Source organism: Taudactylus pleione, unplaced genomic scaffold (assembly GCF_031769625.1).
Source record: "Taudactylus pleione unplaced genomic scaffold, aTauple2 ptg000128l, whole genome shotgun sequence".
Lineage (NCBI taxonomy): Eukaryota > Metazoa > Chordata > Amphibia > Anura > Myobatrachidae > Taudactylus > Taudactylus pleione.
This window is the reverse complement of record NW_028284530.1, coordinates 2,865,231-2,974,160: the sequence shown is the minus strand read 5'-3', so window position 1 is coordinate 2,974,160 and position 108,930 is coordinate 2,865,231. Positions and strand designations below refer to the sequence as shown.

The 108,930-nt window shown below is 43.1% G+C and overlaps 1 protein-coding gene across 3 annotated transcripts; it reads right to left on the bottom strand.

The window, feature by feature from the left end:
• Nucleotides 1-2,015: 2,015 nt before the first annotated feature.
• On the bottom strand, nt 2,016-63,772 carry APPL1 (adaptor protein, phosphotyrosine interacting with PH domain and leucine zipper 1). Of its 3 annotated transcripts, none has more exons than XM_088472679.1 (22): nt 63,610-63,771; nt 58,008-58,106; nt 56,851-56,910; nt 51,257-51,328; nt 46,842-46,929; nt 46,714-46,755; nt 45,162-45,220; nt 39,851-39,997; nt 34,318-34,400; nt 33,821-33,979; nt 29,978-30,166; nt 25,788-25,830; nt 24,957-25,013; nt 23,177-23,265; nt 14,751-14,933; nt 14,357-14,403; nt 12,103-12,277; nt 11,893-11,929; nt 10,156-10,302; nt 9,673-9,726; nt 9,505-9,594; nt 2,016-7,409 (listed from the first exon to the last, which is right to left on the bottom strand). In XM_088472679.1, the coding sequence occupies exons 1-22, from the start codon at nt 63,661-63,663 to the stop codon at nt 7,260-7,262; spliced, it is 2,124 nt and encodes a 707-aa protein (XP_088328805.1). In that variant the 5' UTR covers nt 63,664-63,771; the 3' UTR covers nt 2,016-7,259. The 3 variants fall into 3 exon arrangements, with proteins under 3 accessions (XP_088328805.1, XP_088328806.1, XP_088328807.1); XM_088472680.1 differs by having other exon boundaries at nt 9,673-9,723; nt 63,610-63,770; XM_088472681.1 differs by having other exon boundaries at nt 7,357-7,441; nt 63,610-63,772.
• Between the last annotated feature and the right edge of the window lie 45,158 nt (nt 63,773-108,930).

Here is a 108,930-nt window from a genome sequence, read left to right as displayed (position 1 = left end):
GAGTGGCCAGACGGAAGCCAGTCCTTAGTAAAAAGCACATGGCAAACCGCCATTTTGGAACAAGGCTGTAACATAATAAAATGTGGAAAAAGTGAAGCGTTGTGAATACTTTCCAAATGCACTGTATGTGAGGAGACTGGACCCAGCTTTCCCGGAGAGAGCTGTGGCTGCTGTTTAGAAAATGTCCGCCAGAGGTCGTGGAGAGAAGCAGCTCAGAGGCGGCAAGACCGCAGTGGAATGGCGCTCTGAGCTCGGGGAGGGGCCGCAGAAAAAGAGAACTGACCTCCCCTAAGCTAACATTAACCACTGGTTCCCTGGCCTCTTGCACCAGTAACGTTAGCTCTGGTGGTCTAGTGGACTCCTGGACGGACCGGTGTCCACATCTGCATCTCCGGTTTGTCTCCAGAGACCGGAGGTATGACTGCGCTAGACCCGCCTTACCTGTCCCCCTGTGTCCTGGCTGCAGTCTGGGGTAAGCCCGTGCCTGCTAGCTAGGCTCCCCTTTGCCCCGCCGAAAGTACCAAGCCGAAGGCTGGAGTTGCGGCACCACGGAGGGGTGATGGAGCAGCAGCACAGACGTCCGAAGGACTGTCTACTGCTGCTTGCTCTGTTGAGTTAAAAGAAATAAAATAAAGCTTGGGCTGCTTAAGTGATCCAGCTCCTGCGGACACCAAGACAAACTGATTGCCTCAGCCTGGGGGCGGATAATAGGGGAGAAGGACCGGAGCATCCTGGGATGGCAGAAGCTTAACCGTTTGGTGTCCGGTCCTCCTATCCACAACCTACACCCCATTGTCTCCCTGTAGAGCTCTATATACCCTGAAGAAGAAATGTGAATTTACCTCCAATATGAAAATAGGTTTATAGAACTTGACATATTCCTAGTATACATTTAAACCCTACTGTGTAGGCACACAATCACACAGAGCCATACCTATATTTTTTTTGTGCCTCTCCTCCCATTGCCGGTGGACTATGCAGGTGTATTTCTCTTCTTTCAAGGCGAACTTCAATATGAATGTGCATAGAAGAATAAATACTCTGTGTACAGAAAAAAAATATTCTTCTAATCTGTGCAAATTGCTCAGACTGTCACCCACACTAGGACAATATTACAGCCAGGGGATGTATTTCAAAGGAAGCCGCTTAGAAAGGGGCATATGGAGGGGACTGATGGCACACAAGGGGCAGGTGGATTGGTCTATTGGCACAAATACATTTGTAAAAAATAAAAAAACAAGACAAGTATTTTTCATGTAGAAAACGTGCTTTATTTAGTTATAAAGCAATCTTCCTTTTTTTCCGATCTCCACTCTCACCATCCTGAGATGGCGATAATGATTGAATGACAATGGCGGCATCTAGCATCCCCGTTCAAAGCAGATGTTCTCCCCAGAAATATGGCATTTTGGGTCTCCATAAATAGACCCCTGAATCTCTAACTTAAGAAAATGATATAGAGAGGTGCGTAACTTTGTTTCAGATGCATAACTTGGATAAAATACCTTTAAGAGAAATTTAAAGTGAGATCACTAGTTGTTCACCTTTTTTTACTGTAGATTGTTCATTAACATGTTCTAATCTTATTTTTCCAACTTCCTATAGAGAGTTAAGGTGCATATCCACTACACGATATCAATGAACAATGGAACGATAATGACATCGTTATCGTTCATTAATCGTGCAGTGAATATGCCGGCAACCACCAGCGATGCGCGTTCCCGCTGGTCGTTGCCGGCATCTGTCATTGCCTGAACATGCTGCCCAACCCGACGAGAACGACAGGTTATGCATGTTCGGGGATGAGGGTGGGTGCCTGCACTGAACGACATATCGTTCAGTGTGGGCACATTATCCACTGCACAGGATGGTGAATGATAATTATGTCGTTATCGTTCAATCGTTCTTTCATCGTGTAGTGGATATGCACCTTTATTTTTACGATGCCTGCTGAGAGGATGCCTAAACTAAACAAAAATATCAGCTGCAAACACAAATTAAGATTAACACAGAAGAAGAAAACACAAAGTCTGTTTAATAAAAGGTTTTCTTTTAGATTAATGCAGAATACATTTACATACACAATAACTTCCAAAATTTTTGACAGTCTTAAAAATTATTAAGTTTAGTGTTATGAACAAATCACAGCCATGGTAGACCCAGTTACTTTGTACACACAAACCCCCCCTCTCAGCATCCAACAGAAAATCTAAATCAGATCAACTAGTGATACCAAGTAATTATGTAAGATCCTGCTAGACCCTTCTAAACTTAATTAATAATACAAAATGACCTCAAAATCAAATAGAAAAGAATTCAATATAAAGCACAAATATCTTCCAAATTCTGACTGTTCCCCTAAAATATCCCATACAGCAGGGGATATTCAACATGCAGCCCTCCAGTTGTGGAACTACAAATCCCAGCATTCCCTGACAGTTTTTAGCATGCCCTTACAGCAAAACTGTGGCAGGACATGCTGGGATGTATAGTTCTACAGCAGCTGGGTGGCTGCTTATTGAATACCCCTGCCATAACAGTATATTTTGTCTATACTTTAAAATATTGGCCATCAACATTAAGCTACAAAGTGGGGTACACACCTCTATAAATGACAACAAAATGTATGGAGGAAAACTGCAAGGTTAACAAAATGCACTAATTATATATACTATATCCTCAACTAGGAAAATGATGGAGCCGTACCATTACCAGGACCCAGTGGCAAACGCAGGATTTCTAGAGGGGGGTTTCCAAATGCTTTATTTTAGAGTGAGTGTGGCCAGTCCATGAAGAGGGTAGAATTAGCATTTAACCAGCTTTAATATGCGTCATACAAAGTATATTGTGTGTCATAATTCCAACATATACAGGACCAGCGATCACAAAAAGCCATTAGATGCAGCAGTAGGCCATCCTGTCTGAGCTGAATGTTTTTATTTTAGATGTGGGCACCGTTCCAGCATTGGGGCAAGTCCGGGAGCCTGGAGGAGCAGCAGAATAACCTAGCACTGCCCTGGACATATATGTATTATTGGGCTCTATAGCAGCACATCCCTAACAGTGCATGTTTTCCAGATCTCCTAGTTGGTGTACAGGTTATTTATTACTGACTGATACATGTTAAAAGATCCACAGGTGGTGCTAATTATTTCATTTGTGATACTGTGAAGAACATGCAGCATTAATAAAATTACCTTACTATTTTTATTGTGGTCATGGTGTGGGCTGGGGAGAGGGGTTTCCAGGCAGACGGAACCCTCCCCGCGTTTGCCTATGAGGACCAGTGGGGTGAGCGCCCATTCCTACTATCTACAGGATACTGTATCCAGGCGTAGGGAACGGCCAGGAACAGCTCCTCCTGCTGGTTGGGGAGGCGGGGGTGGGGGGCGGAGTGTAAAATCTCATTAAATAAACACTTTTTATGATCATTTGCCTTTAAATTTATTTACAAACTGGAAATAAGAACATTAATGAGAACAGCAACTTTATAAACAGATTAATAAAATCCCGACAGAAATCTAATGACTTTAATTTATGTATGCAATGTTTCTTTAAGTGTTTAAGCATGTGCAATCACAGATCAAAGACAGGAGAGAGATCTGTTACTTACAATATAAAACAAACAAAAACTCACTAAAATAAAATGCTGGTATTGTCTCAAATACGACACCTGCTTGTTCATGGGGGGGGGGGGGGGGGGTGTCATGATTTAGGATGCCAAAAAATTGTTTAGAGATTATGCCCTGTAGCAACTGCGGCCTTTAACTATGGGAACATTATACTAGGACATGTGAACCCAATCCTCAATGAAACAATTTTAAGGGTTAGGGAGAGTTTTAAGTTGCTCCCTGATGACCATTTGCAATTAAAGTTACTGGTATTCCAAGCAAAGCCCCTTATAATGTAAATGGCGAGTTGCATAAACCCTACATAAGGCTGGGTCATTATGGCACTATTCATTTTATTGCACATTTCTGCACCCACATCTCATCTATTCGCATTGATTGTGTTTTTTGCACTGTAGATTTCCAAAAATGTTCCCAAAACTGTTGATCTTTTTTATTATAACAATTATGCAAATATCAGTTAGTTAAACCCCGATTCAGTATAATTTCACGAACAAATAGGATGATTTGTCAAAAATTATAGGAAATCCGGTTTAAATTTAAATGATTTATTTTTTTTTTAAATACGGAGATTATATATATATATATATATATTTACACTACTGTTTAGAGTTGACATAGGAAAGTAATTTTTTCTTTTTATTTATCTGTATAAGACTCTCTCTCCCCTGTTACATGTCTCACAGTCCTGCAAGAAGAGCAACAAGCAGTAGGGGGTGATCACTCATCACTGCAGGGAGCCCAGGCTTATTACAGTCTTAGGTCGCCAATTCAGTCCAGATTGCAGATCACATGGCAGCAGTCTTATATTAATCTCTTCCTGCAGCCATGGCGAGAAGAGAAGGCAGAGTTGTGGGTCAACAGGGGCTGAGCAGGCAGTATGAGACCGGCAGCTACTGGAAGATTAGCTCGGTCACATCAGATACGACGGTCAGGGAAAGCCCAGCTTGGCGTGGTCCGTTCCCATGCAACCACGCCAGGCAAGTGGTTAAACCATGCATCTCTCTAGGCTGGATGTCTGTGCATTCAGAAAAGAAACATACCTGAATTAAAGTACCAAATAACTATTTGAAATAATCAAGATTAGAGGGGAAGAATAGCACTTTGTTGACCTAGACACAATGAATTTATTGTTGGTTCAATCACCACAAATCTGGAACAAATTGATCCTCATAATAAATAGAAAGAATTATTGCATGAGAAAAGTAATGCACACTGTTAACAGATGAAGCTTCTCAAGTTACAGGGAGGAAAATGGTGGGTGCTAGAGCATTGAACTTGGAAGGCATCTAGAATTAAGATATATGTATATAGACAAAGGCATACATTACTGCAACCAAATGCAATACAGTGACGTACATTGCAACCAAGGAGAACGCAGGCTAAAGCTGCAAAACACTTTGACTAACGTATCTAAAGATACATAAAGTGCTTGTAACGTTCCACATCATTATCATGAGCATAACAGGATTCCGTCGTGATTCTGTTATAGTAAGTAAGAAGATTCTAGTCCAAACAATTATTTAAAAACATCTTATTGATCATCGAAAGCCAATTAAATGGCTGAAATACAGTATACAATTAAGAAAGATAGCAGATGGCACACAGGTCTAGAGGACATGAAAAGGTCCCACATGAGGAGGATGCCTCAGCGTTACTAAACGACAGATCTATTTGTGCAGATGTGTCTTGTGGTTGCCCCAATGCCACGTGTTCTATTCCCGTCTCTGTAAGCAGTTCTCTATCCTGCCTATATAACTAGCAGTTAGAACACAGTAAGAGAGACTGCTGGCATGGCTACCTTAGCTCAGGGGGTCTTCAATCTTTGGCCCTCCAGCTGCTGTGGAACTACACATCCCAGCATGCCCTGTCACCGTTTTGATATAACAGCATGCTAAAACTGTGCCAAGGCATCCTGGGATCTGTAGTTCCACAGCAGGTGGAGGGCCAAAGGTTGAAAACCCATGCCATAGCTGGTCACATGACCAGAGATTTATAGCGCTCTTAGATATTACATTGTATCCACTACAAGGCACTAATTATTAAGTCACTGTATATAAAAGTCTTTAATGGACCTGCTTTTAACTAGTACAAGCAACTGATAACGCGTCATACAACAAGTAACTCCTCTTAATCCAATATGTATAGGAGAGAGGAGTATGAGAATTCCACAAGTCAGGAAAAGTCAGAGTCATATGTAAAAGCCACACATATTAGGGCCGAATTCAGAGTTGTACGGTCTTACAATGCTGCAGGGAAGTGGCTGTACAATACCATATAACTAATACGCTAATATAGCAGGAGCGTCTGGTGTAAATGCCTCCTGACTACATCGCAGATCCGAATGCTGCGTCCTAAGGCGGATCTTCTGCGAGTAACCCTGAGGTTACTCAGATTGTCCCTTGCAGCTCCGTAGCAGAGGCCAGAAAGTCTGCGCTTTGTAGAAAGGTCCCAGTCGCAGCCCCCTAAACATCACAGCCTGTCAATCATACTGTAGCTTTGGGGAACTGCTAGTGTGGTCTTGCAGAGGGAAACCTGCGCATGCCCAGGACAAATCCCGCGCATGCCCAGGACAGATCCCGCGCATGCCCAGGACAGATCCCGCGCATGCCCAGGACAGATCCCGCGCATGCCCAGGTCTTTCACAATCGGAGTAGTATGAAAACCATCAGGTTTGCTCTGAATCTGGCCCTTAATTCTGATATTATGAAAAAAATAATTCTGCCAATACCTTAAATATAAAACTTATATTTTGAAAAAAAAATCAATTAATGAATTACCAGCCTGAGTATATCAGGTTTGTTTTCTTTATTTTTACTTCAATTATGAATTAAACAACAGACACAAGCACCAGAAAATTCTTGATGGAAGATTACTTTTTAAATGAGGGCTTTTGTCATGTTTTGGGCACCATGTTAGAGTTGTACATAGAACGCCTCCCTGTGACTCGGTGACAATGACCAGGATTTCACACATATTAACCGATGACTTTGTGAATGTGGAATTTTTACGCCTCTTCACAAAAATGCTCAGTGACAGAGTTGGAAATATTACTTGCCACACTGGTTGCAGATCTTTCCTGGTAAGCCATTAGTAATGTTAAACAGTATTAAGTGATGTCTTCAATAAAATAGTGCTACAATTTCCGGGGAATACACGCTGATCCACAAGGCATTAATTCTGCATGATTTATAACACGATGATCTACTCAGAAAAACACAAGAGGAAGTCAGGTCAACATCGCAGCGGTATAAAATCAGAATGAAATGATTTACTCAGAGATAAATCTAAGGAAGTCTGGAATCGAACATCACGGAGAGCCCAAGATTTACAGGAGAGTCCGCTGTCTTGTTTCTGAGGCTTTCAAGAGAAATTCAGTGCACAAAAAATAAAAATCAGATATCAGTCTCTGTAGTGAGATCACCGGCTATGAACTGTTCACAAAATCATGGAAAACTTGCCGAATTTAATGGAAATGCATGACTGCATATATTCATTAAAAATGCTTCTTCAGAATAATAATAATTACAATAATAATAAAAAAGAGCTCTGATTTATATCTGTCTTGCATGCTTATTGTGCCATAATATGAGCATTGACAAAGTGAGAAGTCTCTGCTTGTTCCCAACTTCACGCTTCTGACTCCCGCTTCTTTTTTCCATCCTCGCCGAGGTCGCTGTCCTCCGATTGGCTGGCGCTGAGAACTACAAACTGTCCATCTATGCCGGTTTGACTGACTCTGCTGGAAGCTGCTATCAACCGACTCTGCTCCTCCAAGTCCTTAAAGAACCAGGTCATTGGTCAGATATTTGCTACAAAAAACATTTTGTCAGACATTTGTTACAGCATTTGTGATAGTAATGTGGAACTAAAAATTCAGCATATGACAAACTCGTATTTATATCGGAGGCAAATGGGGGCTTTTATCCCACCCAAATTCTTCCTCTGCAAAGAGGTATGGCTTAGGCAAAATACAAAAAAAAATGTCTACAATGTTTACGAGAAATCAGATAATCCTCAAGACTATAAAAATGGCAGAACTTATATGCTATCATTTTAATAATTACGAATACAGGTTGAGTCTCCCATATCCAAATATTCCGAAATACGGAATATTTTTAGCATGACTGAGATAGTGAAACTTTTGCTTTTTGATGGTTCAATGTACACAAACTTTGTTTAAGGCACAAAATTATTAAAAATATTGTAGAAAATTACCTTCAGGCTTTGTGTATAATGTGTTATTTGAAACACAAATGAATTTCATGTATGTACACAAACTTTGTTTGAGCTACAAAATTATTGAAAATATTTAATAAAATGACCTGCAGGCTGTGTGTATAAGGTGTATATAACACATAAATGCATTCCGTGTTTAGATTTGGGTCCCATTCCCAAGATATTTCATTATGGTGCGCACGTATTCCAATATACGGAATATTCCGATATCCAAAATACCCCTGGTCCCAAGCATTTTGGATATGGGAGACTCAACCTGTATAGGTGGATGCATGCCATAAGGGGGCTAAGTGCTATTATATGATCTAACATTTCTAAACTATATGTATCATGAAGTTCATTGGAGGGAAGAAAAGTGTTTCATCATTTTGCAGCACAAACTAGATGATTGGTCAATTTGGTCAGTCATTAATGGCGGTGGGAATCAACACAAAGAATTTACCCATAAAAATCAAAAATGACTATATTAGCGATTTTTTTTTGGTATTGTTTTTTGTTTATTAATGTACTTTTTGTATATATTGACAATTTGATGTATGGTCAATTTACCCACCTTTATTGTGTTCTACTATTGCTATGCTGACCATGTTTGTGTCTTCTTGGTTGGTCAACCTCAATAAAAATCTTTCAGTTTAAAAAAAAAAATAATAAAAAAAAATCATCAAAAATGACTGGATGGTTTTCTGATATCGTGTAAGGGGCCTATCCATTAGCAGATGTATTTCTGAGCGATGAACAACAAAAGATATCCCTTGAAAATTCCGGTGGCTGTGCTGAACGATATCTGTCATGTACATGACAGATTATGGCAAACGATGAACGATATCACATGACATCATTCAGGGAGTGGATTTTTTTCTCTGTAGCTGCTGCTAATATCTTTCGTCGTTCACCGCATATAAACTGCCAGATATTGCTAATATCGTACAGCTATATGCGATAATTCACCAACATGTTGGAGAGATGATAGGTGCTATTTATCGGCCGCGGGAGTGCGCATCTGTGATCGTTCAGGGCCTATCCATTAGCAGATATAATGAACGATTGAACGATATATCGTTCATTTTATCTGCTAATGGATAGGCCCCTTACATCTGACTGGCCAACGTCTGCATGGACACTAAGTGCCAGATACCCAGATTTTGCCAAAATCACCCACCATGTGTTGAACACGAGCTCAAAAACATTAAGAGGGGGGGAGGGGGGGCAATAGGGGCGATGTACCAAAGTTAGAAACGGCTTTAGGGCCTGATCCTGAACCCGACGCAGTGCCTTTATGCTAATACTGCTAGAAACTCTTCCTCGTGTACATCCATGCATAGGAATGTCCAAGTACTGAGACGCCCACATCGAGCATCGCCAGATGCTGCTATTGTGCGTTGTCAGACGTCGTCTTTGCGACAACCCCCGACACTCCCATAAGACGGACCATCCAGTGTCTGAATAGCCAGGTATGCCCAATAAATTTTCAATACACTTCTGTGTGTCTGAAATCACAACGGTCACTCTGTACGAACACAATCGGACACATGCGCGTTAAAAACAACCATCGCTCAACTGCATCAGACATAATCATAGGGTGCAACTCACAATCAGAATTTGATGAAATTTACTGACAAATGGTAGATCCACTTACCTTTTCTATCTGTTTCTGCTTATTGATTTCTTTCTCTTGTTTTTCTTTTACTTTTTCAATTTCTTTTTGTTTTTCTGAAGCTCTTCGATCCTAGAAGGGAGAGGACGGAATGAGGCAGGGCTTGTAAAGAGGTTACATACAAGGAGGACAAGTCACAGGAGCACTTACTAGTTCGGCGTGGAGGGCAATCTGCTTGGCCAAACCAACGGAATCACAAATCTGCTAACACAGGGTAAGAATATTAGATCGCTTCTATATTTCACTCAAATCCACACAGCGGTAACATATATGAGCATATACACATGGGCTCTATAATATATTTAATACATTTGAGTCAAGGCTCAACTCATTTATGTAATATGGAAAAAAACTCAACTTATTAACATATTTCATTGATTCACGTATATATGAACCTGTATCTACTAATAAAAGCACCGTGAGGTGCAGCGAAGGTAACTTCCCCTTGGTGGGATTATTTGGGAATTCCCAGAGGGTGCTGGTCTTTTGGTTAGCTGGTGATTGTGGCGCTTTATTCCTACAAGATTCCAGAGACAGTCCACTCTCACCGTAAGGAATGGGGACCCCGGTTTCCTCTTACTTTCTATCGAGTAGCGGTCGGTACATTTTAACAAAGTAATGTAATAGTTGTACCTTTTCTCCCTCATTGTTTGACTCAAATATGTAGCACACAGACACAGGGCGACCCTCTGCTCGCCCTCCCGCTGTACGGAGCACAAACCCAAAAAGCCGCTTGTTTTCCTGATGTGTAGCGTATAAAACCACGTTGGGTAAAGGGAACTAAAGAGAAGAGAATATCACAATATTAAGGATAATGAACGCATCATGTGGTAGTACAGCAACAGCAATGCAGTCCGGTCAAATGCCATGAACAATCATTTTTGAATTATCACTTGTGATTCATGGGCCTGATTCAGAGGTGGGCGCTATGCCGATGTTTGTGCAGTTGGCCAATGTTTTTTTGTACTGTGCAAGCGCCTCAGGCATGCGTCGCTATTTTCTTTACAGATGGTGGTCGCAGTAAGTATTTGGACACAGAGTGATTGACAGTCAGTGTGTTATAGGAGGTAATGATGGGGGGGTGGCTAGTCAAATGTGGGGGAGTAACAATAGGATAGCAGCGCTAAGTAGATGTAATAAAATTGATTTAATACAATACACAATAAATAGAACAAAAATATAAACTCAGTACTGAGAAAAATGATGAATAATAAAATTCAACATAAAACATATAAAATATATAAAGTATATACATAGGCATATACTTGAAAAACCCTGTAGGCACTAGAAATAGCAGTAGGACCAATTCAATGTGCACCGTAGGATAAAGTCATATATGGGTGGCAAAGTCCAGTGTTAATATAGGTATATTACCCGTCTCAGATCACTTTTTTGAGGGATACTTAATTAGCGATGGTCTTCATGGATATATTAGTCCAACGCAAACAGATGAAACCTCATGGTGACCAGATACTGGGTAGTTTGCACAAGCGTCCCAATTCCAAACGGTGCTCCAAGATGGTAGGTGCTAGGTCCAAAAATAATATGTGCCAAAAACCAGGGTAGATATCACCAACGCGTTTCGCTGTACAAAGGCAGCTTCCTTGAAAAAGCTGCCTTTGTGCAGCAAAACGCATTAGTGATATATACCCTGGTTTTTGGCACATATTATTTTTGGACCTAGCACCTACCATCTTGGAGTACCATTTGCAATTGGGTCCATGAAGACCATCGCTAATTAAGTATCCCTCACCAATGTGATCTGAGACGGGTAATATACCTATATTAACACTGGACTTTGCCACCCATATATGACTTTATCCTACGGTGCACATTGAATTGGTCCTACTGCTATTTCTAGTGCCTAGAGGGTTTTTCAAGTATATGCCTATGTATATATTTTCCATATTTTATATGTTTTATGTTGAATTTATTATTCATCATTTTTCTCAGTACTGGGTTTATATTTTTGTTCTATTTATTGTGTATTGTATTAAATCAATTTTATAACATCTACTTAGCGCTGCTATCCTATAGTTCTTCCTGTTATATAGGAGGCTGACTACCTCCCCCCCTAGCAGCTGCTTGGAGAAGCAACACATAACAGCGCCCTTTACTATATATCTTTATAGTTCCATTGCTCATCCACACAAATGTGGGGGTGTGGCTAGTCAAACGCAGGGGTGTGGGGAGAGAGAGAAAGTGAATGGAGATAAAGGACCAACCAATCAGCTCCTGTCATTTTTCAAACACAGCCTGTAAAGAAACAGTTAGGAACTGTACGGTTGGCACTTAATCTCCATCCACTTTATCTCTCCCCTAGGCTTAGCACATAGACCCCTTAGCTATGAGTACACTAGCAACACTCACCCTCAGTCTTGTCACTTGTGTCTGTGGATCAATCAGCCTGGAAGTAAATGGTTGGGAAAGAGACCGTTAGAGGAGACCTCTTATGTCAATACTCCCATAAAACTACTAAGGGAACACAAGTGGAATAGGTACTTTACTGTCTTGCTAACACCAATGGGGATGAAGAGTTTATTGCAGGGCTTCCAAGACACAAACATTGTATACACTTACTTTAAACAGTCGCAGGTCACTAGGAGATGGGACTCCGTCATTCGGAAGATATTGTGTATTGCACGTGCAGCTAAGATTTGGCGCATTGTCTCATACACAACTTCTGGACTGTCATCTACTTTCACTTCCATAGATCCAAGGAACCGTACAATAAATAATTGGTGAAGGATTGAATCTAAAGCATGAGACAAATGGCAATGACCAAACACTGATGCTGAAATGCTATATAATTACTCATCACGTGGCTTAAAAAGGACATAACCCCTGTACAAATTCAGAAACCCTAAATACAGTAATCAAATATTACATCTTATTATAGGTCAGGGGTCGGCAACCCTTGCTAGCCACAGAGTGTTCTGAGAGGATGTTTTCGGCTGGCACCCGCCAGGACCTACTAGGCTGGCATTCGGTGGGACCTAACCTGGTGCCAGCTACTTATGTTGCTGGATATCGTAGTTAACAGGAAGAATGGATCTATCAGATTCGTAACCCCCATTAACTTCACACTCAGTTTGAGTTTGCCCACTCCCTTCTCTTCCAGTTGACCTGACGTCATCTGAGGGATGGAGCGCACCACCTGACCTGGACGATTAGTCCTGGCGTTCAGTGCTACCGGGAGTCTCAGGGGAAAGAGAGGCAGACAAAAGAGGCTGCCTCTCTAGTGCAGAGCGCCAAGGAAAGAAGGTAAGTAAGGGAGGGAATGGTTAATAAGGAAATACTGTGGAGGGACATGGAGTTATAGAAAGTTAGGTGGGTGCTAATTGCTTAATTGGTGATATTTAATTATTTAATGGTGGGGGTACTGTAATTTAGTGATTTAATAGTTGTGCCTGTCAATTCAGCTGGGAGTACTAGTTATTTAATGTCAGGTCGTTATTTGGGGGGGGGGGGGGATATGTTTTTATTAAATGTGAACAGAAGCTCTCTTTGCAGGTAAGGAGACCCTAATTATAAAGTGTTGGTGCTATTGATTGAACTACAAAGCTTGTGGAGACTATTCACCTATTTTTAGGCTGGGCCCCAATATTAAAGGACCCAGACAATCATTATCTGAACATAAGACAAGAGGAGCGGCAGTAAGTTAAACTACAGGACCAGACAGGAGAGAGCAGAACATTCTGCTAACTGTCCTGATTCTGGTGGGGAAGCCCAGACTTGGGGGACTGACCTGCTCCGTCAGGACTTTGGTTTGACTGCAAAGACAGTTAGGAGATATGTCCTGCATCACCCTATTATGTCTGTGTGTGGGGGAACTGTGTGCCTCAAATGTTTGTAATGAGATGGCACTCCAAAAATGTTTTCAACTTGGAACGTCGATAGTCTAGCACCCAGTGAAAATCATTGCCCACCAGTTATAGGTCATGGGGGATCCCATATACACATAAACGCTAGAAGTGACTCTGTAGGTCATGGGGGATCCCATATACACATAAAAGCTAGAAGTGACTCTGTAGGTCATGGGGGGTTATAGGTCATGGGGAATCTATATACACATATAAGCTAGAAGTGACTCTACTCTTAGAGCTGATTCAGGTCTGGATTGAACGGATCCTGCGCTCTCCCTCAAGCAGCGGCATGGCTGACGTGCTGTGGAATTGGGGGGGGGTGTTGTGGAGCTGGGACGTGCTGGTCTGCATCCCTGGAAACAGGGGCTGTGTGGCCCCGTTTCCCAGGAGTGCGGAGGCCAGGGTCTGTGTCGGTGGATGCAGATTTCCTGTCCTGGCAAGCTGCCAGCCTGATTAAGCTGAAGCTCACTCAGACTGGCTGGTGCTACCAGCTCGCTGTTACTGTCGGGAGGAGTCTGCTTCCTAAACACACCTCCTGAAGTATTTAAATATTTGCTTGACGGTACTAGACAGCCCCTTCCTTGCGGCTGTGCAATACCGTATCCAAATCATTCCCTTAATGCGCAGTGGTGAGGCATAGGACTACTGTGGTAATAATGGCACTGATACGTCTCACAAGACTATCATAATACTCGCAACCCATGTCTGACAACGAGAAAAGATTATAGTTGAACGACGTGGTAGACTGAACCTGTATTAGATAGTGTGGCAATTAGGATGAGGTGTCTGCAGGACGGACCTCAGCTTCTGGCCAATTACATACACACTATACCCCTACAATCCTACATCCAGCAGCAATGACAGTGCACTGCTCGCCCGGCTGTCAGCACACCTGGCACAGTGACACATTATGGATAACAATGAGGTTCAAGTTAATTGAGAAGAAAAAAAGAAAGAAAACTATTTACCTTCAGATTCAGACTTTTCCCCAGATTCCCCAAACGGGTTAGTTCGCCTGAAAAAAAAAAAAAAAGTTGTGAAGAGGAGCTGTCCAATAGTAATGGATAGAATACATTTTACTACTGAGTAATAGTGATGTGTGGTGTACACTGGCAAAAGCAAATATGTTCAGACTCCTATACACCAGACATTTCACTTCATTAATGTCACTTGTACTAGACAAATAAAAGGATCTCTGGCTGGGGTAAATCTGTACTATTTAAGCCATTAAATTAAAAGAAAGTACAGTATATAGATGTATTATATGTAAAGTAATATATAGAAACATAGTAAGTATAGTAAAGATAACGTTAATAAAAGATACTTCCACACACACCATATATGACTGTTTTGGGGATGTACCTGCCAGACTGTCCCGGAGTCCTGGGCTGTCCGGACTGGTCTTCACTGACTGGGGAAATAATATCAAACTGGATGGGTGTGTCTGGTGCTACGATGGAATCCAGAGACAGAGCAGTTAGAGCAGAGGATTCGGAGCCCACTGACCCAGTGCTGTTTGTGCGTGTGGAGCGGGGGCGAGAGGCTCTGCAGGAGACAACATTGAATAATGAACCCTGTGCAGTGTCCCATAGTCTTACAATGACTTCTGCCTAATGGCTGCTTAATATACCTGCAAGATCCATTGCATTCAATAACAAGGATCATCAGACTCAGCTGTTGTATGGTGGGAGTAGGTCGCACTAAAGCATAATTCGCCTTTGCAGAACAACCCATTATTTGTTCAACGTATATAACTCTTATTCAACAACTGTATATATGTGCTTTAATTGGAACATTGAAAATGGTGTTCATTCTAGCACCCTGCACCTGTCACAGCTCTTTTCTGCCTGGGATGTCACTCTCTGCTCTGCTGCTTCTAGCACACTCTGGAAGGTATCTCAGTCGTTTGTTGCATTAGCTGAGTGTGCTAGAAGCACCAGAACAGAGCGTGACACCCCAGGCTGGGAAGAGGAACTGCACAGGTTGTGCCAGGTGCAGGGTGCTAGAATGAACACTAGAAAAGTAGTCCTTTTAATGGAGTGCACATATGTACTGCATAGATTTAGCACTAAGAATCATTTTATTTCAAAAATGTACTTTTATTAGTAAAGTTTAATAACCACATTGTAGTCACATTTATTAAAACCAGTGAAATAAAATATATAGAAAAGAGATAAAAGTTAAAGTCAAGGCCGCATTCCCTCTCTGTATCCAATCCAATAGAGTTCTGATGATACCACAATTCCTATATTACAATAAAACTGTGTTAATAATCTGTACTAATATTTGTAAAAATCTTGTATTAATAATCTTATATGTATTTGTGGAAATTGTAATGTATCCATGTACAGGTGGACTTCAGCGGAAAACAATTTTATTTTAAACCAAATCATAGAGGAGAATAAATGACCACTTCATACTCTTATTCAGCACACACTGTCACTTCATACTCTTATTCAGCACACAGTGCAACTTCATATTCTTATTCAGCACACAGTGTCACTTCATACTCTTATTCAGCACACAGTGCAACTTCATACTCTTATTCAGCACACAGTGTCACTTCATACTCTTATTCAGCACACAGTGTCACTTCATACTCTTATTCAGCACACAGTGTCACTTCATACTCTTATTCAGCACACACTGTCACTTCATACTCTTATTCAGCACACAGTGTCACTTCATACTCTTATTCAGCACACAGTGTCACTTCATACTCTTATTCAGCACACAGTGCAACTTCATACTCTTATTCAGCACACAGTGCAACTTCATACTCTTATTCGGCACACAGTGTCACTTCATACTCTTATTCGGCACACAGTGCAACTTCATACTCTTATTCAGCACACAGTGTCACTTCATACTCTTATTCAGCACACAGTGTCACTTCATACTCTTATTCAGCACACAGTGTCACTTCATACTCTTATTCAGCACACAGTGTCACTTCATACTCTTATTCAGCACACAGTGTCACTTCATACTCTTATTCAGCACACAGTGTCACTTCATACTCTTATTCAGCACACAGTGTCACTTCATACTCTTATTCAGCACACAGTGTCACTTCATACTCTTATTCAGCACACAGTGTCACTTCATACTCTTATTCAGCACACAGTGCAACTTCATACTCTTATTCAGCACACAGTGCAACTTCATACTCTTATTCAGCACACAGTGCAACTTCATACTCTTATTCAGCACACAGTGTCACTTCATACTCTTATTCGGCACACAGTGCAACTTCATACTCTTATTCAGCACACAGTGTCACTTCATACTCTTATTCAGCACACAGTGTCACTTCATACTCTTATTCAGCACACAGTGTCACTTCATACTCTTATTCAGCACACAGTGTCACTTCATACTCTTATTCAGCACACAGTGTCACTTCATACTCTTATTCAGCACACAGTGTCACTTCATACTCTTATTCGGCACACAGTGTCACTTCATACTCTTATTCAGCACACAGTGTCACTTCATACTCTTATTCAGCACACACTGTCACTTCATACTCTTATTCAGCACACAGTGTCACTTCATACTCTTATTCAGCACACAGTGTCACTTCATACTCTTATTCAGCACACAGTGCAACTTCATACTCTTATTCAGCACACAGTGCAACTTCATACTCTTATTCAGCACACAGTGCAACTTCATACTCTTATTCGGCACACAGTGCAACTTCATACTCTTATTCGGCACACAGTGTCACTTCATACTCTTATTCGGCACACAGTGTCACTTCATACTCTTATTCAGCACACAGTGTCACTTCATACTCTTATTCAGCACACAGTGTCACTTCATACTCTTATTCAGCACACAGTGTCACTTCATACTCTTATTCGGCACACAGTGCAACTTCATACTCTTATTCAGCACACAGTGTCACTTCATACTCTTATTCAGCACACAGTGTCACTTCATACTCTTATTCAGCACACAGTGTCACTTCATACTCTTATTCGGCACACAGTGCAACTTCATACTCTTATTCAGCACACAGTGCAACTTCATACTCTTATTCAGCACACAGTGCAACTTCATACTCTTATTCAGCACACAGTGCAACTTCATACTCTTATTCAGCACACAGTGCAACTTCATACTCTTATTCAGCACACAGTGCAACTTCATACTCTTATTCAGCACACAGTGTCACTTCATACTCTTATTCAGCACACAGTGTCACTTCATACTCTTATTCAGCACACAGTGTCACTTCATACTCTTATTCAGCACACAGTGCAACTTCATACTCTTATTCAGCACACAGTGCAACTTCATACTCTTATTCAGCACACAGTGTCACTTCATACTCTTATTCGGCACACAGTGCAACTTCATACTCTTATTCAGCACACAGTGTCACTTCATACTCTTATTCAGCACACAGTGTCACTTCATACTCTTATTCAGCACACAGTGTCACTTCATACTCTTATTCAGCACACAGTGTCACTTCATACTCTTATTCAGCACACAGTGTCACTTCATACTCTTATTCGGCACACAGTGCAACTTCATACTCTTATTCAGCACACAGTGCAACTTCATACTCTTATTCAGCACACAGTGCAACTTCATACTCTTATTCAGCACACAGTGTCACTTCATACTCTTATTCAGCACACAGTGTCACTTCATACTCTTATTCAGCACACAGTGTCACTTCATACTCTTATTCAGCACACAGTGTCACTTCATACTCTTATTCGGCACACAGTGCAACTTCATACTCTTATTCAGCACACAGTGCAACTTCATACTCTTATTCGGCACACAGTGCAACTTCATACTCTTATTCAGCACACAGTGCAACTTCATACTCTTATTCAGCACACAGTGTCACTTCATACTCTTATTCAGCACACAGTGTCACTTCATACTCTTATTCAGCACACAGTGTCACTTCATACTCTTATTCAGCACACAGTGTCACTTCATACTCTTATTCAGCACACAGTGCAACTTCATACTCTTATTCAGCACACAGTGCAACTTCATACTCTTATTCAGCACACAGTGTCACTTCATACTCTTATTCGGCACACAGTGCAACTTCATACTCTTATTCAGCACACAGTGTCACTTCATACTCTTATTCAGCACACAGTGTCACTTCATACTCTTATTCAGCACACAGTGTCACTTCATACTCTTATTCAGCACACAGTGTCACTTCATACTCTTATTCAGCACACAGTGTCACTTCATACTCTTATTCAGCACACAGTGTCACTTCATACTCTTATTCAGCACACAGTGTCACTTCATACTCTTATTCAGCACACAGTGTCACTTCATACTCTTATTCAGCACACAGTGCAACTTCATACTCTTATTCAGCACACAGTGCAACTTCATACTCTTATTCAGCACACAGTGTCACTTCATACTCTTATTCAGCACACAGTGTCACTTCATCTCTTTCCAGTTTGAGCCAATTGATTAGTTAAGATTTGCACAATAACATTCCATCAACAAACTATTCAGTACAGCTCACATCTCCAGATCTTCTGTTATTACAATGTGTGACTAATAGGAGTGTGGTAAACAGATCAATACAACGTAATGTTACAGAGTTATGCAGTGTAGACTGAAACTAATGCTGGGTACACACTGGTCCACATATTGGCCATTCATTTCAACGGCCGATATATCGTGGGTGCGTCTGTCAGTGTGTATAGACGATAATCTGTGTACGACGTCGTTCACAGACATATCGCGTCGGCTGTGCTGCACTTCGTGCTGTGTTTACGGGCGCATACACACTTGCTGCACAGACCGCTGGGGAGGGGGGCGCCATGCGACTCCCAGCTGGATGGTAGTGATGGTTGTTCAGTGTGTAAGAACAACCATCACCTGCAGACATATCTTTCAGGTGTGTACCCAGCTTACGTCTGAGACACATTTACAAGTTAACAATTTTAGGAAGTGTCAAGCTGGTAACTAAACCCATGGTCTCATGCCGAGAAAACTCTGTCATGCATCTCTGCAGGGAATTACTGTGTATCCCATATGGTAGAGGTTCCCAAACTCCACCATTATAGTCCAGGTTGTAAGGATATCCATGCTTGAGTCCAGATGGTTAAATCAAATTGACTGAGGTACTAATTAAGTCACCTGTGTTTCAGCATGGAAATCCTTAAAACGTGGACTGTAATGGCTGAGTTTGGGAACCTCCCCAATACCCTTATAAAGAACTTAATCCCTTTAATGCATTAAAAAAAAGACCAGGTATAGGGTGACATAGGGACTGATACAGGGCTGAATGTGTTTGCACTGTGCAAATTATAAAGCAGAGCGCACACAGCTATTAGTGATGCAATGTCGCAACTCAGTCGCATCTCCTCTTGTGCCTGTAGGGGTGTAACTGGGTGATAACAGAGCGTTGTCATGTAGACGTGGTTTAGTGACGAGGTGCTGGTGGAATTGCAGGCAGCACAGAGTAGTGCTATCATGAATATACAACGCTTACAGAAGCGTATGTTGCCAGGGATAAGACTGGTGCACGTGCCCACTGATAATGACGACGGGTATGCAATAAATTGTACGGAGAGGGGCTGTCAGACCGCAGATATGTGCACAGCACTGCATAAGGGTGAATATGCACATTTTATTTTCCATTAACTCAGTGCTGGAGCAGTTCTGTCCAACTCTCCCTCAGCCCTATAGGGCTTAACACAAAGAAAGTTTTATTATCAGGAGTCAATGGGCCTAATGACTCAGAGGTGCATGTAGCGCTAATGCCGCACACAAGCGGCCGATGTTTTCAGTCTGAGCATGCGCCCGAGTCGCACCGTGCATGTGCCTGATGGTCACCGCCAGGACCCACAGAAAAGGCAATTTCAGTGGGCATTTCTGGGTGGTAACGGGGTGGATAGCCAATGCAGTCATGCTTTTGCCGCAGATGCACTGACACCTGCAGCCATGTTCAGCCAGAGATTCTGCGCTTCCATAGGGCTTGTGCAAGGTTTGATGATGCGACCGATGTTGTGTCTTAATGCGCACAATGGCAGAATCAACACTGCAGCGGGTGGGTGTCTCTGTTCGAAAACCATCGGCTGCGCATTAGCTTGAAGACGCAATTGTTCTGCAATAAAAGACACAGTCGTGGCTTCAATACCATGCACCTCTGAATCGGGCCTAACATCTAGAAGACTTGGGGGTTTATTTACTAAGCGTCGGATTCTAATCGTGTTTAGGCCCAAAATTTAAAAGGGCAATCATTTTACTAGCAAAACACGGCTGGTAGAAGTATTGCCCTTTTTCAATTTCGGGCATAAAAAATTATCTAAAGCGCCAGTTTTTAGAACGCTTAGTAAATAAACCCCCAGGGGTCCAGATCGTGACATTTCACTTGATAATGTGCCAAAAAGACATAACAGAAAGCAGAGTATCTCAGAACCCTAGGGCAGGACATTACTACATGTTCCTACAATCTCTACGGTGTCTGATTACCGGTGAAGAATTACCCTAAGTATTTTGCATCTTAAGTGAATACCATGCAAAGCTCAGATATAGCTGAGGTTTAATCTGACGGCCCTTTCATCTGTCCTCTGCAATGACAACAGACTCTATGCTTCTTCTCAGGGATAAACAAGGTAAACCAGAGGGAACGGAGTCATGTATAAAGCTGGCACTACTGAATCTCATGCACTGAGAGTTAGTATGTGCGCTAGACATGTTCATGCACAAACATCTATCCAAATTACATTTTACATTATTATTACTACCAAAAAAGGCGGATGGTAGATATAAAGTAGGCTGCATTGGGTAGTGCTATTTGGTCTATGTAGTAGATGTTAATTTAAAAAATCTAATTTGAAAATGCACAAACAGTGTAAGTTATATGTAAAAAAATAATAAAGTAATTATCTTAAATTAAATGAAGCCTCATAAATAAGATATATTTGTAAACATATCAGAACATCAAGGAACTTAAATTAATATAGGATATCAGCATTTTATCTGCATGTCTGAATGACTAAAAACTTTGATAACCTAGCAAGGCTAATCAGCAAGTATACATAATAGTCCTAAACTAGGGCATACTTACCTACCTTTCAGAATCTCTTCCCGGGAGAAGCCCAGGTAAGAGAAGCAGCAGGGGGCCGATGGGGGCGGGGCCTAATGGCAGCGTCATTAAGCCCCGCCCCTCACGGCAAAACTGCCGCGATTGGGTGAAATTTACATAGGGGGCGGGGCCAAATGCTGTGATTCATGCAGAATCACATCTTAAGCCCCACCCCCATCACGGAGACCCGCGATCGCCGCGGGTATTCTCCTCATTCTGCCCACTTCACTAGGAAGTGGGCAGAATGCGGGAGAAATGCCTACCCTTCCGGGGGTGCGGGGGGGTACCCGAAAAATCGTGAGCCTCCCGCGAAAACCGGGAGGGTAGGCATGTATGAACTAGGGGTGTAATTAGGTATTTGAAGGCCCCATAGCAAAAGTCTGTAAGGGCCCTTATGTACCACCCAATGGTGGAAAGTGAATATAACACATGTAACTTTGACAAGGAAGATGAGCCCCCCTAAGCTCTGGGCCCCAAAGCAGCTGCACCCCTAGGACCTATGGTAGTTAATCCCATGTATAGTCCTAACCTCTCATGTCCTGGGAAGATACGAAAACCTCACATATATATTTGAGGATATAAAGGCGCCTCTTTAGCCTGGTTCAACTGGTATATTCGATCCTTTAGGCACAAAGTATTACTTTTAGAAGACTGTCATGACCGGCTGTGAAATATTTTAACACCTAGCTGTGACTAACCCAAATATTTTATATTAGTATGTCATAAACTACAACCTGGATGCATCTGTAGTAGCTTTTGCCCAACTCCTCACCAATAGGGGAAGATTAGAAGAAGCTAGCTTTGACAGAATAAGCACATTTTAAAAGTGATCGCTATTCTATAGGAGATGTTTGGCGTGAGAGAATGTGTTTTTGACACTCAAACATGTAACATTGAAAAGTGTGGTATTGGACAGCAACAGATCCTGAGGTGGAGATTTAGCATAGCCCCGCCCACTGCTGCACTCTGATTAGTCGATGACCAGTGCCTGGGAATGCTTTTCGGTCACTCTGATGTGCTCAAACACAATCAGAATAGAATAACAGAATCCTCTGTCTGCCTCTCGGCCGTCAGACACTGATACACATGTATCATTACACAGCTTTGCTGCAGTTGCGCCAAAAAGCCCCTCTCGGCGCGATAGGTCATGCGAGACTCTGCTAGCGCCGGGCATCTTTTTTGCCAAAAATATGACTAGGACGCACCAATAGACTCTGCAGATGAATTTTATTATCGACACTTGTATATCTGTGTCCCTGAATCTGTATCCAAAGTGCTATACTGTAGCGGTGGCAGCTTTTTTCATCCCAAGTTCTGTTGTGCTTCATATACAGACTCAATCGCGCACAGATATACAAGTGTCGCATATCAAATTAATCAGCACAGTCTGATGGTGCGCCCTAGTCGAATCATACTGTAACAGACGCATTTTCGGGGGAAAAAACGGCAACAGAGTTGCACGGGACCTGGAACCTCACTCACACTGGGCAAGTCACGCTGCGTGGCATACATTGAGGCTAGATGTATGAGGACGCATTTGTACATAGCATTCCGCCAGAGTCTTCCTACCACTGCTAAGGGGGGTTGGCAATCACACTGATTGCACCACCCCCTGTATTTGCCACTGGTACTAGCTGACTCAATTAATACGTGTGTGCCCATCTTAAGCTCTTTCTGGGTAACTTACGCAGGTCGCATGCTCTCGTGTCTTTGCTGGAAAGAAGGAGATGGTGTCACTGCTTCCAGGGCGGTCTGGTTTACTCTAGCGGCAGTTTCCTGTGTTGGAAATATATTCACAACTTCGATGTCAAGAAAACCGAGAGCTTGAAAACATCACATATATGTTCCACGAAACACAAAAGGCTCATACAAAGCCTCAGAGAAAACAGAGCAGAGGACACTGACAAGAAGACGTGCACCGGTTACAGCACAAAGTTCTGCCATCCATATCAAGCAGATTCAGTCATTTCTTACTTACCAAATGGAAACCTAATACTAGATGGCTCTGTCATAGATAGCGATGTGCGGTTCAGTTTTGGCTCAGAAAAAGTGGATGTGGAAGAGGACGTTTCGCTTCGTTCTGAGATCCGAATTAGCATCAAGATCAGAGCCAAAATTGAACCACATCTCTAGTTATAGACAATTTTTACTTACCTACAGATGTGTCCACATACATCTTACTACCGTCTACTCCAAGTCGCGTTAAACATAACGTGTGAGAGCTGCGCAGGTCGGTAGCGCTGAGTGTCTTTTTGTGCAATTACCTTCAAATGCGTCTTATTCTAAAAGCAATGCAAATAGGACGTACAAGCAGTTTCTGCTGATTAAAATGATATGCGCCATGCCTATATTCTGTGTGACTGTGGGTGTATCTGCATGCGGAATGCTACGTTACAGTGTCAGGGTTACAATGCTACATTACAGTGGCTGTGACACTAACGTAGCATTTCGCACGTAGATACAGCCACCATAGCACACAGAATATAGGCATGCCGCATATCATTTTAATCAGCAGAAACTGCTTGTCATTCTATTCCCATCGCTTCGTGAATAAGACACATTTAAAGGTAAAAGTCGCATGAAAACACGCTCTGCGCTACCGAGTCACTCCACGGCATGGCACACCTAGAAAGGCTGTTTAACGCGTAAGGAAGATGTGTGTGGACACAACCATTTACACAAAAGTCCCCAATGCATATACAGGTGCAACAAATCATAAAACATTCGCACCAAAAAAAAACTACAAAACCATGCTTTCGTATTTTCTGCCTAAGGGGACAAATAAAAACTACAAAACCATGCTTTCGTATTTTCTGCATAAGGGGACAAATAAAAACTACAAAACCATGCTTTCGTATTTTCTGCCTAAGGGGACAAATAAAAACTACAAAACCATGCTTTCGTATTTTCTGCCAAAGGGGACAAATAAAAACTACAAGATTATTTATCTGCAAGCAACAAATCTATGAATGCACCAAACATAAAAAGTTATATCTGCTTATAAGTAAAGGACAATAATAGCACATTTAGGTGAGAAACAACTTTGGCATTTGCCAGATCGATCTGTACCTTGCATGTAATCAACATAAAGGCTCCACCCTGTGTGCTAGATGGTAGCACCGATTCTTACAACTCGGCATAAGAAAGAATACAGTATCTGCATATAGTGCTGTGCACACAATGAGAATGCAGATGCATCAGACTTGTTTGTAACCAGGGGCGTATCTATAATGGGTGCAGGGTGTGCGGGGAACACGGGCGGAGAGGAGGGGGCCTGTGTCAGAGACTGCACACGGGCCCCCTCCTCTCTAGAAACGCCCCTGCTTGCAACTCTGAATTGGCCCCATGGAGCCCGCAATTATGTACCAGGAGCATTGTATTTTCTCTCTCAATACTTTGACAATTGTTAAATGCCTGTTTGCCATGATCCAACTCCCTGCTGTTTGCTTCAATATAAGGAAACATACCTCTGGGTTCTCCGTTAGGTATATGCGTTTTGAGATGTTATTTATTGTAGTTATCCACTAAAATAAAAACACACACAAAGATCATGGAATGATTTATTAAATATACAGGGTACAGCTGTATGGTGTTAGAAAATACACAAATAATTATATATTACGAATCAATCCACTAGCAGCTAACATGCATCATGTACATTCTATAAAACGACACAGTCTGATTGGTTGCTAAGGGCAACTTCTCTACTTGTCCTATTTAGAAGGTTTGATACACCTCCCTCTTATTCAGTCGCTTTAAAGTGTAAATACCAAACTGTATTCTAAAAGTTTAAAAAAATAAAATAAACCTGTCCTGCCAATTTTTTTTTTTCTAAAGTATCTTATGGGATGTATATCAGAGATACATTTGGTGTCTATATTCTACATGCAAATATGCACACAAAATGTGTTAATTTATAGGTTGAGTAACCTTCAACTATGTATTTTACTGATCATTTATTGAACAATAAAATCGTACATATTTATATTCTATTTAGCAAAATAATATGCTAAAATAAGATGATTATTAGATATTGAATTTCCAAAATAAAAAATATTGTGTGAATAATTGATTTGTGTCACTAAGGGGAAGATTAAATAAAACGGTAGCTGCCGGCGGAGTGCATATCGGCTCATTACCGTAAGCAATTTCTGCTCGCGCCTCCATAGAGTGCGGGCAAAAAAAATAAGCTTAAAAGGCATCCTGCGTAGTCAATCTGTACGGATGCTCGGGGCTAACTGAATTCAGCACTAAAATTTAAAAGACTAATAAAGATCAAAATTGATAGCAAAACCCACCTCTCCACTGTCCTTCCTGCTCTCTGCTTGTACAATTACAGACCTGGAAAGAAAGTGAAATTTGAATACTGTAAAAAAAAGTCTGAAAAGACATAAAATAGGATTTTTGGTACTCATCGTTAAATTTGTTTCTCTTGATCCCTCTGGAGGACACTGCTCACCATGGGGTGTAGAGGGCGCTGTGACTAGTCAGCACATTTAACTATACTTGTTTGTAAACTAACCGTTCCCCTCTACATCCCACAAGCCCCATCGGAGTCAACAGTAATCAGTCAAACTTTATAAAGCCCTAAAAGAGAGCCCACTAAACTGTCAATCACATTACACATACTCTAAAGCTGGCCATACACGCTACAATTATCGGGGTGATCCGCCTGTTATCCGTGGATTGTCCCGATAATTGTAACGTGTGTACGGGCGACCGAGGGTTAAATATTGCTCAGTCGGGCATGCCGGATTGTCCAGCATGCCCGTCCGATGCAACATTTAAGAGGTTAACTGTTGGCCGCATTGGGCTGTGTATGCCAAGCCGCGGCCGACAGACAGACATTTCCTGTGTTCCTTCCCGTGGAAGGAACAGGGAAATGTCTCCTTCCCCGGGGGCGGAGCGCAGATGTCGGGCTAATACACTGTGAGAAATCTCACAGTGTATGCTGCGGACATCTGCAGCTGGCAGGCTGCGAGAAAAAAAATGTCGGTCTGACAAGCATTTTATCTGGCAGTGTATGCCCAGTTTAAAAGTGAAGAAACATAGTAGGCAAAAACAACAAGGAGGGGTGTCCACAGATGGATCAAGAGAAACGGATTTTACAGAGAGTACCAAAAAACAGGATTTTGGTACTTACCGTTAAATCCATTTCTCCGATTCCACAGGGGACACTGGAGCTTCACGACAGTGGGGTATAGACGGTGGGCTGAGTTGAGCCTGGCACTTTAAAAATCTAAAAGTGTGACTTGCTCCTCCCCCTCTATGCCCCATCAGCCCCAGTTTTAAGAACGGAGCCCGAGAGGAGACTGAGGACAGACAGAACGACAGAGAAGTAGAACAGGAAAAAGAAACTCAGTCCAACATACTGACGCACTGCAGGAACACAACAGGCTGCAGAAATAAACAGTCACACAACTAGAACAGACCAAAACTGCAACAGAACTGAAGAACAACAAGGAACTGGTAAGCAGGCAAGAAGCACTGGGCGGGCGTCCAGTGTCCCCTGTGGAATCGGAGAAATGGATTTAACGGTAAGTACCAAAATCCTGTTTATTCCTTCATCCACTAGAGGACACTGGAGCTACATGACAGTGGGGACGTCCCAAAGCCACCCTCCTCGGGGAGGGGGGGAGTGCTGAACGCCCTGCAAGACACTGCGACTAAAACTCGAAGCAGAAGCCACAAAAGTGTCAAATCTGTAGAAACATACAGAAGTATGTACCGAAGACCACGTAGCTGCTCTACAAAGCTGCGAAGCCGAGGCACCTCTACGTGCCACCCAAGAAGTACCCACAGAGCGCATAGAATGCGCAAAGATGGATACAGGAGGTCGAGCTGAAGCAACATATGTCTAACGAATAGTCAGACGAATCCACCTGGCCAAAGTCTGCTTAAACGCAGGCCAGCCACGCCAATTGGCGTCATCAAGGACGAACAGAGCCTCTGATTTACGTAGTCCTACAGTACAGGCCACATAAATTTTAAGTGCCAGAACAACATCCAAGGAGTGAGAATCCCCAGAAGAGTCCGGACAAGGCAGGCACCACAATCGGATGGTTCAGGTGAAAAGCAGTGCCGCCCGATCATCGTGAAAAATTAAGTAAGGGGAACGGCAGGAGAAAGCTCCAAGTTCCGACACTCGGCTAGCCGAAGCCAGGGCCAATAAAAGGATCATCATCCAAGTTAAATACTTCAATTCCACGTCCTGCAAAGGCTCAAACGTGGACGACTGAAGGAAAGATAAGACTAGGTTCAGGTCCCAAAGAGCCGTGGGTGGCACAAATGGAGGCTGAACTCTAAGCACCCCTTGAAAAAAAAGGTCTGAACCGCCAGAATCAGAGCTAGGAGACGCTGGAAAAATATAGAAAGAACAGAAATCTGCACTTTAAAGCGATCCCAGACGTAGACCCGCATCAAGCCCTTTTTGAAGAAAAAGAAGAAGATGCGGTAAATGAAAGGATGAAGTGGAAGATCCACGACCTTCACACAGGAGAAATAAGCCTTCCAAATGCGATGATAATGCGCTGATGTCACTGGTTTCCTAGCCCTAAGCATGGTAGGAATGACCGCCTGAGGGACACCATGGCTGCTTAGGATGGCTGTCTCAATAGCCACGCCATCAAATGAAGCCGCCGTAAATCAGGGTACACAAACAGACCCTGCTGCAGAAGATCCGAACGCAGTGGAAGAGGCCAAGGTTCGTCTGCCTGAAGGAATAAGAGATCGGAGTACCAAACCCGACGAGGCCAATCCGGAGCCACTAGGATGACTGTGGACGACTCGTTTGATCCGCTTGAGAACCCGAGGGAGAAGCGGAAATGGTGGGAACAGATATACAAGGCTGCACAGCCAAGGAATCAGTAAAGCATCTGCTCCCACCGTTGCCGGATCCCTGGTCCTGGAGCAGTAAAGGGGTATTTGATGATTTGTCCGGGACGCCATCAGATCTGTGGTCTGCCCCATCTGTGAACTAGTTGAAGGAAGACCTTGGGATGAAGGGACCACTCCACGGGGTAAAGATCCTGACGACTGAGGTAGTCCGCTTCCCAGTTGTCGACTGGGAATGAATACGGCGGAGATAACCTCGATGTGTTTTTATGCAGACAGAAGGATGCGGCTGGCCTCTCTCATTGCCAGACGACTGCGGGTTCCCCTTGTCGATTTATGTACGCCACGGCCGTAGCATTCTCGGATTGTATCCGAACCAGAAGTCCTCGTAGCAGAGGAGCAGCCTGTATCAAGGCTCTGTAGACTGCCGGCAGTTCGAGAACGTTGATCGAGAAGAGGAATTCCTGCCGCGACCAATGCCCCTGGAAGTGATTGTCCAGGACCACAGCGCCGCATCCGTGGAGGCTGGCGTCTGTAGTGACCAAGGTCCAATTCCAAATTCAGAAGCGCCAACCTGCTAACAGATGGTCCGAAGGAGGCCACCATCTTTCCCAGGAGACGAATGCATTGTCCATTGGCAGATAGATTCGAAGCAGAACAGTGTTTAGAATCATACCCAGGAACAGAAGTCTCTGCGACGGCATCATCTGAGATTTCTGGAAGTTTACAATTCAATAGTGTACTCACAAAGCTGCTCCTCCAGTAATCCAAAGTTGATGCCTATTCCAGAGGTACATAAAACTTGGCTGATTCCAGTTAGCTCCTGTGAGGCTTATGGAATGTAGAGGGGAAGGGTTAGCTTACAAACAGGTGTAGTTACATGTGCCGAGCGCCCTCTACATCCCATGGTGAGCAGTGCCTCCCCCCCCAGGATACAAGTGAAACAGGTTATTATACAGTAATGTACCAACATATGAACATTAAAAACAGCTGCACAGATGGAAAAACTGCCCTTCTCAGAATTGGAGCCCTTAAGACTACGAAAAACAGCAGCAGAAGGGGATAATTACTCTTCTAGCCACATTTGCCAGTTTGTTGCTGCTACCAGTCTACCTTATTATCCTTTATTTATATGGCGCCAGGAGAGGTCTGCAGCGCCTTATAAAGTATATAAACAGAAACAGTATGAACAGAACAAGAAAAAAAAAGAGACAGAGTACAGAACATTGCAGGAAATGGACAAGATTTATAACCATTGCTGCATCAGCAGCCATAAGACCCAAATAAGCAACAGGGTGGCAGAACCAAAAGGTTTGGTGCCATTGTAGGCAATGGGGAGCAGATGATGGTATAAGTGAGGGAAGGAAAACCACATGAAGGAAGAGGGCCCTGCTTGTGAGATCTTACAGTCTAAGGGGTCTATTCACTAAGGCTTGGAGAGAGATAAAATGGAGAAAGATAAGTCCCAGCTAATCAGCTCCTAACTATCATTTTCAAGCACAATCTATAACATGTCAGTTAGAAGCATATTGGCTGGGACTTCTCTTTTTCCATTTTCTTTCTCTCCAAGGCTTAGTGAATAGACTCCGAAAGCGGTCAGCAATCTTACAGAGAGTTCTTATTTTGTGATTCTAGACAGAGTACAGACACATACTTTTTGCCATCGAAAGCTGTAATTTGGAAGCAATATCTTCGATCGTCACAGTCCACAGCCATCACAGAGCAGTTATCAATGTCCATGACCAGGCCGCCAGCCACGTCTCCCCTCGCCTGGCTCATCAGATTACCTCCCTGCGTGAAGAAATACTGTCGCTCCCAAGTCGAGGACACCAGCCCTGTCTTACTGGAACAAGAAAGGACACCGGAGTTAGTCAAAGCATGGACAAATATTCGTAAATATATTATAATAGTCATATTTTGAGACACAGTTTACAGAGCGATGAATACATTATTATTGGAAATAATGGGACACAAGTATATTCGAAAAACTTCAATGCATTCAATAGATGACCCAACTTAACAGATAGCACAGAAAATAAATAATGACAATCTTCTGGGCTGGAAAAAGTGAACCCTTTGCTTCAGTAGTGGCATTTCCCCCTTTGGTGAAATGTTTCTGTTGCTAGTGCTGCTCTCATTGTCTATCGGTCTTGTACATGGACCAGGAGCAGTTATGGTCCACTCCATCCCACAGAATTGTGTCAAGCATAATATGTACTGCCTACGTTATGTCCCCATCACAACATTCCGATGTAGGGATTTACACACGTGCTTTGGTTTATTCCCATGGGTTAATTCTTGGTCATTTACTAGAGTGTTGTTAATCATTGTCCTGTTGCAAGATTCATTATCAATTCAGCCATAGGGGATGTCCGGCTTTATTCAGTTTTTTTTTTTTTTCGGGGGGAGCAGAGCGGGGGGTTGCAGAACCTTACATGTAAAACTGGCATCTTAGAAACACACTTTCACCAACATTTACAGATCACTTTTGCATCCTAAGATCAGGTAGCCGTCTGGTGCCACTGCTCAGCAGAAGCCACCCAGCCTGGGGGCTCCCTCTGATCTGGGGAATGCGCCTTCCTATTCCCTGGAACAGTTTTGACCCAAAATAAGCCTGAGAAATTAGTGAAGTAATCCACCTGGCAGTGGTCTATTTGAAAGCTGGCCAGCCTCTATTGTGGACATCATAAAGAACAAACATGTCACCCATCCTGAGCAAGTGCTGGGCCCTAATGACAGAGATTTTCAACACCCTGCCATCGTCCAGAGGACGAAGAGAGCTCTTTTCATCTGGTGACTTATCCAGATCTAAGGCCAGGACCACAATGGCCCGAGTCAAATGGAACATGGAGACCATGTTTGGCAGAAAGGAAAGATTGGTTCTAAGAACACGCTCGTCTTCATGGAAAATATGCAAAGGTGACCTACAAGACAGAAGAGATAGCTAACAGGAGGGCGACCTTCCAGGTAATGAAACTTCCACTCCACCAAATCCAACGGTTCAAACGGAGGGTATTGTTACAATGTGCCTGTATGGAGACTGCCCCTGTGAGAAGGTCTGAACTTCAGGCAAGAAAACCATAAGGATGAGCACTAAACCTTCAAAGAGCAGAGTTTTAAACCCCCTCCCAGACAGACCTGTACAAACAGCAGCAACCAGTCCAAGTGAAAAGAAGATAACCCCTTCGCTGAACACTAGGTAATGTAAATCCTCCATAACCTGTGGTAATTTCTTGGCTGAATCAGGTTTTTGAAACATACAGAAAACCCAAAAGCTTTACAATATTATAATTATAACCTCAACAGTCATACTGGTAAAGCCAACCAGGAAGCTCAGGTGATAGAAGTGGCCCTGCCTTAAGATAGCTGGTCTTAGAGGCAGACACCACGCTAGGCCCTCTACCATGCTTCCAATGTCAGTATACCAATACTGCCTGTGCTGGTCCAATACTTCTAGAATCACCTGAACACCCTCTCCTTTACGCTTTTGAAGACTGGACGAAGCATCGCTACTGGAGAGAACAGGCAAATCAGCTGGATGCTCCAAGGAACTGATAGGAGACTACCAGAAACACCTGTGGAATTTTCAACACTCAAGACTGGCTTCTCCATCTCAGGGTGGCATGCACAAGGCAACCATCTTGGACTGGACATTATTCAATTTGAAGGTATATCTGAAGCAGGCAAAAATGTGTGTCCCTGTCACTTCTCAATGCTGAGCCTTAGATATACACCCCTTCCTATAAAGAAAGAAAAGGATAGGACAGACACATACTGTTCCACAACTCAGGGTGGTGTGAAGCTGCAAAAGACACATACCAGAGACAGGAAAGAGCTTACAGAAAGCCCAGCACCCCCAGACACTTCAAAGCTACTGACCAACAGAGCAAAGGGTTGGCTACTCTCAGAGAATGGCTGCTATGTCCTGATGGGCTTGTCACATATAAAGCCAGGCCAGGAAGAAGCTCAAAAGGGATGGACCTCCCAAAGAGCTCTGCCATCTTTATGACTAGATAGGGCATAAAGAATTGCTCCCCCACCCCCACAATGCAGGTTCAAGCCCTATAGCTGGAAATATTAAGTAATAAGACGCCGGCTTCTCTGATCCAATGCTGCGTCTGGAGAGCCATCAGATCAACTGCATGACCATTCGACATCTAAGTAACCCTCAAGGTGTAATCATGCTGCCGAGACCAGTAAATCTACATCGGGAACCTCATACCTTGGGCTCCACACGCCTGCAAAACGGAGCTGACGCTCCCCGTCGCCGCCCCCAGAAGACGGAGTGCATCTTCTGCACATGCGCAAATCTCAAACCATTGAAGATGAGCGTTAACATCGAGTTAATGTACATCTCGGAATAAGGCCCTAAAGCCATACACAATACGTGTAGCTTCCTTCCAGCAACATACTAACCGATTCCGCTGTACAATACAAATAGATAAAATAGTTATAGTTACACTGGAAACTAATGTTGTAAGTTAATTAAGGAGATTAGTTATAAATAATAATTAAATGATCAGTGGCATTAGCCTCTATGTCCCCCAGTGCAGTTAGCACGTCCTATAACGGTGTACCTTTATGACAATACAATGTCCCCCAGTGCAGTTAGCACGTCCTATAACGGTGTACCTTTATAACAATACAATGGCCCCCAGCGCAGTTAGCACATCCTATAACGGTGTATCTTTATGACAATACAATGGCCCCCAGTGCAGTTAGCACATCCTATAACGGTGTATCTTTATGACAATACAATGGCCCCCAGCGCAGTTAGCACATCCTATAACGGTGTATCTATGACAATACAATGGCCCCCAATGCAGTTAGCAGGTCCTATAACGGTGTATCTATGACAATACAATGGCCCCCAGTGCAGTTAGCACATCCTATAACGGTGTATCTATGACAATACAGTGGCCCCCAGTGCAGTTAGCAGGTCCTATAACGGTGTATCTATGACAATACAATGGCCCCCAGCGCAGTTAGCACATCCTATAACGGTGTATCTTTATGACAATACAATGGCCCCCAGTGCAGTTAGCACATCCTATAACGGTGTACCTTTATGACAATACAATGGCCCCCAGTGCAGTTAGCACATCCTATAACGGTGTATCTATGACAATACAATGGCCCCCAGTGCAGTTAGCAGGTCCTATAACGGTGTATCTTTATGACAATACAATGGCCCACAGTACAGTTAGCACATCCTATAACGGTGTACCTTTATGACAATACAATGGCCCCCAGTGGCTGGGTGGTCTGACAAGGCACAATAAGTTCAGCGCTTGCAGTACAAGATACAGATTCAGCAAAACTCACCTTACTGGTAACAGACAGGTACAGTAACCAAGCAGGAATCATTAGCACTTGCCTTTGCATTGTGGGGTACTAACTTATTAATCACAGTTCCCAGCACAAATCAATTCTGTCTATATTACTTTTTAGGAACTAGTTCTGTTAGTACAATCACATGTGGAGAACAATCTCATACTTGCGTATGTTGAGGTAGCCGGCTTTCTGGGTTAAATTGCGGTTAACTGGAAGTTTCTTTGGGTCTGGATCAGGCAAATATAAGGGTTCACTCGCCACCTCCATGTCCTGGATGGTCTGCTGCATGGTCTCCACATCACTGTCCATCTCCCTGCGAACACTGCCAATAAAATAGAAAATCTCAGCTCTATCCCTTTCCTTTCTGTTGCAATATTACTTAATAAATGTATTGACTTTTCAAAAGTGTAATGCTTTATTGTACAATACATGAACACTGAGGCCCAGACTTATCAACAAGTGATATTCTTGTACTAATCTTAAATGGTGCTCCAACCAATCAGCTCCTGTCAATTTCCAAACACATGACAGTTAGTAGCTGATTGGTTGGAGCACCAATTAAGATTGATAACAAGTGAGAACAAGAATATCACTCATTGATAAATCTGCAAGGGAGGCCTCACAGCACCCCTACACAGATAACTGCGCCATGACACTCACTTTTGCACACTTGTTGAAATATTTGATAGGAACTCCTCAAGCTGACCATTCAGGTTTTCTGAGCCCATCTTGAAAAAACTAATCTGTGTAAAAAAAGATAATACATTGAAAAAAAAAAAAAAAAAAAAAAAAAAGACATGGAGTTTGGAACATTAGTTATACAGAAATAAAGGAGGGGGAAAAAAATGGGAAGAGAATTTCTGCACAGGATTAGATTCAATGTATCATAATATATAAAGAACCAACAAAAATGTAATTAAATAGATTCCAATTCTACTTTAAATTCAGACTTTAGTTGGTGGTGCACCCAGAAGTCATAAAAAATCCTTGCCGAGTGCAAGAAAAAGAAGACTCCTTTTTGTGGCACTCTTAATCAAAAATTATATATAACTTACAGTATGAAATAATGATAATATTAAAATGTCAAATTAGTATACTCATTAAACTATATGGGAAATATAAAGTAGTGGGTTTATTCCCTAAATATAATTCAGTACAAAGTATACAGTAGTGGGTTTATTCCCTAAATGTGATTCAGTACCGAATATCAAAGAGTCCACAATTAACTTTAACAAAGTATCAGGGAGTCCACAATTGACTCTTAAATACTGATAGATTAGGCGAAAATATTTTTAGAATGGTACTCCTTCATTAATGAACAACATATTTACCTAGTGGTATATATTGGGAGTAATATCTCTCAGTCACAAGCACTTATCCAAATGTCACAATTCTGGGATTTTAAATAATTTCATTCAAATATACAATATTATAGAAGATACCTCTTGTTATATTAAAATGTGTTCCAATCCCGATTTCAAAAAACAATATGGAAATATTATCAAGAGAGGAGTCCAGGAAGGGATCATCACCAAACAAGAATATGAGTTCCTAAGGACAGACAATCCTAAAGTTCCCACCTTTTACCTACTCCCCAAGATTTAGAAAAACCTAGATGAACCTCCAGGACGACCCATAGTATCGGGTATCGGGAGCAACACAGAGACAGCAAGTATCTTTTTAGATACTCATCTTCGTCATCATGTGACAGGACTACCATCGTATGTACAAGACACTAATGATGTGCTGAAGAAGATTGAAAATATACATTTACAGGAGAATGACCTACTAGTGAGTATTGATGTTGAAACACTTTATACCAGCATCAAACATGATCTAGGGATATCAGCGGTCAAATATTTTTTAACCATGGAAGGACAGAGTGATTTTCATCAATTTCTCCTGAAACTTCTTCACTTCATTTTGCACAAAAATTTCTTTACATTCAACAACCAATTATTTTTACAAGTGAGGGGAACAGCGATGGGGGCAGCTTGTGCCCCCACGTACGCAAACCTATTTTTAGGATGGTGGGAACGTGAGATTGTATTCTCTGAGAAAAATGATCCTTACACAAGACAAATAACCACCTGGCTCCGATATATCGATGACATATTGTTAATCTGGGATGGCACACTAATTCAACTAGAGGAATTTATTTATATTCTCAACAACAATGATATCAATCTCAAATTTACATAAACAGCGAGCCAGAGTGATAATTTCTTGATTTGAGAATATTAAAAGATGTGAACAACCAGATAGCTACAGAGCTGTATAGAAAAACAACAGCCACAAATAGCTTACTACACTATTCCAGTTCACATTTTCCTCCAACCCTGGACAATATTCCAAAAGGGGAATTTTTGAGGCTGAAACAGAATTGCTCCAATGAAACAACTCAATATCTTGAGCAAGGACCTGACAAATCGTCTCAAAGAACGAGGCTATAGTAATCGTATAATCAAAATCACAAACCAAGAGAGAATCCCTATTATTTAAAGACACCATTATTAAGTCAACTAAAAAAACCTGATGAAATCAGCTTTGTAGGCAATTTTTTTCATAATTGGAAGGAAGTCAAACAAAAGATACAGAAACGCTGGCATATTTTACTCTCTTGACTCAGATCTTGCATCCAGACTTAACAATAATGTGGCATTAAGCTGGAGAAGATCAACTAACCTCAGAGATCAGCTAGTGAGGAGTCATTATACAAAACACCCCCCCAAAAAAACGATTGTGAATGGTACCTACCCATGTGGATCTTGTAAAATCTACAACTACATTTTTACCATTCAAAAATTAAAAGATAAATATGACAACACAATCCATCTTAAAGGTTACATCAATTGCAGAAGTAAAAATGTGGTTTACTGCATCGTGTGCCCTTGTGATATGAAATACGTAGGTATTACCACTCGTATGCTGAAGCAGAGAATAATGGAACACATGGGAACAATAAGGAACGCACAAGCAGACATTTCCAAGATGAAACAACTCACAAGAGTCGCCCGTCACTCATCTAAAACACAATGATTCATGCAAAGATATGAAAATATTTGGCTTGGAGCTGGTGAATCTCGGAATTAGGGGAGGTGATGTCATGAAAGAACTCATTAAAAAAAGAGAGCACTTGGACTTTTAGATTAGACAGCATAGCCCCCAAGGGGATGAACGAACATATTCAGTGTTTTTTTGTAAACCTGCTTTAGAAATGGCTATAAACCCTTCAAGTGTTGAAACTATGGGCCTGATTCAGAGCCAGTCGCTATTTGCGCTCGCTCGTCCAGAAAATAGGGGTGGTTATTCAAATGAACCGTTCGCTGTTTGCGGTCTCTAGGTCTGAACGAGCGAACAAAATTTGCGGTCGTTTTTTGGGAAACTACGCCCCCTGGCCGCTCGCATCCTACGTCATGTCCGCTATTTATTAGATTAATCGAGTACATCGAACAGGGTATGAGCTGCTCGCTATTCTTGTGGTTGGTTTTTGCTACCACAATTTTGCAAGCAGTTCTGGCTAAAAAAAAAACCAGTGACGTGGTCAATGACGCTGCTGTTTTAAATATGCACACCCATAAAACGCCCGTTTTGGACCTTTAAGCACGCCTGCGATCGTATCTCCACTCCACGTTTTCAAGCACCTTCCCCTGTTACCACCCACATACGCCTCATCCTGTCACTCAAATTAGCAGGCATTCGCTATTTTGCGAGCACATGAATTTCGGCCGCACTGACTGGTTCGCGCATGCGTATAACGATCCGTACGCATGCGCAGTTGGGCAAACATCGCTCGGAGCGAACGAGCTGCTGCTTACGAGTGGCTCTGAATCAGGCCCTATAATCCTTCTTGCCATGTTTTCCTGAATTTCCTATATACATTAGTGGTGTATTATATTCCAATCATGTATTTCATATAATTCTCTTTCATATAATTCTCTCTTATAATGTTTGTTAATTCATACTGTATTTTTTATTAGTTTGACATTCTTCACAAATTGTGCACCCTAATTTATATGGCACACATATATATATATATGTAATGAATAATAATTTATCCAAACACATAATTCAATACGTAATATTTTTTCCCTCTCTTCCCTCTTTTATTCAAATTATTTACACATAAGCATCACTTATCCCATTTCTTTTCACCATGATCCTCAATTATATATGAGGACCTATTCTCACATTGTTATACTATTAAGATTATCTCACCCATGTCACATGCACTTTTTCTCCATAATCATTATTCACTCACTACTTAGAGAGTTAGTATTATTGCTAATTGATTATTGTCACACTCACACATTTATCTCCTACCTTTTAAAACTTTAAAAATGTTCTATATGTTCAGGAGGACCTTTACTTTCACTCAGCTTTCACACTATTATCAATGACTTTTTCATTGTTAGGCCATAGGTCACTTTTCTCTCGCACACATATGTGGGAGTGAGTCTACACATCTGCATATGTACATACAGAGACATATGCGTGTATATGTCTCTGTATGTACATACAGAGACATATGCGTGTATATATATATATATATATATATATATATATATATATATATATATATATATTAGGGATGTGCAGAATGGAACCGAGTCTGCACATCCCTAATATATATATATATATATATATATATATATATATATATAAAGTCTGGAGAGTGTTTCCGCGTCGTCGGGAGATGATTGCATAAATACTATATATATGGGAAGCTGATTAAGCAACCCTGGATAGCACCCCAGTGATAAAGACCGATTGGAGTGAGAGTGCCGGACAACTGTGTATATATACATACACACATACACACATGTCCTTGACTTAAGAGTGTGTGCTGGTTTATATATTGATTTTAGTTTATACATGCACGTTTCGATTCCTAAAGAATCTTTTTCAAGGAATCGAAACGTGTTGGTGAGGGGGACACGGGACTTTTTGGATGTTTATATTGTGGAACATTCTACTTTCTACCATCTTTGATATAGCCTGGTGTGCTCCATATTTACATCCATGAATTGTGATTTTTATCTTTATTTCATAAATTTCATGCTTTATATCATGGTGTTCTGGGATCCATGTACTATATATGGAGGAATGTCATCCGGATATTTAAAGCTACCTTGAAGTGGTATTAGACGTGAGTTCGGGTACGCCCAATCTGTATTTTCAATAGAAGGTGGTGCAACATATGGTGTTAAAGACCCATTATTTATGGGGATAAAGAAACCTTTACACGTGGAACTATTCCCCACAATATTGTGAGTGGGGTATGCCATCACCTTCTGCCACATATATATTCGTATGATATTTGATGTTATATAATATTATATCATAGGTAACCTGGTCCTCCTTTTGTTTTCTCTTTCCAACTACTATACACACTTGTTTGGAGAGAGAACTTCGGTGGACTTGTTGGATTACTATTGAAGGATTGTCCCATGTTCTATCACTACGCAGTTGAAGGGATAAGTACTGTGCCTGTTTCCTATTTATTTTTTTCCCAGTGCCATCCCATTTCTTTTAGTATTTTTTGTCTTTTGTATTTGCATTAGAGTGTGGTGTTACTCTTTACAACTCTAAGCAGTGGAAAGGCTGCAGGTAGCTAGCGCACTGATGGATCAACCCTTCTTATTTATCAATATTATGGTTTATTCGTTTTAGATCAATTATATAGGATTCCAATCATTTTAATATGGTATACATTCATTAGACATATTAGTGCTGTTCAATCCTTTGTTTTTAGATTATTATTTTGCTAGCGGTTGACACCCTCCATTTAAACTAGCTACTGAGTGACAGCGCCAATCTGATCTTCCCCTTTTCTTCTCAACATGCTCTGCAATTATAATTTATAAATTGTTCTGCACTTCTATACCCCACGGTACTACAGGGTCCCCCCCCACCTAATAGATGTTAGAAAAGAAAAAGAATATATACTTAATTTTCTCATAATTTCAGTTACCCTAAGCTTCATTCCTGAAGCTAAAGAAAGAAATCTCTATATGCCAACGTAAAAGCAAAAGTGGCACCACATGTAATATTGAGTTATTACACCTGTAATTGCGTTATTGCATATAACAGAGGAAAGACGACCTAAGAGGTGACAGTGGAAACATGGAGCATAGTGCCGCGCTTTCCTCTATATTGAAATGATACATAGACACCATGGAATGTACTGTACCTGAGCTTGCATGTATCCCAAAAGTGGCTCCAGTATTGCAGTTTTCTTCTTGTACTGGATGGTGTTTAAAGCACAGAAATAATGCATCATGGTCTGGTGCTGCTTTTTCCTGGCAGTGTAAACGTCTTCTGTGGCTTCAAATTTGGTCTACAAAAAAAAAATTTTCAGAAATTTTATGAGTCGCCAAACTTTCATTTAGCCAGAAGCTACAGCATTCCCAATGTTATTACATGCCGCTTACTTATTTGGGTTCTTGGTTTAGTAGCATAAGATTGCTGTCTATGGGATCTCTCTTTCGGCTAGATTAGCAAGGTCAGGCATGCCATACAAGCTACAGCCCTGCCACTGAAATGTCTCACTACAGACGAGTGGCCAAACTGGGTAACATCCAGTAGTTCGGCACTTGCTGTCTAATCATTTCCTGTGTGAAGGGAGCAATTCTTACCATTTTAACAGGTAGAAGAATAAAAGGTACATAACGTACTATGCACCCATCAGCTATAATATTAAAACCACTGATGGGTGAAGTGAATAAAAGAGATATTGTAGCACAAATTGCTGAAAGAGTTAATGCTGGCTATAACAGATAGGTGTTCGAACACACAGTGCATCACAGCTTGCTGGGTATGGGGCTCTGTAGCCGCAGGCCGGTCAGGGTGAGAGGCAAGCCTGCAGAGGCAATGTGAAGCTCTGGGCAATATTCTGCTGGGAAACCGTGGGCCCTGCCATTCATGTGGATGTTAAGCTGGGTACACACCTTACAGATATATCTGCAGATGATGGTAGTTCATAAACACGTAACCATCTTCTGGCGGCGGTTCACCCTCGCGCCCCCGCCCCTCAGCCTCTGCTGCAAGTATACGGGCGGTCGGCTGACTGCCCGTACACACAGCACGATGCCCCAATATATCTGCAGATATACAGTATCTGTCCATCTGCTGTGCAGCACAGCCGACGCGTTGTGTCTGAACGACGTTGTTCACTGACATATCACTGGTACACACTTGCTGACGCACACAAGATATATTGCTAATCAATTGATCGCCCAATATATACAGTATCTGCCAGTGTGTACCCAGCATTACTTTGACAAATTACACCTATCTAAACATTGCTGCAGACCAAGTACACCCCTTCATGGCAACGGTATTCCCTGACGGCAGTGGCCTCTGCCAGCAGGATAATGCGCCGTTACACTGCAAAATGTGTTCAGGAATGGTTGAGGAACATGATATTAAGTTCAAGGTATTGACTTGGCCTCCAAATTCCCCAGATCTCAATCCAACTGAGCATCTGTGGGATGTGCTGGAAAAACAAATCTGAGCCATGGAGACCCCAACTCACAAATACAGGACTTAAAGGATCTGTTGCTTACTCTTTGTGCTAAATACTACAGGACACCTTCAGAGGTTTCATGGAGTCCATGCCTCGATGGGTCAGTGCTGTTTTGGTAGCACGAGGGGGACCTATATAATATCAGGCAGGTGGTTTTACTGTTATGGCTGATCGGCGTATTTGTAATTGCATTAGTAAGGATAAATGAAAAAATATACAAAATGAAATACACAGTCCCATAAAGCTTACTTTCTGCTAGTGCGGTTGGAAAATTACTACAAATACTCGCCAACAGCCTTTGTCCTCTGATTGCTCTCATTAGCACCTCACAGTTATACAACCTACTGCAAATGGGTCACTAATTGCGATATTGGGCCAATGATCCAATATTGTCGCAGATGTCAGGGTGTGGCCAGCATTACTCTCCAGGCAGCCCTGGACACTGATGTCCAGTGTGAAATAAAAGGTGGCACCAGACCGTACAGTCAAATCGCCCATTTAGTCAGGTGACCCCCTCAGTCCACAAATCACGTGGGGTAGTTTTATGTATCCTCCGTCCTTCCAAAGGTAAATATCAACTTTGATAAATGTAATTGGCTAATTCATGTTGACTATGACCGATACAGAGGCAGCTGTTAACGAGAATACATAATGTCATACATGTGTGTGCATAGGTTAATTACCTTGATTTAGGGTTAATTCAGTTTTTAAACTATAAGGGGGATGATGGAATTGTAGAGATATGCTGATATCTTCAGGGCTGGTGCAGAGTTGGTGGCAAAATGGGCACAAATTGCTTAATATAATAGTAGACGCAACCTACACAAAATCCTTATCAAAGTTCCTCAATTGTGCTGGGAAAGCTGCGATTCCGGTTCACTGGCAATCTACTCCCACCCCACCCTCTTAAGGAATGGTTCGCCCGAATAGACATGAATATCTATGGAGGACCTCCGTGTAAGCCCGGAGAGGAACCAGGATTTTAGCTCTACTTGGCACCCATGGTTGAAATTCAAATCCTGAAGACCATACCGAACGATTGCTGCCTGAGCCCGGGTACCTCTCCCCTGATAGAAGAGTCTGCTGATGGCTGCCCTTTCCCAGATAACCTCTCTATCTGCACACTTGTGCTCCCTACTCTCTCCCTCCTTCCCACCCTTTCAGTCCCATCCTTCCTATTTGCAGGTAGTCTTTGTTTTTCTCAGATTTTTGTTTCTTCCAAATATTTTATTTGTACTGAACTGGATAATTTTTGGATACTGTTGCTATGTTTTGTATACATTTCTTTGATTAATCTACAGTCAGGTCCATAAATATTGGGACATTGACAGAATTTTCATATTTTGGCCTCTATTCACCACCACAATGACTTTGAAATGAAACAAACAAGATGTGCTTTAACTGCAGACTTTCAGTTTTAATTTGAGGGTAATTACACCCAAATCAGGTGAACGGTGTAGGAATTACAACGGTTTCTATATGTGCCTCCCACTTTTTAAGGGTCCAAAAGTAATGGGACAAACTAAACAATCCTAAATCTAACTTTCACTTTGTAATACTTTGTTGCAAAACCTTTGCAGGCAATTACAGCCTGAAGTCTGGAACGCATAGACATCACCAGACGCTGGGTTTCATCCCTGGTGATGCTCTGCCAGGCCTCTACTGCAAATGTCTTCAGTTCCTGCTTGTTCTTGGGGCATTTTCCTTCAGTTTTGTCTTCATCAAGTGAAATGCATTCTCAATCGGATTCAGGTCAGGGGATTGACTTGGCCATTGCATAACATTCCACTTTTTAGCCTTAAAAACTCTTTGGTTGCTTTTGCAGTATGCTTCGGGTCATTGTCCATCTGCACTGTGAAGCGCCGTCCAATGAGTTCTGAAGCATTTGACTGAATATGAGCATATAATATTGCCCGAAACACTTCAGAATTCATTCTGCTGCTTTTGTCAGCAGTCACATCATCAATAAATACAAGGAGACCAGTTCCATTGGCAGCCATACATGCCCACGCCATGACACTACCACCACCATGCTTCACTGATGAGGTAGTATGTTTTGGATCATGAGCAGTTCCTTTCCTTCTCCATACTCTTCTCTTCCCATCACTCTGGTACAAGTTGATCTTTGTCTCATCTGTCCATAGGATGTTGTTCCAGAACTGTAATGGCTTTTTTAGATGGTCTTCCTGTTTTTGAGGCTCACCAATGGTTTACATCTTGTGGTGAACCCTCTATATTCACTCTTGTGAAGTCTTCTCTTGATTGTTGACTTTGACACATATACACCTACCTCCTGGAGAGTGTTCTTGATTTGGCCAGCTGTTGTGAAGGGGTTTTTCTTCACCAGGGAAATAATTCTTCTGTCATCCACCACAGTTGTTTTCCGTGATCTTCCGGGTCTTTAGGTGTTGCTGAGCTCTCCGATGCGTTCTTTCTTTTTAAGAATGTTCCAAACAGTTGATTTGGTCAAACCTAATGTTTTTACTATCTCTCTGATGGGTTTGTTTTGATTTTTCAGCCTAATGATGGCTTGCTTCACTGATAGTGACAGCTCTTTGGATCTCATATTGAGAGTCGACAGCAACTGATTCCAAATGCAAATGTCACACCTAGAATCAACTCCAGACCTTTTACCTGCTTAATTGATAATGAAATAACGAGGGAATAGCCCACACCTGTCCATGAAATAGCTTTTGAGTTGATAGTCCCATTACTTTTGGCCCCTTAAAAAGTGGGAGGCACATATTGAAACTGTTGTAATTCCTAAACCGTTCACCTGATTTGGATGTAATTACCCTCAAATTAAAACTGAAAGTCTGCAGTTAAAGCACATCTTGTTTGTTTCATTTCAAAGCCATTGTTGTGGTGAATAGAGGCCAAAATATGAAAATTCCGTCAATGTCCCAATATTTATGCACCTGACTATCTCCATGGCTGGTGCTAGGTTCTTCTGTTGCTCCCCCAGACTCCCTGACTGTATGTCGCGTGTTTATTTTTTATTTCAATTATTCCACATTATGTGCTTTCTTTGATTATTTTGTAATAAAATGAAATAAAATAATAGATGCAATAATTGTCTATTTCCGCACATATGCACGGTCGTACAATTCTCAAGCTGCGTGCAGAGCTACATCGGTAGCAAATGCACCTAGTTTACTAAAAATCATCTCTGTGTATATGCACCTGCCCTATAACAAGTGTAAACTATATGCTTGCTAGCAGGTATAATGCACATAGCTGCTGAACTGAATTAGACACATCTGCATGAACGCACCCTTACTGAATTAAAGGCGCATACACACTGGATGATGTGTCCAGTGAGCACCATCGGTAAATTCATACACACTTGCCGATGCCTGCAATGACGAACAACGGTAAGGCGTGGCATCGTTAACGATGTCCCCAGATTAAGCTGCAAGTACAGACGACTGGGAATATCGTTAACGACCCGCGGGAGCGCACATTTTTCGTTGTTAAGCTCATACACACTGGACGATTTGAACAAAATATATCGTTCAATGATATCGTTATCGTTCATAAAAATCATCCAGTGTTTACGGGACTTTACTGCATATGTGAGAATGCCCCTTTAAACCCCCATTCCGCTTCTGCTATGGATTGTTGCGTCCACGCATTTGCACAGTTGGGTCTGTTCACTTTGTGGTCTAAAGAGTGGATTTGGAGGCAGGCACATTACCAGGCAGCTTAGTACGCTCTGCTCTCCAGCCAAGATGGACCCACAGTTGCCGTGGGTGATCAATATTACTACAATATTCCTTGTTACTGTCATCATGGCCACACAAATAGGGAGAAGAGACATTTCTTGAGACAAGGCTGGGTGGAGGTTATAGGTTTTGTAGAGTACTGGTCCTTTAAATAAGACAAACCTATTTCTAAAACAAACAGGAGATACATATTGCTCATCATCTAACAGGACAATAAACAAAGCATCACATCACGGTTATAATGAAATAACCTTTTCGTTCTCTCGTCTCTTAGACAGCCGGCTGTATCTGTTGATTGCCACGTCGTGATCTAAGCAAAACAACACATTAAACCATCAATCAGGAGGGATGACAATTTTTATTTTTTTTAAAGTCTATGATTTTTGCACAAAATGAAAATCGAAAGCAGTTGTCACATTTTATTATAAAAAAAAAAAAAAAAATTACACTTTTCTATAAATGTACCTTACACTAATTCTAAAAACGGCTGTATGTTCTGTTATCAAAACCACTGATAATGTAAAATCATCATTGCACCTACTGATGGTGTGACATAACGTGGCTGTTCCAGCAAACCTTTTATTTTATTCTGTAGGCGACTGTTTAACAAAATATTTTTCTGCTCTACATAAAATCCCCATTTTGCATACTTCTGTTGGTTGTTTGTACTGTAACACAAAGCTCTAGAAAGTATAAATGTATAAAAGCATTAGTAAGGAAATATTACTTATCATTGCTATAATGTTAGATACTTCTCAAGAACTAACCTAGCCTACTGCTGCACCCATACAACTCATATCATACCATGTATCCAAAACCCCAATTCACCTAAATTGCTAACTTTATGCCCAAAGTTTTCTCCAATACTGCCTCACAGCATTGAGGTCGTGGGTTTGATTCCCACTACGGCACAAACTGTGTGGAGTTTGTATGTTCTCCCTGTGCTTACATGGGTTTTCTCCGGGTACTCCGGTTTCCTCCCACACTCCAAAAATATACTGGTAGGTTATTTGGCTCCAAACAAAAATTACCACTAGTGTGTATGTGTGTGAGCATGCGATAGGGAATATAGGCCCTCATTCAGAGCCGTTATTTGCGTTCGTTCGTTCAAAAACAAGGGGTGGCTATGCAAATGATCCGTTCGCACATTGCAGTCTGTTCACACCTCTAAGTCTGAACGAGCGAGCAAAACATACGCTCGTTTTTTTGATAAAAACGCCCCCTGGCCGCACGCACCATACGTCATGTCCGCTATTTATTAGATTAATCGAGTACATCGTACAGCATATGAACTGCTCGCTATTCTTGTGGTTGGTGTTTTCAACCGCTATTTTGCGAGCAGTTCTGAGTTAAAAAAAAACAAGTGACGTGGTCAATGACGCTGCTGTATTAATTATGCACTCCCTTAAAACGCCCGTTTTGACCTTTAAGCACGCCTGCGTTCGGATCTCCACTCCCCGTTTTCAAGCACCTTCCCCTGTTACCACCCACATATGCCTCATTCTGTCACTCAATATAGCAGGCCCTCGCTATATTGCGTACCAACGATTTTCGGCCGCACTGACTGGTTCGCGCATGCGTACTAAAAACCGTACGCATGCGCAGATGTGCGAACATCGCTCGGAACGAGCGTACTGCCGCTAGCGAGTGGCTCTGAATGAGGGCCATAGATTGTAAGCTCCACTGCGGCAGGGACTGGTGTGAATGGACAAATATTCTGTGTAAAGTGCTGTGGAATATGTGTGCGCTATATAAATAACTGGTAATAAATAATATAAATAAGATGTTTTGTATCAGACATACCGTTACTGGCAATCTGAAAAATCTCCTTTAAGGTCAAGATTTCTGTAATGAGAATCAGAGATGATTTAATATCACACATTACATTTCATTTAATATATATTTATTATTAATGAATAAGAAAATGTTACCTTTTAAATCCCGCTCTTTAAATTGGCTAATGGGAAACATCATGGCATCTGCTAGCTGGGTGGACAATACTGCGTGACAAGAGCTCAGCTGTGGGGAAAACAAACCACAATTACCACTATGCACAATACAATCACCACTGCGCACAATACAGTTGTAGTCACCATCATGCACAATGTAGTCGCCACCGCACACAATGCCTGATTTGTATGGTATGCCAATGTTTTCGCGATTGGACTGATGTTTTGCTAATGTGCATGCATCTGAGTGGCGCTGCGCAAGCGTCTAGGTAGCATACTGTAATCGCACGCTGCAAGTCTTCAATCACGGTGTGAGTGACAGGCAGGGAGTGTTTGGGAGAGGCAACGGGGAATGTTGACTAACACAGGCGCGTCTCAATCCCACCCACAGATAACAAGGCTCCAGTGTCTCAGTTACGGCGGCCATTCTGAGTGACCATAAACTAACTTGAGGAGTCGATGTTTGCCTGATCTGCGGCCCATGCCGTGTATGTGCATGCATTTGCGGACAGCTGCGATGGCTCAGGTGGGAGGTTCAGTACAAGTCTCAGCCACTGCGGATTTGCAGATTTTCGCACATCCTCAGCTACTAAAATTGCAGCTACGGGAGCATTACCGTAACACTCTGTATTAGGCCCAGAACGCAGTTACCATCACACACTATAACAGATCAGTAATGTAAAATGCATCCACAAGGGCTTTTTCCAGACACAAATACAACATACAGGCTGAGCCGTCTTCTCGATCAGTTAATCGTAATCACAGCTCCAAGTATATATTATAAGACACTTGAAAACTACTGCAAACAATCCCTAGATGCACCCCACCCCGTCACGCACCAGTACGTTTTCTACTGGATATATAAAGGCTTCTATTTACTTGAAAACCATAAGAAATGGAGCTACTGCCAGACAAACTAAATGTATGCAGAAAATGTCATTTCAAACTCAACAGCACATTCTTAACCAAATCCAGTCTTAGAACGATTGCTTAGAAACTAGATGAGTGATTCAGTTTTACTAGATTACATTCAGATCTCAAAATGACATTGTATTGGCTATCCGGCTCTCACGTGTTTTGGATCATTCCGATCTAATTCAAAAGTTGCGCTAATTTGCTGAAAAGAACAGTCTCAAAACCAAACCTCGCATCTCTATTAGAAACTATCACTTAGAGATGACCAGTATGCAGTCAGCAGGTCGACATTCACAATGCCGACAGGTATGATGTCAACATGGTTAAAATGTCAACAATAGCTTTAGGCTTAGGGTAAGCATTGGGGGCAGACTTTAAAAAACAGTGTCAGCATTCTGTCCATGACAACCTTTCATCAATGTTTACATTATCAACATTATGGATGTCTACACAATATTCCGAACCCAGATGACATAAAGCCTTTCCAGCCACAAGATCCCCGGGGATGGGAAGGGGAATAAGGGCCTTATGGGCCCGGTGATGGCCGCACTCCCTTGCAGGTTCACCCTTGAACAATACAGGCCAGTACTGATGAAAGACATAGCTTCTGGTGCTCTCTAGCAAAGTGTGCTCATCACCTGCAAATAACGTGCCGTTTTACAAAAGGGAAGGTGTTGCCCATAGAGCCAGAGAGATTCTAGCTAACATTTTGTCTAATGTGCCAGATAAATGTTAGCTAGAATCAGGTTGGTTGATCTGGACAATTTGTGTACAAGGCAAACTTTAGTAACTTTATCCCTGCGTCTGCTCACTGTCATTTTCAAGATCTGCCAACGTGGCCAAGTCTCTAGTGACGTCCAGATCTGCCAGCACACCATGGCCCCAAACGTGAGGGACTTCTCACACCAGTAAGACTGCAATAGACGGTTTTGGGAGGAGATACAGGAGATTTAGCAAACTGATAAAAACAATGACACTCTAGGTCAGCTACATTCGTGTGAGATCTAGGTAAAGCCCGTCAACATGAATGTTAAGGGGCTCCTCATATAGCGATGGAATAAATTGACCTAACAATTGTAATTGTAGGAGTAATCGTGTCAATATAGTATATGCAGTCTGTGTTAATATTAAGAGCTGCAGGTATCTATAGAATGCCTGTAACGGTGTTGTAGCAGGGAGGGAAGTGGCCACAACATGGCATGCAAGGTACACCCTTAATGTATTCCTTTTATATCAGCCCGTCCTTGCCTCCCCCATTCTCCCCTCTAAGTGCGAGGCGCAATAGGGAGATAGATACATACAGAATGAGACATACTCTCCTTTACTACGCTTGCACAGTATGAAAACACACATATTGTGCTTCCGGGTTGGACTTACGTTCTAGTCTGCATGACCCCTCATACATTTAAAAGGCAATATATTCATTATACAAGCACAAAAGGGATAAAAAAAATGTAACAGACACGCCTGGCTTGATTATAATACATCTACTTGTCTGAGTATCAATCCAGCCTAAAGAACGTAAGATAGAAAAAGCTACTGTCTAGACCAGGGGTCTTCAACCTTGGCCCTCCAGCTGCTGTGGAACTACACATCCCAGCATGCACTGCCATAGTTTTAGCATGCTGTTATATCAAAAAGGTGGCAGTGCATGCTGGGATGTGTAGTTCCACAGCAGCTGGAGGGCCAAGGTTGAAGACCCCTGGTCTAGACGATCACAATCCTTCAAAGTTACTTTTCGCAAATTGTCTTAGATTAGAGGCAATTATAAAAACCCAAATAAAAACACATTATGAGAGATAGATTATATTTTACAGCCTAGAGATAAAAAAAAAAAAAAAAAAAAACTAAAACAAAAACGCATAGCTACAATTACAAGGATTTCCTTTCACATTTGTATTGTGTGCCTGGTTCCTACGGATAGGGTCATCCATTTGTACAGTTTTCATTTTATGATCAATACAGTCACATTTTTTTTTAATCTGCAATTGTCCAGATCTTTTTTATTTGTTCAGTTTGATAAGGATAATATATCTGCAGCCAAATGCCTATAGTTTTATGATTTCAGTAATTAGTACAGTTTAAGGGTTCGTTTACTTTATCCAGCAAAACGTGACTTACACATTCTGCCTCTTTTTAAAAAGCCTTTTGCCACAACTGCTCAAAAGTAGATTGCCAGTTTTGAGCAGATTATTGTAGATTTCTGGTTAATCAGAAACCCCTCTGAGTGCACCACTGCACTACAGAGATTGTGGTAAAGTTTATATTGAAGAAACAATATGCTATCACCACCAACATTAATTTTTCTTCTATATTTCACACTAATACACCTTTTACACCAAAATCCCAGAGTCTGACCCGGGATTTGGAACACGTTTCCAACCCGGATCAGACCCGGGGCAACCCCCTTTTACACTGCGGCGCCGTCCCGGGCTATGCCCGAGTCGGCACCATTCACACCTGACCCGGGTCAGCACTGACCCGTCTGCCCGGCGAAGGTGACCAGCCCTCCCTCCCCCCTCCGCGACCTACTTACCTTATCCTGCAGCGGTCCGGAGGCAGGGAGAGCAGGTGTGATGCGCTGCTTCATGCCGCTCGGGCAGGCGCTGCTTGCAGATGATGTCATCTCTAAGCACCACTGAAGCCGGCCAATCAGGCGGCATGCGGCGCGACCCGGGTCATAGTGAGCCGGGCCGCGCCGTTTACATTATAGGGTGACACGGGAACAACCCGCGCTCAACCCTGCAATGGAGCAGGGTCGGATCCCCGGGTCTCTGGACCCGGGTTGATCCGTTCACACCGACTAAATTCCCGGGACTATGCGCGTTCACGTGCATCAACCCGGGATATTTCAGTCGCTGTATAAGGGGTATTAGATTCTGGACTGTTAGCAGGAAAGCAGTAAAACGTTTCTATAGGGATTTTAGCTGAAGAAAGACTTATATTAAAGTGAGGGCTCCATCTCTATTTTCAATAGGAAAAATAAAGCTGGTTACACACTATACAATATATTGTGCATTCTTGATACTTACGAACAATCTGCACGGCCATTGTATAGTGTGTACACCCAATCTCTCTTTTTCCCCCGTCGTTCATTGCAATGTCCCATTGGATGTTCTGAACATCCTATGGCGCGATTCAATGGACGACGTGATGTTGTTACATGAAGCATGTAATGATGTACCCGCGTAGTCATATGACAGATCGTGTAGTGTGTACGGCCATGCGATATATCGTTACATCGCATCGCTGCGCTGCTAGGTCACACAGTCTTTCAGGTGTGTACCCAGCTTGAAAATGGCCTTTTACCGAGATAATCACACAGTAAGACGTCATTAAAAGGGGATCAAATCTAATGGTCATGAAAACATGATTTTATTTTAAAAAAACCACCAAAAAAGACAAAGTTATGAAGACGTTTTACACGGTCGGCACTATAAAGGCTGATTGTCATTGAACAGACAGGTAACAGAGGCGCTTACCTCATCAATCACTTTTGAAAACTGTTGTAAAGTTGATGTCATCACCTCATCATCGCCACCTAGAGGAAAAAGCTGCAAAAAAAAAAAAAGAGAGTTAGATGTTTTTTTCCCGCCAAAAATTTTTTATGCAGAGTGTTAATTGGTTACATGCGGTCCTGGATTTGTGTAAAATAACTATCAGAAAAATAGGGGAGCTGTGTGTTCCAAAAGAACCAATAAAAAGCCTCCAACGGACCCCCTGCTCTGAGAATAAAAAACAAAGACAGGACCTCTTCTGAGCAAGCAAGTCTGGCACATGGCCATTCAGAGGAGAATATAAAAGCAGAGTGGGGAGCCTCAGGCACAACTGTGGGTATCTGAGGAGGGGCAAAGATGCAGACACCCCCACTGCAGTTCCACCATTACTTTAAGTTCAGCACATTAAAATGACTGCTGAGGAAGGTTTGAGAAATAGTTTATTGCCGCCCACACAACAATTGAATCGGCCCCTCACTGCCCAGACTGAACGGGATAAATCAGTCTGCACACTGACCAATAACACGGATTGGTATAAACATGTCTAGCATAGGGATGATGCTGGTGTCGCTGACTATAAACATTGTACTTTGCTCTGAGCCTGCCAGTGCAGTTGTATGTTTATGTCGTGCAATTAAGCCAAATTACCTACAGCAAAGTACCCAGGTCACATATCTTTGCGGCTACGGCTAAATACCAATATCATGCAAATGGAAAGATGTAAACAACAGGAGCAGGGTTAATGATTATTTTGTAGAATTTATCAGTCATTTTGCACAGGTAAATGTATTTATATAGCGGAGTTAACAAGAAGACTTCTAGTAGTGATATTGATTTCTGTGCCAAGGAAAAAGTAATTATTCACAGACTCCTATGCAACAGTCTACTCTATGGGTGAAGTATCATGAAAATTCTAGATTAGTTTAAAGCTTTGCATGATAAAGAACTGGCATTTGAATAAAGAATCCTCCATGTTTTGGGGGTTACTTGCTAACATAGTGATTACAGGAGAAAAAGTAAGGCTATTCTTGGGGCACAACTTGAATATGAATTCTTAAATATTTAAGTTAAAATATAACTTTTAATAGTATTAGTAAAATAAATAACAGGTACATACAAAATGATAATTGGCGAAAATATTTTGGACAATTTCTGCAAAATACCCCACACACACCAAAATATGGGTTTCAATGAGTATGCTTAAACATAGAAATATGCAATAGATACCATAGGAATGTGATTTGTCAGGCTAGGTTACTTTGTTTGTCATAAATGTAGAGCTATTATCTATCATGTATATTTTGAACTAATTAAAGTTTGAGATACAGTTACTTATGTGATGTTTTCTAAAAGTTGAAATTTACATATGCTTATGTTATATATATCTGTGAATTGCAGAAAGGTATTAGGAGGGCTAAAATTAGTTACTCCGCAAAGATTGAAGCTAGAAGTCATGATAACAGGAATCCGAGAAGCCTGTGGCAGATGATCCAGGATATTACTGGTTGTAAAATAAAAAAGGAGGTGATTAGCAATGACAATAATCTATTAGCTGAAGATTTGAACCTGTTCTACTCTAGGTTTGATCAAGAGAATAGTTTTTCTGTTACGCCCCAAATTCCCCGGGTGGGGGAGTCTCCTCTTATGTTGGAGGAGTATGATGTGATTAAATGTCTACGTCGGGTTGATTTGTGTAAATCAGCCGGCCCGGATGGGATTAGCGGTAAAGTCCTCAAGGGGTGTGCAGACCAGTTAAGTTGGATATTAACGGTCTTATTTAATTTGTCCCTTTTTAATTGTGTAGTGCCGAGATGTTTTAAGAAGGCAAATATTGTTCCAGTTCCAAAAAAGGGGGTAGTAAAATGCCTTAATGATTATCGCCCAATTGCACTAACTTCATTGATAATGAAATGCTTTGAAAGGCTGGTATTAGGACATATTCAATCTTTTTTCCCAGTAGATTTTGATCCTTTTCAGTTTGCATATAGGAAAAATCGTTGCACTGATGATGCGGTACTTACAGCACTTCACTCTATTTTAGCTCATTTGGAAGTGAGGGATTCTTATGTTCGGATACTCTTTGTTGATTTTAGTTCTGCTTTTAATACGGTTATTCCCGTCTCACTAACATCTAAGTTGTTTGACTTGGGGTTAAGTGGGTCTATTTGTAACTGGGTTTTAAACTTTTTAACTGATAGACCACAAGTAGTTAGAATTGGAGGTGCTGTGTCGGGGGAAGTGTTGATTAAGACTGGTGTTCCCCAGGGTTGTGTTCTCAGCCCCCTATTATACTCGCTATTTACCCACGACTGCGTGTCGACTTCTGATTCTGTGAAAATCATCAAATTTGCTGATGATATTGCAGTCGTTGGGTTAATTAGCAGGAATGATGAGTCCCATTATAGGAAAGAGATCAAAAATTTGGTTTCTTGGAGTGGTGATAATCACTTGCTCCTAAATGGTGACAAGACAAAAGAACTGGTAATTGATTTTCGTAGGAGATGTTTAGAGCAGAAATTGCCAGTGTCTATTAACAACCAGGATGTTGATATAGTTGAGTCTTTTAAATTTCTGGGTATCCAGGTTGCGGCAGATTTGACATGGTCTTTAAATACACTGTCCCTAATCAAAAAGGCGCAACAGCGTTTGTTTTTCCTAAGACGTTTGTGGGCCTCGGGAGTTAGCAAAGTAACTATGCTAAACTTTTACAGATGCTCAATTGAGAGCATTCTGACGTTTGGTATCATTATCTGGTATGGCAACTGCACAGCGAGTGAAAGAAGTGCACTGGAACGGGTTGTTAGGACCGCCAGCAAAATCATTGGCGTGCAGTTGCCAACTATTCATGATGTTTATGGGCTTAGGGTTCTAAAGAGAACCAAAGGTATCATATCGGATCCAAGCCATCCATTTCATGAATTTTTTGATAAGCTCCCATCTTTAAAGCGGTTTAGAGTACTTCGGGCACGTACGAGTCGCTTGAGGGTTAGTTTTCTTCCATCTGCTGTGCGCATGTTGAATGCTATGATTGTATCTCTTTAGTTAATTTTAATTTTATTATTTTTGTGAAATTGTTTGTGATAACCTTTACCATGGATTGCTATTCACTGATTTAAAAAAGTGCAATGTAATTTCGTCTGTCAAACTTGTTTTGCTGATGACAACAATAAATACAATACAATACAATATATGTTAAATTGATTGCATCACAAGTAAGGTATGCTTATGCATCACTTGTCTTGATAGCAACTAATTATCAATTGGACTTTTCTGGTGAGAACAGTCCTACATTTTTACAATAGGCTCAGACCACGTGCATAGAGTGAATCCCCATATACTTTCAGTAGCAATTGTCTACAGTCATACTTCACTGATTATGCCCAAACTCGCCTGATCTTGGAAGCGATCCAGTGACAGGCCTGGTTAGTACTGGTGTGGGGGACCACTTAGGAATACCAGGTTCGGTAGACATATATTGCACTGTTTAATGGGGATCATACGATTGCATACAGTGTAGCCTATATACCAATTCCTATGGTATCTATTGCATATTTCTATGTTTAAGCATACTCATTGAAACCCATATTTTGCAGAAATTGTCCAAAATATTTTCGCCAATTATCATTTTGTATGTACCTGTTATTTATTTTACTAATACTATTAAAAGTTATATTTTAACTTAAATATTTAAGAATTCATATACAAGTTATGCCCCAAGAATAGCCTTACTTTTTCTCCTGTAATCACTTTGCTTCAATTAGGCTGTGGGAGCACCACCAACACTTACTGATGCAAAAATTGTTCATAGATATAGATGGTTGGTTATAATATTTTCTAGTAATGGTTCTGTGAAGAATCTTTCCTGTTATTCTGTTATTTGCTAACATGCAAGGAGGCTATAGCAACTATTCAGCAAGAAACTTTGGGCCCGATACAGAGGCGCTCGTGTTTGCGAGCGCTCGCTCTGAATCAAGGCGGGGTTTTTTTTCGGCCTCCAGGCCGCTCGCTAAGATGTGGGTGACCTGACCACACACAGCTTTTGCAGGCGGCCTGGCGATGGACGCGATTATCACGACCATCGGGCTTGCGAGGAGACCCTATGGTAGGGTCTCAGCACTCGCAAGCCCGAGTGGACTTTCTGCTCTAATACAGCAGGAAGTCCACTACTGACATCACGAGTGATGTCAGTAGGGCCGCCCACAAACGGCCACCCCCCCTCCTCACCTACAAAACGGGGCGAGCTGTCAATCAACATAGAGAGCCGTCCCGCCTTGTAGCGAGACCCGTTGCGACGGAGCTGCCGTCGCAGTTCAGGTCTCACGCATGCGCACGCCGGAGGCGGCGCATACGCAGTCGGGGACCATCGACCCGCTTGCGAGCGCTATGCGCTCGCAAGCGGCTCTGAATCAGGCCCTTTGATCTAGGGCGAGTTAATATCTGCAGATGATGGTCGTTCAAACACACTGGCCATCATCTGCTTGTGCCCTCGGGTCCCGGCAGGCGGGTGCGGGACGTGACCCGCCCCCATCCTAACGGCTGCCGTGCTGTGTGTACGGGCGGTCAAACACCTGCCGATGGACAGATATGTCTGCAGACATATCTGTCCATCGGCTCTGCAGCACAGCCAATGCGATATGTCGCTGAACGCCGATGTTCACCAACATATCGCAGGCACACACAGACCGGTGGGCAGCAGATATATTGGCCGATAGGTCAGTGTGAACCCAGCATAAGACAATAAAAGAAACCGATAATCTAATCAATTTCCATTGGATTACACCAGACATAATGCTCTGCATAACTGTTTTTAATGCACAGTAAACCAAGCATCTTTTATTTGCCATCTTTAAGACATGAGTAGCTCCAAGTCTGAGCCTCCCATCAGGGGTGGTTGAAGCTAAAACGGTGGAACAATTTAAACACACGGGATAGGCATAAAATATCCTTAAGAGAGACGTAAGGAGCAAATAGGGTTGAAGTTGCCTAAAGGATACATGAAAAGGGGCAGACTAGATGTGCCAAGTGGTTCTTATCTGCCGACAAATTCTATGTTTCTATGAGTAACGAGTTCCACTTCAGGAAACAAAAATGAAATTCAACAACAGTGATCCAGCATTTATGTGACCACATGGTAGGGGTGATTCGGAGGGCGAGTAGGAAAGCCATCGTACGCAGGTCGAGATGGCATGCAGATCAAACAAATTTCAATGGGCGTTTCTGGGTGGTAATTGGGGGGTGGTTACCAGACGCAGGGGTATTGTGGGCTTGTCAGGGTTAGCGACCGCATCTAAAGGTGCAGAATGCACTGAAACCGGCGGCCATGTTTAATCAAACATTCTGTGTCTGCCATAAGGCAGGTGCAATGTCCGATAGTATGACCAATGGTGCGTCTTAGTACGAACATCGGCATATTCACGCCGCAGTCGGTGGGCATCTCAATAGAACGCCCATCGGCTGCAGCATTAGAATAAAGACGCAGTTGTGAAAAAAGGCGCAGCCTATACTGCATCTACCTTTGAATCCCCCCCCCATGTCTGAATTATCACCACAGCTGCCAGGTTACCAGTCTGCCTACATACCTGATTCTCGTACTCTTTCAAAATTTTGGACGTTACATGAGTGGCTGCGCTTAATTCATTCTGGTGACAAATAAAACAACATTAATCAGATCATTAGAAAATTGTGGTTTTTAAGGCCAAATAACATGCAGGTTTCTAGGGGTTTCATGAACGTCACATCTTCTCATTCCGCCACCACAACTCATTGTAATGCTTCAGACATTACAAAATAAAACATTACAAAATAAATATTTGATAGCACACCACTAAATCTGCTGCAAAACAAAAAACTAAATATATTGTTAAGTGTGTACACAATTACACAGAATTAAATAATATTAACAAATTAGGTATTTTTCATAATGGAGAAAAACAACCCAGGCTAAATCTGCCAATAAAAACATTCTTAAACTCAATAAATGACATACAGACACTGGAAAATAGTAAAGTGTATATATTACATGAACTTAATTCAATAAAATGTATTCAAAAATGTGCCTACACTATATTAACAATAATATATGTAGAAAAGCTTTAAGCCACTTCTATTTAAAAGAAAAAATAATATATATATATATATATATATATATATATACACACACACTCACACATATACATACATACACACACACACACACATACATACACACATACATACACACACACACATATACATACACACACACACTTATACCTGACTTCTCTTCTTGAAAAATACATTATGTTTTGTTTAATTTGCTGTAGTATATAAGAAGTTTTTGTTTAAGAATCTTTACTACGAGCTAGATTATTATGAATATTTTTAAATGCCTGTCAATATTGGAACACAGTGTGACTGGGTGCCCTTCCTACGTTCACAATGAACACAGTATCCACGGACAGTACTCCCGATATAAATTATCTTAAACTAGACTCTTGGATAGCAATTTCAAGAGGTAATACAACAATACAACAGCAAAAACATGACTGTTGGATATTTGCAGGAACCCATTGTGAATTACACCGTGAGAACAAAGTGAACCCCTGTGTGTGTGACAGATATCCCCAAAGGGCATAACAAAATGGTGCTAATTTCTCTATCTTTCCGGCTTTCAGGAATTGGAAGCCTTATAACGCTACTCCATCTTTTGAAAACAAACAATTGACTTGTCATTCATAGTGCAGTTTGCGGCCAGTACCTGAGCGTCATAAATCCTGTGCATAGCATGATACAGCTGACTGCAGTAACTGGAGATAGCGGCTGCGTCTTCCTCAAACACTCCCAGCAGGGACCGGGTCTGAAAAGAAGAATAAAAAATAACACAAAAATTATTTAGTCAAAAAGATACATCAAAATACATTTAGCTCCACAGAAAATTAGCAATTTCCCAATTGTTTACAGCTGTGGGGCATGATAGAGGTTTATTTTTATGATTTACAAAATTCAGGTTAGAAGACCTATGTACATAACAGAACCAAGATCATGTTGCTCACTGAGATTTAGAAGTCTCCCAAACCATTTAGCTCTTCATACTGAGGGTGCCCTTGCACTTCAAAAGTAGCATAATTATGGAGAACACGTGGATCCCAATTTAAATATGGCATCTGCAGCATCACTTTCTATGCCACTATTTAATACGTGTCTACAGACCTCAAATGTAGGACCAAAACTAGCAAAATGTAGCTGTTTCCTTGGTTAGCGGGTGGTTCAACAATGGCGTTTCATACATAACCCTTGTAAAATAAAAAAGGTTGCAGTTCCTTGAATACATCCAATTTGAATTTGCTGTCTGACAGGGGTGCGTCCGAACCCAAATACAACACAAAAATTGTACAAACTTAAGGCGTAGAAGAATGGCTATAAGATAACAATTCAGGGGCTATGTTCCAGAATAAAGTACCACACCATAAAACATATATATAAACCAAGTGAAATAAAAACAGTCTGAAAATAAAAATGGTTTCAGAACCAATATGTCAGAAGGCGAGGAGCAAACACACACAATTATGTAAACATGGCCATACACAGATACAATGCTTGAGACTTTGTCTTTGCTTTCTGTGGACAACTAAAACACAATTCTTTATAACTTCAACAGCAATCGCACACCAAAGAGGAGATGTAGCAAACCTTCGAGAGATATAAAGTGGCGAGCAACCAGTCAGCTCCTGACTATCATTTATTTATCAGTCTATAAAATTACAGTTAAAAGTTGATTGGTTGTTGTGGGCAACTACTCCCACTTTATGTCTCTTAAAGGTTCGATACATCTCCCCCCAAGGAACAAACACAATTTTCCAAAAAATATAAAGTCATGCTCTATACTTGGAAATCATTTTTCAAATGTTTGAGTCCAAGACCTTCCGCTGGTAACTTCCTCAAACCCAGTCATGTGATATAATCAGCGCAAAATATGCTAAATTCTGGACACAGTGTTATTGTTATTTAAAAAACTCATCCCCGGCTAGAGTCGCTTACCAATCAGCACCAGAAATTGCCACCGGTGACCAGCATTGGGATGGTAGCTCCCTTGTAATCACAACTCCCACAATCAACCATTTAAGGGAGTTTACACTGTGCAAATAACACAATCAAATTTCAGTCTGCAAATAGTAGAGGTGCCTTACACTATAAAGCCTTCATTATATTAGTAAGGACATTTATGTCAAGGGAACAATTTTTCCCCTTGCCTTGCACAAGTCCTGGTGCAAACTTCAAAGAAAACAAAAATTATTTATCACATGTAGAATTTCTAGCTTCCTCTTGCAACATTTATGGGGGCAATTCAATCAACCGCTGGATTTTTAGCTTCTGGGTTAAATGCCTGGAGCTATTCAATAACTGCCCCTGGAAAGCCAGCGGCTAGCCCCAAGGGTGTACTTAACACGGATTTCAGCTCACACCCTCCTGAGGTGCAGGCAGACATCCGTGTTAACTAGTTCTTCCGGGGCTAGTCGCGATTATACTGTGGGCAGTATTTGCATTGCTCCAGGCACTTAACCAACAAACTATGGTTTACCGTGGGAAATAACTAAATAGCTCTGGGCACTGGTGGAGGTAAAACTCTGTGGTAAGTCCCACGGCTAAACGATTCTCCCCCTATATTATTGGGCAGAGATAATACTAGTTTAAATAAATTAAATTATATAGGGCACCACAATATTACACATCGGCATAAAGTGGGAAATTGTGCATTACACAGGAACCAAACTGAACACCCAGCGAGATACTGAGCAGACCAGATAGCAAAAATATTGAACACAAACCATAGAACGGACATACAAGAAGCTATTAAAAGGATACACACCTGGACTAGTTGGGCGTACAGACAAGAAAAAAGGTGGCCCTGTCCCTGAGAGCTGACAATTTACTGCGGGAAAAAGATGCTGACAAAATATCTGCAAGTTCAACTCAGAGTAAGGGCAAACCAGGTGGGAGATTCATAGGCTTTGAAGAAGACAGGGGACATGGTAGAGGATTGGTTGAGGACTTTGTAGGAAAGATTGGGGGGAGCTGGATCTGGCAAAGTGGATTCTGTAGGGTATGGGGTGCAAGTAAAGGAAAATTAACCTCGCTGCAGCATTACGGATTGGCAGATGAGAAAGATGCCGGGTTAATATAACTGGTCAACAGACCACTAAACAAAGTCTAGATCCACCCAAGTGTTGAAAACCTAATTAGGTTCCTGCTGTTTAGTGTGCAAGTAATGTTGCTGCTGTCACAATAGTCTTCCGTGGGGTCACTGAAATAAGTCTGCTATGTGCAACACAAAATGATTACATCTTATTTATTTTGAGTTCCCAGATGTTTGAGACTTCTGCACATAAATATCAAGAGTCATCATTCAAAGCCTCTCTTTTATATAAAGCAAACTATATTAGAAATACAAATTTTGGTTCCAGCCAGGATAATGCAAACTCACTACAGTTCCCATGCGCATAAGTGACTGTTGGAGGAATTACATGAGGTGTGGGTGGGTAAGGCCGAGCAATACACTTGTGTTGTGAGACAACAGTGTGATCCAATGGGAAGCTACAAAAGTTTTCTATTTTATGGTCTTCTACCTTAATTACTTACTTAAGTCATAGCTTGTGTATGGGTCATATATAACTGTATGGGGATGTAGTTATAATCCCGGCGTGAGGGGTGCCGATGCCCGTCATAATCCCGGTGCCTGTATCCCAATGGCAAGTACTGGGGTTTAGCACTAGTGAGGGGTTTAGGTTTAGGGTGTGGGGACGGAGGGTTAGGGGTATACATACTGACAGGTGTTGGTATCGTAACCCTGTCGGGATGTCGGCATCGGGATTCTGACCGCCAGAATCCCGTACCCAACCCACTGTATGTGCTGATCACTATAATTCATGATGAACTGTCCATTTAAATATAAAAGTTGCCTACAACATGGAATGAATAATGTATATCTAACAGACAGGAATTTAGGTCAGATACTTGCATGGTGGAGATGTGAGTGAGGCAAAACAAAAGTTGCGTAGAGGATTATTCATGAGGGCAATTACACAGACAACGCCACAGGCATGTAGTACACTCTGCACTATTTGTATCCATCTGTATTTGCCTGACAATAGGCATCTATTAATCTGAACTGATCTGGAACACAGACTTGTACACTTGTGTTTAGGCGTGTTTTGTTTTATTGCTTCTGAATGCGTATATAGCTTTATTCTGATTTGCATTACTAATACTATGCGCCTAGAATATAAGTCATCAGACAGCAGTGCCATATAAATACAATCCAGAAGTAATGTGAAATTGAGCCTAGTTTACACCAAATAAGCAGAAAGGCCAGGGTCACAATACACCTAACAGTTATATACATATATAAGAAGAGTGTGTGCAAACCTGAACCCACACTATTATGTATTAACATATATAATGAAAAAGAAGTGGATGCTACAGATGTAGCAGTTCGTAGTCTCAGAAAGCCAGTGTTCACTGTAGGTCCGGCGCCGGACTTAGAGAAAGGGCACATCTGCTTGCACTGAAGGCGCGCACATGCTCGAAAAGGGGGTGTGGCCAAGGGAAAGAGGCATATCTTTAGACACGTCCCCTTTTTGTGACTCTTGGGGGTGTGCCCGGCACTTACAGACACGTCCGGCTGCCCCCAAGTGCTGCTACAGTGTGAATGGATGCTTGACGCATGCACCCGGCATCCATTCACTGTCGGTGACCGCTACACAGCAGTTTTCCCCACCTGCGGGACACTGCAAACAGCGGGTAGGTACGGCACCCGCAGGCTATTGCCGCGCAGGAGGGCAGGGTGCTTTTTGCCCTTTAGAAATAGGGCAGGGCGCGGCGCCCTGCTAAAACAGCCTAGCAGGAAGCTAGAGAGCCATTAATACTAATTTCAGACATACAGCAAAAACCCAGGTTTTTGGCCGAAACGTGCATCAACCCGGGTTTTTGCTATGTGTGAAAAGAAATGACCCGGGTCAAAGTCCCGGGTCCATGACCCTGCTCTATACCAGGGGTTTTCCTGAGTGCAACCCGGGTAGCCTCTAGTGTGAATGCATCCAACCCGGGTTTTAAGAAAACTCTCTCATTGGCTGTTCTGTGCACCTGCAGATGACATCCACTGTAGTCACTCAGACCACATAACTGGGGAGCAAACAAACCTAAGTGTGTATTATTTTATGTTTTACTTTATGTGAAAATTTTGTCTTTGTATAGACCGAAACTTTCTAGGCTATATTCATAAGTTTCTTATATTGTAATGTAAAAATGTACTGGTTTTCAACAAAAAAAACCATTGGAAATAAACTTTACTCTAAAAATGCTAATTATTATATTGTTATTACTGTGAACAAAAAAAAAATAGTATCCCCTTTAAATCCACACCAACTTCCAGGGCAGACCTGGGTTTAGTGTGAGCATATCCGACCCTGGAATTTCCCCGGTTTTGGTTTAGTGTGTGAATGGGGGTCTCAGACTAAGACCTGGGAATTTCCAGGGTTGATAGACCCAGGAAGTATCCATGCATTTCCCTGGTCTTCTGTCTAAAAGGGATATACTGGTATATATATTCTCCATTACAGGACCTGATTGGAACTCCACCACCCTTTCCCATATATTGGAGGATCTCAGAGACAGGACAAGATTTATTATGCAATCACTTCTCTACTGCACTCCAGCATTATAGACTTCACAGCTTACTCTAATGGTGGACAACACAATGCGATCATCATACAGTGTAAGCAGTGGGCTACTCAGTAACTGATTAGTAATCCTGGGGAGTGTTCATGACTAACAGAAGTGACTATATGTATGGTTATGTTCCTGTAAATGTCCCTATTTGCAATACTTACCAACTTCTTAACAAAGTACCTCTTTTCTTGCCATAATGGCTGCAATTATCACCATAAATGTCATTAATATTTATTCAAGGGTAGTATTTAAAATGCATAAAATAAAAACAAAATACAAATATTCAACATACATTGCATCATGGGGATGATGGGGGAGGCCACACTGGTATAACACAGGACATGCTTAGATGCACTGAGCAAATCAACAAGTCCCTGGATACTATTTTAAAATGTTGGCAACAATGACACAGACATAAATGTGGCTAATTGCCCTGTCAGTCACTGCTCTGCATCAGTCCAAGGGGATTACACTAGCTGGGAGAGGTATCTATGTCCACCACATGATGGGACCAGGACTGACCCCTATGAGGAACAGTTCAGGAGGATGAGTGATGTCACAGGATGACGTCACTGCACCCCAATCCTCTAGTACACAAAGCAACTACACAGCCCCTTCCCTGCCAGGCCTCTGACCTGAGGACTGTCCTCCAGGGTCTCCTCGATGGGCAGCTTGTCTATGCCGATCATGACTGCGGCTACACGGAGTAAAGCAAGACACCTGAACAGGAGAGAGTCACAGACAGCAGCGCTCGCCTGATCTGCATCCAGGAGCACCGACAGCGGATGTCCCTCCCCTAAACCAGCTAATTGGGTGAACAGAGCTGTCAGACAGGGATTCTGGACTTTCGGTTGGCCGCAGAGGACGTCAGTAACTTTGGGTGACTAAGGGGTGGGAGAACTTGCAAGTTGCTATGATGACGCGAGACGACCAATGGCAGGGGAGTGGGAGGGGCTTTATCAGAGGCGGCCAATGCCAGGGGAGTGGGAGGGGCTTTAGTAGAGGCGGCCAATGCCAGGGAATTGGGAGGACCTTAGCAGGGTTAGAGTGACAGGTGATAGTACACGTGATCCCATGGAACGCAGCAAATCAGTGCAGTTACGCCGTACATGCGCAGAGCGACGCAATACAGCAAGTAACCTACATACTATACTAGTATAGCACAGACTGAGTGAGCACTTAAGAGTGTGTAGCCTGAAAAGTAGCTGAGTGCACAACACAGATGCTTAAATAACACAAAACACCTGATAATTACGTCACAACGCAATTCTGCTGGCGACCATCCTTATTGTGCTGATACGGGGCCTGATCCAGCAAGGATTGCAACTGCTACTATGCACGCAATCGGCTGATTGTATGAACCGGCCACTGCGATCAGTGACTATGCAGATCCATCGCAGAGTGATTGACCGGAAGTACCGTTTGTGGGTGGTAACGGGGGAAGGGGAGGGGGGGAAGTAAGGGTCAGAGACATGCAGGCGTGCCAGTGCATTTGAACGCCGTTGCAGGGGCGTGCATAAATTATCCACTGCGATACCATACGCAGCCTGAGTACTCGTAGCGTGCAGCGAGGTTAGCAATTTCTGAGTAAGGTCAGAGCTTGTGCAAGTGTGCGTGAGGCTGCGATGGTACTCAATGGTACCGATGATTTGATGTGTGTAAGGTAAAGTGGGCATCCTTATGTAGTGCTGCGGTGGCATAGCGATCGCAATAGATTAGCATGCTATCGCAGTGAGACTGCGTGCGTAATCGCTATTGCAATCGCAGTTGTGATCGGTAAAGAATCAGGCTCACAGTTCAGAAACGTTACGTACCATAAGTCTAAAGGGGCCTATCCATTAGCAGATGTTTTTATGAAAGACAAAAGATATCTATTGAAAATTCTGGTGGCTGTGCTGAAAGATATCTGTCCTGTACATGACAGATTTTGGCAAAAGACAAACGATGAACGATATCTCATGACATCACTCAGGGAGTGGATTATTTTTCTCTCCAACGATCTGTAGCTGCTATTAATGTCATTCATAGTTTACCGCATATAAATTGCACAATATTTCTAATATCTGGCAGTGATATGCGATAATTGACCAACATGTTGGAGAGATGAAAGATTCAATTTATCGGCCGCGGGAGTGCGCATCTATCATCTTTCAGGGCCTATCCATAGCAGATAAATTGAACAATATTTTGTTCAATTTATCTGCAAATGTATAGGCCCTTTAATGTTGCCAGTTCTGGTAAAAGTCACTGAAATGAAAAGCTCAGCGTGGTTACATACTGTATCAATAACTAACTATTTTACAGCATGTATGTGTATATATATATATATATATATATATATATATATATATATATATACACATATATATATAATTGTTTTCGAAAGTTTATTGGCCACATAAATTGATTTCTCCAGGTATTTTTATTATTTATATACATGGATGTTGTTTACACAACCTACCTGTTAGGAAATCATTGACATTAATTGGTAACTGCATATGAGGATTCCCCTACCAGCTAGGAATGTCCAGTACCCATCGCATGGAAGTTTATGCTGAAGAGTCACATGTAAGTCACGTAGAAACTAATCACGTTTGCTTTCAATTACAAAACTGAAGGTGAAAAATTGATAATAACTTTGCCGTAATGAGAGCGATCTTCCTGGTGTGTTTATTTATCTGTTATCATCCTGTCTCTGATAATAGCTGGATTTTTTTCAGGTCTGTTTTTGTATGGTCAGCAATTGTAGTTTGCATGTTGTGAAATCAGCGGGTAAGAAGGAGGACTTTAATGATGCGGGATGCCGCGCAATACTAATCTTATACTACTTCTCATCCGCAAAGGACGTTTTATTCTGGCATTACCGAAAGACATAATGTCATATTAATATATATTGCAAGTGACCTATGAACGTATACACCACAGAGACTAACACTATAATTGTGATTATGTCAGTTTATATTGTGTACTAGCTGATGTACCCGGTGTTGCCCAGGTTTAAATCTTCAAGTTATTAAGTTAGGCATCCCACACTAATTGTCATGCATCCCAGACCAATTGCCACCCCTCTGAATTTTTTATCCAAATCCATCCAGTGGAAGGCCCAGAACAGGCTCCCCGGGCCAAAGTTCTGCCCAGTGTACACCAACGGGAGATCCGACCAGGACCTCAACCCCTAGTATTCCTTCTGGATCCAATGTTACCACTCCAAAGAATGGTAACATTGGGTCCAGAAGATATACTAGGTAGTTTTCGTCCAAATCCATCCAGTGGAAGCCCAGAACAGGCTCCCCGGGTCAAAGTTCTGCCCAGTGTACACCAATGGGAGGTCCGACCAGGACCTCAACTTCCTAGTATATATCTTCTGGATCCAATGTTATCACTCTTTGAAGTTTTTGTCCAAAAGGCTCAGAACAGGCTCCCCGGGTCAAAGTTCTACCCAGTGTACACCAAACGGAGGTCCGACTGGGGCCCTAACCAGCCTAAATCCTGGCTAAGATCAAACTGGACCACCACGCATTGGTTTTATTCCAATCGGTGCAGGGTTGTCCGAATGCATAACCGGACAGAAAAACAAACAGACCAATTAATTTTATATATAAGATGTATACTTGTGAGCACATAATTTTAAAATACCAGTAAAGTCATGTATGAAACAAATATTGTTGTCAACCCTGTAATATATTATTAATACAAGGTGAACAGATACATACATTGATGCAAACCCTCCAATTTGCACTTGTTTAGAGGTCGTTCAGCTATGTGCAGGCAATACACCCATTTGTGAGCCCTTAAAAAGCAAGTGGTGTTAACCTCATAATATAATACTGTACTGAAACAAGGTGTACAGCTATATACATAGATATAAACCATATACAGTCCATTACATCTTTTAGGGATCAAGTAGTTGCATCCAGTATGAAAAGCCGGCTGCCACATGACCGGCAGTTCGATTCCCGTCTGTGGCAGCCCGACAAAAGAGCAGAGCCCGACAACGCTGGAAATCCCGATTGTCCCTAAGGTAAGTACTTACTCACCTAACCAACCCCCCTAACCCTCCTTAGGGGTGCCTAACCCTAACCCCCCCCCCCAAGTGCCTAACCCTAACCTCCCCCCTCTAAGTGCCTTACCCCCCCTTCCCCGCTGCCTAACCCTAAGTCCCCCCCGGGGGTGCCTAACCCTCCCTAGCCTAACCCTCCTGGGGGGGTGCCTAACCCTAATTGCCCCCCCCGCGGGTGACCTAAACCTAACCCTCCCCCCCGCGGCTGTCCGCTCGCGGCGCCCGGCATCCCTTTGATATGGATGCCAGGCGCCTGTCTCCCGGCGTCGGGAAAATTACAGGCATCTAGATTTTAGACGCCTGTCATTTAACTCTAGGCGGGATAGAGGATTCGGGAAGTCGGCGGTCGGGATTGTATCCCCAAGTAGTCAAGTGCAGATAATTAACCTATTTATGAGCATTATACCTAAGAAGAAAGTAGAGTCCATCTCCATATTATTCTGTAGCTAGCATAAGGAGACCCATTAGAGGTGAGCACGAATCTAATCATTAATAAATACCCATCCCATGGAAGATTATGCTGAAGAGTTACATGTAAGTAAAGGCCCCCATACATCAGCAAGTGATTGCAGCAATCATGCAATTTGCAATAGATTGTGTATAAAATTTTTCCCTTTTTCAATCGATTGCAGAATTGCCACTATCGATTGAAAAAGGGAAAGATTTTTATACACAATGGATTGCAAATTGTACGATTGCTGCAATCAATTGCTGATGTATGGGGGCCTTAACATAGCAACCAATCAGATGGTTGTTTTCTAAACTGAAGTTGAAAAATTGCAGATAGATTGATTGGTTGCTATGAACAATACCACATTTTCTACCTGCAAAAATAGCTTACTCCAAAAATCAATTGTTATAACATTTAAATTTATACATACATTTTTTGACAGTACCGCATGTAACACGCTTTGAGGCATAATTTTAAAAGCAAAGTATCCTTGGAAATGATTTTAAAATGCGGGCAGTTATGTTTTACTAACAAAATGAAAAACTCCACATTTGCTGTACACTATAGCATCTGCAGTTATCTGCAATTGATCAAGCTCAACAAAGCTGGCTGCTATAGCCATGGCTGCTCCTGGTCCCTGCACGTTGGTATATTTTGTGTAATAAATAACCCTTAGGTCTGGTGTCATTATACATGCTACCGATTGCTTTATTTTCTGCAGCTTTTGTATAAAAAAAACAGCAATCACACAAAAATAAGCTGGTGTGACATCAGCCCTGTAGTTTTGAAATACAAACTAAAAATAATGCAAGTGCATATTTTATGTGTGTATGAGCCATAGTAGTTAATCAGGGATGTAGTCAGGATGCCGACAGTCAGGATGTCGACAGTCACAATACCAACAGCGAGATCCCAACTGTCAGAATACTGACAGATTGCTGAGGTAAGTATTGGGCTTAGGGGGAAATTTAGGGTTAGGCTGCAGGAGGGGACAAAAATCTGTCGGGATTCTGGCTGATGTCGGTATTCTGACCGTTGGCATCCTGACCGTCAGGATCTCGTACCCATCCCATTTATCAATATTATTTCTGTCAGATTAAACACTGCATGTAAAACAGGTTTGTTAATATGAAGTAGATGAAAGTTGGTGACAAGTTCTAATACATTAACATTATACTATCATTGAGAAATGTAGGGTGTACAGAAGCAGTTGCATACAATGGGCCTGATTCAGAGGTGCAGGTACAGAAGTGTCGATGCCACACGCCAGCGGCCGATGTTTTCAGACTGCGCATGCGTCCAAGTGGTACTGCACATGCGTCCTGATGGTTACCGCCAGGGCCGAAACTAGGATATCTGTCACCCGGGGCAAGGCAGTAATTTTGCGCCCCCTCCCCTCCCGTCACTGGATTTTGTCCTTGCTCCTCCATAAGGCAGTGCACTAGTCAGATGTCCCTGGTATAGTGACTTACATTATTCCACACACCATAATGCCCATTACACATTATGCCACACACTGTAATGCCTATTACCAAAGTGCCACTTACATATTTGCCCCTGACACCATTTTATGCCCCACAGTAAGGCTTCTAAATACTTTTAAATTACCTGGGGTTTTATGATCATTACCAGGGGTTTCACACTCTTTGCCAGGGGTTTATATTAATAATAATTTTATTTATATAGCGCTTTTCTCCCACAGGACTCAAAGTCGCTTTACAGACATCAGAAAACATGGTACATTGTACAAGGATTAGGTATTGCAGAAAATAGAAAACCACATGGAGATAATTAAAAAACCAAAACCTAGAGAGCAAAATAAGCATATTGCAGGGTTGGTGCAGACATTTTGAGAAATAACTTCCACGGGTTATATATTATAATATTCCACCAACAAAAGGTACCAGATGAGGCAGCCATCTTAGGCACACTACGTAGGATTACCCTGGGTGGAATAGGTTATGCCTAGAAGAGATGGCACAAAATGGGTGGTTGCAGCGTCCTCACGCTAGGAGTAGGATCCCACCATATTCGTCAAGTCCATGTATTTTTCATCCCATCCACGAGTGTAGCAGGTGAGGCAGCCATGTTGGGCGCACTACGAAGGTTGCAATGTGGAAGATAAGCCGTACAAGGACCCAAGGCATATATGGGAAAACTGACGTGTGTGGCAGTATGATATACCCAGCATGAATAGATCCATGTGAAGTACATCCTGCCTATGGAGGATGCACTTCATTGGAGGTATAACACGCAGGTATATCATACAGTGGAGCGGAAGTACATGGTTCAAAACAGGGAATAGCAAATACAGCAAACAGTGAGGCAGTTTGGGCATGATGTATATGGGTGACTGAAACATTTGTAATATAATACACCCTGAATGAATAGATCCACGTGTTTGCTCATCCTGCCCAAGAAATAACGATCCAAGGCAGCCATCTTGGGTGCACTGTGTAGGTTACATCTGGCAGGGTGTGCAAGTAGCGGAAGTATAACATCCAGGTGGAGAGAAAATAAAAATAATGAATCAGGCTAAATACAAAGGTATAAAAAGGAAATCTTAAAAGAATGGTGACAGCATTTTAATGTAAAAACCATGTTAAAGTTAATCAGAAATTAAAAATAACGGTGTAACTGTAACAGGTAACATGACTACACCAAGCGTTTCCCTCGTTCGAGTGTGAGAGCTTGTCGCATCCAGAAGTTTGTTGAGACTGCACCCAAACCCAGTCTAAGGTGGGGGGGGGTTTGAATTGAAGGTGGATTGGTAGCATTCCTAAGCTGCAGTGTTTGAGAAATTTCATGCCCGTTGCCAGGGGTTTCACAGGGAGAAGATGCAGCTTTCTGCATCTTCTCCCAGCAGCGCCAGCATTCTTGGCGCTTCCGGGAACACTATGTGCTATGCGCTGGCCTAACAGACACGAGAGGTCAAGTAGGATCCCTATTATGGTTAAAAATGTGGAGTTTTCTTTCAGAATCCTTTGGACTCCTCCCCCCCTAATGATAAATTACTCAAACATTTTTTCGTAAGTTGCGTACTTTTTCAAAAAACGACCGCGCACATCTTTGGGCAAAAAAAGAAATTGTCGAAAATGATAGAAAGCTATTTTTTTTCCAGGAAATTACTGTCCCACGTATATTGGGGGTACGTTAAAATGGGTGCAAGTATATTTTTATCTTTTTTTTCTTTTGACCAAAATTTGCGCTGTCGTCTTTCATCGCAGTATGCAACTTACAAATTATTTTTGCAGTAATTTATCATTAAGGGGGTGTCCAAAGGGTTCTAAAAGAAATCCCCATATTCTTACTCAAAAATAGGGATTTTGCATTTTTTTTTCTCCAGTTTTTTCCCTCTGTTTTCGGATGTTTGCTGTTTTCGAAATTTTTTTGGCGAAAAACGTCTGTTTTCACCACTAATTGAATACGGCCCTAAGCTGCAGTTCAGACTGGGGAGGCTAAGAAGAAAGTAGAGAGTTACGGTGGGGATTAGATCTGGAGGCACAAGGTCTGGACACCATGCTGAGAATGATAGTTCTGGATGCTGGACTGAGACCCCCAGTACTGTGGCTAGAGGCTGAACTGGTACTGGTGGTTCTGAATGCTGTCCTGGGAACAGCGGTACTGTGGCTGGAACCTGGGCTGGTACCAGTGGTTCGGGACGCTGTGCTGGAAACAGTGGTACTGCTACTGGACACCGTTTGTTTTGAACGCTATTAGGGGTATTCAATATGAAACGTAAACGTCTATGTGTGTCGAAGTTTTCGCCGCACATCGGAGCTTTTGCCGGTGAAAAAGTATCGCGCGCGCCCCCGATTATACACATATTCAATATGAAATCGTCGAAAACGGCACCCGGTGAATGTGAAACCAGCGAAAACTTCGCTGATTTTTGGGGAAATTACCATAGCACCCCCAAAAAGATGCTCTGACATGGGGGATCACTCTGGATACCCCCAATTAGCCCTGCTGAAGGTTTTTGGGGTCTTTAAATGGGCTCAATAGCTGCAATTTTGGCGATTTGGGAAGGTGGTGAAGAATAGTATTTAGAAGGTTTTTTTTGCAGAAAATAAGTAGCCCCAGCAAATTTGGGGTACTTGAAAATGGGGGTGAGCATATTTAAAAGTTGCTAAAGTGAAGTTTTAAAAAACGTGAAAAATAAACCTGCCGCAAACACCTGCAATGAGAAAAACACCTGAGGCATACTTGGGGACCCCCCTAGATTGTAGTTCGCTAGTTTTTATCTTTGTACCCCCCAATTTTTTTTTTCACCCCCAAAATGAAAGTGCTTTTTATGGGGTCTCCTGAGGTTTTTTTTTTTTTTTCTTTGACACAGTTTACCTTTGGGGGACTGTCTGAAGGTTGCAGGGTGTTTTCCAAAAAGTTGCACCCCAAAACCCCAATTCTGCACTTTTTTTCGCCACCCATTCCTTGGTGATACTTTTTCGCAGGGTCGAATGCAATATACTTTTCGCACCGGCGAAAAGTTTTCAAATTGAATATGGTGTAAAAGCGGCGAAAATGACATCATCCGAGCGAAAACATTGCAGAAACTGCGTTTTTGCTCCATATTGAATACCCCTATATGCTGGAAACAGTATCACTGCGGCTTGGCACCAGGATGGTACTGGATGCAGTGTTGGAAACCGGCACTGCGGCTGGACACTGGGATTGTACTGGACTCTGGGCCTGATTCAGACCTGCTCGCAAGTGCTATGCGCTCACGAGCGGGCCGATGTTAGGCCACTGCGCACGCCGGAGCCGGCTCCGACGTGCGCGAGACCCGGCTAGCGATGGGCGCTCTGTCGCTCCGGATCTCGCACCAAAAGGGGGCGGCTGTCGATTTTGATCAACAGCTCGCACCGTTTTGGAGGCGTGGCGTGGGAGTGGCTTCACAAACTGAGGCATTCCCATGCGAACGCCTGCCGTTTGTGGGCGGCCACACTGACATCACCAGTGATGTCAGTGGGAGAGCTTCCGGCTCTATTAGAGCCAGAAGCTCTCTGGGGCTTGCGGCCACGAGACCCTACCACAGGGGGGCTCGTCGCAAGCCAGATGGTCGCGATGGTCTTGACCATCGCGACCATTATCCTGGCCACTCGCAATAGTTGTGGGTGGTCACCCACAGCTATGCGAGCGGCCGGGAGGCCGCTTCAAAAAAAATAAAACATTCTCCTTCAGAGCGAGGGCCTCTGTGCTGGGAACAGAGATACTGCGCTGATAACGGTGGTTCTGGACACTTTGTTGTATATAGCGACGCTCTAGCTGATAAAATAATTCACAGAGAGAAACCAAATAAAAGAACACTGGGTAGCACAGGACTTCTGCTCATGCTTAGAGCAATGAGAGATGTTGCATTGGCAATCTTCCAGCGCTACAGGAAGACTCTTTATAGAGTTAGTTGATCAGGGATTGGACTGAGAACTAGGGACAGCGCTCTCATTGGTGGTGCAGTGGTCAGCTAATTCCATACCCTTTGGCCAGTGGGAATCTCTTGAAGTGGAACACCTGAGCTGCTTGCACTTCTTGTAAGCAGGCGCCGGCCGGTACAGAGTCACTGCCGCGGGAGAGACAGGAGCCAGAGCAGCAGCGAAGGACAGTGGCCAGCAGAGCCCCGGAAGATCGGCGCTGAGGACCTGCCAGTACCTGGGCAGGTAAGTGTTGGGATCTGTGACTGAGGTCTCCAGAGGGCTTTGTAACATTAAAGACCTTGGTCTAGTGCTTCTAGTGTTCCCGCTAGAATGCAGGCAGGGCAGGATGCAGATTCGCAGGGAAAGGCATCCTCTGCATACACGCTCCTTGTGACACACCCCCAATTCATCACACTTGGGGGTGTGCCCAGCACTTAGTGAGGTGCTGGGCCTCCCCCAAGCTCTCCTCTCATTGTGAATAGATGCCAAGACCCATCGGTGACCGGTTACAGCAACTTTTCCTACCGTTGGACACTGGCCCACGAGTGAGGAAGGCATAGGGCAGGCTGTTTTAGTGGGGCGCTGCTAAAAGGGCAGAGCGCATTTTGTCCTTTTAAAATCGAAGACAGGGCATGGCGCCCCACTAAAACAGCCTAGCGGGAACACTACACACTAACTTCTGAATCTGAGGATCATACAAAATTTGAATGCTGGGTCTGTTACTATTGACCAACAATAGTATCAAGAATATATTGAGGTGATCTAAAAAAATTTGATATGGCGGACAGAACCAGAGATTTTTGATGATGCAACCAAAGGCAGCCTTTAGCGAGGGGTGGTATTAGAGGAGTCCTCCTGTTACTGCCAGGTTTCGTAAGTGCTGGAGGCAATACGTGACATTCATGTTATCCTGCAACTTGTTCTGCCTGGTTAATAAACCAAAACCTGATTAAGTTGTTCATTGTGTAGACTGACCTCCATCACACATAGCTGGCACCTGTATCAACACCTATAGGATCTGACAATAATATCATCAGGCAGAGGTGTTTATTTTTGATGCTCTGACACAAAGCTGTTCTCTGGATATAATTGGAGTCTTTTTACAGGTATTTTTTAGGCCCCTAAATAATGATTTAGCCATTGTGTCCAATGACTGCTGGTTAGACCCTGGCTCAAGGCCTTACATCTATATAATAAGCGAGAAAGTGTTTGTGTGTGTGTGTGTGTGTGTGTCTATGCACGGCCAGAGTTCTGTATCTAGCTCCACCAAATTTGACATGGTGGTACAGTTTGACCAGGATAAGGTTTTTGTTGCAAGTTCGTCCGGATCTTGGAGGTCTACATTGTGCCCATCAAGTAGGCCTCGGAGCTTCTGATTTGAAATTGTTGTTTAAGCAAGTTCGCTCAGGATGTCTTCCAGTGCCTAAAACTGCACTGATCTGGAGGCACAGGCTGATATGTACCAGTGGGGGCAGGCAGAGCTCCCCACAGAAGAGCAGTGGGTCGGAGAAACAACTGTCACACTGCACCTGCACTGACGGTTACATTAATTTCCCCAAGCACATTTTCATATGCCATGCTCTCCAATGTTGGTCTGCAGATTTCTGCTCAGCAATGACTTTTGTTCTGCACTGGTTTCTGTTCTGCATTAATTTCTGAAACCTTAGTGGTCTGGAAAGCTATACTGATTTCTGTCCTGTAAGTCACTCTACCACATTCCAAACAGTCAGATAATACACCTGACTGCACTGTCATTTGCTCCTAAATTGCATTGTTAACCGGGTGTGAATGACTTCTGTGTTCCTTGTCAAAGTTTTCCCCCTTTAGTATACCACATTCAAACTAAGGGCCTGATTCAGCAAGGATCGCAAGTAAGAATTTGCTCGCAGTTGGCCGATGTTGCGTCTCTGCGAATGCGTCTCAATGCGCGAGCGCGAACCAGTCATTGCGATCAAGTAAGGGATCGCAGGGCATACGCAGTTAGCATGAAAAGACCTCCGATGTTGATTGACAGGAAGTGACGTTTGTGGGTGGTGACGGGGTGGTCATGCGAACGCAGGCGTGCCTGTGCATCTGAGTGGCATTACAGGGGCGTGCATAATTAAGCTTGTGCGGCAGAATACGCAGCCGTACGTCTCAATTTACACTCCAAGCTGCCACAATCCTGCTGTTGGTCAGGGCTACCACAGTTATACATATAGGTTCCATGGCTCTCGATGTTACCGATGTTTTCGCTAGCCTGCAACTATAGAGTAAAGGAAGGTGGGCTGGCTTTATGTAGTGCTGGGCGTCTGCATCTTGTGTTGCGATTGCTGTGCGTATGCATTCATTAGCATTTTCTCGCAGCGGCTAGGTAGTGCAATCTCTTACTTGCGTTCCTTGCTGAATCAGGCCCTAAGTTTAGTTTTTGTTACATCTCAGCCTTCATCGATTATACCTCGGTATGTCTAAATACTCTATAAATGGATAGATAGGCCTTTTCAGGGCTAAAACCATGTTAACCATCAGTGAGGTCCTTTTCAGGATCAGTGGAATGGGGTTATAGGCAAGGACAAAAAAAAAAAATTAAAAAAATGAAGGCTGCAGATGTACCTCAAGGTCCATTCTTATATAAAACTAAGAGGTGAATTGCTAATCATGATGATTTACAGCCAAAGTTGTGTTAGTCCGACGCCACCTTATAATACACGTTTTTCTAGTGGTCACTCACTCACTCACTAATAATCACTAAAGTGATTATAATAACTCACTAACTGTAAGCAATGGCATCAGAACTCACCATATACAGTATGAGTACTTGAGTGTTGTTATAGGTAAAAATATTAAGTTCTGTTAAAAAACTTCTATCTGACAACTAGCCCAAGTATCTGAATAAATCATTAATGTATAAGAGTGACAATAGAAATGTTTGCTCTTTTTTTGCAGGATTTCATCATGTGGAATATTCGTACGCTATGGCAGATGTACATAGTGTAACAATTCCAAGACCAGTAGGTGGCAGCCTTTACCTACTATTAGGTTCTATCCTTTCTGTACCAGGCTTTGTGTGACACAACAATATAAGGGTATCATGGATAAGGGAGAGAAGAAAAAAAAAACTTTTCAAATTTGATTAGAATAGTAATTTTGATTCTATGGAAATTTGTACCTCATAACAATCATATCTGATTTAGGAACAGCATTTGGATTAATATTGCTACTTACTGTGCTTTCACTATTGGCTGCCAACAGACCCTGTTATATAGCCTGAGCCAGGGGTTGGCTGGCAACTTTTAGCTTGGGGGGCAAATGCATGCAGGTGGCCCTGGCAGAGGAGTAGCGTGTAGCCAGGGTGCCCGGAGCACGTGCGTACTACGGCGCCCACCCCCTTAAGTGTTCCAGGGAGGAGGCGGGTCAATATGGAATTAATGTAAAGTTAAAATAAAGATTAGGGGCAGCCCCCTGTAGTAATGCCCATATGCAGTGACCCATCATGTGCCCTAGGAGAGGACCCCCTTATGCAGGCCTCCAGTAGTGATCCCCCTATGCAGTGCCCCTTATACAGTGCCCCCAGTTGTGGTCCCCCCTGTGCAGTGCCCCTTGTGCCCCCAGTAGTAAGCCCATTATATAGTGCCCACAATAGTGGTCCCCCCTGTGCAGTGCCCCTTGTGCCCCCTGTAGTAAGCCCCTTATATAGTGCCCCCAGTAGTGGTACCCCCTATCCAGTGCTCCCAGTAGTAGTCCCCCCCTTGTAGTGCCCCCAGTAGTCCCCCCCCTTGTAGTGCCTCCAGTAGTAGTCCCCCCCTTGCAGTGCCCCCTGTAGTGCTGTCCCCTTGTACTGCCCCCAGTAGTGGTCTCCCCCTTGTAGTGCTCGCCCCCCCCAATAGACACACGTATTAAAAAAAACACTTACCTCAAAGCCCGCTCCCACCGCCTTCCGCTTCTCAGTACGTCCTCCTGGGCCGGGCCGTTCTGCATTATGGGACAGACGGCATGACGTCTCTCCCATTACCCACTGCAGGAGCTGGAAGATGGAGCGGCTCCTGCAGTGGGCGCAGCAGCAGCTAATGAGAGTCTGACAGACTCTCATTGGCTGCCACTGTGTAACTGTATGTTAGTCACTGTAGTGCTGACCGAACTCCGTCCGGTCAGCGCTAGACCCGCGGTGCAGCTGTGTCACAGAGACACAGACTGCCCGCGGCCCGGGGGGCACATGGCACCCTGCCCCCCGGCCGAGCCCGCCACTGGCCTGAGTGGTTTCGAAATTAGAAGTTGTTTTTAGCAACCTTATAATTGCAGAATATATTTTTATTATTGATCATATTTTTGAATTGTTATTGTTATTTGAATTGTCATTGGGGAAACGCTAGTTTGAAGTTTTTTCCTTGTTTTTTTCAAAAATGAAATGTAATAGCTGAAATTCCCTCTGGAATTCAAATACATTTATATTTAATGGTCGCACAGAATGGCCGGGTTTACTGACTTGCTGGAGCCATTTTATTACCTACGGGATCGCGTACACGGACTGCAACAAGCCCTAGAAACAGCCTTGACACACCTACGTTCTTGCCGCCATTCCCCCGTTACCTCCCCCAAACGCTCCCTGACGGTCAATCACACTACTGGTAAATAGTCGCTGCCAGCAACTACAGTAATGTATGTTACTGTGACTTAGATTCATGTGCAGTTTACTAATAATCACTGAACTGTGTAAATATCGTCGTTGCGTACATCTCTGAATCACGCCAAATTTTCCTAATAGTGTCTGGTAAAGAATTCTAGCCATGAGATGTGTCTATTATCTTACTAAAGATAAGATAACACGAGCAGGGCCCTCCTTTATGATGTGCTTCTTGTTTCCCTAAAGCTGGGTACACATTAGCCAATATGTAGACAATATGTCGCCCTATCCGGCGGATCGAGCCAACACATCGTCGACATCAGCCAGTGTGTAGGCACTACTAATGACCAAGCGTGCTCCAGTTTGGTCGTCAGTCGCATCGTCAGATTGACCCTACATACAGCTGACGACTCCATGCAGCGGGATGTGGCTGCATGATGTTGTCGGGCACCGGATCGTGTAATCTGTACTGGCCGCCCGATATGTCGGCCTGTCGGCGGTGCGGGCTTGTCTGTCGTATACATCGTTTAGTGTGTACCCAGCTTTACTCATACTATCGCAAGTGGTAGATGGTGGCCGATGTTCTCGATGTGTACGCTGGCCTACGTGCTCGCTTGCAGAAGAGAAGCAGTGGGCGTCTCTATGCACGGATAAGATTGTGGCTGCATCTGGTTATATTAGTAGTTGCGTTCCGTCATGATTCGCAAAAGCAATTGTGATCCAACCTGAATCAGGCCCTTAGATGGATCGCACATATATTTTTTTTCTGTCCAAACTTGCTTAGCTTTGTATGAATGTTGTACGGTTTTCTCCAAAACAAAAAGGGGGCATATTTATTAATAATTGCTGTACAGCCCCAAAAAGTCACATTTCTTATCGCCTCGTATTGCGGAGATTAGAATGTGTTGGGGAGCTATATATGAGTAGTATGCTGAATCAGGTGCCCCAATAAGGAGCTGACACGCTGTATCCATAAACCTGTACTTTTACCACTGATTGCAGCAGCAACATTTTACACTGTCGGGTTCTGTCCTGGTCGTGTTTCTGCGCACACGCACTAAAAATAGCCATCTGTAAGATATGGAGGACAAGCTGAGACAAACTTACGTTTTTTGGTTTGGTAAATGACACTACTGCAATGTTCCCATACATTAAATGATGATTTTGACAAGAAAAGAGAAGAAATCACAGATAAACATGTCATAAATAGGAGACAAAATTATGCAGGAACTGTTGTTTTTCGTGAATGTATATAGAGCCTGATTCAGACCCGCTCGCGAGCGCTAAGCGCTCGCAAGCAGGTCGATGGTGGCCCAGTGCGCATGCGCACGACAGAGCCGGCTCCGTCGTGCGCATGCGCGAGACCCGGATAGCGACGGGCAAACCGTCGCTCCGGGTCTCGTACCAAAGGGGGCGTGCTGTCGATGTTGAGTGACAGCACGCCCCCTTTGGTGGGCTGGCCGGGGGAGTGGCTGCCCAAACGGAGGTATTCCCATGTGAACGCCTCCGTTTGGGGGCGGCCCCACTGACATCACGAGTGATGTCAGTGGGAGAGATTTCGGCTCGGTCAGAGCCGAAATCTTTCTGGGGCTTGCGGCAACGAGACCCTACCACAAGGGACCATCTTCCTGGCCGCTCGCTATAGCTGTGGGTGGTCACCCACAGATATGCGAGTGGCCAGGAGGCCGCTCTAAAAAACAAGGCCGGCCCTGATTCAGAGCGAGTGCTCTGTCAGAGCGTCTGGCACTGAATCAGGGCCATAACCCAGTTGAATGCATCAACAAAATTACATTATTTATTATTATTATTACTATTAACATTTATTTAAACAGTGTCAGCATACTCTGCAGGACTTTACGAATAGGAACAAACCATAATTGAAGAGAAGTGGTTATTAGCAAACAAGGTGGTAAGATTTTCCGGATCGCAGTGTTAAGGTGGTTATCCACTAGCCAACAATGAAAGACTGAACGATAACTATATCGTTATCGTTCAGTCGTTCATTATACTGTGCTGTGCCCACACTTTATGATATATCGTTCAGTGCATGCACCCTCCCTCATCTCCGAACATGCTCAACCTGACGTTATTGTCAGGTTGATCATCATGTTTCGGGCAATGAGCGATGGCGACAACAACCAGCGGGTACGCGCATCACTGGTCGTTGCCGGCATATCCACTGCACGATTAATGAATGACTGAACGATAATGATGTCGTTATTGTTCAATCGTCCATTTATATCGGCAAGTGGGTACGCGGCTTTAGAGGTCAAATCAGATAGGAGAAAGTAGGACGATTTCCTGTTGCAGTAGCATGGAATCGCCAACAATATCACCTCTGCTTGCCCCAGCTCGCCTTGGATTCACTGATTGTAGTACGCAGCCCTATGGGGCTACAAACAAAAATCGGCAAATTCACAGGTACCGTAAATGTGACATATGGCGGCACTTACACGGCAAGTTGACTTGCCAATGATTTCTTCAGTAAAATACATGAGGTTAAGTACCACATATTTATCCAGTCAGTTACCTAGTATGGGTGTAGTATGTTAGTTCGACAGGTATCATGTGGACATGAGAATATCAAAATGGTCAAAATGTTGGTGTGTAGCATGTCGGCACAGTAAGCATGTCAACATTCATCATGTCTACAAATATGACATAGAATGTCAACCTAATGTCCCTGGTGCTTAGCGATCACTTACCTCGTAACCCTCTCCGTAGTGCCTAACCCTAAACACCCCCCCCCCACACACACTCCCATGTAGCCTAACCCTCACGGCAGCGCCTAGCCCTAACCTGCTAAATCTGATCACATTATGCACCTCGATGTTTGACCTAGTTTCCGCCAGCTTCGCCATCTTACAACTGATGTTGGGACAGTATGACTGATATGAGGCGCAGTATAATGGCCATGAGGAGAAGCAGTGGTCTACCTGCTCTGGCCTGGCGGGTAATTAGAATGAAATGGAGAACATTACACATGTGACAGGACTTGTTACCTTGTGTATGTGTGCGTATGTGTGTGTGTATATATATATATATATATATATATATATGTATATATATATATGTATATATATATATATATATATATATACAATATATATGTTGTTTTTTTATAATATACAAAAGAGATCTTCATATATGAAAGGTGCTGTATATAGAAAGGCTTACTGAGATGGAATTATTTAAGCTTATTACAGATAATTGGACACTGGTGGGCACTGTTAGAGCCAATAAATCTTATTTAGGCAGATCATTATTGTATGTTCTGTTTAGATTGAAAATATGCAAAAGAAAACTCTCTTTGCACAGTAATGTACACATATACATGTTAAAAATACCTACAAAAAATGTGAAGTTAGGAAGTGACCCCTTATACAACAATATAGTAACACAACTGTATGTTGTATTAAAGAAAGCAGCCATTATAGATCCTAAAGCCTCAGACCACCCACGGTTACATTGTTAGTATAAGCATTGTTACATGATCTCCTAAGACAAGTACCTGTGACAAAACAAAGCACTCATTAACAGCCAGTCCGACTGTGGAGCGCAAGCAGATGCCTCATAGAAGCAGCATTTTGGGAGGAACTACACTGAACCTAAAATATATATAATATGTTACAGTAGAGCGTAAATTATACCAAATAACACCTAGTTTATTTTTGGGAATGCTTTTATTTAACTCATTCAATGTTGCTTCCTAAATGCTGTTATTTTTAAGCAAAAATCCATCTAACATGTCAATCCATATATCAGTAATAATGTGTTTTAGTTCAACTTTAAACAATGTAGCTCTCTCTTAATAATCTAGGATTTTGTATTCTTTGAACAACTATTGTGTGTGTAGGCATGTCTGTGTGTGTGTGCATGCATGTGTGTAAGGCATGTCTGTGTGTGTAAGGCTGTCCACATAAGTGCTTTACATAGGCTGAACCCACTGATGGGACTTGCCCAGTGTCGGACTTGGGCATGGATGGCCCCACTGGGGAATGCAGTGGTGGGTCCCATGCTTAATGGGTGTGGTTAGCAATCAGAGGTGGTGTGGTCAAGCCCTACAGTGACTTGGCTAATCATTAGAAAGTGCATGGTCTGGGCTCCTCTATGACTCTCTATGTGTAACCAGTGGGTTAAATAATTAATTTCTACATAGGCATATAAATTGTAACACATTATTGTTATTATTATTACATTTTATTTATACGGCGCCACAAGAGGTCCGCAGCGCCGTACATACAGTAAAGGGTACATAGAACATTACATTACAATACAGTAACCAACTTATAAACAGAACACAAGTAACAATTAGCAACACAATTCTCCATACACAATACAGCTGGGAAGGTGAAGGCTGTCATAGAAGTGCTAGAGAAGAGGGCTGTGAGACAGTGGGGAGGAGGACCCTGCTCCTAGGAGCTTACAATCTAGGCATAACCTGTGTTAGGCCCCATTAAGGTTTCAAAAGAGATTGTATTCATGTAGTTCTAGTCTATGCATAGACTGATCAGATCACCTTTAGTGTCAGACAAAACATATATTGAGGAGCTATAATGTACCAGATTGATAACCGCAATCAGTGGCGTCACAAGGTGAGAGCGGCCCGCACTCGGGTGTCACCTGCCGAGGGGTGACACCAAAGTGCAGACTCTCCCTCAGTGACAGGAGACGGGTGCTGCACTGTAGAATTACGTGCAGCACTCGGCTCCTGTCACTGTGAGGGAACCAAGACTACAAGTACTCTGGTACCCAGGGGCAGCCCGCATGTCCGGGACCTCCTGGAGAGATTAAAACCGGGATTCGGGAGCGTGGCCCCGCCCCATCCATGAGACCACACCCCCTTTTTCCTGGGGTGCCGCGTGCACTGCTAAGTTACCACCGCCCTGGGTGCATCAACAGGTAGGGATGCCACTGACAGTAATGCCCTGTAGTGAATACACCATAGTCCTGGGAAAGCAGTATAAAGTATATTCTCCCTGTGCTTGCGTGGGTTTCCTCCGGGTACTCCGGTTTTCTCCCACACTCCAAAAATATACTGGTAGGTTAATTGGCTCCTAACAAAATTACTGTGTGTGTGTGTGTGTGTGTGTGTGTGTGTGTGTGTGTGTGTGTGTGTGTGTGTGTGTGTGTGTGTGTGTGTGTGTGTGTGTGTGTGTGTGTGTGTGTTAGTTAGGTAATATAGAGTGTAAGCTCCACTGTGGCAGGGACTGATGTGAATGGGCAAATATTCTCTGTAAAGCGCTGCGGAAAAATGTGTGCGCTATATAAATAACTTGGTAATAATAATAATGAAGCACATGATGGTGATCCTGTGACTGTCTATACATTAATACACTGTACATGTAATATGGGACACCAGTACTGACCTGCCAGTGTCTAAAACGTAATGAGAATCACATTAGGGGCCTGATTCAGAGATTAACTTAATACCGATATGTTCGCAGAATGAGCGATTGTTTGCTAATACGCACGTGCAAACGCCACACTGCGTACATGCAGTGTTTGCATTGCGATTACTCTCGTATGTGAATGACATGTAGTCAGCATTGGTGGGTGTGACTCCCCGATGTGCGTCGATAGTACCAATGTTTACGCTGTTGGACATCATCGGACAGATATGAGAAGGCAGCAGTGGGCGTCCCTATGCTTGGCTATGCTTTGGAAGGCATTAGCATATTTTAGCAGTTGCGTTCTATACGAAATCGCAGCTGTGATTGCATTAGTGTAATCTCTGAATCAGGTCTAATAATGGTGAAATATAGCCCATTGTATAAAAAAAAACTATCTAAGCTCTTAACACTGGGATGAATAAATTGTAGGTTAGTGAATGAATGCAGAGCTACAGTGCCATACCAATCACTGGCAGGATGGCAGGAACTTCATTCTTTGGGGCAGATGTATGAAGCTCTGGAAAGTGATAAAGTGCAGAGTGATAAATGACCAACCAATCAGCTCCTAACTGCCATGTTACAGGCGGTGTTGGAAAGGGTGTGGTATTACCGCCGGCCGGTTCAATTCCCGACAGCGGCTGCTCGACAAAGGAGGAAATCCAGATCGTCCTAAAGGTAAGTATTTACTAACCTAACCAATCCCCCCTAACCCTCCTTAGGGGTGCCTAACCCTAACCTCCCCCCCTTTGCCTAACCCCCCCTCTAAGTGCCTAAACCTAACCCTCCCCTTCCCCGCTGCCTAAACCTAAATCCCCCCGGGGGGTGCCTAACCCTAACCTCCCCCCGGGGGTGCCTAACCCTAACCCTCCCTCCCTCTAGCCTAACCCTAACCTCCCGTGGGAGGTGCCTAACCCTAAGTCCCCCCCGGGAGCCCTAAACCTAACCCTCACCCCCCCCTCACCTGTCCGCTGCGGCGCCCGGCATCTGCTCAATCGGGATGCCGGGCGCCAGTCTCCCGATGTCGGGCAAATGACAGGCATCTAGATTTTGACGCCTGTCATTCGTCCCTAGTCGGGATAAAGAAGCCTGGAAGCCAGCGTTCGGCATTTAGACCGTTGGCTTCCAGACTACATCCTGTATGAAAAATGACAGTTGAGAGCTGATTGGTTGGTTGTTTATCACTCTTCACTTTATCACTTCTCAGAGCTTCATACATCTAGCCCAGAATGTTAAAGCCCACACCTAGTAAGAGGAGGGGACAGGGTTGTGTCGTTACCTCCCACTTTGATCGGCAAATCTTTGGTTACTTTCTATAGAAGCGAACAAAGCATCCATGTTCATCAGTAGTCCTGCTCCAATAGGTAACTGACCCTCTAATACAGTAACAATGTATAATGTGAGTGCACAGTCTGTAACATGACCCTTAGAGAAAGAAGAGGGTACATGCAGGTGGATAAATTGGACTCAATCATTAATTTTCAGAATATTCATTCAGAAATGACTATCTTTATTCACCAATTAATCTATACCACAGCGAGCAACAGTAATAATGTTTTTCTTGTTATTATTATCATTATTTATTTATATGGCACCACGAAGTGTGCATAGCGCTGTACAGAGTAATTACAATAAAACACACAAATAACACAACATAACAATGACAGCTACACACTAGATGGACATACTGCATTAGGAAAGAAATTTGTAGAGCAGGGCATTTGAACAAATCATATTTAATAAACGTCACAAGTGGCCAGCGAGGCAAAATGCGTGCGATTGGCTGCCGATGAAAGACCACCCCAGGTGCTCCAGGTTATCGGCGTTTTGCATTGGTCAGTTTGTGGGTGGGTCTTTTTCTGAGAATTTTTTTCTGGTTTTTGTTATTTATTTTATACATGTTACTTTGTGATAATCCTATAATGACCACCTCTACAGATAGTAACATAAAGTAGATACCATACCAATATGAGAGGTGTACTGTATGTGTTCTCTGTTAGTATGAGTTCTGGAGGGTGACAATGGAACTTTCTTCATTTTACTAGTTATTCCAGTGGTTGCTTAAGTGCTAATAACATAAAGAAATAAAAAACACAAATAGTTTAATTAAAAAAAACCCTCTGTTACCTGGCAGAGATTCACAGACATAATAGTCAAACAGCATATTCAGTGTTAGCTTTTTAACTTTCACAAGTAAATTCATGTTCATAAATGGGTGAGGTACAAAATGTCGGCATTAAGGATGTCGACATTCACTGCTAAGCCTAACCCTAAAATCGAGAAAAACCTGTGATATTATATTGTCGACATTGTCATGACAATATTCTGTCATTGTCGAAATTGTGAATGTCGACAGTCTAACAATATCGATATTCAGATCATATCGACATGCTGGTGTCGACAATCTGAATGTTGACATTATGAATGTATACCTTTACTGTCAAACTAAAAATAATGACAATATTAAATTTGCACACTTAGCTGGTGTTTAAGGAAGTGCACTTCAATGTTTTTATTTTATGAAAACAACCTCCCTCCCCGTGACTAGCATAACAGAGGGTTTCCTATGTCATGTTCCCTCACATATTCCTCTGTACGCACAGTGGGCTTGATTCAGAGACGGAAGCTAATGCCATCGCATCTGCGTATTCGTACGCAATGCAGTTGCGAAAAATATGCAAATGTCTGCAAAGATTACCTGAGCATTAAGACGCCCACTGCTGCCTTCTTACCTGCGTGCGACAACACATACCCTCGTAAACATTGGTAACATCGATATACATTGGCGGCCATCTTACCCTTGCGGAAGGTCTGACCTGCCGCAGCTTTGGCAGCTTTTCTGACACGAAGAGCTGTGTATGCAATCGCAGTGGCTAATTTATGCACGCCCATGTAACAGCGTTCAAATGGACAGGCACGCCTGCATTTTTCTGACCACTCCCCATTACCACCCCCAAACGCTGGCAGTCTGTCACTCACTTGGCGATGGATTCCTCTGTGCGTGATCGCAGTGCACGTGCGGTGCATACACATGCGCAATGGCAAACAATCACTCAATCTGCGAGAAAATTACATTAGCGTTCATCTCTGAATCAGGGACAATGTTCTCTGTGGATCAATACCTTGGAGTACTTTGACTGCATACATCAAACTCATCCTGAACCCTGAATGGAAAGCACATCCGGCTGCCCAATCATTGTACTTGATATATTTTCACTGCTGTACTCACTCAAAGATCTCCATAGTTTGCTCCCTGGAGTACTGATCACACCTAGGCCAGAGGCTGATCAGAGTATGGCCAAATCATGAAAAGGATCCTGTTACTCAAGTCCAGTATAAGGATCAGTGGCTTATCTATAATGGGTGCAGTGTGTGCGGGGCACACGGGCCCCGGCTCCAGAGGGGCCCCGCACCGCACACACTGCACCCATATTTTTTTTTAAACTTACCTGTCCAAGGTCCCGCGTTGGGTGTCAGTGCTGCTCAGAACAGCGGAAAAATGGTCACGGCGGCCATTTTCCGATGTTCTGTGCATGCGCAGTAGACTCCGGGCACACTCTAGTGCCCGGAGTCTACTAATGCTCCAGTGGCTGGCCAGCCGCGTCAGTTGGCTGCCAGCCACCAGGGAGAGAAGAGGGGACCCCGCACGAGGAGTGCACATGGGCCCCTTCCTCTCTTAAAATGCCCCTGATAAGGATCAACTTTTCTGTGGTCTCCACATGCTCCTATTTCTCTCACTAATTTCCAATTTGTAGTAACCTGTGATCAGTCAAAGGAGTATTAAGATTTATTTATTTTTTTAATTGTAATTTTTAGATTCAACCAACATACTGTAAGTAACTTAACCCTGTCCCTACTCTATCTTTGGCTCAGGACTTCAACAAGATGGCCTGCTGGACAAATTCAGTTTCCTCATGGTAACAATGAATCCATATTCAGTTATCTAGCAGTATAGCAGGTGCTCGGGTGAGTCATGAAAATGACCAGATCTTCTCTTGTTCTGTTAAATGTTTTGGAGTTGCTAAAATAGATATATTCTGGGGTGTCCACACTCCAATATAGCAAGAATACGGGCGGGGTGCTTAATTTAAAGGCAGTACACTGTCCATTTATATACAGAGAAAATAATTGGCACTCACCAGATATATGAAAAAAGACTTATTTACAATTCCTAATGAGCAGCCAAGTGCAAGAAATACACCATCACCATTTAGCCAGACTAAATACTCCAAACAATTAACACAGGGTGCCACCCCCAGCCACACAGCCTGCTGGGTAGCAAAAACAACACAAACACAATATTACCATTAGACTCTGCAGACAGGACTGCTCCCTTAAAGTAGAGCGTTAAAGTAGACCCACCAGTAGACCCACCAGGGAGACCGATAATCTCCGCATGTAACTCAACATTACAGACAGTGGCTCAATTTATTGACTCTTTTCTCCAGGTGGCGGAAGTACAGATGCCTAGCTACTTAAGAGATACTGATGATTTTTTTTTAAATTTGAGATCAGTGAGTTTACTGGCAGGACCTATTTGGTTGGCCACATTGGATGTATCTTCGCTGTATACTGTAATCCCACATGAAGGTGGATTGCATGCTATTAGACAGGCATTGATTAATATTGATCATTGTGGCCCACCAATTGAGTTTCTAGTTGAACTCACTGAACTAGTCTTGACTAACAACTATTTTCAGTATGGCAGTAGCTTTTATATTCAAAATACCGGCACCGCCATGGGGTCAAACCTTGCACCGGTGTATGCCAATTTGTACATGGCGGGGTATGAACAAACACACATCTTGCCAAATTTTGTTGATAATATAGTTTTGTATAGACGGTTTATAGATGACCACCTGATTTGGTCAGGTACAGAAACCCAGTTCATGGACATGGTCCATTATCTTAATGGTTTGGCTTCCCCCATTAAGTTCACTAGTAATATTCATCCAACAACAATTAATTTTTTGGATGTTACAGTGTTTCTTGAAGGTAATGCTCTTGGGACTACCCTATATAGAAAGGACACTGATTGGAATACCCTTCTTCATTCGAGTAGTCAACACCCAAGTCATCTAAAAGAGAATTTGCCGATCTCCCAATTCCTACGGATACTTAGGAACAATTCTTCTGATACTATGGCCAATGCACAGATCGACGAGATGTCCGAACGTTTTTTGGCCAGGGGATACTCTAGGATTACTATACAGAGATGCCTACATAAGGCTATTAAACGGCACGCAGATGGTAAGTCTGTTGGGGGTTCTAAAATTGACCCTACCAGAATTCTTTTTTCCAGCAAGTTTGATGCCACATCGAACTATTCGAGAAAAATAGTCAATAAACATTGGCCAATTATTGCAACCGACCCCGATCTGGGTGCACTTGGCAAAAGACCACCAATATGCGCCTATAAACGTGGTCCCAATTTACGGGATATGCTTATGCGACCCACCTTAAAACCAGCAACTACTACAACTTCTTGGTTTCCATCTAAGAGAATGGGCTGCTTTAAATGTGCCGACTGCACTACTTGCAGATCACTACTGACTGGCAGTACCTTCTCTCATCCACATAGTGGAAAAAGAATCAAGATTAAGCATCAATTACACTGCATGATGAATTTTGTAGTGTATATGCTGATTTGTCCGTGTGGCCTCCACTACGTGGGGATGACCAAGAGATGTTTCCGTGAACGGATGGCGAACCATCGCTCCACGATCAGAATGGCGCTGGAGCTGAAAAAATCAGACAAGCCAGTGGCAACTCACTTCCTCGAACAGAGACATTCTGTGGCAAGTCTCAAGTGCATGATAATTGACCACATACCAGCCCTTGCCAGGGGCGGAGATCGGGAATTAGCTTTGCGCAAATGTGAAGCTAGGTGGATTTTTGATCTTGATACACTTGGCTCCAAGAGGACTTAATGAGTCTAATTCTTATAAAAAATTTTTGAAGTAATATATTTTTTTGCATTTGTTCAATTTTTATTGATTTTTGACCTTGCACATAAGGATATTAATATTTGTATGATTTTTCATTATAGTTTTTTCTTTATTACTTAGTTTATTTTATTTTTTTCATTTTTTTCAGTATTGTGGTTTATTGATTGTTTTTTAATATGCACTTGGTGTTTATTAATAGCCATACTATTTACCCACAATGATTAACTATATTTCAAGCAGTTCAGTAACATATATACAAAGAATTTTTCTTGCTTATGTGCAATATGATAGTATTCCATTAGATGGCGCTTATATAGGCCTAGCTATGCATTGGCTATGCTTTCCAATGTGATGGCACGCAGTCTAACCTGATTCTTGTTCACTAATGCTGTCCGGACACGTGACTTCCGGTGTTGGCGTGCGTTCCACGGTGGCGGAACGCATGTCACTTCCGGTTATCGCGTTTTTGCAGTATTATTATATCTTTTGCGCTGGTGTGAACAGCGCTGGCCCTATTGTATGATCTGTACACAGGTAAGAACGCTCTACTTTAAGGGAGCAGTCCTGTCTGGAGAGTCTAATGGTAATATTGTGTTTGTGTTGTTTTTGCTACCCAGCAGGCTGTGCGGCTGGGGGTGGCACCCTGTGTTAATTGTTTGGGGTATTTAGTCTGGCTAAATGGTGATGGTGTATATCTTGCACTTGGCTGCTCATTAGGAATTGTTGCTGCATGGTTGCTGAAGTCTTGATAAAGATCCTGGATTGGGATCGAAACGTCGACTGGACTGAACCTCTGTATCTTGCTGCTATGGGTATTTCAAAACCTGTTTTTGCATATATAAATAAGTCTTTTTTCATATATCTGGTGAGTGCCAATTATTTTCTCTGTGTATATATATATATATATATATTTTTTTTTTTTTACTACTCCAACATATTCAATAAAAACAGGGGGCGGGGGTCATGGTAATATCAGAAGGCCTTCACTTAATGTAATCAAGAATTTTTATAAATCTTCTGTCTCTATACTGTTCCGTGCTGGCCAGGACAGGACAAAGAGAGACGTCTAAACAAAGATCAGTGTCACAAACCGTGCTAAAGACCTCCGTCTCAGACCCCTACATCTTCCCATGCAGCTGTGCCATTGCTACCCGCTGAGCCGTCGGCCCGCTGTTGCCTGTGTCCCTCTGCCACAGATCCATGCACGCACGGTGCGCAAGTATGCAAGTTTCCTGGAACATGGGCGCGGCCATCTTAGGCCAGGTCAGGTGATACTCGTGCATCCAGTCAGCAGCCATCTCAAGTTGTTTCAGCCAATCCGCTTCAGCCTGATGGTATAAAAGACCTTCCTGTAACACATGTTGGTTGCCAGTACAACAGTGTCCATTGCTGCTGCATGACCTTTGTTCCTGAGCTCCCGTTGTGATACCTATGCTTCCTAGCATAGCAAGACTGATTCTCAGATAATCTCTATGTTCCTGAGTTCCCTGTGTTTTATTCCAAGTTCATTCCACGTTACTCCAGTCCGGAGTCAAATTCCAAGTTCTACAGGTTCATTCCACGCTACTCCAGTCCGGAGTCATATTCCAAGTTCTACAAGTTCAATCCTCGTTACTCCAGTTCAGAGTTAAATTCCAAGTTCTACAAATTCAATCCTCGTTGCTCCAGTACGGAGTCAAATTCTATTCTTCAAGTTCATTCAGTTTCAAGTCTACAGTTTCTTCCTAAAGTTCCTTTCCAAGTCCAGTGACTATTCAGAGACTTTTGTTTTACAGATTTATTCAGTATCTTCTAGTTGCGTTATCTCTGCACAGAGGACTATATTATAACATCTTATATCACAGTCTCCTCTATTACTGTATGAACAGAAACTACATTAAACCATCCAGTTTCAAACTACCTGTTGGTTCAGGTGTCTCTGTCTTACAACCCAGTTCGGGTACACAACCCCAAGTTCCCCAGTCCGTGACAATCAGGAGACTCACATGGACATGTAGCCTTATTGCTATTATCCCTGTTGCTGCAAAATGCAGCAATTCGCGGGTACATGGGTAGTGGGCGTAGGCTATATGATGCAGTTTTGCGTCATTTAGCCCAGCCCTTCCATATGGACAGCAATTCCCGTTTTTATCTCCTGTATTCTGCCCACTTTACTAGAGAGATCCGTCCATTCTCCCTAGGCACTGGCAAATGCAGGATTTCTAGAGGGGGGTTTGCAAATGCTTGATTTTAGAGCGAGTGTGGCCTGTCAATGAAGAGGGCAGAATTAGTACTTATCCAGCTTTAATATGCATCATACAATGTGTATTGGGTGTCATAATTCCAGCATAAACAGGATCACAGTAAGTCATTTGATGCGGCAGTAAGCCATCTTGCCTGAGCTGAATGTTTTTATTTTAGATGTGAGCACCATTCCAGAGCATTGAAGCAAGTTCGGGAGCCTGGAGGAGCAGCAGAAGAACCTAGTACTTCCCTGGACATATATGTACATATTGGGCTCTATAGCAGTGCATCCTTAACAGTGCATGTTTTCCAGATCTCCTAGTTGGTACACAAGTTATTTATTACTGGCTGATACATGTTAAAAGATCCACAGGTGGTGCTAATTATTTCATTTGTGATACTGAGAAGAACATGTAGCAATAGTAAAATTCTATTATATTACTATCTCTACTGTAGTCATGGTATGTGCTAGGGAGGGGGATTTCCAGGCAGACAGAAACCCCCCCCTGCCTTTGCCTATGGGAGGACTACTTGAAAAGTCAGGAGTCTCCTGCAACTTACAGGAAAGTGGGTAAGTATGAACTACAGACTGCATATTATGTAATAAGATACAAGACACAATGTAGAGAAAGAGAGGGGGGGGGCTGCTTATGTTATGAGAAATTACATTCTAGAGTGGATGTGTCTCAGGTATAGTAGCTCATTATACAGATAATTACTGCAGTGATTAATAAGCATTATATATCAATTTGCTGCCAGGTTAATGCAATAGTTAGCCCTACATCCGGCCTATTTTCAACATAAGTATTTTAAGATTGGGTGCCCCACACCTCTTTTACTGCCTTATTTTACTAGTTTAATATCATACAATTAAAGAATAATGCCACATAAATGTAGACGTTTCATCTTGGGTGGAGTTAGGTGAGATCAATAAAATAACAAAATCTTATCTATTGTCTCTCCCCTGATCCTTGGATTTGGATCTAATGCCCCCAATAGAGGATGATCTCTCCTGGACCTTCTTTGAAATTGCTGCAGAGTTGTCACATTATCCGTGAAACTGTTGTCTCTCTCAAATCTGGATTTACCTATTTTATTAATGTCTCCTGACATGTTTTATTATGTGCTAGCATGGTATAAGCAAATATTACTATGGTGAACTTGGCTGTTTGGCTTATTTTTTCGATACCGATCAACACCTTATGAACCCCCTTGGCTTTATCCAGTTAAGGTTTAGTTAATTAAATGTTACCCATTTCTAATTAATTAGAAATGGGTAACATTTGGATGGTATTCAGTAAAGACCCCCATACATCAGCAATCAGTTGGGGCAGTTCTGCGTTTTGCAGATGATTGTGTTAAAAAATCTGCAATGTATGAGGTTCACAGATAGCAGATTCCGACCAGAAAGTGATTGGAATTGGTGAATCAGGTTGTCCAACATGTTGGATTTCACAGACCAATTGGGGCTGCAGATTACTAGTGTATGGTAATAATCAGCCGATTGCAGACCGTTCTAGTAAACTGATGAGTCTTTCAAGATTGGTAGATCTGTCTTTCCTAAAATCATTTGCAAATCACTGAAAAATATCTGCAATGAATGGGCGCAGATTGGTGGATTGGGGAATCTTTAAATTGGGGAAAAAAATCATAGAACCTATGAATCTTTTTTTATGATTGCTGATGTATGGGCCCCTTAATACAAAGCAATAACACTCACTGTTCAGTATCGGTCTGTAATGCCAGCGGCTGTTTAGCCGCCAGATCAAATACCGACAGCGGCAGCCCGACGGGTTGGAATCCCGACAGCATCAGGTAAGTAATCTCACCCTCCCCTCTCCCCCCCTAACCCTCCCTTAGGGTGCCTAACCCTAACCTCCCCCCTTAGTGCCTAATCCTAACCTCCCACCGTTAGTGCCTAAACCTAACCCTCCTCCCCCCACCCTAACCCGAACCCTCCCGGGGGGGTGCCTAACCATACCCCCCCTAGTGGTGCCTAAACCTAAACACCCCCCTTCCCCTACCCTAACCCTCCCGGGGGGGTGCCTAACCCTAAGTCCCCCCGGGTGTCCGTAACGCTAACCCTCCCCCCCCTTCAGCTACACAGTAAGACACCCGGCTTACCTTCATTCGGTAAGCCGGGTGTCGGGATTTAGTAGTGGGTCTAATGATAGGCATTGGGATTTCACGCCTATATTTAGTCCCATGTTGGGATGTGGCTGTCAGGATATCAGTGGGCTGGATTGCGCCTGCCGGTATCCTAACTACATCCCCACTGTTCATCAATTGCATCATAAAAATTACTGCATCAAAATGCATACCACATTGTTTTGACAGTGGAACAGTGGCGTAACTAGTGTCTTCGGAGCCCAGGGCAAATTTGAGACTTCACCCCCCCTCCCCCCCCACCAGACAGTACAATATTTTATGCGCGGCAAAAAATGGGCATGGTCAAATACCTGAAGGGGCATGGCTACTTAAAATGGGGTGCAACCCATTTCTTATTAGTCTGGGAACATTCCTTTCCATTCCATATGCATCTTACCTATATGGTGGTTTCTCACAATGTGGAACCTCTGAAGAAATGTATCCTCTCTGGGATGACGGTGTCTTCAGTCAGTATTCACTATTCATGTAGGTCACATCTTCCGGAAGATGCCTGTTTTGTAGGAATATTAACAAGGTCATCATCTTACAACAGGGGTTCAACCAGACTAATTCCCCCTGTGTAACTTCCTGTCCCCTGCGTCACTCAGCCACACCATCATCACACTGCATTGTCTCTTAGCCACACCATCATCTCCCCCTTCGTCTCTCAGCCACACCATCATCTCCCCATGCATCTCTCAGCACACCGTCCTCTCACGGCATCGTCTTAGCCGCACCATAATCTCCCCCTTCATCTCTCAGCCACACCATCATCTCCCCCTGCATCTCTCAGACACACCATCATCTCCCCCTGTGTCGCTCAGCCACACCATCATCTCCCCCTGCGTCTCTCAGCCACACCATCATCTCCCCCTGCGTCTCTCAGCCACACCATCATCTCCCCCTGCGCCTCTCAGCACACCGTCCTCTCACTGCATCATCTTAGCCACACCATAATCTTCCCCTTCATCTCTCAGCCACACCATCATCTCCCCCTGCATCTCTCAGCCACACCATCATCTCCCCCTGCATCTCTCAGCACACCGTCCTCTCACGGCATCGTCTTAGCCACACCATAATCTCCCCCTGCGTCTCTCAGCACACGATCATCTCCCCCCAGCAGCTCTCAGTCACACCATCATCTCTCCCCTGCATCTCTCAGCCACACCATTATCGCCCCCCTGTGTCTCTCAGCACACCATGATCTCCCCCCAGCATCTCTCAGCCATACCATCATCTCCCCCCTGCATCTCTCTCAGCACACCATCATCTCACTGCATCATCTTAGCCACACCATCATCTCACTGCATCATCTCTTAGCCAAACCATCATCTCCCTCCCTGTGTCGTCTCTTCTTAGCCACACCATCGCCTCCCCTCGCATCATCTCTCAGCACACCATCATCCCCCGCATTGTCTCTCAACATACAGACACAGATACACATACACTGACATAGATACACAGACATATACACACACTGACACATATACACACAAACTGCCATAGATACACACTGACACATACACCATGACACATATACACACACACACACTGACACATATACACATACACCATGACACATACACACACACTGAAACATATACACACAGACACTGATACATATACACACACTGACACATATACATACATACATATACAGACACACACAATGAAAGCCTATACAGACACACACACACTGAACGTCTATACAGACACACATTTACACACACAAAGTCTATACAGACACACACTTACACACACACAAAGCCTATACAGACACACACACACACTGAAAGCCTATAGAGACACACACTTACACAAACACTGAAATCCTATACACACACTTACACACACAATGAAAGCCTATACAGACACACACTTACACACACTGAAAGCCTATACAGCCACACACTTATACACACACAAAGCCTATACAGACACACACTTACACACACAAACACAAAGCCAAAACAGATACACACATACACACAAAGCCTGTACAGACAGACACAGTTACACATACACACAAAGCCTATACAGACACACACACACAAAGCCTATACAGACACACACTTACACACACACACAAAGCCTGTATAGACACACAAACCCTTATATCACGCAAATGCAGCTAGCAGCCCACCACATAAAAAATGAACACCCCCAGCTTAGCCATCCAATCCCCCCCTCAGCAGTTTAGCCATGCAATACCCCCTGCAGCATTTAGCCATCCAATACTCCCCTTCAATAACTTACATGCGGTGAGCGGAGACGGAGAGAGCCAGGGAGGGAAGAATCACTCCTCAACCTGCGCAGATGGCAGCTCTAGTCTAGTCCAGGACTCCAGGTCAGGAGGATAGAGCTTGATAGGAAGGCTGCCTAGGAGGGGTTGTGAGTTCCACTACAGCTCCCCCTACAGGCAGCCAAGCCAGCACCAGGCTAGCAGGCACACTTGCCTTGTTCGTTAAAGGGCAGACTCAATGGTGGTGGGGGGGCGGTCATGCGGATACGATGCCCTGGATGGCAGCGCCCCCCTCTGCAGGCTTGCCATGGTGCCCAGGGCACGTGCCCCGCTCGACCCCCCCTAGTTACGCCACTGCAGTGGAATCACTATGGTATGACAGTGCTGTGGGACAGCGTTTCTCATTAATACCCCTTTCAAACTACAAGCAATAACCTGGGTAATTGCACCTTGAATGCGCAGCAACCCGGGTTACTGTGCAGTGTGAAAGGGCCAGGTTGAAATAAGCCGGGTTGAAAGCGACCCAGCATTTCAACCCTGGTAACGAGCATGGTTGAACACGGGCGCAATGTTGATGCGACCCTGGTCCCACTCACAGCATAGGAAGAGCTGGTGCTTGGAGATGATCTCAACCCCAAGCACCGGCACAGCACGTAATCGGGCCCGCCAGTCTGAAAGGGGTCTCAGCCGGGTTGCACCCGGGATGGACGCCTTAACAAAATACCGGGTGCGACCCTACAATACTATGTGAAAGGGGTATAACTGTCATGTTATGCTGAGTGAGCCTGCCCTCAGTGAATATTTAAATTATTACCAACTAATTTTTTCCAAATAAAGAACTTTTTAAAAATGTAATAAAAAAAAGAAAGTCAAATAAAATATATTTAAGTTTGAGATGACCACACACCTGGCAATGACTGAGGATTTGATGAGAGATTCAGGTAAAAGCACAGGCAGGTAATTGGGCTTGTTGAAATACTAATTGATTTCTTACAATCCTCTTATTACTAATACTATAGGGTTTATGTCTGGTATTTTACCTAATTCCCCTTGGGACCAGCAGTGAAAACAAAAACTCTCATTGCTGATCCCTGCAGATGAGAGCAGTTAAACAATAAACTGTAGTTTCTCTATAGAAATAGCTGCAATTATCTTTCACATATATTAAATAATATACACATCAATGTATGGATAAAGTAAAACAAGGATTAGACAAAAGGTATAGTAGCATCAGGATAATGTTAACTGTGCACCAAACAGGTCACACTTTATTATCGCTAGTAGTGTAACTATGGGGGTCATTCAGACCCGCTCGCAAGCGCAGGACGCTTGCAAGCGGGTCGATGTTGCCCCACTGCGCATGTGCACGACGGAGGGAGCTTCGTCGTGCGCATGCGCGAGACCCGGATAGCGACGGGCTCTCCGTCGCTCCGGGTCTCGCACCAAAGGGGGCGTGCTGTCGATGTTGATTGACAGCACGCCCCCTTTGGTGGGCGTGCCGGGGGCGTGGCTGCCAGACGGAGGCGTTCCCATGGGAACGCCTACCATCTGAAGCCGGCCCCACTGACATCACTAGTGATGTCAGTGGGAGTGATTTTGGCTCTGATAGAGCCAAAATCACTCCAGGGCTTGCGGCAGCGAGACCCTACCGCATGACCATCGTGACCATCATCATGGACGCTCACATAAGCTGTGGGTGGTCACCCACAGCTATGCGAGCGTCCAGGAGGACGCTCCATTTTCATGGAGAAGGGCCCTGAATCAGAGCGAGCGCTCTGGTCAGAGCTTTCGGCTCTGAATCAGGCCCTAAGTGCGAGCCACAAAGATTTGTTGTAAGAGAAATGCCATCAAAACTGTAAATGTCCAGGGAGTAGAATACAAATATAATTTTCAGTTTCATTCTAATGTCTACATTTTCAAGGTATCGACCTCCTTAAGAGAGGTGATGTCTTTCTTCTAGGGCCAGAGACTCATTACATGGTTATAGACATAGGATCACACTCTGGAATCTAATAATGTTATTGAATTGCTACACTAACAAGTTAGCAGTTTTATTATGTTGTTATTATTATTGTTCTTTTATATAGCACCACCGTTATTTGCAGCGCTATAAGAGAATATTTATTATTCACATCAGTCTGTGCCCCATCGGAGCTGACAGTCTGGGGGACGATTCAATTCAGTGCGATTGGAATAGCGCCGGAATGAGTTCCCAGAGCTATTGAAATGTCCCCATCGCGCCTGCACTTCACTCGGGAGATGCTGGTTACTGCTCCTTAAGCCGGGTGTTTAGTCGCGGTAACCTGAATTCTCCGACTTGAGTGCCGGCTGCGATGTTGTTAGTGCATGCGCTAAGCTTGAAACAGCATTGCACTCATGATCACGTCTGGAAGGTGCGAGCAGAAATCCTATAGTCGAGGTTAACTGCGTGGTCAATTGAATAGCTCTGAGAACTCATTCTGCGCTATTCAACATTGCACTGAATTGAATCGTCCCCTATATTCCCTACCACACACACACAGACACTTATATACAAGCACTAGGGCCTGTTGTTGAGTCTGGAGCACGCGCTCCTGCATTGAAAAAAAATATATAGATTTTATATATACATATATTTCTATCAGAGTTGTGCACATCCTGCAGTGCTGCCTTATACGTACATTTGGGTTGATGATAGTCTTCATCATCAGTGCACATTTGCACCAGTCTTATACAGGTTGAGTCTCCCATATCCAAATATTACGAAATACGGAATATTTTTAGCATGGCTGAGGTAGTGAAAGTTTTGCATTTTGATGGTGCAATGTACACAAACTTTGTTTAAGGCACATAATTATTAAAAATATAGTATAAAATTACCTTCAGGCTGTGGAGCTCATTCAGACCCGCTCGCAACATGCTCACTGGCAAAAAGGTGCCGGATATTTAAATTAAGCGCTCGCACTGTGTCGCGTAAGGATGCCCACTATGTTTTAGTGAGCTACGGCAAAGTGCGCTCGCAAATGTCTGTAGAAGCCCCCTTGCCACTCGCAACACACGATCAGCGCTGGTTGAAATACATGCAGGTGACGTGTACAATGACGCTACTTTGCTAATTATGCACGCCCTGTAAACTGCGTTTTGGCGGCCTGACACGCCTGCGTTCGCACATCCACTCCACCGTTCACAAGCACCTTCCCCTGTTACCTCCCACAAACGGCGCTATCTGTCACTCAAAGCAGCGACCTGATAGTGGCATACAAGCAACCAAAATCAGATGGCAAAGACTGGCTTGCGCCTGCGCACTGCGAATTATAAGCATGAGCAGATGGGCGAAAATCGCTCAGAGTGAGCGGTCCTGAATCAGGTCCTGTGTGTATAAGGTGTATATGAAACATACATGAATTTCATGTATGTACACAAACTTTGTTTGAGCCATAAAAATTATTGAAAATATTGTATAAAATTACCTGAAGGCTGTGTGTATAAGGTGTATATAAATCATAAATGCATTCTGTGTTTAGATTTGGGTCCCATTCCCAAGATATTTAATTATGGTGTGCAAATATTCCAAAATACAGAATTTTCCAATATCCAAAATACCCCTGGTCCCAAGCATTTTGGATATGGGAGACTCAACCTGTACTAGGTGCAAAAGATATGACTGAAAACGTGTATTTGCACCTAAATCCAGGTCTGCATAGCCCACAGTTGCGTTGAAACTTTGCCGTGGACATACACAGGATTTATAAGGGGGTTCTGTAGGGGAGGGGAGATGCAAGAGGATACTGATGGGGATGGGCGCTTCAGATTATTAGGCCCCCCTCCCTTCACTGGATTGTGAAGAGAGGGTGGTCCCCGTCCCCATAGACCCGTGAATCGTAGCATTAGTCCACAGCTAATTAACCTACCGGTATGCCTTTGGGCTCTGGGACAACATTGGAATACCTGGAGGTAACCCTCACAAGAATTGGAAAACATATAAACCTCCACATAGATAGAGTCTTGGTTGGAATTAAACATTGTGAAGCAGAAATGCTAACCATCTTGTGCAACCATTCTGCCCAATAGTAGATAGGGAGCAATGGCAGCTGTACCACGTCTCCAGGGTCGGATTAAGGGGGGACGACAGGGGAGGTTGTCCCGGGGTCCCCACACTTGAGCACGCAGGGGGGGTTTCTGAGTACCTAGAAACCCCCCCTGATGGACCAATTCCCCTCTTCACCGGCCGCAATAGGGGCGGAGCCAATACAACAAGCCCAGCCCCATATAACCTGCGAACCGCGACATTATGCCGTGAGGGGACGGAGCCTAATAATGTGAGGTGCCTGCCCCCATTAGCAGCCTGCAGCTGCTGGATAAAAGTAAGTGTCTGTGTACTGTGTTTGTGTGTATATATGTGTATAAGCTATTGTATATACAGTATGTATATAGGTGTATGCATGTGTTAATGTGTATAAATGTGTTAGTGTGTGTATACTGTGTATGTATGTGTGTTTGTCTGTATGTGTGTGTATACTATATATGTGTGTGTGTTAGTATGTTATATATATAATATAAACGTTTGCTACATATATATTATATATATGTGTGTGTGTGTGCGTGTTTAACACACACGTGGGTGGGAGTAGGATTAGGCTCCGTGTGGTGGTTGGGGTGGGGGGAGTAGGCTCCGTGTGGCTTGGTGGGGGCCCCCACAATTTAGTTGCCCCAGGGCCCCCACAAGCCTTAATCCAGCCCTGCACGTCTCAGTGCGTCTCAATGACTCTGTGTCCACACATCTGTAAAGCAGTAGGGATCTGTACTAACATTAACCAGCTGCCTATCTCACAGAAACACTGGGAGTTTCTCCCAGGGAATGTAGCCAACAATATATTCAAGTGAGACTTAGATGCTGTGCAAAGCTCTTGTAAAACACGCACAATGCAGGAAAAATGCTAGACAAAACGTAGACACAGAGCTGGATTAAGGGAGGGGGGAAGGAGCCCATGCCCCTGGGCCCCTCTCTCTTAGGGGCCCCCCATGCCTGCCGTTCATCACAGGCTGTTTCCAATGCCCCCAAATGTTCAGTGGTCTCTAAGTCCCACCATGTAGGGATGAACATAGGAAGCCCGGTATCGAATGGTTGCCGGGCTTCCAACATCAAATCACTTGATGCAATGGCTTTGATGGTATCATCATCGATGGTTAAACTGTGTGCATGTCCAGAAGCAATAAAAAGTTTCACACATGCGTACATTAGCTGAACTATGGACACCACTTCCGGGTCAACCATCGGATGGGCATTGGAATGCTGCATCCGTTGGCTGGCAACCATCAAATACCCTCAATTCGATGTAAAAGGTACTTCCGTTGGATCAGGAACACTGATGATTGTGAGCCATCAGCTTCTGATTTTCATCCCTTGCACCATGCATCTTGAAGTGTCTTGATGTCAGTTAATGATGTTGCTATGCTGTCACTTACAGTACACAGATGGATGAGGAGCCGCTGACCACACCATGAGACAAGAGGAGATTGGATGCACTGCATTGGACTAGGGCAGAGTTTCCCAAACTTTGCCATTATAGCCCAGATTTTAAGGATATCCACTCTTGAGTCCAGATAATTAAATCAAATTGACTGAGATCCTAATTAGAGCCCTGATTCAGAGCCGTTCGTTAGAGGCAGTACGCTCGTTGCGTTCCGATGTTGAGTAACCGCGCATGCGTCGGTGTTACACTGCGCATGTGCGTACGGCAGATTGCGAGTTTTTTTCGTCTCGTTCGTCAAATAGCGTACAGGAAGTGACATGTCAAATGTGATTGACAGAACAGGCCGTTTTTGGGCGTTGACGGGGGTGGAGATGGAAAAACGCAGGCGTGGCGAGGCGTTTTTGGGGCGTACATACATTAACAAATGCGAACGTCAAATGTGTTCGTACCAACTCATACGTCACTGGATGATCCTCTTTCCCTTCAAAATGCTCGCACAGCTTAGGGGCTGGATAACTCGACCACAGTGGCGATGGCCTTCTCCTCCGTCCCGGCACTCCACGATGTTGCATCGATTAATCACGGCTTGTCAGAAACTCAATTAGTGTTGGATTGAAAACCGGCTTGGTATGTGTTTGGAAAGCAGTTTTTTTGGATAGCACAAAACCGAACGCAGGTGGAAATCATAGCTGCTAATGTCAGGATTACACAATCAATTAGCGTACATTTGTGGTGGTGTATTTTGCCCGCAATGTGTTCGTTTTTGGACTATTGTAACAATAATGTCATCATGTTTAGGTTTGGTCCCTCATTTTGTGTTTGCAAGGTGTTTTTTACTCCTTAGGTAATGTTTTAAACGTTCCTTAACGAGCACTTTTTTTACAATGTGTAATTTTTTTTTTTGAACGTTGTTGGCTTGTGGGCCCGGATTAAAAGTAACCCATTTTGTCAATAATGTCAGAATACAAAGTCGTACATTTCTGTAAAATTTATTTGGATCCACCCATAAAAAAAAAAAACATATTGAACTACAACATTTTGGGCAGTGTTCCACAATATTTATTAATTGTGCAAACAATAATTTTTGAATAAACGTAAATGTAAAAATTAAAAACAATTCACAAGAAAGGAGAGGGAAGTTTTGACCAGAAAGGAATATGAGGCAAGCACAGAAGGAGTGTGGGAAAAGTAGCCAATGGTGTCAGCGTTTTTTCGCCCGTTTGGCTGAGGGAGGGAGGGCGCCAGACCGGGTCCGGGATGTCATCGGGCTGGCCTGTCCAGAGGCAGATGTTGTGGCCTCTGGACTAGGCACAGGGCTAGGCACATTTGGAGGATTGGCTGATGTTGTGCCAGAGGTGGAGGATCCTGATGTTCCGGCAGGAAGGGAGGTTGGCTCCACCATGTGCTGGCGAACGAGCTGCTCCAGGGCAGTGGCGATGCGGATGTTGGCCCTGGTATTTTCCGCCAGGGCCTGACCAATGGTCACGTTGGCCGCAGCATTTTGCTCCAGGGCCTCAGCTACCCGTACCAGACTGGCGTCCATCCTCTGCAGAATCTCTGTATGGAAATCCGATTTTAAATTGAGTTCTGTGAGGAGGGACACTGCCTGCGAGGGGGATTGCCCTGGACTGGCTTCTGCAGGGTCCTCAGCCGGATGTACTGGTTCCTCCCCTGCAGAGCCAGCAGAAATTCTGCGGCCAAGGCTCCCCTCTGGAGCAGACTCATCCGCCTGTGTCTCTGTTGGAAAAATGAGAAAAGATTCACATTAGAATCTACATATTGGCACAATAACATTTCACAGTTGGTGACATCACAACATTTACCTGGGACAACATGAGGAGCCGCAAAGTCTGGCATGTCCGTATCCATGTTTGACACGCCAAACACCTCCACAGGCTGCACACACCCCTGTGCCAGCTCTTCTAAATCAGTAAACTCCAATGACACAGGGGTGGGACCTCCACCTGTCCCCCTTGCATGCCTAGCCCTGTGTGCCATTTTTTGTTTCAGGCGATATTTGAAGTCTTGCCATCTGTGGGTTAAATTGGAACCATTACTTTTTATTTGATTTGGTTGTTGGTTTTAGGGTGGTCAAGTGTTTACTTACCGCCGTTTGACATCCCGGGCTAGACGGACATAATCCCCCACCCTATTGACCTCCACGGCTACCTCTTCCCACATTCTCCACTTCTGGCTTGCACTCATATTCCTGTCTGCCTGTGGCAGGATGTCCACACACTTCTGAATCAAAACCTCCATCTCCTTTCTTGTGAATTGTGGCTGCCTTTTCTTTTTGGCAGCTTTGCCCGGAATACTGGGCCCAGCAGCCTCTTCCATGTCATCCTCCTCACCTATTTGGGGTAATTTGAAGAAATCTCAACTTCCCAACTTGCACAATAATATGTTTATAATTAATCATTGAGTCAAAATGCATGAAATGCTTACCGCGTGACTGTTGTCCATTGTTTTCCTGGTCTGTATCCATGTGTGTTGTTCCAACTAGAAATACACCAGAATTGTGTTTTTGTCTCGTGACGTATTTATACATGCGTCCTTATTTTGCGGCCGCATCATTGATTGTGCGTTCCTCTGATCCTTCCTTAATTTGGGCGGGAAACGAAACACTATTTATGGGTTGGGGCGTCTCGACTCGAGGTGGTGTTTATTGAATGTTGGAGGTTACGTTGGTTGGAGTTGATTGTTGGCTGGTTTAGGAGATTGCGTTTATTGTTGTTTTTTTTTTGGTTAGCGGTTTTTCTTGGTTTTCCGTTCCTTTTTTTTCAATTTTGGTTTTTTTGCTCGTTTCCAGTTTTGGTAAGTTTGGGGAAGTATAACTTCGGGTCAATTTGTCTCTCATTGTGGTGTCGATTTTTCTAATAAGTTTTTTCCGTCATTTCATCTCTCTTAGGTTTTTTTTGGCTCTGCCCCAAATACATTTTGGTCCGGTTTCTTAGATATTAGCTCTTGGTAAGTTCATGTGTTAAATTGTTTAGGAAATGTTCTTGTTTGTCTGTACGCAACTTTGGTTGGCCTTCCACATGTAACGTAGTTTTTTGCCAAATCGAACTCTGTTTTTTCTTATTTTTTTTTGCGGCGTTATTGTGCCCTGTATTTGCGAACTAATTAGCGCATTTTTACTACTTGCTATTGTGCCCTGTATTTGCAAACTAATTAGCGCATTTTTACTACTTGCTATTGTGCCCTGTATTTGCGAACTAATTAGCGCATTTTTACTACTTGCTATTGTGCCCTGTATTTGCGAACTAATTAGCGCATTTTTACTACTTGTTATTGTGACCTGTATTTGCGAACTAATTAGCGCATTTTTACTACTTGCTATTGTGCCCTGTATTTGCGAACTAATTAGCGCATTTTTACTACTTGCTATTGTGCCCTGTATTTGCGAACTAATTAGCGCATTTTTACTACTTGTTATTGTGACCTGTATTTGCGAACTAATTAGCGCATTTTTACTACTTGCTATTGTGCCCTGTATTTGCGAATTAATTAGCGCATTTTTACTACTTGCTATTGTGCCCTGTATTTGCGAACTAATTAGCGCATTTTTACTACTTGCTATTGTGCCCTGTATTTGCGAACTAATTAGCGCATTTTTACTACTTGCTATTGTGCCCTGTATTTGCAAACTAATTAGCGCATTTTTACTACTTGCGATTGTGCCCTGTATTTGCGAACTAATTATCGCATTGTGAAATGTGTATTCATCCCTTAATAATGTTTTTTGTCGCCTGGAGCATTGGTTGATTACATTTGGCATCTATTTGACGTAGTGTGCGTAACGTCGTTTTGCTCTTGGGCCAAATGTGTGTGTGTCCCCTTTTATGTTTTGTGTTGCTTAAATTTGTGATAATGACATGGCCAGCATAAAATGATGTATATTTTTGATGTTATTATTTGCAGTTACAACATATCATGACAATACCCCGGCATGTAAGCATCAATGGATGGTATTTGAAAGCAAAGTTACATGTATTTTTATTGGGTGTTGTAAAAAGGCTGACCTTCCAATGTTGTCATTTCAGGTTGATTTGGGTAGGATTGTTCTGGCCCTGCTCCCGGAAGCTGACCAACCTCAATCTCGTCCCAGGCGTAGGCATCGTAGGCATGCAAGGCCCCAGATATTTCGAACACGTGTCACCCTTTTTGGAATGCCAGATGATGAGGTTTTAAGACGATACCGTCTTCCTCCAAAAATCATCATAGACACTCTCTCATTAATAGAGAGTGATCTTGAGCGGCAAATTGACAGTCCTACAGCAATTCCACCACTTACGCAATTAATGGCGGTGTTACATTTCTGTGCCTCAGGATCGTTCCAAACAACGGTGGGAATAGTGGCGGGCATCTCACAATCCTCCTTTTCACGGATCCTGAGGGCAGTGATGGAGGCACTTTTCAAGCACCTCCATCATTTTATTCAAATGCCTTTGGATATGGGTGCCCTTAGTGTGGCCAAGGCCAATTTTTACCAAATAGCTGGCTTCCCACACATCATAGGGGTTGTGGATGGTACTCACATACCACTTCAGCCTCCAGCACGGCTGGAGGCAATATTTAGAAACCGTAAACACTATCACTCCCTCAATGTAATGGTGGTATGTGATGCCTCCCTCCAGATCCTGTCCCTGAATGCAAAATTACCAGGAAGTGCACATGACTCCTTCGTCATCCGGCAATCAGGGATATGGCACAAATTAACCAACCTACAAGCTGGTGATGCGTGGCTTCTGGGTAAGTGGAGACCTTTAGTACATAACAATGTTAAGCTTCATACAGAGTGAGCCTGATGTTGTCTTTTCGTTTTCACAGGAGACAGTGGCTACCCTTGCACGCCCTGGCTGCTCACTCCTTATTTGACTCCCACACCAGGGCCACAAAGTGAGTATAATTCCGCACTTACAGCCACCAGGCAAGTGGTGGAGCGCTGTATCGGCCTTTCAAAAGGCCGATTCAGATGCCTCCACCGCTCTGGTGGCGAACTCATGTATTTGCCGGATATGGTTTCGAAAATTGTGGTCCTGTGTGGGATATTTCACAACATCGCCATAAGGAGTGGTGTCCCAATGCAGCCAGAGGATGCCTTACCTGAGGATGGCCCCCCCGAGGTTGGTCGGAGGTCAGTATGTGAGGGGGCCATACGCGATGATGTGGTGGCCAGATTTTTTAGGTAATTATTTGCAAAAAAACAGTGTTGATACCTAATGTGGTTGTGTTTGTTTGAGAGCATCTAATTTGTTGCTAATTTTTTTCTCCCTCTTCTGTTTTTTGACATAATCTTTGGCACTCCAACGATGACTACTTCCTGCTACCCTTACAAAACCTGTATGTGGATATTTTGTGGCTATATTCGGGAACACTTATTGCCACGCCATATATATGGGAAATCATGTTGGCATGGTCCTTCGTCAACCAGTTCCTGATTGTTTTATTTTTATGTTTGTTTTTTGGTATGTGTTGTATTTGAGATTATCACTGTGTGTTTTGTTTGTTAGTGACCACTTTGAATTTTCTGTTATGTTGGTAATAAATGTTTTTAGAGTGAAATGTTGTCCCTTTTTTGTAACGTTACCACCAAGTGTAACCAGGTTCACACACGTAACATTTGACTAAGGGGTAATCAAGTACTGACGCCATTTGAGCAAAAATGATTCCTTTATTCAGGGTCCAAACCAACACCAAAAGGAAGCCTGTACAATCCTTTTGCTTCGTAATATTGCCCTAAGCTGCTTGCACACCAACTAGGAACCTGGAAAATGTAGAAATATCTAATTGTGACTACACCAAAAAAGGGAAATCAGATTTGTACTGTTAGGTGTTTCTTGTGGCTGTTTGACCCAAAAATACAACACACACTCTTATTGGCCCAAATGTGAAATCCTTGCAGGAACACTCTACTTATGTCAGGGTAAACAATATGTGGTTGGGACAAAACGAATGAGCCAGAACGTAACTTCAAACAAAACAATTTATTTACAGAATGGTGAAAAAAAAAAAAACTACTCCCTAAGGAGGACCGACATACGGTCAAGGACCACCAGCACCCCGATGTTAGTGCTGTGCATCTGGGCCACACATCCGGCTAAATTTGCCCGAAGCCTCTGTTCCTCTGTGGGTGAGAAAAATTTGGGGATTAATACAACAATAGTGAAACCACATTAAAAAACAATAAAAAAAACAAAAACAACAAAAAACATTTTAACAAAACTGCATTAAAAATCATCACACTAAAATGGTGTAGGGCAAAAATACAAGGCCTATGTCCAAATTCCGACAGGTGTGCTATGTGTATGTTGAAAACAGCAGTAACAGGTTACGGCAATCGACCAAAACCACTTATGAAACATCAATTTCAAATCCACCCCCCAAAAAAAAAAAAAAAAAAAGAGGAGAATAAATACATCTCAAAGACAGGGAAAACATGGCCATGCAGAGATGAGGAGAATGAATAAATATGAAAGACACGGAAAACATGGCCATGCAGATAGGAGGAGAATGAATAAATATGAAAGACACGGAAAACATGGCCATGCAGAGATGAGGAGAATGAATAAATATGAAAGACACGGAAAACATGGCCATGCAGAGAGGAGGAGAATGAATAAATATGAAAGACACGGAAAACATGGCCATGCAGTTAGGACCACAAAGACAAACATGAAAACCACAATCCATTAAACTTACTCGCAGCGATCTGCATGCGAAAGCATGCCAGCAAGCGGGGCGTCTGCCGTTGCAGGTCCGACCACCTGCGCTCCAGCTGCCCGATATGGCGGCGTGAGCCGAAGGAGCGCACGCGGGCCCGAACCTCCGCATATGCGGATCGCTTCTCCTGGTTGGTGATGGGTGGAGGCTGGCTGGTTATCCGCCGATCCATCACCTCCGTAAGCACCAGCAGCTCGCGCCTGGTGAATGCGGAGGCTCTCATGATGGCAATGGAGTTTTTCAGAAAAATCATTTTTGATAAAGTGCTCAAAAATTTTATGATTGGCTAATTTAGGAAATTAGCAGGAGCAATTCTATTGGTTAGTGTATGAGTCATGTGTTCGACAGGGCCAGAAATCTGTGGAGACTTATGATAGGCTTAATGCAGTGACATGCGTAAGCAAATTTACATAAAGAAATGAACTCCATGAAATATGCGGGGCTAAAAACAAATAGACCAATTATTTAAGAGGGGTTAACATGTATTTTGACAAATAAAAGCGAATGTTTAAGCCGTACGTATTCTGCGGGTAAACACAAACATGGACATAAATAAAGTTTATTGCATTGTGAAAAAAAAACAAAAAAAACAATTAAGCTAATTGATATATTGATTGGCATGTTACGATTGAGGGAGGTAGGCAGAATAAACGAGCAGTTAATCGAAATGTCTCAGTCCAACTTCCGGGTAGTACTAGTGCGTGCGTTCCCTTCAAACCACTTCGGGGATGTACGCTCGCTATTTGGCACGCTCGTTAGTTAGAGGAGGGGTCGCCTGAGTTTGGGGAGGATGTTTTGATGCGAACGAAAATCCGAGCGTGTGCCTGAATTTAAATATTTCTTTACGTTCGCCCAACGTACGAACGGCCAGGGCCAGATTAACAATGGGGCGGATGGAGCGACAGCTCCAGGCCTCCAAATAAAAATAGGCCCATCATCATGACAGCATGATGTTGACTGACCATCTGCTGTCCACATGGTCAGCCATAAATCATAAGTAGTAAAATTGTATTTCTAGTTAACTTACAAAATAGATTTATTTTTCTTTTACATATTTACGGAGACATTGGTGTTGAGATTATAGCGGGTGTATATGCCCGTGTGGCTCTGGCCACACCACACAGCACTGGTCACACCTCATTTGCTTTTCAAAATAGGCCCTTAATCATTTGCAGCTCCAGGCCCATGTGGCCCTCAATCCGGCCCTGCGAACGGCCACTTGCGTACGGGTCTGAATGAGGGCCTAAGTCTTCTGTGCTCAAACATGGATATCCTTAAAACCTGGAGTGCAATGGTGGAGTTTGAGA

Bases quoted from the DNA above. Each gene is read 5' to 3' on its own strand.
- APPL1 (XM_088472679.1), bottom strand. From the start codon at position 63,663: ATGATCGGCATAGACAAGCTGCCCATCGAGGAGACCCTGGAGGACAGT. The intron at 14,934-23,176 runs GTAAGTTACCCA...TGTCTCCTGCAG, and splicing joins CACGAGAGCATGCGACCTGC to AGCCTCTCGCCCCCGCTCCA. The intron at 12,278-14,356 runs GTAAATAGTTTT...CTCATGCTTTAG, and splicing joins GGAAAAGTCTGAATCTGAAG to ATTCAATCCTTCACCAATTA.